The sequence below is a fragment of the Gallinula chloropus genome (genome assembly GCF_964237585.1).
Source record: "Gallinula chloropus genome assembly, chromosome: 5".
In the NCBI taxonomy this organism is placed as follows: domain Eukaryota; kingdom Metazoa; phylum Chordata; class Aves; order Gruiformes; family Rallidae; genus Gallinula; species Gallinula chloropus.
Genome location: NC_140090.1, coordinates 29,823,649 through 29,951,796, shown reverse-complemented (window position 1 = coordinate 29,951,796; position 128,148 = coordinate 29,823,649). Strand labels below are relative to the sequence as shown.

The window sequence follows — 128,148 nt, the reverse complement described above, 5'->3', positions numbered from 1 at the left end:
TTGCTTCAATTAATTGCTTACTTACAGAGGTAAATAAAAATATTTTTAGGGTGTATGAGAACATTTTGATAATTTTTTTCACTTTCTGGATATTTTTTTCTTCTCTCTGAGTTCCTTTGTCATAAAGTAAGTTGTTATAATCATTTCACTCTCAACACTATCATGAGGAAATCTTGATACTGTCTTTAATTCATGAGCATGCAAGTGACTAATATACACACAACAGCATCATTTTTTCTTAAATTAATATTACACTTAAAATCCCCACCACGCCAAAAAACTTCAATGAACTTTATGACAAAAAAAATTCTGAGTATTTTTAGAAGTCTGGAAAATACCAAGTCCATATAAATGGACTTAAATGTCCACTGGGGTTTAGATCTATTCACGTAAGTGCAAAAATACCAGTTGGCTTTAAAACCCTTTAAAATTTTTATAGTTACTACAGAATTTATGTCTTGTCTTAACAATCTCAGAAATCCTGTGCTACTAAATTTGCCAAGAGCAGCAGGGGGAAACAACTAATTATCAAATGAATATATTTTAAACTCATGCAATTTATTATATCAGATACATCTACTTAAAGGAAAATCACTAAATTATATAATCTTAGTGCAAAAATTATCTTGCCACTTGACAATATTACAGGGACATAATTATCATATGTTTACATTTAGGTATAACATTTATTATTATCCACCTCTACAGGGGTTTATATCACAAAAACCATTAAGAATTCACTGTTATTCACTACTAGTATAAAATGTGATATTACACACTATTTAAATTTTGAGACTTGAATACTGTTGGTGCCTCACTTCGGCACTTGGAAATCCCACCACACTGAAAGGAAATGTTTTATATCAACATGGAAGTATCTTAGTCAAATACATTTATGAAAGAAATAATTCAACTATTTATTTGGATGGTTTAATAGCAGCAACTTTACTGGAGATAGCTATATACTCAAAAAAACTAAACAGCCCTAAAGTATGTATACCCACCTGTGTAGACTGGGTTCTTTGTAGGAAATAGTGACTCTTCTTCGTGTAGATGGTGCTGCTGAGTTTTCTTCTAATGTTTTGGGGGATTTAGATAAGGAAGAGCATATACTAGTATTTGTCAGATCTTGAAAAGTCTTTCTGCCTGTGAATACAGCAGTTTATATGCCTTATTTTGAATATTTTCTGAATCCTTAAATAAATTGTCGTTTTTATTTTTAATTTGTAGTTCTTTACTCAGGTACATGGGTTACTGCTCCTACTCTAAAAATGCTCAGAAAAGAAAACAGAATAGATGAACAAAGAAAAAGCCACCACAGCTATTTTCAACCTACCCAAATTTTGAGCTCTTCAAGGTCTGTCATGGCTCTTGGGAAATTTTAAGGAAGTACTGTATTTTGCAGCTAGCTGCTTAGGACTCACAGGATTACAGTTTAAAAAATAAAGTTGCACACAGCTCCTGATTTTGAATGCAGAGGGAAGGAATGTATGTATAATCTGAAGATTCAACCTGTACAAGAGTTCTCTAGAACTGCATTTTTCAACTTTAGGCCTGCTCTTTGAGCATATGTACATAAAGTGAGCACAGCAAGGTGAGCCTTCCTTATCTTCAACACTGCATACTACCAAACTATTTAGAGTGCCTCACTATGAAAAACTGAACATGCCAAGAGGAATACTCCATAAAAATGTAACCAGCCATAGCAGAAGTACTACTTGTGTCAGCTTTCTGTAATCCTTGAAGACCAATTCCGAATGCCAGACTAAACAATCAATACTTTATATGGAGATAAATATTTTGATAACTTGGGAGCAATACTGAAATTATTATTTAGCCCACATTTCAAAACATTCTAAACTGTTTACAGATCGCAGTCTCTCTGAAAAGCACGAAGATTTGATGCAGACACCAATCCAAGATGAAATAAATAGTCTTAATCAGTATTCCTTAGAAGTTCTTCCAAGAGTGTACACCCCTCACTGACAGGGGTCAAGTTTTAGATTTGCTGCATCCGGATGAGAATATGCAATTTTTCAAAATTCTCTTATCTTCACTTCTTGAGTTTAAACACTTTATCTTAAATCCTCGGTGGCAGCAAATGGATGCTATTGATCTCATAGAGGAAATTCATGCACATATGGGATAAATTATGGTTTTGTTCTGCCAATCTTGAGATTAATAAATTAAATTGCTGAATATTTACATACCTGTCTAAAAAGTGACATGTTCTTTATTATAGCATCAGAATGCTGTCTACACTCTAGGATACATACTCTTAACTAATGGTCAAACTGATAGTGCTAAACTAGTATTTTCCTGTAGTAGAATTCTATGCTGAGATTGGGTAAAATATCTCAATGAGTAAAGCTGATCTTTTTATCAATAGTTCTCTGAAATGTGTAAAGCAAAGACAAAGTCAGAGGTTTTTTGTTGGATTTCTGCTAACTTTACTTCTAAGTATGAGAGACATATTCAGGTGACTTTGGGGTGCTTGCACCAAGTCCTTCCTGATTTATGAAGGCAAAAGAAAAAGCATTGTCTTTGGAAGAAACAAATTAAGAGCAATGGTCATTTGGTTTAAATGAGGCGGCTCTCTGATCATGTAAAAGCTCCCAAGTCTGGCTGTTTCACAAATCAATCTTGGTTTGTACTAGTTTTAAAGTGAAAATAAACTGTTCTGAGTTTTCCCTAAAGCTTAAGGTTAAAGCAGGTCAGCTTTTTAGGCAGCAAGTTCTGAGATATATATGAGTGCATTTAGGAAAACTGGACGCCTTTGAGCATCAATATTCATGTTCACATAGATCTAACTGTATAGAGACTGACATTACAGAATTGCAGCTCAAAGTAGTGTCCAAAAGAGCTGACATAATCAGAAAAGATGGCATTTCCTTGCTTTCTTTTAATTCAAGATATGGATTTGGATGTAGGATGAAAAATTAACTGGTTTTCAAGCCACACTTTACACAGATAAAGACCAAATGATCAGCTTGCTTTTTATGTCAGTAGTCTTTGATACTGCTCATCACACAGGTTTACTAATTTATCATTAAAGTTAAAAACTGCAAATTGCCAGAACCAATACCTCACACGATGGCCTAATTCTGCCAGTATTCCCATTCTGTGGCCACGTGAAGGAATGCGTCCTTGCATTCAAATGAAGCCAAGCTAGTATTTGCTTGACAGTCTGGGATTCAAAATATTCATCTCAGCTCAGAGACTGTCTAGGTACTGGGACATTCTCAGAGACAATGAAGTAAACAGAAACTTGTGGAGAATAAATATGTTCGCAAAAGAGATAGGAAACCTCAAAGCTACATTTTACAGCAGACTTAAACTCTAGCATAGTCAGGTTAGTCATCTATTCCTTCAGCTCCTTTACAGTAATTTCTTCATCTGATAGAAGAATCTAAACATATCTTCCAGCCTACATTAAAATTTGACTTTTTTTTCTTAACTTAGTATTTCTTAAAAAAGAGGTTGCCACATCAAAGTATGTTCATAGGTAGAGTGTAGAGAAAACCTGCTCAAAGTATTTATTTTAGATCTCAAAATCCCTGTTGAATTACAGTGTTTCTAAAGAAATACAAATCGAATTAAGTCCAGCTATGACCTCCCCTTATGAAGGGAACAGTGTAGTTCACTCTGATTTCCCTTGTATAAAAGCTCAAACTATTACATCTTTCCTGATCCCAACTTTCATAATTCTATCACATTATTTGAAAAACAAATACAGGCTCCAACTATAACTGTTCCTCAAGAGTGTAGACTACTTACTTTTTAGTGTATTCCAAGATGACATGTAGTTGGGGAGATGTAACACGGATATTAGACACCACAATTAAAAATTACATTGTAACTGACGTATGATATAGAATATGGTTAGTTTTAGTGATTTTCAGTCCTACCTTTCTCCACTCCTGTTTTCTCCGCCCTAAGCAAACAGTAAGAGTAGGATAGTACCAAGAGAAAATAACTTACCACTATTTCAGGCACTACCCAATTCAAAATGCCATTTTTTCCGCACATATACTTACCACGACAACGTGTCAAAGTCTTTTTGTAAGCCTCTTTAGAAACATGGTCCAGTTTCTGTTCTGCTTTTCCAGCAATTGGTGCTTTATTAGGAGAATTTTCCACACACCATTCAGAGTTTTTCCTTATAGGTAAGTTTACAGAAACACTGTGGTCATGAAGAGTGGGGTGCTCCACATAGGAAAGACTTTCCAGGAAAATGCTATCCGTTTTTAATGGCATATTCTTAGAACATTTGACAGATGAGCATTTTAAAAAATCTGATTTTTGAACTGCAGACTTCAAGTTGCTCATAGAGGAATCTATCTCATGAGGGACTTCCTGATCATCCAAAACATTCTGCTCCCCCTGTTCAATATGCCCAAAATAATATTTTTCTGGTCTGGTCTTAGTAACATCAGAACTAAAACTCTGTTTGCACTTTACCTGATTATCAGGAAAATTACTAATGCAAGGGCTTTCATGTGCCGCTGATGAGGATTCTGCTTTCTTTAACCCATCAGTATCATCACCAACTTTTTCTTTAACCTGTGGTCTATTTACACCATTCTGAGTAACTAAAGCTACATGCTTTTGCTGAATTTCAGTTGCTCTGTTTTCATTAACAGCCTCTGCATGCAATGCATCCTTATTTTTTAATTCTTCACTTTTACAAAGTGAGAACTGTGTAAGATTTTCTTTTGGTATTATACATGCTTTCCGCCTAGCCTTTGCCAATGAACGTTTTAATCTGCCTGGTGAAAAATGACTACTCTTTTGGTCTGCATTCTCAGTAGTTTTATGAATGCTGTCATTTTCAGTTTCTCCACTTTGCCTGTAACTACTTTTTTGGATGTATTTTCTCTTTGTAACATTCTTCTGGTCTTGTTTTCTCTTGCAGTCCTGTTGGTGCATCTCTGCCTGAGACTTTTTTGCAATATTTTCTCCGCACTGCCCATTTTCCTTTCTACAGTATTTGGCTGTGTTAATTTTAGAAGAGTTTTGAACAGTTTTCCTGTTTATTTTCTGTTTCTGATTTGTATGCAAGAAGTCCCAATGCAAAGGCAATACATTAGTGTTATCCTGCAATGGTAAATTTTCAGCACAATAAACTTCTGGTGGGATCTTGCTGACAGATAAGTTTGAGTCTGCTTTTTGTATTTTGCTTTCCATATCTTCAGAAGTTTCTGACAACATTTCTTTATTTGTCTCCTGTTTTCTTGGACTCATTATGTTAACCTGATATGTCCCAGAATCTTTATCTGGTTTGGTTTTTAGACAATTTTGTGCTTGATAATATTTTCTGGTATTTTGCAAGCTCTGATGCTCTGCAGAATTTCCTGTAGGTAGCTGTTCTGTCTGACTTTGGAAAAGTTGAGTTTGTGTGTCAGTAGCTTTTGAAACTTCACTATTATCAGCCCTAGTGTTCCTTTCTTCAGTATACAAATTTGAACTCACTTCAGTCTTGCTTTTAATTTTCTCTTTATCCTTCTTAGAATATTTTACTTTTCGGAAATTTGGTATTTTGTCAGCATTGGCATCACTATTTTTATTTGTGCGTAGTTTGTCTTTCGCTGTAACTGTGAGTAGTTCACCTGCATCACTGGCGGTCAACTCCATATCAGCATCATAAAGAGTTTCTTCAGGCTTCAGCTTGTCAGTAAAAAGCAGCTTCTTAAAATCTATCTCACTTTCACTGCAAAATTTCAGGGGTGAAGGAATAATGTGAGACAAGTCACTTGAACTTTCCTGCAAATTCATGTCATCGGTGTTGCTGCTGTCGATACCATGAGGCAGATTATTTGAGCTGCATTTTTTATCAAAATCCTTTATATTAGGTTGAGTTTTTGACTTAGGCAGTACTGCATGTTTCTTTCTTTCAGTCACATTTCCACAGAATGGCAATAAACTATCATATTGTTTTGTAAACTCCTCAGACTGTGTATTTTTGACATGACTCAGGAAAGCACTATTGCAAGTTATTTCTGTGCATAATTGGTTTTCTGCAAAGAGAAAAATTTCAGCAACTTGGAAAAAGAAAGAATATGCTTATCAGAGTAAGGCAGCCTACTGAAAGTTGGACCAGAGCATGGAAAATTACATACCACATATTCTGTGTTTGGTCCTTAAAAATGTAATTAACTAGAACTCATTTTGCATATTACCAAAGTTGGACTTTAGAAATTGTGTAGAAGTAAAAATAATTTCTTCTGTAATTACTTCAGTTATTATTGGGTTATTTTATCAAATGGAACAAATCCATTCTGTTAACATTAATTTTGTTACATTTCTGCTGTGTTATTTCAACATTATTCTATAAGTGTGTCCTGGTTTCGGTCAGGATGGAGTTAACTTCTTTTGTAGCAGCGGATGGAATGCTGTATTTGGGTGTTAAAATGTCAGGGCACCTGTCTGGGCATTCTATTTATTATAAGTTTCTCAAGTAATGGGTTATTAAATACTACTTCTCTGATAGCTCTGAAAAATAAATCAACTATACAAAAACACATCACACCTTTTTAAAATTTCTGTCAGTGGTTGTTTCCACTGGGTTATTTTCAATTAACTTTTGATTATTCATACCAGAATGGAATGATAATGCAAACTTGACTTGATCTGAATGCATTCCTCTAATGAAAGAGTGCTACACTTAGAAGAATTTGGTATTTCACACACAGAAAGGCTATCTCACTGTTTCTCATACCTGTTGCAATTAAAGGAAGCTTCACTGGGAGTTCCTCAGATCTGAAAACAGGAAATGTTACTGTGAAGATTTTTATTAAATTTTATGCCATAGCACTTAATTGTTAAAAACATTCCCTTAATAATGTACAAAAGCAGAAAACAATAACTTAAGTATGAAATCTGGTTTGATATATTTTTCGTGATACAGATTCCTGCTTTGTGCTGCTGAGATCCCATGAAGAAAGCAGCAACTTATTCAAATGTTCTCTATATCCATTCTAAGGTGCAAATAGACAATTTCTGAATTAGATGGGTAGGACAATCTGCAAAGATTAGTTAAAAAAATAAAAATCCACATACACTTATCAGCTTCTGCATTTAATATAACCACCTACCTAGCTGACTGACATGTACTCTTGAACTGGCCATCAGAAGAGCTACTTGGATCAGTGGACAGAGGTAGGAAATTGTGAAGATTCTTTCAAAAGAAGAACAGTGGGGAAGTAGAAACAGTCAAATATTCTCTTATGTTTAAATATCAAACAGCCACAGGAAAAATTATTGAATGGGCAAAACCACAGAAGTATTGGTAAAAGGTGCACGATATTCAAACACACACAATTTTAAAGAAAAATACTTTGTTACAAAATTTATCAAAATCTGTAACCTATCTGCATCCCAAAGCAAGGTGCAGACCTTTTAAACGTTGATATAACTAAAGTGCATTATACACATAGAAACAGAGCAACACCAAGCAACTGTTTAGAACAGACAGGAAAAAAAGATATATTTCTAAAAATTAACCGTAACTTTTCCATGACACAAGGACTAACATGGACTATGTTTTCTGGTAAAGTTTCCACATGCAAGATATTTATCACAGAACTAAGCAAGAAAGTTAAATAGGTCACTCATTGGTGAAGAATACCACATACTGAAGTACGCATTTTGTTTTTAACCACATGACTTCTGGGATGATATTAAACTTTCAGATACTTTATAAAGAAAATTAAATTCAAAATTTTCAGTGAAAGCAACTGCAAAATTTAATTGATTTCACTAGACTAGGGTTTCCTTCTCAAGTTTTAAGGAAATTGGTTAAATATTTCTAAATGCAAATATGAGTTCAACATTGCACTGATTTAGATGCTTTGAAAATACTACCCTGGAAAATGAGTTCAAGATGATAACAGCTCAAAAACCACCTTACCTCAGAAATACTGCTTATTTCTATTGCAGTTAAGAGGTTAGTATTCAGATATGCTTCTATTTCAATCAGAGTTTTATTCTGCATGTAAATAAAAGTAATAAAAATGCACTTTAAGCGGCTTCTGGCATAAGATAAAACGTTGACTCTATGTTTCTATTTATTTTTTTTAACACTCAGTTGAGCACAACACGATTTTTAATACCAACTCAATACCTATAAATACATAGGTGAAGCTGACACCAAACCAGCAATAAATAGACATATACTCTGAGGGACAAAATAAAAAACATTTATAAAAGAAAACTCAAACGTGAATACTATGCTATCAGATGATACAACTTTGCAAATATGAGATGTGTATTTTAAATTGCCAATTTCAGATCATTAAGTATGAAGAAAGATGAAAGCTTGGTTTAGCTGACCTAAGTTTAAATTATATTATTTGCAGCATACCAAACAGCTTAGTTTTCGATGAAGCAAGATATTGTGAAGCTGCAGCTTTTCTACTTCCTTCTTAAGAAAAATCTTCTCATTCTTTAGCTTCCGGGAATTTTCTTTCTCTGCACTCAAAGCCACGGCTAATGCTTTATTATTTTGTTTTAAAGATACTTTAAACATAGAAGAGTTATCTAAAGGAGACAAAATTGTATTATTTTCAACAGCTTCAATTTCAGACCATCTTTGCATTACTTAATCACAGTATAACAATGTTTTTTATCTGCAGGTTTTGGTGGAACAATAGCAAAGCCACTTTTGAATATAAAACAGTTTCTATTGGCTGTCACTCTGATCAGGATCAAGATTCTGTCAGCTTCATTTTCAAGTTTCACACACAGATTCTGCTCTAGTCTGGATTTTTTGCAGTAAGGTTTTTTGTCAAAGAGAACATGTAAGAATAGGTAATTTCACAGGCAAAAAAATGTTTCCAAATTTCTAATAAAACAAATATACACTTTAAAAATTAACAAGTTAAAGATATTTTGAGCATTAATGTGAGTTTTGGCAACAGAAAGAAAAAAGCTTTAAATTAGGAATATAACTTCCACTGTCTTAATGAAAACTTAGTGACACTGCAGTTTAGCAAGATGGTATTTTTGCCTCACACTCACACATAGTTAACTTGAACTCAAGGCAGAGACAAATCTGACCATAAACTTTTATAGCACAAAAAGGAGCAAGGTTAGCTTGAAACCTGCCCCAACTGCATCTCTTCATTGGCTTTGTCGCTTCTGTGACCTATAACCCAAAACTGGCAAGGCTTTATTTCCTTATTTCAGGAAACAGGCAACAACAGTGGAACTGTACTAATCCAAACATTATGCTTTGAAATTACAATTCATTTTAGTGAATTGTTGCTATTACTGCAGCTTAAAGTCTTCTAAAGGACATTAGTATTATTCATCTATACTGTTTATTTTTCACTGAAAAATGGTATTGACATAAAGCCACAGTAAGTTCAAATTCATATATACAAAACCCAAAAATTCTTGCCGCGCCAATCACAGAAATCAACATTTGCTGAACCATGCTGCATGAATTACAGAGCTCTGAAATAATGGTGTTCCACAAAATTTACAGTTTCCACACCTTCAGTGGAAGAGGAGCTGAGAAGTTCCATAGTGTTCTTTCAGTTTGAGCCAGAATCAAAACCCAACCATCTACCATGACAAACCTACATTTGAATTTTAATCCTGACTTACTGGGAGTACCTTCCGGCAAGTGATTAAATAAAAAGATTAATAATTGTATTTTCCTTGATTTAGCAAATGGCTGAATGAAGAATTGTACATAAATGCCATTTTGTAGATGGAAATACTTGATATTTTACTATGGCAATGGTATTTTAAAAGATCATCGATTTTACTCATTTCAGTGCCTCAGTATTTAGATGCCCCAAATGGACGAGAACAGGAATGTTATAAAACCACTTGAGGAGACTCCTTTAAAAAACACTGGCATGCCAAAGAAAAAGCACTTTGAATTCTCAGAGAATTACATAAAAATCTTAAACAGTCACATCTTTTAACTTTGAGACACTCCTAAAACTCAGCATGCATTAATATTTTTAATAGGTGGCTGTTCAGCAAAACAAGTTAAATCGTATTACAATTTCTTTTGAAGTCATACATTCTAAGTACAGTAAATGGTTTCACTTACTTATTAATTTTGTTTTGATTTTAGATGCTAAAGCAGCATTCCATTTTGCAGCTTGTAATGTTCCATCCCTCTTCTTCATCTGTCCTTTAACAACACCCAAAGTGAAAATGGTAGATGATCTTGCAGTTGCTTGTTTATCCATCATCAAAATGAACCTGCTACATTGTCAAGGAGAATGCCCAGATAATACATTATTTTTTTCACACTTTTAAAAATTAAGTTTCATTACTTATCAGGATTTGTTATTCTGAATTTGAGAAAACGGTTTCGGTCTTTACCTTTGTTCAATTAATTCAAACAGGTTAATGGATTGTTTCTTGAGATTTAGTTGGAAAAATATTTAACTAATACACATGAAGACTAAAAGGATCACAGATTTTTTTAATCTTCCCCATTCCCTCAAATTATCTATCAGAGTTTAGACTCAGAAAGGACCCCCGCTCCCTCCCCCCCCAGGTTCTATCATGTCATAGTATGTCCAGGTTTTGCTTTGCCAAGACGAATTATAAATTGAAGCATATAAATAAACGGCATTATAAATGCCGTCAATTTAAACAGAGCGAGAGCTGCCCGCAACCACAGATAAAACGGAGCGGTGTCCCAGCAAACCGCATCCAGGAGCCAGGTCCCGCCGCCTTCCAGCCCTCGACTCCTTCCCGCCCCCTCACAGGTGTGAGGCACCTCGCGCGCCCCGCTCGCCTCAGGGGCCGCCAACGGCCGCCGGGCCGCTCGCGCCTCCCACCGCCAGGCCTGACAGGCGCGCGTCAGCGGCGCCGGGAGCCCGAGGGCCCGCATGTTCATCCTTGCCCACGTCTTATATCGTACGAAAAGTTACTGAGGATTAAATCACTAAACGTCCACTGAATAAAATCGTATGTAAATGCAAGAAATGGCGGCAAGCTTACCAGAGAATCAACGGCACTTTGCGTTTCATCCTTCACAAGTAAAATGCACCACCTGGCCGTTAATGGCTGGATACAAACCCATCCAGTATCTGCAGCTGGATTCATGTCACAGCTGTAGCAGTTTTGTCACTTACATGCAAACTAAACTGTTATAATAGTTCGCATGTACTCTTTCACATGGTCATTTCCTCTCAGAAACGAGATCCGTACAAGCCATTAACCTCTAATCCGCAGCTACGATTCTTTAGTGACATTCCCGGGTGTTTTAAAAGGGAGGGGTGGGATGCGTGTAACTTTCCAACTACACATCTTCACAAAAACATCGGGAATACCAACCATTAATAATACTAAAAATAAATAGGAATTGTATAAACAGCATCGACCCTGGTTTCCTGCAAGGAAGGGTTAGGGAGCTGTGGATTCTCCACCTGGCTGCCAGAGGTTTTTAGGAAGTGTTTGAGATATTTGCCATTCTGTTCAAAGAGTTTCTTTAGGTTTAAAAGGAGAAATCTGTGCAATTCCTTCTCAGTGGAAACTTAAATTTATTTAGATATTAGTACTAGATGAAATAAACAACAGTTTATCAAAACAGTTATGAAAACAAAAATGCTAAGTTTAAACCCCAATAGTTTATAAAAAGAACGCATGCTGCCTACATACTTTCTGACTTGTAAGGGTCGGGGTCTCCTATGTCACAGTTTGAGCAAGGCCACTTTCAGTTTGGTTTAAGTATTATTAGGACTGGGAATTGCAAGGATGTATTTAAGTCTAATAAAATGCTTTCCCCCAAAATCTGTTCCACCCCAAATCCCTTGCTCTTTAACGCTTTCACATACACTGGCCTTGCGTGCCCAGCCCATTACTTCCTAAATCTGATCCAGGAATCAGTAAATTTATAGCAGTTTTGTGAAAGCCTTTAGACAGTTGAAGTTTACATTTATTTGAAGACTTATAGACGTGTGGAAAACTGAATTAAAAATACAGCATTAGGTTCCATAATGCAGGAACGGTCATGAAGATCTTACCTCCCCGCACCCAAAAAAGCACAACATGCTATAAAGTTAATCAAAACAATTTCACAGTAAGTATCAGAGGCATTATTTGACAATGTATCTTTATGAACCAATTATTCTCATGATCTGCTGCAAACAGCATCTGGAGAGTATCTCTTTTCTACATCTTCCTAATTTGTGTGTGATACATGGCTCAGTTTCTCAGTGTGGTCCTGGAGCTGCAAACCCCTATGCTTCCATGCAATCCCCTTAAAATACAGATTTGATCCAGCACACGTTATATACCTTTGGTATATTTCCCCTTAGTAGTGTAACTTGGAAGCGACTGCAGTCACTGTAAAACTCTGGCCAAATAAAAGAGCAAGTAACTATGTAACTTTAAAATAAAGCAAATAAGCACATAAAATAAAACCTCTTTATCCTTTCCAGAAGGCAGCATGTTCATGAGTTTTCATTTCCACCACTTTTATATCAGTCCCAAGTCCTGAGGGGTGATCACCAATTTGCTTCCACTTAATGTTTATGTCACTACTGTGAGCAATAAATATAAAACAAAACGTGAAGTACCGCGTTTCTACCTGTGCTCATACATTCCTTCACACTCTGCTGAGGAACTCCCACACTGTAACATTTCACATGTAAAAATCTAGTTAATTACCAGCTGCTCAAAGAGAGTAAGAGCTTAAAGCACTGCCAAGTTTCACAGCCTATGTATCTTAAATATATATTATGAGCAGAATTCCGGTTTTTAGTCCTTTGGGATCCTCTGACTGGTCTTTAAACTAAATAGAAATAAGAGGCAGTGAGGGAAAGGCAAACAGACCTGTTGTAACAGACCTAATCACGAAGGAGGTGTTGTGTTGAATTTCAGAAGCAAGCAACAAGAAAGTAAATGAAAAGCTATGATGCCTGTATTTATATACATTAGCTAAAACTAAACAGACTGCTGCTGGCACACGAACTAGAGTTGGTCTGTTCAAAGGGACAAGCAGTCACGTCAAAGTAAGCCAGAAAACAGGGGCTAACCTGAGACTAATTTTTAATGCCTTTGCCTCACATTTTAACCAAAGCAGACCTGACCATCAAAGCATGTACCAGCACCACATCTCCCCTGTGAAAGCACCCGTCTCAGTACTGCAACTCAGGGCATCAGCAGCTGCAAGAGAAAGCAGTACTCATTGAGTGGACTTCCACTTTGAGCTGAAGGTGCTGCCCTGGGCTGGGCTCACCAGAAGGGCCCCAGGACCACCATGAAGTAAAACTAAAGCATTGTGGTGTAGAGGAGTAGCTAAAGCTGTGCCATTATTTAGCCTACAGAAAAGCAATTGAATCACACCCACTTCGAGTAAACAATATATTATCAGTAAAGTAAACCAGTAAATCAGGAAGGTTTTCTGCTTTACAGAGTATCCGAGTTCCAGTGGGTACCCTCGCTCCAGACGGTGCCTCAGGCATCCCCTCCGGGCAAAACTGGGGAGGCAGGATTAACAAAACTGAAAGGCGCCCTATCCTCGGCTCATCCCCCGTCCTGCGGTTAGGGCCGCCCGGTGCTGCCGCGGCGAGCAGCCCCTCTCCTCTCCCCCCGCGGCTCCGGCCCGACCCTTCCTGACGCCCGGCAGCCATTTTGCGGAGCCAAAGTGGCCACTCCGGCGGCCCTCCTGCTCCAGGTCCGGCGAGGCGGCCTTACCGCGGGAGGCGGCGGCGCAGGTAGTGCGGCATGGCGGCCGCCCGCGTTCGTACCCACTGCCCGCGGGCGGCCTCGGGCGCGGAGCTGAACAGTGTTCCCCGGCTGGCTCCCAGAGCCGGCTTCCCTCTTTCCGGCGGAGCAGCGCCCCGGCCGCTGAGGGGGCGGCAGCTCAGCTGCTTGCGACCTCATCAGTTGCTTTCGGTCGGACAATAGCAGGTGCCCAGGCGAAAGGCGCATACTGGGAGTTAGTAACTCTCAAAGATTTTTATTCTTCTGCTTGTGCCATTTTTTTCTGCCCAGGCGTGTCCCCTCTCCTGTGAGGAGCTCAAAGCAGGCACGAGTAAAGGCATTTCTTGCCAATGCGGTATTAAAGACATGAAAGCTTCAACAACTAGTTATAGCAGCCCTACTTAAAGATCAGATTTTGTAGAAGCCAAGCTGTTATTTGTGCAAAATTACTGCATTTTAAGTGTCGTGAGCTACACTCAAAGCAAGATTTCCCAGAACATTATTCCACGCACACGCATACTGACCATGTAATTATGCTCAACCCTTTTGTCTCCATAGACTAACCTTTGTGTTTCCTGGCAGAGTAAAATGGCATAGCTTTTAGTAGTAAAGGTGTAGAATATTTGGCTACTTGCATTAACACATCTCCCGAACTGTTTTCAAAACTGATTCACACTATCATGTAACAAACATGTTAAGAGTTGACCTAAGGCTTAGATCTTGCCTGTACGTTCAGTCTTAATTGGCGTTAGATTTACTTTTTTTTATATCTGTTTCAGGGTTGAATAGCTCATAATTCACACCGTCATTTGCAAATGCTATAGAAGAAGGCAAGACCAAAGATGTGCAGGTTGTTCTACGACTTAATGTGTGAGGATGTTTATACAGAGCCAGGCGCGAGTCTTTATGCCGATTTAAAGATTCAGTGCTAGCTTCTATGTTTAGCGGATGCTTTCCTCTAAAAGTGGATGAATCAGGTAAGTATGTTCAAGCTGTAAGTGCGACATTCTGATCAGGAAGCTCTGTGGCAAATACATGCTTTTGTATGCATTTTTAGTGTATCTCTTTCCCAATCTGCAGAGCATCAGTTGGCTTCTTTAATTCCAGGACATAAAACAATTAAGCCTGTGTGATGTTATACTTCTGAGTAACTCACCTCCATTCCACAAGACTACTCATATTTGCAGACATAGATGTTCATACGGGGCTTACTCCTGCCTTAGTCCCAGTATGAATATACTTCTTCAGTATGAATATTAAAATAGATAAAATTGAAGTTGCCAGAGTATTTGGCATTTAACTTGCATCCTGTTTATGACCCTCTATGTTCTCCAGAGGCATCTCACTCTCTCTGTTCATTACATAAAGACATTTGGGTCTAATCATTGCTTCAGAATACACAGCAAAGATTGCATTTTTCACCACAATGCCTTGATAGGAAAGTTGAATAAAACTATTCATGGGTCAGATTTCATAGTTGTTTGTGACTTGGAAATCCTGCCAAAGCATGTCCAATTTAAAGATAGCATGGATGGAGAATAGTAATTCCTTGTTGTACACTTTTGGCTGTTAAAAATATCTGAAGTGTTTAACATTTTTATGGGCAAGGCTTTGCTACCATCTTTCAGCAGCAGTGAACAGCTTGTTGTACTGTGTCTATTTTGGTCAGGTTTGCAGTGGTTCTTTAGCCCAGCAGGCAAAGGAGGGAGTAAGAAACGAAAAATACCGTAAAACTTGACCAATAGTCAGGGAAAGTCAGCCTAGATGCATACTAGGACTGATGCTACCTTTTTAACTCCTTAAATTGCCTAGATCCAAACCTGAAAAATTCTCTGCAAGAATGAGAAAAGATGTATCTGCAGTTAGAATTAGAAATGCACCTTGAATTGGATTTTAGCATTTTAAGTGGATTGCAGTACAGCTGAGATTGTACGTTGGTGTGGACCTCCACAGATTAGTCATTTCATGGAAGTTCCAGGGAAATGTTTACTGCACTAAGAATTTTATCTTCACATAACAAATATTACAGGAAAACAAAATGGTAGTTTTGAAAGAATAGATAAAGTATACTTATTCCTCCTAAGTAACTAAAACTAGTGCAGAAGTTTTATATAAAGGCTATACTTGTTGGTTTGGTAGAATGTGACAAATCTGTCTTTGCTTGCTGGCATCAGTATTTTAAATAATGTTATTTATGCTTTCAGAAGCATGTCTGATTGATCGAGATGGAAGCCTGTTTAAATATCTTTTGGATTGTCTTCATGGAGAAGTTCGGATTCCTGAAGATGAACAAGTTCGAATTGCACTGCAGGAGGAAGCAGATTATTTTGGCATCCCCTATCCATGCAGTCTGACCATTTGGCCAATGAAATGGAGACATATTCTTTAAGATCAAATATAGAGCTCAAAAAGGTCTTGACATATCTTGTATTTGTCAAGATGTGTGCTCTAATCCACAGCCTTCATTAGCATCATATACTAAAACTACTGTATATGCACGTTAGCTCTGTTTAACCACCACATTACATCACCAGTAAATTCAGAGGTTTAGGTTAAGAAATCCTAGAGTTGATAATGCAATCGTAGTTAAGGGTATCTACTTTTCCCATCACTGCAGTACAGTAACAGTTTAAAGTTGACACTGTTTTACATGCAAGTCAGCTGGGAAACTTGCATGGGAGGAATGACATTGTTTAGTTCCTTAGTTGGCTTCAAATTTTTCTTGAGATTTGATTTGATCCCTTCAAGACGTTTGGGTTTTGGGTGGGGATTTTTCAGTTTTACAAATCCATCCTAAAATCTGAAAGATGAAATGCACTTCGCCCTTGTTTTAGAGCAAGAAAAAGGAAAAGAAAATTAATGTACTATTTAAAATCCTAAGGCTGTCTATTTTAGAGTATTGTAACTTAAAGGCTAGTTCTAATTAAGTGATTGGAAATTAACCCTCATTACCAGGTATGGCTGTGATAGCCCTGGCAGTCATCTATTTTCTTAGTAAGCTATTGTTCTGTATATTTCACATTCTCCCATAGCAATTTCCTTTTGAAAAGCACAAAACATTTCTAGGCCTTTCAGCTTCTCTTCATACTAGGGATTTGCCATGCTTTAAAGCAGGTCTGTTGCTTTTCTGTGAATGTCCCCTAGTTTTACAGTGTTCTCTGTTAACACCAAGTAAGAAATACTGCACACATTATTCTAGATACACCACATCCTTGATTTACTTAAAAGAGCAGGTCAGTACATTTAAGTATAAAAGCTTATTCAACTACAAATATTATGTTCTTTCTAACATTCTGTTTTTTTCCAGGCCTTGTTAGATTTCTGTGATTCTTATGATTTAGTTTGTACCAAACCTACAGTTTGGGTTCTGCACTACCTCAACGCTTCTGGAGCAAGCTGTGAAAGTAAAATTATCAGTGTGTATGCCACAAGAGGTGATGGGACTGATGCAATTAATAAGGAGTTAGGAACGAAAATCCACAGTAAAAACATTTGCAAAAGGTAAGATGACTGTCAAACACATGAAAGCACTATGAAGTGAGAATGAACATTCATATACAATACCTAAATATTGTTATGTGTAGCATAGCATTGTTGTACTATAAATCTGTGGAAGGAATGAGATTGTTTCCAGCTTTGAAAACAGCTGTCTTATACAATGGTCACATTAAACAAGTAAGAAAAAAAAAAGATAAAAACCAAGCATGGAGTACAAAAATTTGAGAGTCCACAAAAGGTGGTTAGCACGCAGTTGCTGTGAGTTCTTGGTATGTTTTACTTGCTATTTTTAAAATATCTCACCATTCAAAATTACTTCCTAGCTTAGGCCGATATTCACACTAAATGCAGTGAATTAACCCTCATCCAGAAAAAAGTTCCAGAAATACTCTTTACAAAGTTGCTTGTGATTAATGGAATTGTGTTTTGCAGTCTTCTAAGACAGCTGAAGAAATATTTAATGCTGAAAAGAGCTGTACATGAAAGGAAATTGTTTTAATTCTTTAAAGAGCATGCACATCTCTACTACACTATTAATATAGTTTTATGACAGTTACTATAAGTTATCAGTAGGCCTGTGTGCTTCTGAGTGTCAGGAAGAAATTTGTCTTTCTCTTGGCCCCACAAGACCAGACATCTTAGTGTCAGATGTTTACTTCCCTGTGTACCTTCTGAAACACAACTAAGGTAAAGCTTTTGATGTTTCATCATCTTTATATTTTCCTAAATCTAGGCTGGGAACATTAATATTTAGTCCAGAAGTACTTGTACACATAGTATCACAGGTCTGTCCTCCTACTGTGCTTTCCTTTTGCATAAATGATTGAGATTTAGAAGATTAGATTTTACACCATTAATTCTGCAATTATGCTTTTATGAACATCTGTTCTTTGTTGAACACCTGTTTTTAGCATTAGGTGTTCACAGGCATGAAGAGTAGAGGAGGATGGCTATTGAGAATTTCCTAGACAAATGAAAATGAAGTTTAAGTTACATTTTCCTTTCTACTTTACAAAACATTTACTATATCCTTACGTTAGGATTTGGGAAAAAGAATGATATGTTTCACCAGTGTTACAATTTAGAGGACTTAGGTTCACCACCTAACTCACCTTTAAAACAATATTTCTAGAGAAGCTGGAAATAATGTCCAATACATCTGGAGCTATTACTCAGTAGCTGAGTTGAAAGAGAAGACGGATGCTTTCGATGCCCGGGAAGGGAGAGGTAGTGTATTAATTTTTTTTTTTATTTTATTTCAGTAGTACTACTTTTTTACAGAAAAATATTTGCCAATAATAAACACTGCATACATTTTCACTCATTCAGAAGGTCATGTTGTAAAATACCCCACAGCAGTGGCTGTTTGGGGAAAACACCAAAAGCCATGACATGCAAAGGGTAAGAGTGTGATGGCATCAGGCACTCTGCTGGAAGCCCTGGAAGCACGTTGACTGTGAATGTCAGCATAGTTTCAAACCTGAAATTCTGCATAATAAGATGCACACATTGGTTTAGTCAGCTGTATGTACATGTAACACTGACTCCCTTCTCTCAGCTTGTCAATACAATGTCCTTTGAAATGCAGGTGTCAGCTACTGGAGAGTGCCTCAGGAGCTGATTGAATGTCGGACTCTTGAAGAGCGCTCTTTGAAAGGCAGTTTGCATCATATGCCTCCAGTTCATAAAAGGTGTGCTGATTTGCATAGGTGGCTTAAAATAAGGCAGAAATCCAGCACTTTTTTTGTTGGTTTTTTTTTTTAAATAATTTTGGGTTCTTTGAATAGCTATGAATGTTGAGTTTTCTCTATTTATTTGTTTAGAAATTATGAGAGCTTAATTGCAGAACTAAACTTGCTAGAAACAAATTACCTTTTTCAGGCTGCTGAAACTCTTCTCTATTCTACTTCAGCCTTTAAAATATCACCATGGAACAGGAAGGAGGAATTTCAAAAAGTTGAGAGCAGTATTAGTTAAATGGACTGTTAAAAAAGAAATGTAACTGAAAACTTGAGAAGGTTAACTGATTATTACATATATGAGATGCCTTCTTTCTAGACAGAAGCTCTAGGATTCCTTCCTTGCAGTTCTACAGGAATACTTCTGACTATGGCTCCATTCTCAATACATGACCTAAAAGCAGCCTTTGCAGGTGATTAGTTGATCTGAGCCACCCTACAGCCACTTTGTGGCTAGATAGAAGAGGATCCTGCTGACCTTCCATGTCCCTGACCATAGTATGTATGTAGTTTATTTTTTTAATTTGTTTTACAGACGATTAATTGACTTTAATGAAGAGGAAGACTGTTTACCGTGTAAAGTGGGTCCCAAGCCAATTAGATTCTCAGGTCCCTCAACGAGTACCCATATCAAAGTCAAGAACTCAGCCCCATTGAAGGTAGCTGCCTGCAATGCTTCCCGTGCTGCAGCGACTCTTAAACGACCCAACAGTGAAAGTTTAACACTGCACAAAGTAGCTCCTCTGACTGTACCCACAGCATGCACAGCAGTGTCCTGGCACCCTGTGGGCAGCAGAGTGCTGACCATGGGACACCATGTCCAACGGCCTTTGGGATCGCAGTGTCCAGGAAGCCTCTAAACAACCGTGTAGAGAAGCTGAAGCAAACCCCACTTTTTCTTGTGACACTGTCTCACCCATCCTCTTCCCTGCCCAGTAAAAGCAGCGATCGGGACAGTGCTGCTGCTGAAATTTCAACTACTTCCATGGTAGCAAAGAACAAGAACGAACCATCTGTGCTGGCAGAGAGTATCAAGCTTACGAGTGATAAAGTGGATGGGTAGCGTCTGACTTGGCCTGACAGACTGGAATAGCTTTGTGTCATCTGGTCAAAGAAGATATTGTCAACTCACAGAGTCATTTCTCCAAAGACTGGGTAGAAAATTACGATGACAAAGCTTGTAGAAAGCATAGTGAGAAACTGTTTTAAGTGAGTGATGAGGTGTGTTTTCTGCTTTATTCATAAATATTTTTTAGATATTGAGAAGGGATGAAGAATGTGGATTAAAGAAGCACCTCAGACACAGTACATGCAGTCTAATGTTCCAGTATCTTATGTTTGTATTTCTGTCAAGATGTACAAGTTCAAACCACCTTTTTAAGGGTACTTGCACAGCATGAAAGAAGACCTCTATCAGCTTTAACTACAGTTAGCATTAGCTAAATTTCCTTAATTTGTATCTTTAAAGTGGGGCAAAACAAGTAACAATAAATACCCTGTATTAGATAAAAGTTTGTCACAAGTGTGTGATGTACTGAGTACTGTGAAACTTCTGGAAGTTGTAATGTCCTTACTGGTACTTCTGGTGAGCAGAGTCACCACAGTGATACTAACAGCAACAAAAGGGACTGCCTTTGCTTGCTGGCAGTGAGAAAGCTCAGCACGACACGAAGCCAAGATGCATGCCCAGGGAGCAGCAAGGCAGCTCTTTCCACAGGGCCCAGACACATGGGTACGTACTACCTGCTTCCCTGAAGTGTGTGATCTGCCACTGGGGGGAGGCTGCTGCAGCAGCTCCAGCGTTTTCCATCACACCCACCCTCTGCAGCCACAGGGAGCCTCCCAGGTCTGAGTTACAGCCACCCTGTCCTTCCCCTGTCCTTCTGCAGGGTCTTTCAGATGAGGAGGGGACAACCTCAACTTCTGTCTGCAGCAGAGGCACCCTTTTTTGCAGGCAGATAGAAAAACCTCTCCTGCCCTCAGAGCAAGACAGGGGAGACCTTGTATCAGGGTACACTTTGGGTAACAATAAATGGGAACTGCATGTTTCTGTCAGCAGCAGAAAGCAGAGTTTGGCTCAGTGACTGTAAAAAGCCCTTTTAATTGTCTCAATCAGTGAACGAAGCCTGGCTTTGTTTTGTGCCCTTTCTTGCTTACAGCTGGGTGCAGGGGGTTTTGTTGGGTTTGGTCCTGGTTTTGCTTTTCCAGCTCAGTAAGTAAAGCTGCCCCTAAACCTCAAGAAGGCCCATCACATTGCCAAAATGTAATGTTCTTAAAATTCCAGAGATGATTAGGATTACAAAAGGGTTCGCTAAACAGTTTCTAGATCATTTAGAAGCGATCATATTTTCAGGTTTTTCTCCTAACCAGAGGACTTGAAACGTCATTTGTACAAATACTCCCCCTCCCTCCCCCAATTTCCATATACTAATTTTTAAGGAAATGCTTTGCCCCAAACCTCAGGTACAGTAAATGTGTGCAGTATTGTAATCTTCTGCTATGTGTACACTGAAGACCAGCTTACCTTTAGAATCTTTACGCTAGTGTTTTTTCTTAAACAACAAACCTAAAAGCAACAATCCCCAGACACTGCCTACATAAAATAAGGGATTTTTTTTACCTTTTTTACCAAACACACCTAAATAATGTAAGTTTTCTGAATAGCCTGGCTGTGTTCAATCACTGTTTTTAGCTTTCTAACTACATATTTAGTTCTTTATTTTGCCAAGTTTTGCCGTTACTCTGAGTTTAATCATACACAGAGGATAAACAGATACAACTGCTTTAAAGTACTGCCCTTTAAGGTGTGTTTCCACTTTTGAAAGAGTGTACAAAGTGCAGGAGGAATTCCATGTTTGTGTCTGAGTGATGCCAAACAGCTGTATTTGCTTTGCAAATCAAGGGTGCTTGTTGAAAGAGCTGGCTGGCCTGGAAGCCAAAACGTGTATTGCCCTTACTTCTGTCCCTGACCCTGTACAAACCCCTTACGTTCAAAGGACTAGCACTGTAATCAGAAGATAAAAAGAGAGTTCTGTTGATGATGGGCTCAAAAGTGTCTGGTTACATACAAGCAAGTGCTGGGAACAAAACACTCCCAGAAACTGGCAGATCCAGCTCCAAGCATCCAGAGACATCAGAAATTAAAGGAGACACCCTTCTGACACAGCCAGGCTTTGGAGCACAGGCACCTCACAGCTACAACATGTGCTGCGATACTAAGTGACACTTGGTGTGCCAAGACTGCAGGTTTCCCAGAGCCAGGCCCCGCCCCAGCCCAACCAAATCCCCGCTTGCATCTCTCATCAAAGAAACGGACTCTGCATCGCAGTCTGAAGGGAAATGTTGGCTCTCACTTGTTAGTCCTGGGTCTGTCACACACTGAGCCTCTGGCACATCGAAGGCTAGCTGGTCCTGAGGAGCCCCAGGTGGTCCTGTTGTGCTGTTATGACTTTTACATTACAGATTTTATTTGCAGAAGCCTGTTTGTGACAAAGCTTATTTAGGGAATAGAATAACTTCAAATAATCCTCTCAAGTGAAGAAGCTATCAGGAAGGAGTAAAAGCCACGATAGATATCTTAAGGTTTTTGTGAGGTTTTTTTTAGGAGGGGTTACAAGAAATGTTTCACAAATTACTTAAGCAGAACAGAATATGATTCCTGTGTAATATCTGCATGGAAATCATAATCATGTATCTTACAGTGAGGTTACAGGTCAAACTGTAAGGCAGCAGACAAATTGGGAAAAGCTACCCAGCTGATGGCTGTGTACAACACACAGTTAGGGAAATTTCAGTTCTATTTACTCAAAACATTCACCTTTAAAGCCTAACTAACCAGCATAGAAGCAGTGCTTGCAATGCTAAGAAAGTGTTTACCTATGCATGCTTTTCTTTCCCTGCTCTTCCAGATGAAGAGGTGCTTGCCTTTTAGGCAAGTAACTGGTTTTACCAATGTGCACCAGTGGAAAACTGTATACAGATAGCAAGAGAAACAGGAATAGTCAAACTCACCCATAAGAAATGCACCTCACTCTACGCTTTGAGAGCATTTTTCAAGGGCCACACAGGAGAAGTAGAACTCTCGGTGTTAAGGAAGCGTGCAGTTAGCCAGCAGAAGTTTGGCAGGGGAATTTGCTAAAAGGCATCAGCAAACAATAACCTTAGCAATAAACTTAAAGATACTCACCTGTCCTGCTCTTACTGGTGTCCACAGAAAATAAACCCTTTCACAGCACTGTGATCCTGACCCGCAGCCAGTTAGCTCACTCAATGCCAGATCCTCACTATGTGAAGTATTAACTTACAAAGTATGTCCAGGATGGAGGCGGCTCTCTGGGGAAGGTTCTGTCCCCTGTGCTTGTGGCACTACTCTAGCTAAAAACAAGAGCCTCATCCTATCCAAACTGCGCTGAAGCCTCCCACTGACTCCAGCTGAATTAAGCAAATACAATTTGAGTAAGGTCACAAAGGTGAGGCACTGCAAAGCAGAAAACACCAGAATGTTTTAGAAATAAGATTTTAATTCTTTTGGAAGAAACAGGTTTTCTGAAATACAGAATCAGGACATTGAGACTAAGTAAGGTTTTTATAGAAAACTTGGAAGGATGTAGCATCTGCTCAAATATGTACCTCCACATTCTGCTGCACGTTGCTGTAACAAATTTATTAGTCATAGCTCTTGTTATGGACAGATGGTTCCTGCAGGAAAAATATAGAAAAATAATTTGGATTCAAGTCTAGAACACCTGCAACTCTTCATATGCAAAAAAATAAATCCAACTAGTTATAGAAAAGTGGCTGATGAGGATGGAGAATAGGGCTGTGCACCTGAATAGCCATGACTATGTACATTCCAAACTTAAGAAATGAGCATTTTTTCTCAGCCTCATAAAAATAGTTTGTCAATGAAAAATACCATTATGTAATACATTTAATACATTTTATACTTGAATTTAAAGATCTCAGATTACAGAATAATAAGCTAAAATCAAATGTACTGCTCTTTCAAATGTCTTGCATATAACAATACTCTCTGTGTATAGAGTGTGCATGCATGTACACGTATACACGCACAGGAAGAAAGAGATGTATAGAGATTTGTAGAAAAATTCTATAAGATTATCTGATTTCATTGTAGACCACAGCATACAGACATCCTGGGATCCTTCTAACACAGGCTGCTCTATGAATCAATAATGTTGACTGCTATTACCACATATCTACAACAGGCCCTTTGCTATTATGAATTTCATCATAAATTTCTTTTTCCAATCTAGATTTAATTTTTCTAAGTAGTAAATGCTGCTTTGGTAAGATTCTGGACTGTCATGACAAAATAACGGTGAACATATTGGGCAAAGCCTTGAAAGTATGAATTCATTTTGATAATTAGTAAGGAATAAAGACACCAACAAGTTTTAAACAGCAACAGGTTTAAAATGACTATGATCTGACTTATTTTCTTCACCAACAAGCATCTCGAACAAGAAACTAAAATGAAGAGAGATTATATCTCTCTGCCTGCTGTCACCATGACATTTTAAGCCACCAATGTCACAGCTGGCACAGAAAGAACAGTGGCATCAGTTGAGACCTCCATCCTTCCAGGGCATAAATTGCATTGTGACACCCTGCCAACACTGCCTTGGAAAGGCCTGTGATCTGCTGTGTCTGGTGTATGATGCTTTCGTCGGGTCTTGTCCGAATGTGTTGGATTCTCTGTGGTTCTTGTAGCTGTAGACTGCTCTTGGTTTTTCATAGCTCCTTTATTTTTAGATCTGAAGCTGTTATGCTGCTGTCTTCTATGCTCAGACCTGGAACCACTCTTGGTATTACTTTGATCTGCATCATTACTGGCACCTTGTGGCTTAAGAGACCCGTTGAGACGGTTGTTTTGGTGCTGCGGGTTGAATCTTCGCCTCTGGCTAGAAGGCCCATTCTACCCAGAAAGAAATCGGGTAAACATTAGGTTAGCTGAATCTGTCCAACAGGACAAGAACTACAGAATCAGAACCAACAAAAGGTGTAGAATAAACTGCTCAGTCTCACTAGGAGAGGGAAAACTGTGCGGTTTTCACTGCTGGTGGAGCACTCTATAACAACAATGGAACAATGGGTAACACAATACATCTGAGTAGCCTGGAAATCTAGATGGCAGGCTCACCACTGATGCAAAATTACAATCTGTGGTGATTCAAGAGAACACAGAAAAGGAGATGAAATACTGAGCATTGCAAGAGCAGCCGTCAAAAAGTACTGAAGAATACGATACTGATTTTTTTCCAAAATCACAGAAATACCTTTCCTAGCAGAGGGTTGCATAAATACTACAGTAACAACAGAAATTCACATGTAAATCAAAATTAAGAATGCACACGGTGGGAGAGATGTCCATGGTGGTATCTTGCTCAGAGGAAAGTTTGATGCATATCTGGACGTGGCTGAATGTTATTTGCAAGACTGCCAGAGCAGCTGATTTCACACCTGCACCGACATCATGTAACGCTCCTATGATTTGGTTCAGGCACCTACTTGACCCCAGGATGCCTACCAGGACAAACGTCCCACCAACTTCAGCGGCAGCTTTGCCTAAGCACAACAGCACAGCTCTTACAATGAAATAGCTCAAGATAGCACAATGCTGTATAACACAGCTTCTGAAATAATGTGCTTTTAAACCTGGCAGGATTCCACTTCAAAGTCTACCTACTAATCGTGCTTCAATAGCACATCAGCTGATCATTTGTCAAGGATCAAGTTGAAACGTTTCTCCATCATAGTGTGTAGGACAATTAGCTAGTATGGAGGGGTTTTGTTTCTTCAGTCTGGTAACTGCCACCAGTCACTTACGAACATCAGATAGTGGTCTTTGCTCGTATGGCATTTCTGGTACGCCCCCTTTGTATGTTCACACTGCCTTGAAGATGAAGCTGGAAAATATGTACTTGTGCATTTTCAAAAATTATTAAACATATGGACTGCAAACCAGTATTGGATTTTGTATTCATAACTTTCAGTGCTGTGCATTTTCTTTAAATTTTTGAAATAATTTAGGTTAGTTTATAACTGTTTTCTTACCTGCTTATTTGTTGGGATTCCATGGGAAGAAGATTCTGTAGGATTGGAAGAAGGATGACTATGAACTTTTGTGCTGGCTGGTTTATTATCAGAGTTCCTGGCATTACTAGAGGACTTCCGGGTGTGTGTATTTTGCTTGCCAGTTGTTGCATGTGAGGTCATTGAAGACAGCACTGAACTACATGGTGTTCTTGAGGAATAGTTGTTCTTTGGGTGAGAAACTATAAAACAAAGTATTCTGTGTTACCACTTAAAAGTTCACCATCTAAATATAAGGCTGTATTTTTTCCCCGCTTACAGTTAATTTTGGTAGCATCCTTCTAACCTTACTTTAGATAATGAAGTAAGCCAAGTAACTAGGGTCAGAATTAGGCCACAGCACTTTACTTTGGCGAAAATGCCTCATCGTAAAGCACTGTTGGAGACAAAAAGCCAATGTGGTGGAACTGTGCTAAAACCGGAAGAACCGTGGCAGAAAGGGAGGCTCTGGTCATCCAAGAAAACTTTTCAAAATTCCCAGTTTGCCTGTGAACTTCCAAGCAGTTGAGCTGAGCACAGGTGCTGTCAGGAGTGCCCCACACACTGCTGTCCTATCAGTAATGCTCCGGACAGGACTCTTCAGCAACCGAGGAAGCAGCATGGGAAGCAGGTGAGTGGTATGCTAGTAACTCCCTCGACTGCTTGTGGACAGAGGAATCACAGAATGGTTTTGGTTGGAAAAGACCTTCAAGGTCATCAAGTCCAACTGTCAGTTGTGCCTGCAGACAACCACAGACTGAATTCCATTCCAAATTATTCTTTGGCCTCGGAACACTGAAGATGCGGACGTTTGCTATTACACGTACTACCTACAACACAGGTCACTGCCAAGATAGCCTCTTTATACGTCTGAGCATTTTTTAAGAAGGAAAATAAAAATAGTGCCTGTTGCTCATTCCTCTCTAAGGAGACGGTTAACAAAGGTTCTTCAGTTTTTATTCATGGTACAGAAACTGAATGCCATGCACTAATCCACTTCATGTAGATCGTGGACTACATGATCTGTATGGTTGGACTCACTCTCAAAGATCTTCTCCAACCTAGTGATTCTGTGATGTGGCAGCCAGGACCATCAGGAACCACGATTGCTCATCTCACTACATTCCTGGTCCCTACTTAATATTTTGAGACTGCCTGACATCTTAACCAGTTCTCTGTCTGGATGTGAATGAAGTGCACCAAACATATCCTCAATTCCTGCCTCTTTGCATTTCCACAAGCTCTTCAAGCTGCCTACTTATAAGCAGTCTCAAAGAGGACTCTGAGGCTATTGAAGTAAAATTCTTAATCTTAATTTGCTGTTCTGATTTTTCTGATTCTGTAATTTTCCTGTTTCCTTCTGGTACAGAGGACAAACCAAAGCCTCGCTTCAGTGAAGCACCTGTTGTTTTAACTAAGAGGTACTTCTACATTTCCACTTTTAGCACAGCAAAAGAAGATGCAGAATAATTTTAGCAACTGAGCATCATCTGTTAAGTTTGTTTGAGGCTCTTCACTCACACCAACATCAGCTATTTCTCCCACTAGGTGGCCTCTTCAGAAAAACAATGCAACGATCTGCACAACCAAGAGAATTTTCTGTCCCATGTCCAGCGAGGCCGGTGTCACTGGACTCCACTGCTCTCTCTTGTCTAAACCAGACTGCTGCACACAGAAGCCCATATAAATATACAGGTGCTAATAATTAAAAAATGTATTTTTAACAAAAAAGTACAAGGAAGGGGTGCAACCCACCATCAGGCATTCCAGATATACATCAGTCCAGTTATTTCTGATTCTTCCTGTCCTTCATTATGTGTATGCTGCCTGCCCTTGTATCATGCCTTCCTTCGCACAAGCTCTGTGGTTTCAGTTATTTCCTTTTGTTAAAGCCCTCAGCAGTGGCTGTTGTTAGCTGTAGCCTGGTATAATCTCTGTTTTAAGGGTACCTGCACAACTCCTAGCAGGGTATGGGCCTCACTGTGAGATGCTCCAAACAGAAACATCTTTTGCACTGAAGAGCTTTTATCAAAGACGTGTCAAGAGCATGAGTTGCTCATCTAAGGTCACTGAGGACAGATCAGAGCAAAGTTCTTCAGACAGCCAGTGCACTATCAGTCAATTGTAAAACTGTACTGCTTCCCAGCTAATAGCTGTTCTTTTGACTTCACTGACCTAATTTCATCAGGTCTGCACCAAACTATGCTTAAGTAATGCTTTACTGAAATGAACTATAAATAATTAACTTGCAGAATTAACTGCAGCTGGAAGTTATTTAGGAAAGTAGTTCAAGGAGTTTTAAAAAAATAGTCTATGGCTGTATCAACAACAGCTGTAGTTAAATTAGTCAGGATAATCTTTACATAATTTTCAGTATCTTACGCTTCAGGGTATGAGAGAGGGTCTACGAGGTGACTGAACAATTAGATGCATTACTGAGCAGCTTATGCCTTCCTTGGAAACATGTTGGCTTGGCTTCAGTGAGAGACAGGACATGAGGTTAGATGGATCTTCAAAGTGTTCTGCAAAAGCAATTCTTATAGTCTAATGAATTACACTGGTTACACTTCACAGGAGACAGTTCTTCAGCTGTGCAGTCGAAGATCGTATTGACAGGCTGTGGGACATTTCTTATTCTTTCTATTTCTAGAAACTCCTTGAAAACATTCAATATTTTTCTTCCCAAAATTGTTTTCCTTCTGCAAAATGCACTAGTTCATTACTGTGTTAACAGAGTGACAATACTGATGAGGTATCAGGGTAACATTTGTGGCAAAGGATAGAATTTACCTTTTTTGGGGGAAAATGGATGGCCAAGATGAGAAATAGGCGCTCTCATATTTTGAAACTGGGGCATAATACTTGGAACAGCAAATTCAGCTGAATTTCTAAACAGAAGAGCAGATGATTTGGAAACAGGAACATTTGGGACTACCTTTAGCTCTTGAAAAACCCAGTGAATACTGCTATAAAGCTGGGGAGTTACTTACTAGCAGTTAAGAGTTAGTCTCATAATACTTTACTCACACAGAGAAGCTTCTAATTTACTGGTTACTTACTGAATCTGAGTGCTCCCCAGAGCTGACACTTTTTTCCATTAGATAGAAAACTCCAACTGGTCTGATTAATACCCTGAAATCTGACAAAGAGGGGACTCTGTACACACCAATGGACTGCAGTACATGTGCTCTGTACTATGAAGTCGACTTGTGCACGTTCAGCAAGCCTGCTGCATCCAGGTATCCCGTTCGTACTGGGCTTGCTGCACACACACCAGCAGTACCTGTGCCATTATTGCTGCTGGCCCTTCCTGAACAGGTCTGTGGAGCACCATGTTCTGAGAACATCTGTGTGACAAATCACCAGCACTTACTTTCTCCGCAGAGCTGAATTTGGGTCTTCAGCTGTTCAGTATCACAGGAGAATCGGGCAGACCTGCCCAGCTCTTCATCGTATTTCCGTTCACTCACAAAGTGCTGCAAAACCACAGACAAATTAAGTGATTTGCATTCCGAGCAAAAGACTACATGGATGGTACAGAAACCAATCAACACTCATCTTACGTTCATTTTAAGGCTCAGCAAGCTCTTGATCCTGCCTTGTACACAGGATCTCTGTGCAGTCCAAGTATTTTCCCATCCTTACCAAATTACATGTCTCATAGCCCAGTGATGGGTGGACCACCCCCACACTTAGGAAGTGAGTCATTTCACCACAGCATGTGCTTTTTGGTCACTGAACCTGAAGCTATCAGGTTTACTTGTTAACCAAGTCCAATAATTAATACACAAACTGCGAAACTCTCCACTGGTACACTTATGAGGGGAGAGCTTACACGTCTCCCACAGTGTCAGTACACTGCTCAGAGATACTTTAAGATAATTATCCCCATGGAAAGCCAGTCACGCTTTGGCCCAGGGCAGGAATGAACAGCCTGGGCACATTAACATGACAGCTCTTTCTTGGCAAACAGTTAAAATACCCAAGAAGAAGTGAATGCCTGACCTTAATTTCAGCCCTGAGTTCAGACAGTTGTGCTTCAGCCATCTGACTGGCTAGGTCTGTCAGTCTCTTCAGCTCTTCAGCTTTCTTCTGCCGAGCAGTCAGGATTTCCACTGCCAAATACCAACAGTCAATAATTATATAGTAGGGAGGCAAACTGGTCTGTAATTCATTACTCTATGGGCATTCACACTGTACACATCACATTTGAGACACACATATCTTGGACCCCCACCACGCTGCTTGCACAGATTAAGTCCATCAGCGCATTTAACTGAACTGCCTGATGTTGAAAGAGATTTGGAAATTAAATAGCTGTCAGAATATCAAAGGCAAACCTCAACATTTAGACAAACAGGGACACACTTCTTTTTGGGGAATTTCTACTGTTTAATTTTTAAGCACAAAATCATGGAGGCATGGACAGAAGCAGTACATTGAGCCAACAGCCTGTTTCTAAACACACACTGTATTTTACTTACACTGGGCATTTCAGTTCCTCTGAAAAAAAAATAATCTGTTCAGCTACAGTTTACATGAAAATCACTGGCACTGCCAGTTTGCTTCCAGGTACAAAATACACACGTTGCTGTTTCTACAGTAATGCAGTATTACCAAGACCAACAGTCTCTAAGAAAAGATACTAAACATTCACTACTGCACAACTTGTATATTTTATATAAGGAAGGGGTAAACAGTTATGTTCTTATAGGAAAAGACTGATCAGGAAGCACACAGCAACAGTCTGCTTCCGTGCAGGATAATAGGCCATTACAATTTTGGTGGAAAATTAAATATAGGCAAACTCCATTTCTTACAGGGTGACTCAGTGTGAAAGCAGCTGATGAACTGGCTGGTAGGATCAGCACATATGGTGAGAGGAAAGATAGCATCTAAATATAAACAACAATCAGAATCCTTTGTCTAGAGCTTACACCTACAGTTAGGAAGAGTGGTAATTGTTGTGATCTCTCCTAAGGCCACAGACTCCATTACAGCTGTGGGGATTTTGGCTTCTTTGCCTTCTTTTGCCACAAATTTTCAGAGCAGACATGGCAACCTACTCATACTTTATTATGTCATTTTTTTAGGTGAGAATTAATGATATTTCACAGAGTTTATTTCTCAACCCATTATCACCTATTCAATCAGATAGCACCTTCTTTTGAAAGTATCACAGAAGCACAGAAGCACCAGGCTGGAAAAGACCTTTGAGATCGAGTCCAACCGTAAAAATCACAGAATGGTTTGGGTTGGACGGGACCTTTAAAGGCATCTAGTCCAACGCCCTCGCAATGAGTAGGGACATCAACTAGATCAGGTTGCTCAGAACCCTGTTGATCCTGACCCTGAACGTTTCCAGGAATGGGGCATCTGCCACCTCCCTGGGCACCTGTTCCAGTGTTTCGCCAAGCACAGCGTGGCTGAGTAGGTGCCGGTAGACAGACCCTGTGGCTGTACAGCTGTGTGGGAGCAACCAAACCGTCCCAGAGAGCATGTGTCACACAGAGCAAGGAAGGCTGACAGTAGCTACAGTTCCTTTAGCACCGTTGGTAAATCTGCAGCTAAGTTATTGCTTGTGCTAAAACAGGTATGTATCTGCCTCTCTAGCTGATCTTTTAATTGAATTTTTGTGCAATATAGCCTACAAATCTGAGAAACTTTTACCAGATTAAATGAGCTAGCTTACTAGATGTTTTTCTTTGTCCAATAGCTTATTCTAGGTAAAGCTAATATTGTTTCTCCCCAAGGTCAGCATCCCCTTTGCTGAAGTGACTGCCCAAACCATGTGAACTCATCTCATACAGGCACTTATCTCTGCATGAATGCTATTTTATAAAAAAAATCCCTGAAATTATCATATTCCAGTATTGACTACTCACTATAAAATAGTCCTCCAGTGGAGGAAAGAGACGTGAAAATAAGTAACAGTGTAAATCTTGGTTAGCATGTTACAGTCCTGCAACACCTTGTGTTATCCTACTACACAGATCATCTTGTGCTTTTTTTTCTTCTCCAAAGAACGTATATACACCTTACCTATGCAATACCAGAGGAGATGACATGAATGCCTGGAATCAGATCAGTTCCCGCTGATTAAGAAAACAGATTCCAGTAACCATCTGTTTTTTAATTGCTCTAACTCATAAACTTGATCACACTCCCTTAAAGCTATGCAGGGCTTCACAATAACCTATCCCCCAGTCATTTCCAGTATTGTAACTTGTATATGTAATACAAGCAAGCAAATAGTGGTTTAGAAATGGAAATGAAACAATCTGCAAACCACAAAAGTCGGGGGGTAGGGGTGGGAAGAGTGGCCAAAAAGCTCCGCTAAGCAAGCAGAATAAATAATTTAAATGCAGCCTCATATGCATTTTTGTTTACTTTAATTTTGTATTGAAATTTTGATGTTTACCTTATAGTTAGAAATTATACAGCAACTACCCCAGAACATCAGTGACTCATCTGACTCTATACATACACAATGAAAGATGCTCGAATGCTGCTAACCAAATTTATGTACTTAGTTTCTGCCAAGCAAAACAAATTGTTCCATGACTACTCCAAAAATTCCCTGTGCATTTTTTTACTTACTGGCTTCTTCTTTAACTTTATCAATTTCTGCCATTAATGACACTTCTTTGTCTACGATGCTAAAAAAAAAAAAAGAGAAAAAACATAATTTAATCCATGCTGGAACTCCATCAAAATCAAAAGCTGTAACTACACAAAGACTTCAGACCTTAGTTATAAGCAGCTTTGAAATTAGCTGCTCACAACAAAGACTTAACAAATGGAAGCTGAAGAGACAGACAGGCAAACTGACTCCAAGAAATCAGTATATGCCGATTTACACAAACAGCTTATTGACCTGTCCATACATCTGAACAGATGTGGAAGTCGCCCTGATTTACCTCTTCAGCATTGCCTCGGCTCAACAGCCCTCAAATGACTGAGCAGTCTCTCCCCTAATTAAGCCAGGCATACCATGGCTGCTACCCAGGTTAATACACCTTAGTTCTCAGTGCAATATTAAGAATAAAACAGAATTAATGTTGCGTGGAAAGGGGTTCTTCTCTTCCTTAGAGATATTCTTGAAAAATACCCCAGGGTAAGTAAGAAAATAGCTTGTGATGTAAATAAGTATTGATGTATCTCCATAATAAAGGTCTGCTTCACCGAATCACAGAATGCTTTGCCTGCAAAGGGACCTCAAAGTTCATCCAGTTTCACCCATCCTGCTATGGTCAGGGACACCCTCCACTAGCCCAGGCTGTCCAAAGCCCCATCCAACCTGTCCTTGAACCCTGCCAAGGAGGGCGCAGCCACAGCTTCTCTGGGCAACCTGTGCCAGGGCCTCACCACCCTCACAGGGAATAATTTCTTCCTAATTTCTAACCTAAATCCTTTCTAACCTTCCCTTTCATAAATCTCTGGTGTGCAATCCCTGGAAATGCTTTTAAGCTGTTAAATGCAAACTGATCTGGTGGGTCTGGTGAATTGTTCACATCATCAACCCCACAACATTGTTCAGCAAAATAACATCACTGCAGAATGCTCTCCAGTGGACAATGTTTTGGTGTGCCACTCCATTTTTCCCTTACTATATTATTCTTAGTCACATTCATGTTTAATAAGCACCACGTTCGTGTTTGCGTAAGTGAGCACTGTTGAGGAGAAATCACAAAAAGTAGGATGAAGACCAGGAGTAAATTCAGGGACACACTCAAGGGAAGAGTGGAGTTCTCAAACCTTTCAGTACAGTCATTCTTAAATGTTAACGTCTGTATGCAGTGAAGACACTGAGTGAGATGTGACTAGTGTCCATCAGAAGGAAAACTCCTACAGCAGCAGTCAAAGCGATGGGAGACTTACAGAAGAGAGGAGGACTGACAGGCTGTTAATTAAAATAAGGAAAGATCACAGAGCAGGCAGCATGAAGAACACACAGCAGATACACAGCTGACTCAACCACAAATTTACCAGCTAGAATGTGTTCAAGTGCTAAGCAACCTTTGATACCTTCCCATAAAGTAACCAAGCTCATACAGGAGGTATGCAACAGCTCTGCTTGGGTTTTGACAATCAACAGTGCCACCTTTAGGGGAGGAGAGGCTACTACCTTTACACTGCCTCCCGATAGTCAACAACAGGAGCAGAAGCAGGTTGGCTGATGGCAAGACAGTAAAACTGCGGCGCAACACATTTTTCTGGATCATGCATATAAACAAGACTAAAAGCATTGTTTTGGCTGCCAGGTCAGTTTAATATGACGAACACAGCAGAGGAAATAAAACAGCAGGGGGGTTACGGTACAGCAAATCGGTTAAGAGGCACACACTTCCAATGAAAGGACACGCTTCCAATGAAAGGACACGCTTCCAATATAAGGACACACTTTTTCCAGTTGGCCCTTAATGTTCTCCAGGCATAAGCGTTGAGCTTGGACTTTAAACAGGCAGGTGATGATTTCAACTTGCTAATCTAAATAGCGATAGCTTTTCAGAATTAATCGATTTTCAATTAACTTTTGTAACTACATGCTATAATAAACTCCCTTGGCTTTCACAGCAGGTGCCTGAAGTGAGTATTGCAAGTTTTCACCTAGTTTCTACCCTCTACAAGAAAGAGATTTTAATGATCTTTAGTACTTTGCCCTAAATTTTAAAATTCTACACGTTTTTCCTATTGCTGTCTCTATTACAGAAATGCCTCCACAGTGTACTAGACAGGTTAGATAAACATAAACCCTTGGGTAAGAAAAATATTTAAGCAACAAGCTCACAAGAGCAGAGCTCATCAGAACTGTGTTTTGTCCCAGTTCGTTCCATGACTGTCCTCCTGCCACTCCAGCAGATCCTTGCTAAGGTACTTGGCCCCTAACATGTTACTTTGATGCCAAATAAAAACACAAGGCCATAGCAATGCTGTATTTATTTATCATGTTTTTATAGTCAGATCTCAATTACAACTTTCCTGATGTTTTAGTACGGTCTCTGACAAACACTTCAGGAAAGTGTTTGGATGTTGCAATAGTAGAGGCCAGGACTCTGACGAATTTGATGGAGAACCACCACCTGAGTAGTTCCCCTGTAGCTACAAACTAAACACAGGGAAAACTAAAGACTAAACCAAGAGACACAGGGTTTGGTGCTTCTGTCAATATGAGACTAGATCATGCAGTAACTGAATTTCCTTTAACAGACAGATCTTCCAGGGCTTGCCTTTCTCAGAAGACAGTGCAGCTTTACTAACTTATACCAGCTGAGGACACGGACTCCAAATGGAAAGGACAGACTAATTCCCATCCAGAAGTGTACAGGCACATTTTTGCAGTTTGGAAATCACAAACTACCACATGTCCTGGAATAATGGGGGAAGTTAAACGTTTCTTCAGAAGTGCCACAGGCCAACCAGCACTAGGAAATGCTGTTTCTTCTCAGTTTGCATAAGGGTCAATTATTGAGAAAACAGAGTAGGAATTGATATGTTTTCTTTCTAGTCACACTGAGCATTTCAGTGCAAAACATTTTACTGCTTGGTAAAGTTATAAACAGGAAAATGACAGAGAGAAAGATGGAAAGCTGGATTGGGGGGGAGGAAGACAAGAGAGACAAAAGACAAATACAAAAGGAAAACAAAATGCTAACAGATACAGAAGAAGGAAGAACAAGAACACTACAGAAAAATCAATGGATCAAATCTTGTCTCTTGTTCCTGCTAAGATCCCACTGTTTTCTCACGAAGCTCAGAGAGCCACTTAAGCTGAAAAAACTTCTTAACTCATGAGAAGTTTAGCTGGTTTTAATGTATTTTCTGGAATAATGCCCAACTCAGCTTCAATAGGATGTTCATGACCATGCTGCTCAAAGCTTGGCTCAACAATGCCTCCTGGGAATGCATTTTCTTTCAATGCTTCTTACTGTCCACTTGATACCAAAATGTTATATCAAGCTGATACACTCCAGTGCACAATCTGCAGACGTCAGTGTGCCACAGGGAACTGGATATTGAGTGCTACAGAACCTTCTGCACACTCACATATCATCAGGTTTGGGCTCTAGCAGGGCAAGGAACAGAATGCAGTTCAGATCTAAAGACATCTCTGGGAAAACAAGCTGCTAATTCCTTCCTGTCTAGTTAAGCTGTTTCTCTTGGGTCTTCTATAGATATTAGGAACCAGGGTTAAAATCATAAACACGCTGCTTTAGCCGAGATTCTGGGAAGGTCATGATCTTGTCAGTTCTTTCTGATTACTCCCAGCACTAACATTCTACCAGGCTCCAGCAGTCCCTTCTCCTCCCCTCCAACATCAGCACTTGAGTGTGTTCCATTTGAGACTCCTGTGACAAATGTGCAACCTGGTCCAAATGCTTCTCTCTCCATATGTACCCAAATTGCCAGCCCATAGGAGCCCCTGCCATAGTAGCATTAGTCAGTTCTGATACAAATATTGATGTTTTTACAATACATTTTTAATATTCACTACAGCAAATATGGAAGCTCAAATTCTTTCTCCCCTTGACTATGCTCAAGGACAGATCTGAATGAACATTATTGTCCACGACTGATGCTGTAGCCAAAACAGAGTAACACAACTACCTCTTTGCCTTCTCTCTCTTTGCCACACCTCACTTGTAAAACAATCGATTCTCTTCTCTGAGTCCTCACGGTTTAAGGATCAGAGCCTGGGCACCAGACTCCAGTGATCAGCACTGCAGCACTGCTCACTGCAGGTGAACAGCTGTATTTTGGAGCACAGGATTCAGCACTGTTTGATTTTAAGAGCCAGATGAAATTTAGAGGTGAGGTTCAGGAAGGAGGCAATTCAGTTGAAGGAACACAACAAGGCAGAGGCTTAACATAGAGGATGTGCAAATCAGACCAGGACACAGGCAACGCTTGTGCAGTAGAGAGAAGAGAGAGCAAGCAACTCTCTGGGATTCACTTTGCTGAAGAAATTCTAAAGGCAAGAGCATAAGCATCCTATTCCTGGTCAAATGGGCAGTGCTTACGCCTTGGACTTATGCAGGCTGGCAGAACTGACACCAGTATACAAGGGCAAAAAAGCTGCAAACACTGAACTGCATTTAGTTGCCAGCACAGCAATGACAGGGCTAAATTATGCCGACAGCTGCCTCATTTCACAGTTTCGTACTCAGAACAAATTCAGAATTTGTTCTGACATTAGTGGAAACAAATTAATCTTCCTCTCGTTTACTACATGAAATTTAGTGCTTGCACAGTGAAAAAGAAAATATATTTTCAGTCAGCTGCAATACCTCAAAATCCCACTAAAATGATTAAAGTTATTAGTGCCTCTTCAGAAAAGCTGCTTCAGATTGCCAGGCTAGCTGATGTATAGCTTTACTGATGAAAATCACAAGGGTTCCAGATGACCAGAATCTTCTCTCGCCTTCTGCCTCTTCTATGCATTATGATAAACCTATTGTGCCTGAAGAGATGGGGAAATAAAAAGACCGAGCTGACAGGGAGGCAAACATGCTGACACAACTCACAAAGGTAAGCCACAGCTGCATGGCATAGAGGTTACTGTCAAGAGTGTAATTCAAATGAGTTCTTTCTAAACCCTGTTAAGCCTCCCAAAACACCAATTTTCTCCTTGAGGTGTTTACTAAGCTTCACTCTCCCCTGAACCAGCTTTGTGCATAGTTTGAGAATTAATGTCGATCTGGAGACTGAGGAAGACAGTCAGCTCTGGCATTTTGAACTGCTACAGCAGGGCTCTTCATCTGGAAGGGCAAGGAGCCATTTTTTCATGGGCATCCTCTGGGATTTCGTTCAGCAGGTGAGACAGAATTCTAGTCCTTTTTTCATGAGAGAATCAATTGTTGGACACTGATGGAGTTTGACAGCTTAGGCTTCAAAACAATACAACACACCATTCTCCAGGGATTTTGCTCTGTCAGGGGCTTTGAAACAGACCCCAGTAGCTCCTTAAAGTTGTGCTGACAAACTCCAGCAAGTTGGAGGGACATGAGTACACTTATAGCCTCTGGTATATCTGAGCTGAGATCACATGCAAATTCATGGGATAGTCCCGATGTGCCCAGTGTTGGTCTCTAAGGCTCATGCGTGATTTCATGTACACACATCCCTTCTTCTATGAACATCTCTGACTCACAGATGGGGTGAAAAGACAACTGATAAGACCCTCAAAGCCAATTATGCATTTCACAAAACGATTGCCCACCTCAATTCAAAAATCACAACTGTTCCCATCAAAATTTCAACACAAGGAACTAGAATGATGTGATGACAATGTAAATACGAAGCCCAATGCTCTGTAATTGGTGATTAAAAGCTTTATAGGATTACTGAGTCACCACACTGTTTTGTAATTGGTGAAATGATACTTCAAGTTTTCTTTATATTAATAAGCTGTAGAAAAGCTGTTATGTTGCATATTTTGCAATGTCTCAGTAAAGGATGATCTCCCACTATTAACTCAAAAGTATTTAAATTGTTCATGGTGCTTGAAGGCTGTTATTTGATCAGTGTATTAACACATGCACAGGGTTTATACAGCAAACAAGATTACATGAATTTTCATTCTTACCACAAATGCAGTTTGACAATAAGCAGATAACCAAAAGACAGAATAAATCAGTTTCACTGAAATCCTTCCCTCTGCAGTGTACCATCTGGTGAAAGTAAAATTGCCCAGAGGCTTTTACTTATTCAAGTTTATTTTATGTTGTTTTTTATCTACCTTCACCAATATTATTTTCTTGAGCAGTCAGAATGCACAGTGGAGTCTACTAAAGCCATCATAATTAAATGTGTATTTGCATTTTTAAGTTCTCTTTATAAAAAATTAGATATTTATTGCCTGAACATAAAAAACTTGTTTAAGCTGAAAACTGACACAGAGAACATTTTCCTGAAAGAACACTTTTAAGTTACACTTATTTAGAAATGATGACATCACCTGAGGATCTTGCAGTTTTAACAACTGAGAGTATGAATTGTACCATGGCTGCACATTTTTACATAAATTTGGAACCTGTTTCTTTCCCATCTGAGTCTCGGTTCTGGTCCAACTACCGAGGTGTCCGAGTATCTTACTGCTGTTACATGCCTGAACACACTCTGGCAAAGACAATGACTGTAGTCCCTGGTGCTGGGCACCTGCAAAGGAGACGTAGCTTTCCCAAAAGCATCTTGGAAAGTAGCCACAAAGAAAACAGGAATCTGTCTCTTTTGTCTATCACCTGCTGAATTTTTTTGGAGATTATTCCCTATATGTGTTTAATAAATTAGATTTCTCCTTAGTCTGACAACAGTAAGAACAGAGAGGATATATTCCCCTTCTATCCACAATGACATGCACAAAAGCAACACAGCCCCAAAAAGCACGTGTGCTTGTGTTTTACTGAGGATGACATGCAGCTATGAATGACTGGGAGGGAAGAAGGGAGATGCAAGGTCATGAAATATGAACAACAGGCAAAGAGACAGCATAATCCACTTTTGCATTTCACCACTGTAATTTATCTTCACAAGCTTAGTAAAAAATTATGGGAATGAAACAACTATCTGAATAGATAAAGTGTCCAGAAATGGGATATGATGTATCTCACTGACAACTCACTCCCCCAGTTTCACAAGCTCCTCTGTTCTCTCCACTAATACACAGCAAGGGCAATCCCAAACTGCTGGAGGACGTGAGAAGAGCACAAGCACAAGCCCCGCTCCTGGTACTGCAGCTCTGTGGGCAAGCAGCCAGTCTGAGGCCGGTGCTGTTGGATCAGGTCCTCCTGGCCCCCCCCACAGGCAGCAGGAACAGGGCCCAGGGTCTCCTAAAAAGCACTGGTCTTTGAAGGTACCTGTAACTCCAGCTGGGCCTGAGGAAACCTAAATGCCTGGGAGATGTTTTTTTCTTTCTCTGCACTGACAAGGTTATGAACTGGATTGTGTGACTGATGGGCAAATATCAGAACAAACTGCAAGAGGATTTGAAAATCTGTACTTTAGAGGCATAAGGACTACCAAAGGTCAGCTGGCAGACAGACACAGACAGAAAGCTAATGAGGACTGCCTGGAAATGCAGAGAGAAACAGCACAGGAACTCTGTTTAGTGTAAAGTAAGACCAGTCCTGGCCTTTCCAGCCATCTGCCCGTGCTCTAAACCACCACATTGCTAACACAGTCAGGCAGCTCCTCCACTGGTGCCACTGATTATGGGCTATGGGAAACAGAAAACAATCACCTTCACAGCTTCCCAAGTAGGCGTCCCAGAAAGGGGATGACTATTCACTCTCTGCTCTGCAACTGCGAGCACCAGCAGGGCTGCTCATGCACTGAGTTAGTACAGATGCAACTATGTTCTTTCAAACAACTTCTTCCCCCTTCAACCATTCCCCTGCTTTGACTTAGAAAACAACAGAAAATCTATTTTATCTTCCCTAAATATATAGTACAGGCTTCCTGGTTGTTCCCTCAATGTATTCTAAAATATTTCTAAATTATTAGTATTGTCAAACTCCATTTTCCCAGCATTATGTCAGAGTTAATTTTTTATCCATCTTATGGTGAAGTTTTCAAGTGCTTTTTGCTCACTCAAAAACCCAAAACAAAATCAACTGTGTGGGTTTTCATGCTCTTCATAAAGTACTAAGCATAGCAGCATGTTTCAGATGTGAGGAATAGAGGAGGCTTGCCTTTCTTTGGTCCAGTTTTGCATGCAGCATAATTAAATCTGGCTCTTACTATCTTCTACAGACAATTTTCCATTCGTGGCTGGACACAGACCATATGGCAAAGTAGCAGATGTTTCCTTTTAGCTCTCCATATGACTATGCAGATGCCCAACATGTGAAAATTATTTTCTGGCAAGAGGTGTTATATGTGGCTCCTTTTGTGCTTTAAACATTTCACTCCGATTTCCCGGGGACTTTTTTATCCCCAAGATGATTTTCAGTCTCTTGGTGGAAAAGTGAGACCACAATTACAGCACATGCACTCCCACCTTCACACCAGATGTCTCAAGCGTGCTCTAGCGGGAGGGGAGCTCACCTAGCTTTTCCGACCTTCACCCGCAACTCAAGCACTGTTTGCTACTCCTCTGTTCCTTGCCCTACACTACGGAGAGACATGGCTATGCTCTGACATGTTCTACATTCAGGTAGCATGTGGAGCAGCTAATGTTCTCACTCATACAACTGTACACCCTACACGCCTGGCAGCCATACACCAAAGCTGTATGCAATAAGGACAAATACCAGCTCAGGGAGTACTCTCAGAAAGATCTTCCTTATAACTTTCAGGTGCACATATGAGTCTTGAGAAACAGTGCCCTTGAGCTCGCTCTGCCCAGCACTCTCCTAGCCTTGGGGGAAGCAATGTCATCAAAAGCCCTGCAAAAGCAGAGGCAACAAGAGTGCTAGGTCATGACAGAAGCAGAATCCAAATGAGACTGCAAAGAACTTCACACAGAGCGGAGCAGAGTGCCGTGCCTGGTTCCGGCCATGACCTATAGAATGCTCTGGTGTCCTCTCGCATGAAAAGCGCTGTATAAAAGCAAGTCGCTATCACTTGTACTGAGCATGCAGAAAATTACTCCAGTGGGCAGGAACGCCTGTGAGGCTCTTTAAGAAAGTGAGCCCAATGCAATGTTTTTTTTAAATAATCATCTTTTCTGGGATTGTCTTTTGGCCCCATTTCATTACAAAGTTAAATCCAGAAGCAAGCACTGAATTCCACCCACCCCCAGCCCCAGCATTTATAGGTGTTCACAGCATATCGCTCCACAACACTTGGGTTTTTTAGATCACAGGAAGGTGGTATGAAGTGTTTCTTCAGACAGGTGATTTTTTAAATAGCAGCACAGTACTGACTGATCATGTTCAGGACTAACTTCCCTTCATTGGTTAGGTCAAGCTGTGAAATACTGAGCCAGATAGATACATGGACTTCCACTGGCACCAATCACCTGACAGTTTCTGCTGCTAAAGGGAAAAGTTCTTCTGAATCTTTCTGCTGAAGCTTTCAGGACATCTTAGGCCACGTGTGCTATTCATTTATCTCCATAATAAAGGTTTCATATGCTATCTGGATGTAAGAGGAAGATACATGATGTTGTCTTTGCACTTCATCCTTTCTGTGATTGGTAAAGTCATTATAAGATTAAAAAAGAAATATTAGAAAGTCCAAAAGATTACTGACTCTTGAAAAGCAGTTTTGATTCTGATTTTGATAGTAAAAGCAAAAATGACACAAAAGGGGCCTTTTATCCTACTGCCAAAGGAAGAAAAACAAACCCAAGAGAGAACAGAACATAGTATGTATTTCAGCATTCAGCTGCGAAACAAGATTAAAGCTTCTGACTTCATTTAGCTTCACTAAAACCACTTGGGTAGTGGCAGCTCTGTATAACAGGAACAGTTAAGCTCCCATCCAGGTTACAGTATTAACCCCATTCCAGTACTCCCTGCAGTCCTGACCAGAGACAGCACTTAGTTCTGTCCATCTGTCGTATATCTCAACCAGTCCCCACTCCAGCAGCAACAGGAAGAACAACTTGGAAAAAGCTTTGGAATCACTATCACAAAGAATACCAGGTATCACTGTCATGCCCTTGCTTCTGGTTACTCCATACCATTCTGGGAGCCCACTAGTGCTTTGATCAACTCTGAAGCAAGGAAATCACCCTGTAGGTTACACAGACTAAACCCCTTCAGCCCAGGCGTATGATCTGTATGAGGTCTGACACTATTATCACTGGTTCTGATGATTTCTCCTCAAATCCAGGGAATCTACAGAAGTTGTCAACAAGGTTTTGTAAACAAGGCACAAGATAGCTCTTCCCATCTTTTCCAGAGTTTAAAGCCACAAAGCCATATGTAATATCCCAAAATTGTTTTTCATTTATGGAAGGTGTTAAGTCATGCATTTTACTGTTTAAACCAATTTTCCTTCCGCTCATTTGCGGAGAAACCTGACTATTAGGCTTGTGAGCTGCCAAAAGCAATCTAGCCTGCACTGAGACTTCCATGAACATGTCCTGACATTACACTGTCCTTGTTGTAATGTTATGCTACATGCATGAAATTGCTTTGTGAGGCCTGAATATATTCAGAGCACAGATCTCACATTCTTGAGCTGGCTGTCTCCACTCCAATAATTTAGGCAGTGAGGCTGACAGGAGGTAAAATTAAGTGAAGCATGGTCAAAAATCTTCCAGGCTATTTTTCATCATTTTAAGTCCATTTGGATTTGCATACTTTTTGGGGGTCATTTTGTCTTTTCCCCATCAAACTCACCTAATTAAGTAACACATTTTAACAATAAGCAATACACTTTAGGATTTCTCAAGCTAAAACGCAAATACCTGAAAAATAAAGAATTTCAGTTCTGAATTTACTAATATAGCATCTGCCCAACATTTTTAGATCATGCTAGAGTTCTAAGCCTGTTCTATGACCACAGCAACTATAATTTAAAGACTGAATTGACTGTACATTAGACATGTAAGTGATATTGCATATTTTTGACATTGCTACAAAAAAGAGAGAACTATGAGTTTACTTGGAGAAAAGGTCAGACCCTTCTTTGCAGAAACCATAATCATTTTACACATTTTCTAAAAATGATATTGAAACACCTCTGAAAACTACCAAATAAAGGTGCAGGAGTTGATGAACTCTTCTTAATTTTTGTATACTAACAATATTATTACTGCATTTCAGTTTGGAAGCAGACATCATTACACTGGCCCCAGAGCACTTGTGACAGTAATATGGAGTTCAGTACGGCTGCTGATCACAGCTCATGCTCACTGGAATACAAAGTTCTCCCTGCTAGATTGTAAAGTAGAGCAGTGGCTTACTGCAACAGAATCTTCTACAAAATCAGCTCAGTAGTACTTGGACTTTGTGCCCAGAAAGTCCAGAGTTAAACTTCTGGCAATACTACAGCACTTTCATAATACATTTAGGATGCTCATAAAAATTCTGACAAATATTGTGGATGAATTAAGGGGGAACATTTTTTGTACTTTTCTGTAACCTGTAACCCAATCTTGTACATTTTAATATGATTGCTTCTGTTTACTGCAACACTGTATAATACACAGGCTTCATGTGGCATCCATGCTTAGCAAAAGGCTGAGCAAAGCTCAAACCAGACAATATTTTTCTATGACAAGTACATACAAAATATGAAAATTGCTATTGCAACAATTATTTCTGCTACAAATTTTCAAAGGACTTAGACATACATGCTGAAGATCAGGAATAACCAAAATTATCACGGAAAAAAATAGAAAAAAGGAAGATATGAAAGAATGAATTAGAGATGATAACTAGAAGCAATGTATGTGAAAGTTAGAATAAACTATAGGGGAATAAGAAGCAAAGGTTATGGGAAATGAAGAAACAGTAAAGGACTGTCTGCCAAAGGAGATAAGATCAAAGTAGTATAGAAAGAGAAATTTAAAGGCGGCAAAAAAGAGATTTCAGAACCCCCCCAATTCAGATTTTTGAAAAAAACTTTCATTTGCTCAGATATGCTGCCACTGAACTTGACAGAAAAGAATTAGGACAAGATGGATCACTTGGAAAAAACCCACAGTGAGATTGTTTTTTTCCAAAGAACAGTAGTTGTGCCCCCCTTTATGTACATATGCGAACATACACAAGCATGTATCACTTCCTGGTTAGTGAGGAGTCACTAAATGGCACTACATACTTCTTTTAGGAAACCAAATGCTGCAAGCAAACAGGGTGGTAAGTGACCCCTCCCCACCAATGCCAGCAGCCTGGTTAGCCCCACTTCTCTGGTGGTGCTGCTGATGGTTAACATACCAGCTGTGTAATTCTGCGAAAGCGGCTTTGATCTTCTTCACAGAATTATCCACTTCCTCTTTGATCATCATACGATACCTGGTTAGAGAAACTGTGCAACGCTGCAAGTCTTTTACTGATTTTTCAATGTTTGGCCCTAAAATAGAAAAGAAAAATTGTTAAAAAACCAAAAACAAGCTGGTTTTGGCTTTTCTGAATGGGAGGGCAAGAATTGTTCAACATATTATCTGCCCAGTTTAAGTGGTTATCCCACCAAAGTCCATAAAACCAACATTTCCATAGTTCTTCAGTGGTTCTCTTTAGTTTCTAAAAACATTTTCTCAAATTCATTCCCCAGATAAATGCTAGAAGAGCACTAGCAATTCAAATTGTTAATTTTAAATAGACCATAAATTGTTCTACTTGGTTTTGTTATGCTGAATGTGATTCTGCTCTCACTTTCTAACACATCTCTTCACGTATTTATTTTTCCTCCCCTCCCTTTGAGGCCTCAGCTGTCTGATCACCTCAGCATACAGCAACCAGGGATCCAATTTACCTCTTTTTTTGACTGAATCATCTGTCTTTGTTTCAAGCTGGGTTGTAGCATTGGATGATTTAACTGAGGAAGATTTTGACTTTGGCCTGCCTAGGTTACACTGGAGTTGAACTGAGGACTGAAGAGACTCATGCTGTTCTACAACATTCATAGTCTTTGGATTTAATTCCACAGATACTCTCTGGCGTTCTTGTTCTTTGTCTGCAAGCAAACATTAAGGTAGAAAATAGGGAGTTATAAGATTAAGATAGATATGAAGCCTTGTTGTTGAGTCTGAATGACTTTATACACTGAAAAAAAAGCAAGTTTGGTTTTGGGTTGGTTTTTTTTCCCCACTGACAAGCATTCTACAGAACCTTGGAAAGCAATGACAACACAAACAAAATGCTTTTGGTTATTAAACACCAGCCTGAATAAATCTGTGTTTTGGACTGAAAGAAAACCCCACTTTTTAAAAAAAAAAAAAATCAAACTCTTCTACACTGATATGAAAAAAATAACTCCTAATATAGAATGCATACTACTAATTAGCATTACAGAACAGACCTCGAGAAGAAGCCTGCTATGGGAAAGCATGAGACTTCCATCTTGACACACAAAACATTAATAATTTCTCAGTATCTTAAAAGCACTGATTAAACATTCCTACCTGAAACATTTGCCTTGCCTGACTACAGATTTCTATCAAAGGCAGCTGCTGAGGGGGACCAAGCAGGAAATGAAACTATGTCGAAGATGAGACTCCTGGGTTCAACAGCTTCAGAGGTATAAGCTAACTGCCTGAGCCTGTCTGGCTGCCACAAGGTGACCTAGTTTACTCTTTCCAAGATATCAGCATCAAAACAAAGGGACAAGCAGACATAGTGTCTATGAAAATAGACAGGTATGGCCAGCTATTACTGCCACTCTGAATTTTAGTTGAGGAAACGTGTATAGAAAATGACTTACTGCATTTTCCTAATTTTTGTACTCTGATAAATGAATGACAGTTCTGAAGATGCTCTTTATACATCACTTTATTCATCTGATGTTGTGAGGTGCCTGGAGGAAAGGGGCTTGTCAGATTAGCAGCTGGATTACAGCCTGTGGATTGGAATTGACACTGCTGGGATGAGGGATATCACCTGGACAGCTTCAGGATATAAACAAGTGACTTCTTTGTGCCCTGGCTGGGCACTAGGATGGATGTAAAGTACATCTTGGTATGTTTCCATAGCAATCACTTAACGCCAAATGAACAAGGAGAAAAATTCATGTCCACATTTCTAAAATAGCTTTTGTTTGTGGGCTTTAAAAGGCGAGTCTGCAAACCAAACAAGTATCTTACACAAAACTGTATATAAGAAAATAGCTGAAGTTTGAAGAAATCTGTGTATCTGTGAAAGCAAGAAACACCAGGTTTGTAGCACACTCAACATCTCAATCAAGAAGATTCAATGCAGATGTCAGTCTCGCACATAGCCAGGAACTCTGTTCTGAGATAAATGCCATTAACCTTGTGCAACCCTGGATGCATCTCTCACTAATGCGATAGCTTTGATTTAGAAAAATGTTCCTTCTGTTGTCAGTTGAGGTTGGCCTTGCTAAGTAACATCAACAGGTAGAGACAAGAGCTCTATCATCTAAACTATAGAGAAAGGCTGGGGCTAGTGTGTTCTGTCCCTAAAATCAAATCTTTTAAAATTTGTTGTTAAAGTGCAAAATTGTTATTTACTGCATTTAATTAACAGCTTTGGTATACTTCTGAAGACAAATGACAAACTGACAGATTTTTGCCTGAAGAAAGTTATCTAGAACAATGGTTACACTCTAAAAACCTCTATAATCTTTTGTTTGCCATACACTTTGACTGTTTCTTCCAAAATGACACACAGGCTACTTTGAAACTGGGCAGCAAGATGACCAACACAGCCTAGCAAACAATACTTTACTATGCTGCAACTCAACTTTCAAATCTGATTGAGGACAATCAACAAAAAGAGACTGAGAAAGTCTCCATCACATCTCCATAGGCTTGGGCCAGCTAAGAAACACGAACAAAATCTAGGGATAAAGTGTCTCTCAAACACTTCAAAGGTTTGGGTAACAGTAAACTGTTCAAGGGTTCGGCACCTGGTTGCTTGGAACTGCAGCACTTGTCTAATGTGTGTTAACGAGCAAGGATTACCAGCCCTGCCAGTAATGGCAGCAGCCCAAATAAACGTGCTTTGAAATATGCTCAGCTGATCTTCTAAAGGAGTGGTTTATTTTTTTGTAACAGCTGGCCATTCAAAACCTTTTAAATGAAGTGAGCATCAATGGATTCTTTGGCTGAAAGAAAAAACCTCCTTGATATACAAACAGGAAGTTTGAAGGATTCACTAAAAATTATCCTACATGAAAAACAATTTTTAAAAAATCTAAGAAAGAGAGCCACATCTGATTTGTATCAGGTGCTACCCAAGTCCCTGCAAAAGCAATAGCATGCCAAGGCAGACTAAATATCCTCTCAGTGCATTCACGCCCGTTCTCTAGATGCATATGTAGTTTTAAGTCCTTCAGACCCTGTGTTTTCAAGGACTCTAAGGAGTACAGTTGTAGGGTTTTTTTCTGGTCATAATGTTGAAGTATCTTATTTGCGGTGTTTTCCCCTTCAAGATATTAAGGGGAAGAGCTAATGCACTGACTCAGGCCTTCCATGACTAGGCAATTTGGCTTTCTAGAGGCTTGAAACCTATGCTTCACTTTATGTAGCAGGTCATGATTCCCTGTGGGAAACCCTCACACAAAAAAGCAACAACTAAAGACTTTTCAGAAAAAGGAAAGATGAAATAACAGCAAGAAATAAGTAGACCTGACCTAGAGTTACTAGGCATGTAATTTTCTAGCATAGGACATGTTACGGAGACCAGCTACACTGCATCCTCTCTTCCGGTCCTTGAAGTTCCTTCCAGGCAGCCAGGATTTTACAGCTGTCAAAGACCTAATGTCACAAACTGAGTTGACTTTACCAAAGCTTCAACCTCACGTTCCTTATGGGAAGGAAAGCACAAGAGACTGTCATCAGACACCTATGATCCTTCTAAGCTGTGAGCTGTATGAAGGTAATGGAGAAATGACGACAGTAGCATTAATTTGATAGGGAAGGAACCAAAACAAACAAGTTGGACAAGGACAAAACAAAGGGGATTACAATATGAGGGAGCAATATAAGCACTTTGGTCTCATCTCAGTGTTGCAAACTGCTTTAGAACAGTCTGTATGACTTGCTCAGAAACCACAAGGGTGCAGCTGCTGACCCCTGAAGGATCCTGAATGGCCTTCTTTTCTATTTAGTTCCATTAATTTCAGCAACATTTAACAATATGTACATAGGTGGCTTTTGACCTCAAGGAAATAGCTATTATACTAGCTGCAAAGACAAGGATTCTAGCACAACTTAAAGCGAAGAAGAAACTCCCCTTCTCTGTATTAAATTGCCAGGAACTTCTTTTATTCTGCAAGGGAAAATTCAATATTGAACTTCCAGGTTTTCCTTTCTCTCCACTTTCTTTCCTTTCTTTTATTTTTAACTTCAAAGCTATGGTAATATCTCAATTGTCACTTGTAAAAGCACTAAAATTCTGAGATACTTTTTGCCCTTGGTATATACAACTGTTATCATTTCAGAGGGGAAAAAAAAAAAACCCAAAAACCCAACTCAACCCCAATGCCACAGAAAAAGACCATTAAGAGCATGAGTACTCTTCTTGCATTTGTATCTGTTACCCCTTAGAAAACATTCCCCATGCATAGATATTCAGCTTATATATCTTTATTCATGCATGTATCTATTCCAAAAAAAGCATCTTTAACAAGTTTGCCATGGGAGCCTGACATTATCTGTACCACAGATCTTTACATCTTGCAGAGTAAGTGGCAAGAATGCTTTTAGTACGATGGTAATGCAGAATTTCCTGTCTTATGACAAATTCTATTCAAAGCAACTGTGAGTCTTTAACAAAGACAGGAAGAGTATCTCTGCTCCTTTGCAAGGCACCAAATTCCTAGGTCAAAATTTCTGGGTAAGTAGTTAATCTATTTGGCTGCTATAGGTTGCAGAGTTTTCATTCAGTTGACCAGAGGTTGGCACCACCATTCATCTAGAAGCAGGAGAGAATTCACTTCAGGATAATTATCCGTTTGGCACATTCATTTAAAACAATGTTTGAGAGCTGTATTTGCAACCATGAAAAAAGGGATTTAAAGGTAAATTCTTTTAATGCAGTCTTACATGCTGCTTGAGACACAGGAAAATAATACTAACACAGCAGCAATGATATAGGGCTGTCAGAAGTTTGAAATGTGAAGAACTGAAAAACCATTACCAGTGCAAACAGCAATTAAGTATGAGCTTTATGAAAGGATACTTGGAGGCAAAAGCTTTCACAGAGCTTCTCCCCCAGAGGAGAAGGTGTGTTTTTATTGATGTTGCTAACATCATAACTCTGTATCTACTACAACCCAGTGGGGAAGAGCTTTCTGTGATACTGTTCCCCAGAGTATCAGTATTTTAGATACTAAGAGGCTATCGGGCTGCCTTCCTCTAACACAAAGGCCCTCCTGTTCTCTGCTGGGGAAAGCTGTTGGTATCTGCCACTAGCCTCTTCAGGGAAGATGATGGAAAGAAAAAAATGGACTAGTTTGGACTAGATAATAAAGTCCTTCAATATACCACAAGCTCACACGACTTTGCTCCAAATGAGGAACTACAACATTTCTGTCACTGTTTGACACACAAGCCATTTTTTAACCCCAAATTGTTCTGTATATGTACCTGTAGTATTTGGTATCAGCTTGCCCTCTAATTATAGTTTGATGTTTTGCAAGGAAACATATTGTGAGATGAACTGTGCCCAGATATATGACTACTTGCATGACTAATATGTGCATTACTTTGTGTGCAAACATCTCTCTCCAACTTCTTTCTGTTATATTCTACTTCATGGCAATAAAAATAGCACAATCTTTATGCAAACGCAGGCTTGGCTATTGCCAGTTAAAAGGTATCTTGTGTCAGATGAACTGACCTGTGATTTCTGGACAGACCAGCGCTGACTCTACAAATCCCGAGCCTTTCTTCTCAGGAAAAGCAGCTTCCAGTTTCTGATTGGCAGAACTACTGCGACAGTTGTCCTTAGAACATGCATTCAGATGGCAGCCGTATATTCCCTGGGGCTCTTGAGATGCCTTCTCAGGTCCACCATTCTTGGTTTTAGGATCTTTATTGCCTTGGTGCTGTTTAGATTTGATTCTTTTCCTCCTATTGTTCTAAATGGAGAAATATTGCAAGAAGAGAGACATCCCTCAGTGCAACTCACAAACTCAAAATATAATCAGTAAATTGCCCATGCTCTCAAAATGGCAGAGTAAAGCTGTGCTATACAACACATGGCATCTGTTCAGCTGAACAGAGAAACTATTGCAAATAAAACCCGAAGCCCCCAACTGGTCTTCCCCTTCCTTCCACACAAAACAACTGCATTGCAGAATGCTAACAGAGCCTCTGCTAAGATGCTGCTCAAAGCATTTGCAGTCACTTTGGATAAGCAGTCTCCTAACCATCAGGGAGACATACACTCAGTACATAGACATACTTAAGGCATCACTCTGATCACACAGAAAGCCATGACAGAGGACACAGACTGGCCACTGCTTCTGTAGGCCTCCCAATCATAAAGAAGAGCTTCCATGACAGTGGCTCATAGGGCAGGCTCCTAGTATAGCTCCATATATATATATGCTATAAATAAGACATACATAAGCACAAAGATCATATCCCAAATGAACACCTGAAGAAACTGACTTGATAGCATCATTAATACATGATTCCTGATGCACAGTTCCTATGCCTACGTTATTTTTACACCTGTCAGCAAAATCTCTAACACTATCCAGCATACAAGTGCTTATTAAAAGTCTATCTGCACATGGACTGTTTTGGGATTTGCTCTGTACTTGTCCAGGGTCTGGCTCCCATGCACATACATGTGCTGTCCCAGGAATTCTCTCATGACACTGGGATAGAGGCACAACAACAGATTTTAAAACAATGCACACATTTGCTTTCAAGTATTCTGACTACAGGTGTGAATGAAGTCACCAATGTTAGCAAAGGCAGACAAAATGCTGGCCAAAATAGAAGCGCTACATTCAACTACAGAGAGCTGATAAGTGGTCTGAATGCTTGGATTCTCTTACCTTCTTTTTCCCTGTCATATTCCATTCCTTTAAAACCTGAGCTGCGCTGCCTAGAGAAAGGAAAGATAAAAAGCATTTCAGCAAAAGTTCCGCTATGAGAAAGAACAAGTGCCTTCAAGAACGGTTTCTAGTCTCCTGGCTGAGCAGCATTTCCATTCATCATTGCAAATTCTCTTATGTGGGGAGAACAAAATGAGTACCACCATCTTTCTCCTTTTTACTTACCAATTTCATTTGATTATACTTCAGTACTGTGGATGGGCTACTCAACACTACCGCTTTTTATGGCCTTCATTTCACAAAAAGACTGAGTCCCTAACTTGAAGCACTAGTATGAGCCTCAGAAAAATCTACACTCCAAACGGTTGCCGGAAAAGGGAAGCATCTCAGCACCCCAGTATAAAAACTGGGTAAACTGGATGGTCCACCCTGACTCTAGAGCTTCCAGGTTTAAAGTCTTTCGGCATCTTAATCATATACTTCCTATCTGTTATCTGTCTTATTTAGAAGAAATAAGATCATAAAAACAACTGACTTAATTAGTATCCAGAAGAGCAATTTCATGGATTCCTGCAGAAATTCTGCATCACACAAGAACAGTAAACTTATGCCTGGCAGAAAAAAGTGCTTAAAATTTATACTGAAAAAAATTATTATATATTTGTCTACTTGAAATTCTGTCTGTTAACCCTAGTGAGTTGGTTAGATAAATTTATGGAACAAAGCAATCAGCCTTGGTCAGAGCAGCACCAGCTGCCATGTTCAAGAAAGCTCTTTTGCATCTAGTTAATATCATTATTTTGCTCTCCCAGACCCTAAAGCTGAAAGTAGATGCATGATAAGCATGCAGTCTGAATCATCATCCAAACTACTAGCTGCCACAATCATCCTTTTAGTCACAACCAGGCTAAAGGTCTTCTGCTTGAACTTAAGAATCACTTTACCATCACTGCACAAGTCTAGTAAATATTCATTTATTATCCTTTCCAAACAAGTTTCATGCTCAGCCATTCTTCTCACTCATTTCCGTGAACTCTTGACAATATTAGTATCAATAAGTAATGCTGCTTTCAGACTACCACGAGCTGTCAACTTGTATTCAGCCAAAGATGTGTGAGATTTTCAAATGTACCAAAATTATTTTTCTGTCACAATAATCCAGATTCAACATTAACTGCTGAGTTTTTCATGCACATTAGAAGAAAGTACACGTCTTGCCAGCCTAACTGGTTAAATTGTAAAAAAAAAAAAGTCTATGGAAACCAAAGCCATACTTTGTTTCTTATATAACATGACAATGCAGACAGAATACTAAGCAAGTGTCTCTTATAACTATATATAAACCTATATTTAGTTATACACATACTTATGTACATACAAATACAATTCCATCCCCTAGAGGTATGCTATCTTTTGATAGACACAATGTTTCAGGGTGAAGAAATAAACCCAGACATTTGCTTCCCATTTTAGTCCATGCTGCTGAAAAAACACAATTTCACTTGACAGATTCGTTAGCTGTTTTCACAGTATCATCCAACACTCTTCTTGTGCTGGCTGGTGTTTTCTTAGCTTTGCTTCCCTCAGCTTCCCTGCAAATACTATGCATGGGGCGGGTTATTTTAGGGATTCACCCAACTAGCCTATTTCCCAACACACTCATTTGAACCCTCAGTATATTTTATTGAGAAGATCTACAAAGCAGCTGAATAGGCCTTCCAATTACACTTAATTACATAAACACTAACATAGCAAATACAACATACAAAGCACTATTTTAACTCATAGAGACATCACTTATATGCCACTCCACATATGAAGCAAGGTAAGAGCTAATCTCAGGAAACTAACTCTGAACATTTCTTGATTCAGGATGCAGCACCGCTGAGAGAAGCATTACATGGAGGCACCCAGCCTTTCCCCTCAGCACAGCTGTCCCAGTGTTTTTCATGGCACACAGCAATGAGTTCTCTGGGACTGTGATATTTCAATCTTAGCAATTTTTGTCATTCAGGTAAAAAGATACTCAAAGTGCTAGATTCATCCTATCCATAGGGGCAGCTGAACAGACACACATCTTCTCTCACAGTTTCCAGACAGTAACAAATACTGGCTGTTTTCCAATACTCACCTGCAAATACTTCAGTAAAATGGTCAAACTGGTGAAGTTCAAACAAAGATCATTTGAGCTCAAGTTACAACAGCTTGGTTTTCTTCAAGACTTTGTTGCACTCCCTTACAAAACTTGCTTTTGCCCTTTTTCTTCTTCATAGTAGATGACAACACATGGCTATGAAAGCGCCTCCCCTTTTGAGGAGCCACTGGGAACAACTCACAGACCACAAGCAAGCAATGCTAACTTAAGACAAAACAAATTTAATGAAAGGAACTTACTGGATAATCACAGAGCAACCCTGCACTACTTTCCTCAGGACATATTACAGGAAAACAAAATTATTGTTAATTAGCTGCATCACATTTTCCTTTCTCTGTGCGTGTGTGCACATGCACAGGCCCTCTGATTTCCATACAGCTATCAGAATCTGACTGTCTACAGATGCCTGAACCAAAAGACACCAAATGGAAGAATTCTGACGCATTTATAAATAGTCCAGTTTGCTTGCACCTGCTTTTTTGCATGTTGGTAAATAATTGCTAGTATGCTGTTACAGTTTTCAGCTGACAAATTTTAGTAAATTAATGTAAACCAAACCCAACACTATTCTGAAATAGGCATGAAATAAGGCACCTGGTGAGATGACAAATTATCACTATGAGGCATTTTTAAGACATACAGGGACCACTGAACTTATATAGTATCTTTTAAGCAGGCCCAAGCTACAAACATTTTTGAGAGGATTTGCTCATGTTATGCTGTTGTTCATGTACAGGGTTTCTTACAGACTTCAGTGAAAGTTCAAAATACATGCCATTGTATATTTATCAGAAAAGTGTTATTTAAATACAAATGACCTTTCATTAGAGATGATCTCATGATGCAAAATACAAACTCAGATCCAGACTTAGAATGGCTCAAACTTTCAATGGAGTCTTGGTTCAGCCACTATAAATGTCAGGGCTATTTGCAAAATTCAGATTGAGGTTTGAATGTCAATGTATGCACCATGTTCAGAGGTTTAAGGGCCTGGTTATCTGGTTCAGAACGATCCCAAATTCTTACTAGTCACTGCGTCTGCAATGCTGAATCATATTCTGACATACCTACATTAACTTTCATGCAGAATAAAGGTCTGAAATAAGAATGGCATCAGAAATAGCCAAGTCAGAACAGGTAAACAGCCATGTCAAACTCATACCGTGAGGAAGCAAAGATACAGACAGGAGGATCGATTATAAAAAAAATGAACTGTCACAATCATCTGAATTTCAAAACAACAGAATATATTTTGAGACAACTAATACTTTAGCTGCAATTGAATCCCTCACACCTTAGTGGAAAAGGTACACTGCACTTACCATCCATGAAAGCTTGGACAGCCTTGTCCACATTGTTATCAAACTGCTGCAACACCAGTACTATCTCATTATTGCTTTTGTTCGGAACAACTGTTCGGATTGCATTGATCTGGAAGCAAAAATAAAGGAAGACAACAACATATGGGTTTATAATACTCCTTTAGACAATAAGGTACCTCTGTGCCAATGCATATTGCACCTGATGTACATCACCACCTATACAAACTTAGTATACAACTACATACTGTATAGTATACAACTACTTGAACAAGGCTGTTGCATGGCATTGCTACATCACAGTTACAATCAGTGTTGTTTTAACATTTGGAAAAGTGTCACAGGCATGAAAACAGTCACAGGTTAAATCAAAACAGTATCATTTCTAAAAGCTCTAGTGGTTGCTCAGCATAATTTCAGTTTGCTATTCCACGTATATGTGACAAGGAAGCTTGTGTAACAAAATTCTGAACAAAGGACATGGGAAGCCAAATGCTTCCTTAAGGAAACTGCTGATGGATGAGGCTGTGATACACCCAAAGATGATTCTGGCTTGCTATGCTTCAATTCCACAGCATTTGCTATTGCTGTATTATCTTCAGTGTCTGTTCATACCTATGGGTAATTCAATCCATTATATTCTAAATAAAATATTCCTACTGGAATCACATTGATCATCTACTTCCTTCTGCCCAGGTAATATAGCTGAAAGTACAGTTACATGAAACTTAATTACTATATTGTTTTGATGCTAGACAAGCTTTGGGTAGTACCAAAATAAAAATACTTGCTTAAACATAATTAGCAAAGCCAAAAAAAGCCTACAGTAGTTTTGTGAAAAACAAGGGAAGTGGTGCCAAAACCAGTCTAGTTGTTCTAAATCAGCTTTTTAAGCTTGTGTGTCAAGCTATGCAATACATATTTACTATTAGAAACTTGTTACTGCACTGGAAATGTTTATCTAGCACCCTTCTTTGCCATCTTTCTTGTGGGAACACACCCTTGATTAGGGTGTACTTTATTTACTGCCATCACAATCTCGTCTTACTAATTTCTGCCTCTGAAGCACTAGTGGTCTTCATTGTCTTGCAAAACATAATTGTGAAAAATATAATACACATAGATAAATCTTTTAAGGGAACTAGACTGACTTACATGATGAGAACATTCACATGACCTTGTCTTCACTGTCCATTTTGATGTTGAAGAAGAATCTTTCTAGATTCCCTTTATGGAGCCTCCACCAGTGGAGGCACCAGAAGGTGATTCACATTACTTAAGTGCTCAGATGATCAAAAAAAAAAAATCTTATTTTGCTGTAGTATGTTCTCACCCCACTCCTCAAGCACTGTGTTTCCCGGTCCTGTATAGTAACACAAATTCATGAATCACTCCAGGTTCCGTTAGCGCACAGCGACTGTGGGCTCTGATTCAAAATGCCTGTTGGACTTACCTTCAGCAGCACAGAAGGTTGATACTTGCTTCAGCTAAATGCATACAGGGTCAAACTTTCTGGAGGATTCTTTTGAGATGATCTCATCTCTGCTGTTTAAGGAAGGCCACTTCACTGACCAGTACATCTACTTAATATTATTACTCTGCTTCTGCCCATCATCCTATCACATCTCTTTGCAGCTTCACATTTGACCACAACACATCTCAAGCAACAAGGCCAGCCCTGAAAACTCAGGCTACGAGCACTACTCAGAGGTCAGTAGAGTTAAACCGCTTGTCTACTTCCCACGGACACTTTCCAAAGGCCTATCCAATCATTTGTCTGAAGTTGCCACCCTATTACTGGGTAGGGCTTGGCACAAGCTAAATCCTAACCCAAACCAGCTGCTTTGGAGTCTCCATTAAACACAGGTAACTAGCATCAAGTTTTAAGACAGGCTAGGCTGTCAGCTGGACTGCTTGAACCACTAGTGTTGACAGAAAGTATCCAGAAGAATCTCTGCTCAACCTTATCAGCTGAGGTGTATGCATGGTGACCAAAGTTGTGAATGTAGCTCTCTGAGCACTGCAGGCATTCAAGTGAAAACCACCCCAAATGAACAGGATGGGCAGAAAAAGCCCTGGAAAAAAAAGGTGAATTCATCTTCTGATTGTGGGTACAGGCATACTACTTACTGATAAAGCTGCAAATAGTAAAAACTGAGCTGGCTCCACAACAACAAAAGTTGGCGACGACATTCGGGTGGTGCGGGCCACAAGCTGCAGTGCGTTTTATCTTCAAGCTGGTAGTTGCCAAACATTTCCACCATGTGGATTACATCTTCATGTTCTTACAAAAACCTCCCCTCTTCTTTCATAATCATGTGGATCATCTCTCTGCCTACTCAGAATTGCATAATCTCCTCGTGGCAAATGCTTACAGGAAAAATAGTAAAAAGAACTATCTAGAGTATTCTAACCATCTTTAAACATAAGCATGGGAATTTCATATGGCTTCTAGGTCCTTTGCTATGAAAGGTCTGGAAGCCTCAAGAAGCATCTGGAAACAACAAAGTGAGGCCAAGACCACAGGATGGATCAGGCAGTTTGCCACACACTGCAGTCTGGAAACTTCTTACGGACATTAACAACAACATCTGTGGGGTGGAGAATACTGACACACAAGAACTTGACTTGACTTTTAGACTCCAGAATCTACTGAAGACTTTCTGTTTACACTCTATGGACTTTGTTAATAAGTTTTTGATTAACAGAAAAACCAGAATTAAAATCTGTGCTTCATCCAACTAGTACTGTGATTAAAGACAAAAAGGTATGGAGACATTCTAGTTGTGGAAATAACCCAAAAAAGCGCAAAATGATCTCGGGAAGAATACTCACCAATACAGAGAAAAGAAATTAAGCATATGACCAACACTGTGGAGTATATAAAAATTTGATTTTGGGAACACTAATGTACTGCAGAGCTCAACAGCTCTACTGCCAAAAGCCAACAATATCCTTTGTTGACTGCTGTACAACATACACATTTGTTTATCTTTCCATTTAGAAAACAAAGTCTCATGAAAAAATTCCTCAGCAAAAGAACATGAGACTGCAAAGGACTTGGGAAATTCCTGATCAGCAGTTGCTTCCACTTTCTTAATCCCCTTCCCATATGCATGTATGCTATGATACTCAGGATACCTGCAAGTTCTCAGCATTTCTGCTTTCCAGATTTCTGCAGCAACTTGTGTAGAAAAAAAGTTAGATGAAAACTAAAATTTGCAACTAGTAGGACATGTCAGTACTAAAAAAAAAAAAATACTGCTCTGTTCAGAAACAACAAAAGGAGATACAACCCCAGGATTCCAACAGAAGGGAAATCTCAAAAGGTTTTGTTTGAATTAAAGTATTTTGTCTTAGGAACAAAGGGAAGTAACGTTACCATATTTTTTCTGGAATTTCAGACAGATGTGTGTGTGCCAGACATCAGGTTTCTAACATATGCACTCTTTGATTGATGTTCCAAAATACACTGGAACTATTGCACACAGGCAATAAAAAAGCGATTTCTGGACGCCCAGAAATTATTAACAAATGGCTGCAAGTCTCAAATTGTAACCTAGCAGTGGTCCTAGGAAGAGGACAAGGCATGTTGAGGAAGACCAGGCTGTATGGCAGCCTTAGTCTAGAAGTGCAAATTTTGAGGTCCCCGATTAAGCCTCTTAAGCCTTTCACCACAGTTTCAAAAATATATGTAGCCAAAGGGAAGGGTGATAACCTTCCTCACAATGTAAGCCTAACAGAAATGCACTTCTACAGCTGAAGGTCATACGAGACATATCACAGACCGTGATGAATGGAGGCACAGCAAAGCTCCAGGAACACTTGACAACACAAGGTGACAAGTGGGAGATATATTAAAGGGATGGATGTGACCTGGATATAGATAGCCCAGGTATGCTGGCTCCTCTCCAGTTCACCTGCTAGTTCCAGTGACAAGCCAGCCTTGTTGAGAGTACACCTATACACCTCAACTGTCTACCAGCCTCCAGCTGCTTGAAAGCAGTTAGTCACTTCCCAATCCAGAAAACTACATAGAGCTTATTTTTATTAAAGGTGCAATAAAGTGACCGAAGGGCATGAGGTAATTTTATCTCTCTAGTATTCAAACTTATGAATATCTATGTTTTCAACATGTAAGCAACAGATAATGGAAGTGGAATAATCCAACATTGTATGACTTCTCATCAACAAACTCCCTTTAAAAATATTTAACATCCCAAAGGTTAAAAAAACCATACAAGAGTCAAAGAATCTCTTGAAGTGCAGTGCTACTGCATCAATATCTGACAGTCTGCAAGAACAAACTCACAGCAGTCTGCTTCATTAGATTTATTTCCATGTATGTGGGAGAAAAGCTTTTTCCTACTCACTGAAACCTGATCATAGGATGAACAACATTACCAGACAGACTACAGGGAAGTCAACTATTTTAACAATTTTGTGAATCATCCTGTCTTTATCCACTGTGGATTCTCAGTGAACTTCTGTCATCATCTGGATGCTAGACAAGCTTCTGGGATACCAAGTGAATTCAGTAAGATACCTTCTGAATCACAGATAATTGTGCTGTTAATCCCAGCATCAGTTGAGAAGCTGTCACTGACAGTAGTTAAATTCCAGGGCTTTCCCTCCTGTAGCCTGACCAGCAAGCACATTTCTTTGTTGACTACTTAGATGACTTGCTCGGAATTTCAGCTTACAAAAGCTAATTTAAAGCAATCGCAGATCTAAAATATAAAGCTGGGATCTTGAATACAAGGTGTATGCTCAAGAACACAGAAGGTAGAACCCACATCCACCTCCATTTAAACCCACAATTCAGAGACCTACCTTGTAAGCATGCATTTAATTCCCGTGGACCTAGCTATGCTTCTGGATAAGGCTAAAGTCAATTCAAAGTTCAGAAGACTTTAACCACTTTTCCAAGCTGAAATCTTCAACACACACAGCTTGAAATGCTTGCTCAAGTCCTGTTAAAGTTGCTGTAACTCGAGACAGGTTTCATCTCATCAGGACCAGAATTCCAGAGTTATGATGCTGTTTTTATCTGTCTCTTACACAAATTGCTGAGGACTGCCCAGAAGTGATATCAAAATTGCAAAGGGTTCCAAGTCCCTTCAGATAAGCTGTTTCTACTCCAAAATAAAATGCTCAGTGACTGATCAGATACACTTGACTATTTGTTTGAAGATTACTGTTAAACTACAGGCAATCTCACTTGGTGCAAACTTTTGGCTCACCTAAAAAAAATAAAAATTCAATATCAGGTTGCTTCTGAGAAGCATGGCACACAGGAAAGAACAACACTGAAATCTATCTTACTTGATACCCTCATGAACACCCATCTCATGAGATTTTCTTGATAAGTCAAACCTAGAGAGAAATACAGCCTGCCTGAAAGTTGTGATAGCAGATCACCTACTTTGCATCCAGAACCAAGCTGACATTGCTTGGTGTATTTTTCGGAGTCCTTTAGGTTCTCTGTCAAGTTTTAAATGGTTCCCAGGCAACCATAACAACATGGAATCAATCGCTGCCTGTTTCCTGCTCTACTCCATCTGCTCCCCCTTGGCATCATCTCAAAGAGGATGTTTCTGGTGAATAAGTAACATATCCGGGGTTCAGAGAATTTGTTTATGTATTTCTGACACAGTGACAAATTAAACTTCTTTGCTGAAAGCTCACGGCTGTTCTGAAACCCCTGAACACAGCTGCTCTAATTCCCTTGAAGTTAGTGACTATTATGGTCACTTAGTTAAAAATATTCTTAGTTACACTTGGTCAGGAACAGTATTGCAGATAAACCTTCAGTTTGTGTTAAACATTAAGATCACAGATTTTCTCTAAGTTAGGAGCTAAACACTTATCAATGAGCACACAGACATTTTCCTACTTTATTTTTACTGCATGTCAATAACAAATCTTTATGTACACATACACACTACATATACCCAATGCAACTTAGGAGAGGCAGCAGTGTAGACCACATTCAATAGATTACACCTCCAACTAAGATTGACCCAAATCCTGCAAGAGGAGCGGGGAAGGAGAGAGCTGTCTGCAGAACTGGTTTCTATAATCTAGGAATTCAGCATTATTGGAGGTCCTGGCTACATTAAACAGGAAAATGCATTTAAATTCAGCCATGAAGTGTCTTTAAAAGTTTTGAAAACTCCTACACAAGTATATTTCATAATACAATTTGACTTTGTTGCGTTACAAGCCTATTTCAGAGGCATTAACATCTCCTGTGAGCAAAATAACAGTTTTGACCAGGTCTGCCCCACCTTCCACTACATTACCTGTTTATCCCACCGGTACCTTCAGATCATTTATCCCAAATAAGCACAAAACAAATTCCACTTGCTGCAATAAACTACTTCAGGTAATCATCATGGATTTATTATGCTGCCCTGTCCCCCAAAATTTTAAATTAATCAAATATTCACGTTTCAGGATTCCTGAAAGAACATATTAAAAAGTTTGGTTCAGAGAGAACTGTTCTGCCTGAGTAACAGCAGCACTATTTACAGACCTGAATCTATAATATCCTTAACCCAGTTAAACGGCTCAAGTGACACAACTGCATTGTGATCAACTTTGCTGGACTTTGGACTAAGTTCATCTACTTCAACACATGAGCGAGGAACAGCTGTAAGGTCAACTTTAAGAAGACCAAGTGAAATCATAGATGGGAAACTATCTGCTTTTGTAATGTATGATTTAAAATTTATATACTACTCCCATTCCTTCCACTATGAATTTTCCTTGCAAGCTGACTATCATTTATGAAAACCACAATTATAGTGTAAACAAAACTGTGACAGCCCCCCCTCCCTTATTTCCCCCTCCCCCAACCCCCCCAACAAAAAAATCAAACCAACCAAACCAAACCCACATCTGAATAGAGTTTCTTTCCTGCAGTTTATGGAACAGATCTGCCCATCTGCTCCTACAGCTCTGGCACTTGAAATGGCAAATGAAAAAGAAAGCCTTTTAGGAGAACTTCTGCAAAACTCCACTCCTAAAAGAACCCTAAGAGGAGGGTTTTCATCTGAATATTTTGCCAATTTCAGCTGATGTGTCACTTGTTCGAACATGTTAATAACAACAACAACAATAATGGCACAACAGCAAGACCTGAAATTTGAACAATTCCTGATATTTCTTTGGATCAAAATCAAAATCACATGCCAAAACAGAGTGGCTATCCTGGAGAGTGCTTGATATTCACTGGCCTCTTGTTAAACTAAGAGGGTCTCATTGTTGCAGGAGACAATAAATTGCTTGTATTGCTCAGTTCAATTGCTGCTTCTTTGGAGGCCTTGTCATTCAAAATCTCAGCACTTCTTCTGGTGGTATACTAGGTTAATGCCTGAATACCTCCATTAATTTTTTTGGAGGTATTTTGGATTTAAGCCAATGAGTTTGGCCCATTTTATCCTTTATTCCAGTGAACTTGCGTGCCTATGATCTGAACTAACTCAGCCTCTGAAAATCCTGTTACTAGAAATAGCAGTCCCCAGTTATACTGCATTTTCAGGAATAGAGATGAGTATAATGAAAGGCAAGAGAAAGAATGGCACAGTGAAAGAAGACTACAGCAAGGGCCAAGACAGACAGAATTATCCCGAGAGAGGTCCTGACTGTGAAGTTCTCCTTGTATTAGTTACCTAGGCATGTCATGACCCTTGTGGTTGCTGAAACACAGAACTTGTGTTATTCCAGAAAATCTGTGGGTTATATGCATGAAAACATGGTAATCAGAACAGTGCTGGCTCCCCACAAGTGTATCACAGCTGCAGGAGCCTCTGCCAAGTCTGGAAACCTCCATTAGCCTTCCTGACATCTCAGGCCAACATTTATGTAAACGTCTTGGCGTGGTGGGGGAAGATAATATATAAAATAGAATGCTTAACCTACTGAATTTATGAACTATTTCAGCTGAAATGCCATGAATGAATTATACAAGTACCAGTAGCATCCTCAAATTAAGGGTAGGGTCTACAGACCCCATGTGTGAACATAACGCCCAAAATGCCTGGCTCTGCCTTACATCACCTTTAAAACGGTAGCAGAGATCTGCTTTCCCCAAGTAACTAGAAGCTGATCATGGAGAGAACGTGGGGAAAAGCCACCATTTAAAAACAAAACAAAACACAAACCAACACACAAAGCCAAAAAGAAACCCCATCACCCTCAAACCCAAACCAAACATTACACCAAAACTTCACAGGCTCTGTACTAAATTTTTGGTCACAGAGAAACAATGTTGAATTTGAGAAACTTGTTCTACTTCTGCAGAAACTCACAAGAGTAAGTATTTAAGTATGCAGATGTACAGCTCCTTTGGCTTCATCCAAGTCTTTAATGGACCAAAACCTTAAATATATTATGACCTGCAAGCACTCAAGTAAAAGTGCATTACTCAGAAGGTTCTAAAGCTTCAGCTGCTTTAGAGTTACTCAGTTTGTTGCTGACAGAAAAAGCCACCATATCATAAACCAAACATGAGATGTCAAATGGAAGGTCTGTGCCATGGCAAACTTGCTTTAAAGCAAGACAAGACTTACTGAGGTGAAGTGGTGGCAAACTGAGCATGCTACCTCCTCAGCTGATGCATGCAGAGTTCACGAGGTTTACGCTGTTCAGTCACCAAGCTTTTATTTAGTAGTAGGCTATTAGTCTATATTTTCCAAAATAAAATCCACCATTTTGCAATAAACCATTAATTGCAGTTAACCTAGCTTTTCACTAAGGCAGAGGAATTTAGTGGCACTAAACACTGGTGGAAAAAACACTGGAGTAATTTATAAAAGAGTGTATCGATCTATTTAAGCTTCTGATTTTACATACTCCCAGCAGATATCAGACTTGGAACATCAGATATCCAAGTGGGAAAATGAGTCCTGTTGCAGTTTTTCATGCTAAAACTAGCAACAGACAAACAGTTGCTTTGTAAAACCCTGCCCTTGTAAAACCAACTATAGTAATAATAATAAAAAAACAAGCTACAGAGTAAGTAAATCAATTAAATTTCTGCCTACTAAGTTACATTTTCAGAGTTACTGTAATTTACCTTCCTGCACTCTGGTACCAGGGGACAGGATTTGACGACATTACTTTCTACAGTGAAATCCATCATGCTACTCACTATTTAAATCCTGTGCTGTTTTTTAAAGACTATGGAAGATACTCATCACCAAGATTCATGTTGACACACTAACCCTCAAGCACCATAAGTGATTCCGTAGGTAGCAATATGAGGAAAAATGCTCAAAAAGCAGGCACCTGGGCAGCACATCAGGCAAGGAGTTCCCTCCTGTCAGGGAAAATAAACCAAAAGGTTCTTTCCTTTCAAAAAGATGTAGAAAGTAAGCAGTGAAAGATGGACGCAGCAGTCTGAAGAGGAACTCCTTCCCACCTGAACTACTTAGTATAAATAGTCACTTGCTATGCCATTTCCTCAGCAGTTTTATTCACGTATTGGTGGACAGGTAACAGTTTCTAACTGTTCTTTGAGGAAACATCATTAGCCATCTGAAACTTGAGGAAACCTAGTTTCAGGCTCAGGGGTTGTCATGGTTCATCAAATCTTTATAAACCAAATGTGTTAAGCTATTAATTATTTAGTCATCATCAGTTCTGAGAAATACATTACCTCACTGAAAAGTTCATTATTTGCAAACTCAGAAGCAGAAGAGCAAGTTAACTAATAATCTGACTACAGATCTCTAGGTCATTTGTGCCATTCTGTAGAGTGTTACATTACATCTTAATTATCTATCACTTCTTGGGACATTTCTGGATTGGAAAGCCACATTTACAGTACTTTGCACACACTCCTCGTGACAAATAATTTTTACCTTGCTATTGGTCCACCTAATTACAAAACAGAAGTTCTGAATTGCAAAACTGAAGTTAAGTAAATAATTTTCTGCTGAATATTCTTTCCATCAGCTCAGGAAAAGAGATAATCCAAGGAATCACACACAATTTTTAATTGGCTTAGAGAGAAGAGAGTATTTCACATGCCTACTGCTCTGCAGGATGCATAATGTGCCACAGGCAGGTCTTACGATACAATGGAAGATAACCACATTCCTCACTTTCACGTTGCCCTCACTGTTTTATATCTCCTTGATATTTGATCCTTTCTCCTCGTGTGTCCTTCACAAAGTGAACGGGCCTAAGGAACTTTTCACTGATACCTGTGAAAACTTGTGCTCACTGACAGAATTGGATTTATCACACTGCCTTAAAATCTGTATCAGAGCACCCCACTGGGTTTAATAAAGCTGTAAATTAAGGAACCCATTAGCTTTTTTCTGAACTCCTAAATGGAAAGCTCCATCTCTCTTCCCAAACATGAAACAGAACAAAACTTCATTTTATAGAAGAGGCTGATTGAGGAAAATAGTCAAAATCTTGACTTCATTTCAAATAAAATTCTATCATGTTGTACTCCTACAGGCTTTCCATTTCTTTCTCTCCCTTCTTGCTGTTCTTTGACAAACATCCTGGTTTCCTTTTTATGTTGGTGGGAAGTATCTATGGGTTACATTGCCTCTTCACAACCTGCCTCTTGGGAGTTACAAGAGATCTCCTGACCTACCTCACATTTGTATACTAATTAGCACTTTTTACTGCTCCTAAAAGGGTGATAAGGCTTTTGCACTAGCCAGGGTAGGGAGAGGACATACTCAAGCACATACAACGCAGTTAAAAGTGAGCTACTTACATTGGGAAAAAAAAAACTTCTACTCTTTTCAGGGCCTACAATTTTAGGAATCGCCTTTAAGTATCACAGGTATGACAATTTTGGTAAGAAAAAATATTTTTTCAAGTGAATGTTTCTTTAAAGTTGTATTTTGTACATCAGCAAGCATCACAAAGTGCTATTCTCCACAGCATCAACATGTACAGGAACCACAAAGGAGTAAAACAAGGCTGTCTGACAGTATCTTTTCTTTGTAGAAGAGCAAAAGCATTTCTCACCAACCAAGATTAATACACTAAATCCTATCAATATCTGCCTGTGTACTTAACTGTATGCACAGAGTCAATGCATATTAAAGTTAAGTACGTGAACAGTGTTTGTAGGAGCAGGAATATGACATGCATGCAAATATCAGTTTGGTTTGCACTGTACTGCTGCTTGAACCTACCTTTTCTTTGATATTTACAGGAGAATTGATTTCTGCCATCTCTCTTCAGGGGAAAATATTGTCTGTGAAAAGAGAAAAACAAAACAAAAATAAGGAGCTTCATTTGGAGGTTTTAATCCCAAGCTGTCAAAGCTACACTTACAAACACTAACTGCATGTGCTTACCTATAAGCATGAGAAACATGAGCACGCTTAATATCCTGCACAGTAGTGCTTAATCTTGCTAGAAAGCAAAATTTCAGACTCTCCCCAGATTAGTTCTGCATAGAACATATAGAAAATACCTCATAGTTACGAATCTGGATAGAAGAGGTATCTTGCTTCTCCCAGCCGTGTCTCTTGAACCCTACTCATTGTTATTTGAGGAGAAATACCTTAGAGGAACTCAAAAGCTTCTATTTTCTCATTCACCAACCACCTAAATTTTGGCCAGAAAATTTTTCTGAAGATCCCATCTTAAAAAACAGGTAAAGTGCCAGGAGGTTGGGCTGACAAATGCTGCACAGCTGGGATGCTGCCTTGTGGTGGTTGCTCTTTTTCTTCCAAAACGACTTCAGAGGATTTAGCCACACAGCTCATATTGAAACTAACAGGGTCTGTACAGTTAAATCTCCAAGTCTGCTCTGAAAACTTGGGCACATGAATGGAATTTGTATGTGATTAAGAAACCCTGCAATATGCTCTCTATTTCCAGTTATGTGGCTGGATGAGAGACACTGTACCACGTGAACACAGGAAAGAGTGTCCAGTTGCCTAATCTCACTTCCATCAAAAACTGCCCTAGACTTCAGTAAGAAATAGGCTCAAATGTTCACATTTTAACATTAAGTCACGCACAAAGAATTACAGCAAAGACTAAATCAAAAAGGAACAAAAGCTTGGTTTGGTCACCAATTTTACAGAATCACAAGGTTGGAAGAGACCTTTGAAGATCATCATGTCCAAACATTCCCATCCTATGCTAAACCATATCCCTAAGTACCTCATCAACCCTTTTTTTGAACACATCCCAGGGAAGGTGACTCAACCACCTCCCTGGGCAGCCTGTTCCAGGCCCTGACAACTCTTTCAGTAATTTTTTTTTTTCTAATATCCAATCTAAACCTGCCCTGGCACAGCTTCATGCCATTTCCCTTTGTTCTATGTTCTGTCACCTGGCTGAAGAGACCACCGCCCACCTCTCTACAATCTCCCTTCAGATAGCTGTAGGTGGTGATAAGGTCTCTCCTCAGCCTCCTCCAAGCTTAACAGCCCCAGCTCCCTCAACCATTCCTCATATCATTTGCCTTCCAGCCCCTTCACCAGCCTGGTTGCCCTTCTCTGCACTTGCTCAAGGACCTCAATGCCCTTTTTATGGTGGGGAGCCCAGAACTGGACACAGTACTCGAGGTGTGGCCTCACCAATGCCGCGTACAGGGGCACAATTACCTCCCTAGACCCTCTGGCCACACTGTTCTTGATACAAGCCAAGATGCCATTGGCCTTCTTGGCCACCCGGGCACACTGCTGGCTCATATTCAGCCTGCAGTCAGCCAACACCCCCAGGTCCTTCTCTTCCTGACAGCTCTCCAGCCAGTCTCCCCCAAGCCTGTAGCGCTGCATGGTGTTTTTATGTCCCATGTGCAGCACTCTACACTTGGCCATGTTAAACTTCATCCTGTTGGTCTCAGCCCATCGGGCCAGTCTGGTCAGATCCCTCTGAAGAGCCTCCCTACCCTCAGGCAGATCAACACTTCCTCCTAGTTTAGTGTCATCTGCAAACTTACTGAGGGAGCATTCAATCCCTTCATAGAGGCCACTGATAAAGATGTTGAACAAGACTGGACCCAGGACTGAGCCCTGGGGGACACCACTCGTGACCGGCCTCCAGCTGGATTTGGTTCCATTCACCACCACCCTTTGGGCCCGGCCATCCAGCCAGTTTTTAACCCAGCTGAGGATCCACCTATCAAGGCCAGTGGTAGCCAGTTTCTCAGTCAGAATGCTGTGAGAAACCGTGTCAAAGGCTTTACTGAAGTCCAGGTAGACCACATCCACAGCCTTCCCCTTGTCCATTAAGCGGGTCACCTTGTCATAGAAGGTGATCAGGTTAGTTTGACAGGATCTACCTTTTGTAACCCCATGTTGACTAGGCCTGATCCCCTGGCCATCACGCATGTGCTGCATGATGGCTCCCAAGATGACCCTCTCCATGATCTTCCCAGGGACTGAGGTCAGACTGACAGGCCTGTAATTTAACTCTATTATACACTGATGAGGTGCTGTAGGTGTAAATGAGAAGGAAATCTTAGTTCTTTCAAAAATCTTTAAGTTGAAATGCATCCTCCTTTTGTTCATTTGAGCCCTTTGCTGTGTGGACTGACAGAAGAGGTGCCATAATTATTCTAACTCTTTTAATGCACTTAAACAGTCCTCTCAACTCTCGTTTTGAAGCACAGCAATTCAGTGGAGTTCAAACTCCAGAAACTAAGTGTTTCCATTAGAGTATTCATTGATGGCACGTAAATCTTGTTATTAATTTTCATATGCATCTGTTTTCTAATTAAAGAAATGTGATTCAAGGAAGCACATTTTTAAAAATAATGTGACTTTGTGGGAAATGGGGAAATGAAGACAGGAGGAAGAAAAAGGAATGAATTTTTGAGGCTTTGATGGAAGAGCAGACATGAATTATGGAAACCCTCAAAAATGAGTACCAGGAGAAAAATGGAATGCTTTCAATTGCCCATTATTAAAAAAAAAAAAAAGCTTGAAATGAGTAAGGTTCCTCTTGCCATTCTATTTTACTACACCACAGACAGACACTGTCTATTAAAACTCACATACCTTATATCTGTCTTTGGTCAGCAGCTCAACTACTTTGCCAAGACACTGAGCTGGAGCCTCACTATGTCTGATAAAGACTTCTTCCGGGCAGCTGAGCCCCTCAGTCACTTCAAATGCCTTATACTGTCTGCTGGTATCTCAGACCAGAAGGTTCCCCCCAACACTGCCCTTAAAACCAAGGACGAAAGAGCTCAAATTAGTTGCTTTGTCAAACCCAGCTGATGGCTAAAAGCAGAGTTACAAGATTTCTGGACAGAGCAGGCAGGAAGATCTCACAGAACAGGCACTTGGGGCAACTCTGTTTCCAATATTTAGTGTGTTCCAACAGCAAAAGCAGTGTTAAGAAATGACTGCAGTCTATAGTGCCTATATGGTATTTTTTACGTACTACTCATCTTTTCCTGTGCTCTGGGTTCAGCTAGGATACCATGACATCCTGTCAGCTATTTCACATGCCAAAATGGGCACAGAACATGAGATATAGGTCATCAGATTTCCCATGCAGACTGAAGAACTTGGGTCTAAAATTACTTCATCTCCCTTACTGCTTTTCAGAAAAGTGACATCAAAACCACACAGGACCAATCTTATTTAATACATAAGCATATGTTAAGGAATAGTTACGGAATTTGACTGGTTCTCCCTTCTATCAACTATCTACAAGCTTTTGTAAGGTTACAGATGGAAGCCTGCCCTCTTACATACTCATTTAAATACACATAATCTGACCCAACACTTTTAACAACATTCTTGCTGAACCAACACTCACAGAAACAAGAACAGTGAGGATTAGAGGTAAGAATCCCATCTAGCTTTAAAAAGTCTATTATTTAATAAAACCCAGCAAACAATGGGAAAATATCTGTCACCTGAAAACTCTAGGTTTTGTTTTTCCGCATACATTTTACTAATTTTGTACCAGAACTGTACATTTTAAAGCTGTGTCTTGGAGGAAGCAAATTAATCCCAATAGCTGTAAATGTGAAAACCCCACACCTCTCCATTTATGTTGCTTCAAAGACACTAGGGAAGTAATTATTCACATTTAAATTCAATTTACTGATTAAATTCCACTACAGCACTCAGCCAAATTTAGTCTCCATAGCAATGCTCTGACTCAGTTTAAAACTAGACATAAAAACTTGATACAACACCTTGCCAGACTTGACTTGTCTCTTCTTTGCTGAACGCTCCAGGTCTAACTATGATTACAGCCTTCCACGAATGAATATGGTGCTGATTCAGCTAGCTTGCAACTGCAAGCTGTTTGAACACGACTTGGCAAGGCACACAAAACATACTCTCAGTTTCTCTTTATTTCCCTTCACTCCCCCACCTCCCTTTCTAAGATCAAGAACTGAGGACAGCAGCCTTTACAGATGGACTCATTCTTCTACACTTCAGACTCTTCATTAATATGCATATTACAGCTGTCAAAAAGAAGATGCTAAAACTAAGTTGGAGTTATTTTTCATTCACCTTCTCCAAGGACAGATAATTGAAATAACCTGCATAAAACACTTGCTCATTTACATAACTCAGTCCAGCACTACAAATGAGACATTAAAAAGAAAATCTCTGTGTATCACTAATTTTTGAAAATATCATTTACTGCTATACTTAATAATTAATCAATTTAATTTTCTCATTGCAGTGCAAACTGAGTTAGTGAATTAACTAGTATTTTGATGGTATTTTAATCTCTGTATTGAACAAAATACTGCATTTCTAACCCTGTGAAAAAAGATTACAGCACATGAATAGTTTTATGAACAAAACAGTCCCACTGCAGTTTAGAAGCTTTAGCTCTAGGTTTGGATCTAAATCTGAGCTGCTACATTCTCATCCTGGATTCTTCAGAGAAGCTTCTTTCTGCCTGAGCTGTGAAACATCGGAGTATGTCCCTCAGCTAAACCCTAGAGTGTTCGGCACATCACTGACAGCATGCCCACAAAACACACGTTTGGAGAAAGATCTTTTACAGAAGATTTGCTGCAGTGGCTATGATTAAGTTAGCACAAGCATGAAATTCATAATGCACAAAACATACTGTATATTAGAGGTGGAATATCAGCTTACACGCTTGTTTTCCTTCACATTTCTTACTTGTATTTGTACTCCTGAAACATCACTGCATGTCATATCAACAGGACTTCCACAAAAAAGGAATGAAAGAGAAAAATACTACAGAATCCTTTAAATAAATGGGTCTTTAATTTTTTATACCAATTTCTAGATGTGTTACCTGGAATAGGAGATTACTCTCCATTGCTTGTTACATTCTAACATCAAATACTGATGGAAGGGTGTTATTTCTATACCTATTGCATCCAAATGAGACATTTAATTGCTTTGTAAAACAAATACAACAAAGAGAAAATGCAGTAAAGACACTTCAAGGGAACACTGCAGTGAAGACTGGATTAAGTTTGTCAGAGCCCCACTTCTCTTCCCTACTAAACGAAGCAATTCCTATGGCTCTGCACAGGTTAAAGCTAACATAAAACTGAACTGGGGCAGCCAAGGTGCTGGTGCAAACAGCAATGCCCAGCACAGCAGACAGTTAGGAATGGCCTTTAACCACTGCAGCAAAACATGCCAGGGCTTACCTGTCACAGGCAAGTATGTGACTGCTCACCCAGACTTTACAGAAGTTCCCTTTCTCTCTTCAAGCAGCTCTGAAATCCCACTACTGCCATGTTCAGCCTCCAAAGAACACCTGCCACCTTTCCACTAATGCCACCTTTCGAGGCCCTGGTAAAAAGTTGACAAATGTGCCATTTTCTGCAACACTTCGCATGGGTGGGATTGTCTGCATCCCAAGCATCAGAGAATCATGAGACCGAGTCTGTGTCCTGTTCCTACTGCAAAACCTACCAATTACAACCTGTCTCGTTTAAATTTTAGACTTAGAAACAATGTCAGAAAAAGAAGCAGCATGCTACCCTTGGAAAATGAAAAAGAATCTCCTTTCAAATACATAGAGGGGGAAAGGAGCTTATGAAACCATAAATGGTGTCAGAAAGATAAGATTTGTGAAAATAGCTGGGCACTGAGCTAGTTTAGAGGAGACCGTGTGACATGTATTCCACCATTTCTGACATCTGCCAATACAACTTGGCAATGGGTAACAGAAAATTTCCACAAAACAGCACAGAATAATCCAGTGTTGGAAGGATTTTCCATCTCTAAATTAATGGGAATATCCTCTAAAAGGGCCAATTTCCTTATCTGGTCACTGAAACTATTTCCTTTTATAATGTTCACCCCCATCCCCTGCACTAGCACAATAGGTATCCCAGGTCTAATTTGACCTTCATCAAGGCTTCTCAAATCCCTGTTTCTGCAGTCATTTGCTGCACCTTGTGCTAACCCAGTTCTTCCTTTCACTGTGTTAATGTCTTTGAAACATCCACCAGGAACCTTTCAAAGTTTCACACAGCAGTCTCAAAAATCCCTGTCAGCTTCTTTTGTGCTGCCCTCCTCTTCCCAAGTCAGGCTACACCACCACTACAAACACTTTGCGTGACAGTAAGCAACGTAAGGCAGGAGATAAATAGATAGATGGCCCTACCACTTGTTATCAGCCCTACTAAGCACAAACATACACTAAGTAAGCTTTCCACTGTTAACAGAGAAACTGGTTTAAAATTTGGCCATGTAAATATATTCATACAGTAGACCAATGCTAGAGTGAGGATTTTTAATTTTTATTTTTTAATTAAGGATTATTTATTCATCTGCAAATAGGTCAGTTAAAATCCCCCAGCTCCACAGAACTAACATGCAAGGTATGGGCGGCACAAAACAATCACAACTTTAGAGCCAACTTCAAAAAAATTAGATTCAAACGCTAAGTATCTAATAAGAGCAGCCTGCACTATGCTTTCATCTCCTGCACTTCTACTTCCTCTACAGCATTACACCTCATTTTGAAATGGGATTCCTATTTATCCATTCGTATTATATTACACTGTCTTGCCTGCAGACTTCCACAGACCTTTGGTAAAGCCAAATCCAGCAGACTCAGATACACGTGGCCTCCATTCCACATTTGATTTTGACTTTCATAATAAAGAGATGCAATCAGGGAATTGCAGATGAAGGCTGGGACAAACACACCTTTCCTGACATGGTCATAAATTAATATTTTTGCTTCAGAAAGACCGACAAAACTGCAAGGGTTTGATTCCAACTTTCCCTGTTTCAGAAAAGGAATTCTTGTGGTCTTCACCTAGATTTTATTTAAATAGCAGAAGAAAAAATACTTTGTCAAAGGCCAAACATTAGTGTGCATTCGATTGCTAGTTACAAAAATAAGGGTCCTTAAGTTGAGCACAAAGCCCTGCCACTGTGGTTGCAAAACTACTAGAGATTAGCATGAGATTTAGACGCTTGTCTTCACTATCTGGACATTAGCAATAGGTGTGATTTTCTATATGCTGTAGTCTAGTGTCTAAACATAAATCTAATATTTTTTTTTAAAATGCATTAACAGTGTCAAGAGCATTTAAGGTATATTAAATTGTCCTCCCAGCTTTGGGTATCATCATAAATGAACGTGTTTAGTAAAAACTACATAGTGTTATTAACAGAACTCAGTTACATCACTGAACACTGTAAAACACACACCTGAGACCATGGGGTGGCCACTGGTTAGGAACTGGCCAGGCATCAGTCAGTGTGTGGTGAACGACTGTTTTATTTGCATCGTTTGTTTTTCTTGGGTTTATTTCCTTCTTTGTTATTTTTATTTTCATTACAATTTATTATTATTACAGTTATTAAACGGTTCTTATTTCAACCTATGAGTTTCACTTATACTCTTCTGATTTTCTCCCCTCTTCCACTGGGCTGTGTCACTTGCTTGGGGCTAAACCACACACCACATTAGGTCATTAACACCATCCTGCATCTGAGCAGCAGAGAAACCCAAACAAATCAACATAACAAACCTAAGAAAGTATAGATGTTGGCACCTTCAGAATCGACCTTTACCCAGCAAATACTGTCCAGGTTTAAATACAGTGTAAGTGGCATTACACTGCAGTGAAATAAATCAAAGTGATTCTCATAGCCTCTGGTTCATAAAGGCAGAAAATTCAGGAGAACAGCTGAACCCAGGCAGCTGCAAAATAAATGCCTGCATTTGCAATAATGAAAAAAATACAGCTAGTGGTAACATTTTCCTCTCTTTTCTTGCACTTCTGTGCAATTTTTCAAGTTTCACCTAATGTGCTCGAGAATACCAAACATTAGAAATTACTTTTCTTTTTACTAATGCTTCAGAACAAATTCTAAAGCCATCCCTGCCACATCCTTGTAATTTCCCACTGCAAAATGTGATCCCTGCTCTTACCATATCTGTAATGGAACAACAAAGAACTCTGCTGTATGACACACCTGAAGCTACACATTGATAAAAGGCCAGCCCTACATTAATTACAGCAAATTATTAGAATGAAGAACTGGGCCACAGAAGTGGACACATGCAAGTCAGGAGTTGGACTCGATGTTCCTTCCAACTCAGGATATTCTATGATTCTATGAAGTCCTCTGCAGAGTAAACCATCCACATTGCAACAAACTGGTACCAGTACAAAGTAGACATTCTGAGATTATATAATCTCAGCAGCTACAGTATACAGGGGCAGGCACATACACCTACCCAGAAATGCTACTTCCACTAAATTGCTCTGCAACAACCTGAGAGCCAAGGTCTAAGATGTTTATAATCTACCTACTTTTTACTCTCTGCCAAAGAATCATCACTGCATCATTAAGTTTCACTAGAAAACACACTAACTTCCCCTGCCCAGCAGCCCTCTTACTGGAATAAAGTTGCTTTTCCCCAAATGATACATGTTCCATAGCAACACATGTTCTTACATTAGCAGTCACCCTCACAGTTAGTAAACAATTATTTGCTTTCATGCAATATGAACACTATTATACTTGGCCTCCATCCAAAATGGATTTTTGATTCATTACCTCACATTCTGCACCTGTGGATTAAGAATACACACAATAGAAATATCCAAACAGATTAATTTTGCATGGCCTATTATCATCCATGTACCGAGTCCAAAGGATGGCAGTCAACTCCTCTAGGGTAGCACCGAGCTTATGATAAATGATCCCAAATCTCTCTGCACTGTGGGCATGCAATTAGAAGTCGAGAGACCTGGAAAGTTCTCATTACTGCTCAGTTTCTTGTCTCTTTTGTTTGAAAACCTTGTATTAAGTTGCATTTAAATTCAATCGCAGTAGTTGTAATGACTTAAAAATAAAAGATTGTGTCATGCTGTTGGCAAAAAGAGAGAAAGCTACAAGGCAGATCAATTTCCCATCCTCAATCCTTGTTTAGGAGAGACAGTAAGGATGAAGAAGTTTTCAAACTTTATGAAGCCATGAAATACCCTACTACAGAAAACCTAATCAAGTTTTTGCTAAATACTGGACATCAAAAGTCTAGTTAACTTAGAGCATTCTAAGAACACATTCTAGTCAATTCCACCAGTTTAGAGGGTGGAAACTATGACTATAATAAAGTTAATTACGAAATAGCCATACTTTAAGTTAAATAAATTAGAAAAATAAATATGCACAATTACTTAAAAACCAGCATTCTAAGCACTGAAAAACATCCCCCAAACACATCTGATGGTATGTTTCTTAAACATATGCATTCAGATTTAAAAAAATAATCAAATTTCTGGAAGGGAGTCTTCTTGTACAGTACCAAGCCTTTCCATGAAAGGTACTGACATGATGTAGGAGCTACTTCTGAGCAAACAGCCCCGTGACTTAGGCACAACCTCTGAAACTTTCTCCCGTCCTCTTTACCACACTGATTAGTAGCCAAATGCTTCTTTTCAGGCCAGACTGTCTCTGAAGCCGTTAGAAGCCGAGTGCCAGTAACGTGAAGCCAAGTTTCCTACCTCAATCAGTATACATATCACAATGTGTTTGAACTGCCTATCCATTTGGATTTGTGTCCCTGCAGAGGTACATGATCTGATTTGACCCAAACAACCATCAAGTATATCACTGCAAGGACGTGAGTGACCAGTTGCACATTTACTTCAAAGCTGAGATGACATTGCTTCCCACTGCTTTTCTTTTTAACCCTACAATTTACACCACCCTTTTACCTAAGAAGGAAACACTTACCAATGGCACAAACTCTACTCCACATTAAGATGTTATACTGAACTATAAAAAAAATACTAAAATGCTGAAATAAGCCAGGAAGTCTCCCAACATTTTTTTCCTTTCAGAGCAGGAAATTTTCAATTCATTAAAATCAGAACTTCTGAAAGAATGAGGAGTCCTGTCCTATAAATCCTTCCAATAAATATTTAAACAAACGGAAACAGTTCAAATAGAAGAGTCTATAAGACTCATCCCAGCAGCCCAGCGACAAGGGAATGTCTCCAGCCTACTCTCCTCTAGTGCCTGTTCCAAACCAGCCTCCTTCTACACTAGAAGTATACTTTAACCTCTGGGCTTTTCTTAAAAAGAGAAAGGCAATTTACCTAAATATTTTTCATCCTCCCTTGAAACCACTTATTAGTTTCCTAAGAAGTGAGCTGGCAAAGGCATTTCCCCACTCCAGAGGTCCAAATGCAAGATCTCAGCACTGCTCCATCAATATCACAGCTACCAGTGGCACCTCAGGATGAAGTAGCAACTTGCTTCTCTCCCAGTCCTCTCCACTTTACAAGCTGCACCCAGTTGTTCTATATCATCTCCACTTCACAACAAAATTCCTGCTGAAACCTATGTTCTGCTGCCCAGCACGTTAGAAGAGCATCTGAAGAGCATCACTCTCGTAAACTGAAGGCATCCAAAATTTCCACCTTTACTAAATGTATCTCACTAGTAGAGCTGAGCTCAATTCAGAATACCTGAATTCAGCCACATGGCCAGTAAATTGGCCCTCTCTGATATGCAGGAGGGATGGATGTGGGATCTAGAAAGAAAACTTTCAAAATAAGAAAACTCCCATTCCACAACATTGCTTGCCAAAATAAACAGCATCTTGCTCTTCATCAAGCACCAAACATACTGATAAAGAACAGTGAAACAGTAAAATATGATCTTGTCAAATTCTACAGTTGCATGTACCCCTTGCAAAACTTTAAAAAGTTAACTTTCAGTTGTTGCAAACCAGGTGTTACCTTACAAGTCATTCTTGCCAGGGGCTTGAGTCATTAAAAGTCATTTATGTTGGCTTCTATTTCAGCTCAGAATGGCATGCCAAGAGACAGTGTCAGTAATTACTTCTGCGATTACCCAATTGTGGACTGCTAGGCATGGAAATGCTGACAGAAAAGTAGGTAATGTAGTAGCATACCTTGCCTCAATCACAGTGGTTTCTCTAAACAGTAAGAGCAGAAGGACAAAAGTGAGTATCAGTTAAGCGTTCAAATTCATGCTTTCTTTAGATTGTAAGAAATAAACACAAGGAATCAAATTTCCACCAGCAGATTGGTACAGTGTAGTTACAGTAAATTTTCATAATCATGGAATACATCTCAAGTTCAAAGAAAGTCCTGGAGCTATTCACATTTCAGCCTTCTTTCTATTAAGTATTCTAAGTCCACACCATCTTTCATTCTCCCTACCTTAGACATCTTTGAAGAGCCAGTTTACCATTGCTAGATGTGTAGGGCTAATTCTTAACAAATACTGGTTGAATCAACTCCTTTGAATTCAAAGAGCTACGTGAACTTTAACCAACTTGCTGGCCCCAAAGGAACAGGAGAGCAGAGCACCCCCCACCCCCACCCCCAGCTGCAGACCTAGAGAAGGAGCCTCTGGGCAGTGGCACTCTGAACCCAGCAGAGCTGTCCCGGCTGAGCACACAGGGCATCACGGTACACATGACAACGAATTGGCAAGGTTATGGTGAGCCTGAGGAAGAGAAGAACTTCAGCAGAGCTCTGAAAGAGCTCGAAGTAAACTGCTTTTGATGAAAACTGATAAAGCCAGATAATCAACTGGAGGCAAGGCAGACCTGAAGAAGCCTGATGCAGCTAAGCCTCAGGTGACTAACATATGTTTAAAGTATACTTTATGAGTCAGTAGGTTATGCTTATGCTTGAATGTAAGTACTTGATTTAAATGTGCCAGTTGGAACCTTCCAAAACTGAACACTGAAATTAAATGCAGCCTTTCATTTTCTAAGACCAAGTCATCCCATACAGGTCCTTTGAAGAAGATGCAAGTTTTTCCTTGAACAGTATTTTTTTTTAACATATGTATGTACACACACACACAAAATGTACATACATAAAAGCTCTTAAAATGCTTACAATTTCCACTATTAAAATGACCTGATGTACACCCACTGTAAAAAGACACAGGCCCAGCAGCGTTCCCATAGTGTCCCACATTACACTGGAAGCAATGCCACTGACATTTTGGTATTCCCAGATTTACAACAAACGCTAGCCTTCCTCTCCTCCCCCACCTTCCTACCCACAAGGAAAATGTTGATTTCCTCTGTTAACAAAAGGTATTCCTGGAAACAACAACAGCAGCAGCACATAAATAAGTTAACCTATAATTACTCATTGTTTATACAGTCCTTCAACTTAATTGCTATTACACATTAAAATAAGTGGCTATTACAGTATTTACTGGACTTAGAGCTGCACTTTTTTTTAGACAAAAAAATGCAAGAAACCAATTATTGTTTTCAGCTAAAACCCACACTACCCGGGTACATCAAAGCTGATTGTCAAAAGTACAGTCAATCAATGTAGACTGGGTACTGTTAAAAATACACATAGGCACCTTAGCCAGTCTCCCCTCTCATAATCACCTCAATAGTCAGGAGACAATGCCAGAAAACTTCTGCTTCTGAAGGTCAACATGATATGAAGCGGTGCCTGACGTGCATGAACCGAGGCCCTTGTTTAGTCAGGCGCACAGATGGGCTTTTAAAAAAAGCTACAGATTTCTTCACTTGGCAAGGGCAACGCTGATAAAGAGAGCTGTTTGACCAGCCATGGAAATGAAGACAACATGTGGACAGCAAATGGAGCGATTGTATTAACAGAATAAAAAGAAGGTATTTTGTTCATCTGTTGAGGAACATTTTAAAGAAAATAAACATATGTTTTGTTTTGAGGGTACTTTTCCCAAAGACAGGAAGGACCAATTACACTGCACAGAACAAATGCAGAGTCTAGAGCATTTCTGAGTTCATTCAGTGATCTCTGGCATGCCACAATCCATGAATTGATTAAATCTGCAGCACATTAGACCTTTACTTTGCATCTGAGCAGAACTTCTGCGTAAGAATATTTCACATAGCTTTGTAGGATATCTAGCATTCAAAAGAATCAAATTAAGCTCTAATTTGCAGTTATGAACAATATTCTACCTGTTCAAACTGTCAGTAGACCCAAGGATGCAATACCCCCATTTCTTGGGCAAATTTCAGATACATGCACAAAAAAAGCATGTTTTGTATGGGAACTTCAAAATTGCTGTAACTGCTAAATCTCTTCTGACTGTGTTAGTTACCAACCTGGCAACAGCACTCACAAAAGCTCCTATATATTCCGTGTAGGCACTACCAAAGAAACGGTGCCAGTTAACAGTTCCCATACTGTGCAAGCTAAATTCTCGGCATCTCAGCTTGCTTTAACCATCCTGTAAGCACCAAGAACTGGTAGACCATAAACTGGACCAGCTAGGAATTTTCCAATCAAACAGGGGTTTTGTTGGGGTGGGTGAAGTTACTTCATCATAACTGAAACATTTCTCAGACATCTGCTGAACAAAGCTTCTCCAAGAAAGCAATCAAATTCCCTATGAGCCAGTTATCTTTGCCCAGAGAGCCCAAATCACAGTAAAACTTGGGATAAGCGGAATTCAACTTATCAAGGCAGGAAGTTACTGTGGCTTGTGCAGCCACAGAAGAGCTGATCACAGCATTTGTTGTCACGTTAAGACTCTGTATCAGTCATGCCTTTCCTTTACCCTTTTAGAGCCACCCCAAGCAGAGGCAAAGGTGATTCCCAAACAGCTAGTCTTTTTTTTAAAAATGTCTGTCTGTATTTTCATGAAGCCATGCATAACTTTATCTTCATGTACAAAAAGCAGTTCTGGCAGTCATTCAGATTTCTTACTGTTGACAAAACAACACAGTCATAACCACCACAAATGCACATCTCCAATTTAGCCAAATACCAAAACATGCAGGGCTGGCTCTGCAGGCAGCAGAGATGAGCTGCAACCAGATTCTGTGGTTAACAGAGCTCTATTGCTGGCATTCATAGAACCAAGGATTTTGGATGAAGAGAGCTGGCTCTACAGTTGCTCAATATTTGGACTCCCCTGTCCAACAATGAGAAAAAAAGCTCCCAAACCCCTATGTATGAGAAGTAATTTACACAGGATGAGATCTATGATTTGGCTCCACTGGTTGGCTTCCTTAAATATGCAGAGTTCCCAACAATATTGACACAGGTAAAGTTGTTCCAAGAGCTGAACTTTATCCATCATTATTTTTCCAGGGGGTTCTGCTCATTAACTGAGACCAGACAGTCTGGTCACCTTGCTCACAATCTGAGCAGGGCAAACAGGGAATGCTTTGGCTCTTTTTAAACTGCCTGATCTGCAAAGTTGGAGGGAAAAATACAAGAACTCTTTCACCACTTTATCCCCACGTACACCCTTCTTTTGGCCAGGGCACAAATTACTGTCCTGGTCCTACATTCTAGCAGGATACACTACTGCCCTCAGAGGTGGTGTTTGTTCCTCTGTTGCTGAGGACAAAGATATCCACAATTCTTCCAACTTACTCTGAGTGCATGGTTCAGACAGAAGAAAAATACAAGCTATCACTGGCAAAGGAAAACTACTTGCTCTGATCATGAGTCTTTACAGCATGAACCAGTTCAGACCATATCAGAGGGAGGCAATTCCGTCCTGCCTTCATATAGAGTCCACATATTCATAAAAAAAAGCAGTCTTATTCATCGTAATTGAAATCTTCATTCAAAACAGTGCTTCAGTGCTAAAAAGCCATGAGAAGTTGCATAACACCACTTATGAAGACACTGAAGTTTTGGTTTCAGTGTGCTTACTGCATGACTGACCACATCCGTAATGCCATCGCTCTCCTGGAACTGGATAGCAGCGATTGACAAAACCAGTAAGAGACTTGAAGGGGGTCACCTCAAACTCTTACACCCAGAGCAGTCACAGTGCTATACATTTACCAAAGCCTTTGACATGCTTTTCACCACCAGGAACAAATGCTTATTCCACCTTAGTATTAACAGAAGTGGAATACAGAAGGGCCAGAGGTATCAACAGAGCAGTCCAGACATCCTAAAAATAAAGAATCTTTGTGAAGTCCAGACTATCCTTGAACCTTGATAATTTCCTCAGAAAATTCTGTCAAAGTTGAACCTGCTTTCAGTTTCAGACTTAGATACTGATCGAAGCGATTGGTGAAATCTTATCTTATTCTTCATTGACAGCATCGTACAAGATCAAAATTGAAGTGTTGCAAGGAAAAACAGGGACACTGACAGTAAAGCGATTCACTACTTTTTTCCAGGAGTGAGTTAAAATTTCATTCCTACTTCAGATCTTTCTTTTCCCTTTTCAGTTTCCTAGGCCAATACATAATTCTAATGTTTAATTTTAAAAGCATTTTCTCTGTCCAGTCTCATGATAAAAACAAAAAAATTACACCTCAGAAAGTTTGCAGATTTAAGTCACAAAATTACATATTTAGCAAGACAGTAACAAGATGCCTTCTATAGATAAACCTACCAATTCCTGAGATAATTAACCCAATGTTAACATCAGATCTTTCTTCAGAATTGCTCCTGTAGGACAGCAGGACAGAGTCAGCTTGAATATGCCAGGCCTACTTAGAGAAGCACTTAAGTGCTACTGAATTCCATAAACTCAAATGTTTTGAGATATTTTTCAGAGAAGAATGAACTGCAGCACATACTTGGGGTCTTTTTGAACTGTCAAAAGTGCCCATGATACTAATGAAAACATCACACCTGCACATACAAGAAAGCATTTTTAAACAAGAAAACTCTGTTCTTAAAATCTTACAGCAGTACTTTGTTCTTTTGATAACAGGTTTTTTAGTACTATGTTAAAAAGTAAGAGAGCATACTCCATCCATGAGATGGAGTTTACTTTCCTCACAGCAGCCCACAGGGTACTGTTTTGGATCTGTGGCTACAGCAGTGCTGATAACACACCAGTGTTTTGGCTGCTGCAGAGCTGTGCTTGCACAGTGTCAAGGTCTTCTCCATTTCCCACTACAGCTCACAGACAGCAGGCTGAAGGTGGGCAAGTGGCTGAGAGGGGACACACCAAGGATGGCTGACCCAGATGAGCCAGAAGCAAATTCCATACCATGCACCCTCATGCTCACCAAGGCAAGCTGGGGTAGAAGAAAAGATGGGGCTTTTAATCTCCAAAGCAGCCGTGTAGAGTCTGGCTGGATATCAGTCTGCCTGGGAGGTGGTGCACCACCTCCTTTGTTTTGCTCCTTTTTTTCTTCCCACCCCCACCTTTTCTTCACCTATTAAACTGGTTTTAAGTTGTCTTGATAAGTACAACTGAAAAATTACCAGCTTTTCACCAAAATCACTGAATGCCAGCACTGCTTTTCTGAGAAATCCCTGTCCTATATAACAATGAGATGCGGGTGGAGATGTTTCCAAGGTATCTTGCTCTCTAGGCAGGCCATCTGGTTCTGATAGTTCAAGGTCTGGTCAGGAACTGACCCGATGTTTCACTTAGTTGTAGTAAATAGAGCTTATAGCCAGACAAACAATATTTCATCATGTACTTGGCCACACTTAGGATCAGCAGATGTGTAAGAATCACTTTGGACATACATATATTTTTTTTTTCCTTCTTCCCTTTGAGGAAATCACACAGCTCATCACTACCGAGTTTAGTGTGCTAAACTACTAACAGTTTGATTTCATTCAGCCACTCCCTGTAAACCTTCCACCACCAAAAGCTTTGGCATTTTTCCATGTAGTAACTCTGTGCAAAAACCCAAAAGTTTAAAGCAAAAAGGAAACCCTTAAGAAAGAGCGTAACTGCCCTCCACCACAGGAACAGAGTGCCTGCAGTAACGTGCAAATGAGTCATTCTTCTGCCTATTTATTACAATCTCTGGGTATTTCACAAACCTCAATACATAACCTAGTTATCATCCCGACACCCATACTCTAGCGCAGAAGTACTGTTAATACCTCAATTTTCTATCTGTAAAATAAATGATTCACTGAAGATTTCTCAGGTAACTTTTCATAGGGAACACCATCCAGATACCATAAACTGCATGGAAAGTAGAGAACCTTAAAGCCATTTGAAAAAATGGTCACCGACACTAGAATTACACAGAATAACGAGGTCATTAGCCTACTTGTTATATGCAGGCTTGGAACAGACTGAGCTTATACTTTTGTAACATGATGGACAGAGAAGAGTAAACCTTACTTTAAGATACAACAGGAAAAGGTATTACTCCATATGTTTAAACAAACATTTTCTTCAAAGTGACAAAAAATATTGGGTTCAAATCATCTCTGAAGCAAGGCAATTGCAAATATCCTGTTTCTTAGTTTTGGACACTACAGGTTTGGGATTTTTTTAAACTACTATGAAACTGCTCTTTCCTATCATTCTCTGAATATCATCTTGGGCTGTGCTTAGTATGAGATGATTTCAGAGTACTAGTTCTGCAGAACTTCCAGTTACAAAGCGTGATAAATCTTTACAGTGGTTCAAACAATTTTTTGAAAAGTATGAGAAGAAGCAGTAGGACAATATAGCGTGAGCTGATCAACTTAATGACACAGAGAAAGGAGGAAAGAAATTTATCTGGAGTGGTGAAGACTGCAGAGAGAACAGGAACCAAAGCAGCTTCCAAGATATTCAACAGGCTGCACTGCCCAGGTGAAAAAAGACCCCAGAGTTCCTGGCTTCTTGATCCCACACCAACATACATATAAAGTACCTTCCTATGTGTTATCCATCACACACGTGCTATGTGAAAGCAACCACACTTACCCACTAATCTGTGTCTTTGTGAGAAGTTGCCAAGGAATTCAGAAAGCACCACATTACTAGTTATTACATTTTTCCCCATGATCACTATGGCATGGGGCACTACAGCTCAACAAACCAAATGAACTCAGTTGTAAATTATAGGTTAAAAGTGTGATGTACAAGTTTCTGAACTTGTCATATGCCAGTAACAATGATATCAAAGAGATACAAAAGCTATCTTACCACTGTGAATGACTCCAGTTTCTGCTTTTACTTTTCTATCTTCTCCAACAGATTGTATCTCTTGCAAATCCAGCTGGAAGTTAAAAGGAAAGTAATTAGTTAATTTACATTACTGCTCCCTCCTCATAGGAGAATTCTGTGAAAAAATATCTCTCATCCCCCTATTGCTCTGGCCAACATATGGGAGTGCCGATAAGCGCCTTTACCAGTTTCTATAGGTATTGTCTTCACTGCCATGCAAGCTTAAGCATTTACCTAAGCCTTGTTATAAGCCCAATTCCTGACTGCATACACAATTCTCACAGAAATCCAGTTATAGAACTCATATTTTTAACTAAAACTAGGCAGCATGTCAGGATGTGCAGAAAGCTAAACTTCAAGTGATGTGACCCATTCTGTCTGATAATGGAAGAGGGTTGTAGCTGCGTGTTACAGGAACTCACCAGTTACTAACCAAACCAGAGTCGTTTGGGTTGGAAATGACTACTAAGATCATCCAGTCCAACCAGCACTGCCAAGCCCACCACTAAAGCACCTCCTAAATCCCTCCAGGGACAGTGACACCCCCCTGCCCCAGGCAGCCTGCTCACTGCTTTATTCCTTTATGCTTCAGTGCCACTCCCTTAAGCACTGTGCCCAACAAAAAGCCTTCCCCTTGCAGCAAATTCACAAGCGAGGAGTGTAGATCAGCTTTACAGGCAATCCTTCTGAACAGCACCAGTGCACTTTCAGTGTGGCCATTCTCCAATAAAAAACGCTATTATCTCATGAATACTAACTCAACTAAAACAAAGAGAAGCCCAAAGAGTGAGGCTTTTCCCACAGTACAAGGCCTTTGTTGATTTACATAACAGTTTCAGAGAAATTCTCCCTAAATTTATAAACGTACAACCACATGGACAGCCGAATACCTGACTATATCCAAAGACAGATGAGATGAATGGAAACTTATTCCTGATTTCATTAGCAGAAGGGGGAGAAAAAGTAACAGGTAGGTTTTGTGCTCCTGCAACTGTCATGAATCAGTGTAGGATTTAACCATGCATGCCAGACAGGAATTATTCCTTTCTAGTTGCTAGTAAACTGAGTTGCACACTGGTCCTTGTTTGCTTTGGAACGAGATCAGTTAAACAGTCCCTCAGCTAACCCTAGAAGTGTAAGATGACATTTTTGTACAGCCTAAGTGCTGAAATCAACCTCTACGACTGCATGCTCTCTGTATTTTTCCTTCTGTGTTACAAAATACTCCCTGTTACAGACCAAAGTGTGTGATTGCTGTCCTGTTCCATCCATTTTATCCTTACTGAAACTACACATTTTGCCAAATTGAAGTTTTAGACTGTGAAAGTCCTGTCAGGGTTGCAGGTTTTACTTTAAAGCAAGGCAGAAAGCTCTTAATTGCTTCTGTATCTGAAGCAGCCAGGTGTTCCCTCAAGTACTTCACCAGAAAACCTTCCCACAACAAAGCCTCTTGCTGCTCAGGTCCCAAAGTCCGTTGCACTCTAAACACTATTTCTGCATGGCTTGCTGAGTCACAGTTATGTTCAAAATCAAAGGAATGAATGGAGCAATTTAGAATGTGATGCTTCGATGAAGAAATACAAGTACTCACAGATGTCACAGTGTTAAAGAGCACTTCTGGGTGCTGGAATCTACACAACAGGCACAGATCCACAAGATGAATAGAGAGGCTAGAGAGCTAGTGAGGGAAGCGTACCCATGTCCATGCCTTTAGACAGAACAACCCAACCAAGAGCTCAGGAAGAGACTTGTGGCCCTACCAGTACTTTGCTCTTTAGTGCCAGCTAAGGCAAGATGAGGCTATTTATTCCCTTCGAATTAACACAAGGAAGAGCTGAAAATACATGAGGTGCTGTGCATCCCTTTTGGTCTCAATTCAGTTGCTCACTAGACAAGAGAGCAACGTTCATAATAGTCACTGCATTTCTTAGGCCAACATATAGACATCTAACTCCTTCCAGAAATGTGTGTAGTCTGCAGGTGGTATTTTAAGGATTTAAACAGAATAAATCGTATCACGCACACTATTGTACTGAGGCATCTGACTGATTCCACTTTTTTGCTGTGTAACACACCACCTGCTAAAACCCAGTTTTGATCTTCTTCAACCCAAGTTGTGGGAGAGATTCCTCTCCATCTTTATTAGGACATTAAAATCTGAAAAATCATATAAGAAGTTTTACAACTTATTTTTCTTCCTTGCCCAGTGAGTCCTTTCAACAATTTTGGTCTTCAATATTTCATGACATCCAAGTGACAGGTAATCTCAAAATCCCATTTCTTGATGTGGTTTTGGGTATGAATTATGGTCACTTGGATAAAATTATTGAAGTTAGAATCGTAATTCTTGTGCTTTGAGGGCTGCCACTGTTAAAGATTATTTTAAAATACAAAGGAACAAAAATTGAAGACAAAGGATTTTGGTTTGCATCACTAAAAAAGCAGAAAACCAAGAGAGCTACACACCATATGCAAAAATTTTTTAAAAAGTTTACTGCACCTTGTGAAGGCTTGTTCTTTCCAAATAATACCACATTTATCAAGTTTGACCAAATGAGATGTAATAGTTTAAAAAAAAAATAATCTTATGAGACATCACTCCATAATTTGATTATCTTCCTAACTCACCATTTTGTCCTTACTCAATGTTCCATGGCATATTATGAAAGAAAACATTATGCAGGAAATGATGACCCAAGGGAGGAGAAAGGAAATAAAGATTCGAAGGTACAACACTTAAAAGAAAATTTATTTCACTTCCGTATTATCAAAGAAAATACCATTCCTTAACACCTGCAGAAGTTTAAGGTAATTTCCCATCATAATGGAAGGTCAATTCATAAAGTGATTTTTATTTTCAAACAGAAAAAGACCCTGAATTAGGAAAGCATGCTGTGACTCTGCAAATGAGAATACAGACTTTAAAAACAATGTCCCACATTGCTCTGTGGCAGATGAAGGCCACGTGTGTGGAGATGATGTAAAACACCCTCTCCGAACCTTAAACCCACTGTCCCCCACTGCAGGGTATGAAGAGAAAAGGAGGGACTCAGATATCATCCCCAAACTTCACATCAATACAGCTCTCTGACGAACTAAGCAAAAAAACTCAGAAGGGATCAGTGCTCATCACAGCTCTATAGCCCCAGAGAACATACAAATGAACCGAGCACTGAAATCCCTCCCCATCTTGAACTCTGACCTTAAAAATTCCCTAATCCTAGTATTAATGTGGCACATGCAAGCATCAGAACCAGTCAGTAAGACTAAATCAAGATCACAACAGCTATTCATACAGATGCAGGCCTTAATGAATCTGAAGGGCATACCACAAGCTATATAACACTCTAGACAGGAATTCTCATCCTATATGACTATTCTTTACTCTTTGGAAGAGTAAAACAAGTTCTTTCACCACTTCTCTTTTAATGCCTAGCCCTGATCCCAACCTTAACCTAAGGTTTCACAATACACCTGTCACACAGAAAAGATCAAAAAACTAAACACTGCGCTCTGATAATTCCACTGTAGACCTATGAGCCTTCTAGAGCCTAAGAGTAAACATAACCTTCAGTCCCTTCATTCCTAAGTACATTATCCTAAACACAGTCCAAAATACAGTGTTAAGTGTAGCCCAGTGACAACGATTAACACTGAAATCAAATGAAAGTTATTTGACTGTGTCTAAATCAGATATTATCTTTGTGGGAGCAAATAATAAAGTCCTTCAGCCCTAAATAAAAGCCCAACTTAAAACACCGCTATCATCCAGCGACTCCAAATTTAAGCAGAAGGTATGAGATCCTGCCTGGAGGAGCCTGCATAAGCAGAAAGATATCGCAGGGCTAAACATTAAACCAAAGTTGGCATTACATATTCACAACCTCAAAAAAAGACTACCATAAGGACAAGAGGAAGATTTTAGTTCTGTTGCTTTCAGGGCCCACTGCTCACATTTAATTACAATGTTATCTACCTGTCACTTCTACATTTAATGTTAGAAATAGTTTGTTTTGGTGGCTGGTTTTGCTTTTTCAAAAATTAAAAACTATATTTATTGCTGGAATCAGAGGCATGCTGAACTGGGATGAATGCCAGTAACACAAGGATACAATATCTAGTTTTCATTCCAGGATATTTCTCTGGTGAGGCCACTGATAAAACATCTAGGATGAGGAACAAGTTGGCAAAAGGCAGGGAACCTTCCGTCCAATGTTGACATGACCAAGTGCAGAGGCTATTTGGAGTCTGCTGGTACATATACAAAAAACTGTGTATTTATGAGTGTTGTGGCACTTGGGGTTTTTTTTTTGACCCTTTTTCTGGTTTTTTTTGGAGTAGCTAGTGATTCAATCACACTTCTCTAATTGCCAATGTAGCTATTTAGCTCACAAAAGCAAGCCTCCATGTCTTTGACACTTAGTCAAACCTTAATACGTTTAGTTTCAACTGTCCAATGCAGACAGTAAGCTCTGATGTAGCCAAAGTAAAAAATGGGTGCTCCTGGGCTGTCACTGGTACACTGCCACAGTTGCAAGATTCCCATTTTGCATCTCCATATTCAGTCAATTAATAAAATCATCCTCCAGAGCTGAACTCCGCCTGACTTTACAACTAACCCAATATGTTATTTTGTGCACTGCAGTTTTTAACTCCAGCCAGGGAATGCAGTGTTAAGGATACTCAGCAGGATCCAGCCTTCAGAGGAAAATTCATTCTGACATTTATAATGCACATTTCTTATAACAACAAGAGATGCGTATTATTATAAAGCGGCAGAAGCTCCCTGACTACAACCATCCTCATCTGATATTTGCCAAAGATTTTATAGCTAAAGAATCTGTTGACTTTGGGATTGGGAAACAACCAAATAAAAGTTTCAGGATTGGACCAGCTCTCATCCTATGCCAGACCTGTCCAGTGACACAAGCAGGGTAACAATACCACAGAAGGGCAAAGGAGAGGATCCATGTTCAACACTGGTCCAGAAGGGAATTACAGTAAACAAAGAATAGCGACAATGAGGAAAAACCCCTGTAAATGCTGTGTGGTCTTGTCAAGGAGAAAAATTCTTCTTGAAGGCTCTCACAGACACACCAGCAATGCAATCAGACACAACTGGCACCACTTCAGTTTTACCCAGCATGAAACAGTGTGGTTTAAAAACAAACCAGGTCTGGTGTTTACTATGATCTATACTTCTTACATGACTTGAATATCCAGTCTTTCAAGCCAGTAAAATTCTTCCTGGTTGTGTGGGAACTTCAGTTTGAGCTAGAGTATCAGGATGGGCCACAGATTCTTTACAGATACACTTTTTTAAAAAAGAAGTCCACATGTCGAGTCTCTAAGCACCTTTATTCTCCTAACTGTGGTCTCTCATTATTTCAGTCTGTTATTCCACCTAACTTAATGCCAGTCATCCTTTTCCTCACAAAACATTAAAGGCCAAATACATTTCCTACAGACAGATCTGGAGTTGGAATGGGCCTGTAAAAACCTAGCATCTCCCTTTGTGAGAGATTTCTCTTCTAAGTCCACTGTCAAAAAATCTGGACATCCTAGAAACCCCAAATAGTTAGAGGACTGAGTTGTGGGCTCCACTAAAAACATCAGCTCTCAGACAATGAGCATCAGGCAACACTAAGTTCTACTTCCTACAAGAACTGCTGTCTGCTTCCTATACTTTCCATATTTCTGATAGATAGGGATAGGGTTTTTTTTCCACAGCTGGGAATGCCTTACATGGATATGTTAATACTTCCTCAGTTCTTCCTCAATCTCTATCTTTCAGCTATCTCCATTTATTACAGTCTTCTCGAATCTCAGAAACATAGAAGGCCTCTGTAACCAACTCTAAGTACACTGTTAATGACCCTAGTACATTTATGGAAAGCTCTCAGTTCACCAAGGAACTCATCCATATATGTGTTCACAGTGCAGTCTTATTTTGGGAATTAACTTCATTAAGACACCTTGATTTGCAACATGTCAACAGAATGGCTGAGTTATCACTTTCAGCCCAAAGGTGATAAAATGACACTTTATTTTGCAGGATTGTTCTGTGGAACAGGGATGACAACAGAATAGTTAGCCAGGCACCCATGCTATGTTCAGTTCACACAGCGCCTTGTATACTTTAAGACCACTTAATGGATTTAAGATTAGAATTCTCCCTGAAACACAAGACCACATGCCAAAATTATTCCCCTAAGGAGAGGGCTTCTGAAGCTACATTCAGAAATATAAAATTACATGAGATCCTCAGCCAAATAGTTATAGCAGTTCTTCATTATTATCATTACTAAAGAAAATATTCCCTAATGCATTTCAAGTTAAGCTTTCTCTTTTCCCTGCCCTAAGCTGAGGATGCACGTAAAGTGTATCTGAAAAAGCAGTATCCCAGCTGGAGTTAGCAACACTGCCTGACAACACAGGCCATTATTTGTTATTCCTTGCTTCCAGTCAGGATTCCAGCTTCTGAACTTAATGAGTTCATGCAGAATACTTCAAGTAGTCCAATATACTGAAAAAACATATTTAAAATAGAAAGTCTTTGTGACCAGCCAAGTGGAATACTTGAGGGGGGAAAAAAAAAAGATCATTAAAGAAGCTGTAGAGGACTTACAATTCTGTTTTGTTTGGATCTGTACAGTAGCCTAGCCCATAAATAGAAACCAGGTTTTTTTACATTTGCTTGGCTTTATTTGAGAGTTGTGGGAATGATGGTAACCAAGTAACAACACAAAGCTGAAAAACCCTCATTAAAACAATTGCTGATAACCCTGATGAGCCAGGATAGTTTCAGTGTCTAGAGGAGCTATGGGATCTCCATCTTTGTACACTTCGGGGGGTACAAGATCCTAAGAAGAATGAGAAAAATAGTCCACACAATCAGTGGCCTCTCCATGCCTCTGGGTGAAAATTGTCTCCTCTGAATTAAATTCTGCCGCCACTCAGAGCCCGCTCCGAGTTTTACTCGCCATTTCTGCACACTGAAATGTCAATTTGCCAGGAAAGCTTCCTCTTACTGAGGCTGGGGAACAAAAAAAATGCTGTGTCTCAGGCAGCTTAAGTATTAACAAGTTAAAAGTAACCTCTACAGATTTGAAAGAAGATTCAGTATGGACCCATGTAAATTTGAGTTATGTTAGTTCACAGAGAACACAGCTTTAGAATTAATTCAAAAAGAAATCATAAAAAGTGTAGCCAAGTTCCAAAACATCTCTGGGAAACTATCTCCCCATTGATCCCTGGCAAATCAGAACAATTAACCATGTTACAGCTTCTATGATTAATGACAGCTGAAATACCTCATTTGCAATTAATGAACAATCATCACTACTTTCAAACTGGCACATCCTCATGTATTTTGTCTTTGGTCTCACAACAAAAGACAGAAGCTTCTGAAGGAAGTAGTACTTTGTATTTTGCACACTTAAGCAAAATCACTTGTGCCCTTACTGTGTCAAAGGGCTTTTATTCAGCATTTTATAAAGCAGGTTTTTTAACAAGTCCAAGCACAAAGATACTTTCTTAATAACAAAGCCAATGTATATATTTTTGTATACACATTTCAAGGCAATTGTATTCTGAGAAAAAAAGCATCATTTCCATACTTCTCTAAAAGGTCAAAGTTATTTGCTTATCCAAATAAGCAGCATGCAGCGAAAATATGTCTGAGTGCATATGCTTTTACCTAAATGAGGAATTATTTTAGGAGACAAAGGTTGTCTACTGAACATAATGTGTTAATGCATCAAGGCTGTGGATGCTGAGTTTATGCTGCAATTTAGTAGACAGCATTACAGTGGCTTAATATCACAAGGTAGGGCAGTGAGATTAATATCGAAAGCAGCATAGAGCAACTATAGCAGACATGTGATTAACACTCACAGAATATGCTGATAATGTGAAGTTTACAGGGTGCATTAAAGAGCTCAATCTTGATGAACAGGTCTACAGCTTTTCCTGATACCCAATCAATATCAGATTTTACTGTGTACTACCCAATATTAGAAAGTATAATAAATAAGAATTAAAATCACCCACAAGCCCCAACTAGAGACCACTCCATGTTACAGTGGTACACAGAGACAAGGTGGCATCAAGAAATCAGTCTACTCCCAACCTCTTTGTGCTTGTGAAAAACACATCACACCATGAATGTGAAAAGCAGAACTTTTCATCAACACTAAGTCACGTTTTAAGGATAGCATTGCTTCTGCCTTATGACAACATAAGTGGACACAAAGTCCAAAGGAGACAGAATCTCCTGTGAATCCTTAATGGAAGGTAGGCCAGCAGATGGATGTACACTCTCCATCACCCACTCTGCCCAGGGTCCAGTACTGCAGCAGCAATGGGATCCTCAAGTCTGATTCCACCTCACTCCAACCTAGTTGACCTAGAAGGAGGAGGAGTACTCCAGCCAACTGTCATCTAAGCAGTTTCACACTCTTCTTTCTGGCACTCCTACAAAAGCTGAGCACAACCAAGAAGCAGGTTTTATAGTTTAGAGTTCGGTATGTTCTTCTTATACAGACCTCCAGTCCTTATTTATCTCCATTTCAAATGAGGAAATACCCTCTTTTCTTGATGCATAAAAATTCCAAGAATGAGATCAAAACGAAAAAAAAGAATAATGAAATCCATTTATAAATGTAAACATAACTCTAGCCTCTTTTGAAGTTTTAACAGGAAAGAGGAGCAAAATTACCCAGGGGATCTTGGTCAGACTCAGTCATGGATGTAAATGAAATCTCATTCCCATGTAGCATTTCACATCACAAAGGAAATCTCTCACAGCCCAGATACAGAAGGTTCCACAAAACATTGATTTGTATGTCAAAGCAGCCTTTTCATAGGAATGACATACTAATAACAAAATAACCCCCAGATTTTGAAGCAAGTTTCTGATGCTAGAACTTAACTGTTTCTTTGGTGATTTAAAATATTTTAGACTGGGCTTCAGCTGAAACATCTATGTCAGTCTTTTACTTATGAAGGAATTTGGCTATAATAAAGCAAGATTACTGCTTGGTTTTCTTTTCTGCTAATGAGATTGGATAAAAGTGAATGAGCATTGGTGCAAATCTGGAATGCCTTCATTGAACCCAGATACAACCTATGCTAAAGGGAATCAGAGTTTGCCTGAGTTTATTGGCATAGACCTTCTCTATGGATCATTTATTCAGAATTCCTGTCTGCATTTACTTTCCTAGTAACAAACATGTATTTACTGCTGATACTGAGTCTCAGTAGCTGGTTTACAGCTTCAACCCTGTTTCAAGTGCCTTTGAGATACCAAGAACAAAGTTTGTTCCAGTAATACCCACTCACCCACAAGACAGCGTCTGCATATTTTATGGTAGGCTAAAAAAGGAACATGTTAGATTTAATGACTGAAAGTTGCATGGAAAACATTATGTGCACTCAACACGGCCAAATTACCATCTCTAATCCAACCTTTGCTTTGTGAACCATCAGACTTCTGCTTGTTTTCGCTTTGCAAATGCTTAGTACATGGATGCTGCTTTTCATTTTATTTCCCAAGATTTTTGCTGCTTAAGTAGAAGAGAGGAGGGGCATAATAAAATAAATATGGCTACAAGCCACTTTTCTTGTTTCCAAAGTCTTCTTTCACAGATGAACCTGCACAGTTCATAGGCTCCAATCATCTCACCCCTGAAATCAACTCAACAGCATCCTTTTAAGTCTCTATGTTCAGTATGAACAGCTGAAGCTTTCACATATCAGCAAATACCTGAGCATCCATACCTACAGATTTCAAGCGCACACATGGCCTGACCACCTCATATCATCTTGATCACCAACATGCGATCTCAGCCCCCTTAGTACACAAGTACATCTCTTCCAGTGAATTACTACACTCAGTGAACTTCAGAAGCCATACAAGCAGTTTGTGCTGTATGTTCAGGACTAGAGCAGAGTATAAAAGCTGGCCACTAAAAGCAGAATTACCAAGTTACAAAGTGAGAATGAAATGATTCCCTCTTTTCATATCCTGTATATAATGAAATGCTTCGTTTAACACAAATCATACTAAGAGTGAAGTATCAACATTGAAGCCAGCCCTGAAGCATGACAGAAAATCTACTGCTGTCACTCTTCACTTCTTTCCTGCCAGCAGTGTCTGATTAGGAAGCTGACATACCTAAATAACAAGACTCTCTAGGATCAGAGACGGGTGCATTAGGTGCATGCTACTATGGATGAAAAATGGAGTGGAGGCACGACATGATTTCCAGAAATGACCTTAGAAGGCAGAAAAAGAAAGAAGGAAAGAAAAAAATGCAGATTTGTAAAATTATTTCAATTCTTATTGAGAGTCGAAGGCTTTCAAAACATTATATGTTTTTATTACATTTTCTGAGGAGAAAGTAAATGGAGATGAGAAGAAACATTCTTTGCTAAGAGTTTTAAAGCAATACAAATATTTTTTATATGGGAAAGACATTGTATATGTGGGGTTGATAGATGGGAAACAATTATTTTAATATCTCCTATTTTAAAAAAGGGTAGAAGATAAAAACCACACAACTACTCTTCATTGTATTAGAGGTTCATTTTTTTTACCTAACTACATATGATCACTGTCAGGACTTCCAGCATAAGGGAAGCAATTAAGAAATAACTCAGCACACAACCAATCTGTCCATCTCCACCCACCAAAATAAATATGCTGCAAATGCAAAAAAGAAACACGAGCCGCCATAGAACACAGCACATAAAATTAGCCTGCTAAGGAACAAGCATGAAACCACTGAAGCTGCACATGAAGTGGAATCACAGAACCGTTTCTATAACAATTCTGAGACAGGCTGTCTGTTATGAGCATTTTTCTTCTGATGGCCTGTCACTGTAGTGAGGTGAGGTTCAATACACTTCAGCACTGTTTCTCACAGGAATGCTTACGTCTGTCAGTAATCACATGGATATTATCACATGGCTGTTAACAAATAATAGTAAGGACCTGATTACCAGTCCTCTTCTTGACTTCTCCTCGTAAAGAATTATGAAAACTTGTTTATTTCACACAACTTCAGGTCAAATCTTTTATTCAAATTATCAGCCTGCATTCATTAACCACCTTGAGGCAAAAAATAATATAAACTTAGTTTTCCATGGCCCCATGGCCTCCGCGCGCGCCCACCGGGATGTTTCCTTTAACTACACTGTTTGTAAACTTCTGTGTGTATGGTTTTTTGGTGTTGGGTTTATTTGTGGGGCTGGGGTAGGGATTGGTAGGCTTTGTGTGTTTTGGTTTTGTTGCTTTTTTTGTTGTGGTTTTTCTTTGAAACCTTAATCCATGAAGAGGTACCTTTCTACACTTGTATTAACATGTAGGGTTAAGAATTTATGATCTGCCTCTTAAGGAGTCCATCTGCCATTCAAGAGCCTATATAGTGTATCTCTATATAGTGTATCTCTGTATTTTCCATTTCCATTGGCAGCAGATTCCTTCCTGTGGCCAGTGCTGCAATCTAAAAATGTCACAATATAGCTCACAACAGCCTCTAAGGTCCCTCCCAGAAAAATCCTAAACTAGCAAAAGGCAAAACCTTTTATGGAGACCAGCACCAAAGGCAAAATCCAACAAAACCAGCACACTCAGCAACAGTCATCCCAAACCACGCTGGCTGCCAGCTGGCACCAGTTCCAGTGGTTCCCCTTGCCTGCTGTAAGGCCTGCAGGAGGAATGCAGCTCTGCAAGAGCCTTGCTCCCATACATGGGCAGTGAAGCACCTCCATCACACTCCTACCTTACAGCCCAAGAGCTCAAAAGGAGTTATCGTTGCCCAGGTCTTTTAATGCTTCAGCAATAGTACTATTTGACCATTTATTTCCTTCTATTAAACCACTTCTGCAGAGCTGAGCTCCAACTTCAGGAGCTCAGTCAGTATACAGAGATTGGACCCAGAAAGAGCACTATCCCAAAACAAAATGCCATTTTTTTTCCATAAATAACACTAACCTTTATTTTTTTCTTTAACTTACAAAAAAGGAATCTTTATCAAGCTGAGCTTCTCTCCAAAAGGAAGACAATCTTACTCAACATTGTGAACGATAGTTTAAAGGTGTGCTATTCAGTTTAATTAATGATTGCATTTACACAGCTTCATTCCTTTAATATGATGCAACAATGTTAATGACATTTTTGCAGTTTAACAGACCTTGCAACGGCAAGATGATCCCTCTTCCATTTAACAAGACCCTTGTTATAGCTTAATAAATCTGGTTTTGCTCATTGGCAATTCTCACCAAAATGATTTGGAAGGTACCACCATTCCCCTACAGCCTGATTTTCAGAGGACCTGGCTGCACACAATTACAACTAAAACTTTCTGCGCTCAACATCTTTGAAAACCCACCACTAACAAGACAACTAGAAGTTTCTAACCTTTCCTCATCCATAGTGTAATGTGCAAAATAATCAAGGTCAGATACAGTGCAATTTTAGAGAAGGGAATCACCTATTAAGACACTGATATGGGAACCCTCAACTCATCCTGTTAGCATAGAAAAAGGCGAGCCATCATTCTTTGTCAAGCGATGGCAGTGCAATGCAGGAATTTACATACATGACCATCTGTTGCCACATTAGGCAACAGTGGAGTGACTTTCCAGTCTGCCAAATGCCTGTCCTTGTTCAGAACTTCCTTGGTTTTGTAGGTTTACTCTCTTGACTACAAAATAAAACACAACACTTCACACTACAGCATCCATCCCAAAACACTCTGTGGACTATGAACCCTCTCACACAACTGTCCGACGTTTCAGGACTGAGCACTACACAAACACAGGACTAGAGGAGCGAAAGGCAGCAGCACACTGCCGCAGCCTGCTCTGCAGCTGCCTCATGCCATACTCTGGCTAACACCAAACTCCTGGTCACACCAAAAGTGCTGAAAAATTTCTAATACGTATAGAGCTGTGGCAGAGCCTTCATTTGAAATGCCTCTTCCCCAGAAACTAACCTGCAGAGGATATATACTGCACCTGTCTCAGGCAGGTGACGGGCTTGTGTCTCATGATAGGGAAAAATGGTGAAGTTATGGGCTGTGCCCCGATACACTCCCAATAATACAGCACTAGAATCATCTCATATCAACATGTCCAGTAAACTTAACGTAAAAAATAACTACACAACAAAAAAGGGAGAAAATAAACATTAAAAGGATCATAATGCAAGATACTGACTTTACACCAGTATCACAACCCCACCAATGTTGAGGATTTCCTGTCTTCAGCACATGCCAGAAAAATTATGACATTTTCCATAGTCCCCTTTCACACAAAAATAAACAGCAGAGAGTCAGAGCTGATGTAAAGCCGATTGTCTGCTCACCTCAAGGTCTCCCCAACACACCATTATTTGGGTATTTATTTTACTTCTTTTAGGATAAAATAGTAATTAGCACATTAAAGAAAAGTCAATACAGCTATTGCAATCAACTCCACAGCAACCATACTCCCTTATGGTTGCAAAACCTTCCAATCCACCAGCAATGCACTGTAGAATCAGCATATGTAGGTCAATGAGGCACAAGAGCAGAAATATTAAATCTGTTGTTTTAGCAACATTTAATAAGGGGACAACTGTGTTCACTGAGCAAAAAGGAAGCAATGATAATGGGCCAAACTCTGTACTTGTGGATTTCAGTGTACATAAGTCCCAAGAGAATCTGGCTCTAAATCAGTAACTTATGAACTGCTGCAAGCCAATGCTTTCCATTAGATCATTAACCAAATGGCCAAACCCAAGGAAAACCCCATCAGGGCCCGGAAACCCTGATCTTGCATTACCATCACACAGAAAAAATATTCCTTGTAATTTCCTGCTTTCATCCTCACATCATGAGCTTCCATTCCCACTTGAGTATCTAAACAGACTTGGCCAAAAAGCTGGTGCCCTATGACTGCCAGAGCTTCTTCTGGCCTCTGGAGATCTTCCACAACCTTCCTCCCTCACTGCAGCTCCCTTCAACCACCATCTCTCTTCACTGCTACAAGCCTCTGGGCACTCTTACGTAGCCACAGCAGACTGGTACTGCAGATGTCTTCAGGGCAGCACTGGCAGATACATGGCGCATGGGTAAGACAAGAGGTGTATCTGACAGTGCACCTGATCTTTTGACTCCCTTCTGCTTTCCTTAAGTTTTAGGCCTCGCTGCCTTTCTGTTGGTTAGATGAATCATCCAATCCTTTCTGTCTTCCACTGTGGTTGTACAAAACAATTTGGCTACTGCAGAGGAAGAAAACCTCGAGTTCTTTGGGGATTTTAATGAGAAGCAGGTATCCCTCTTTTATTCTAGTAATGAAGTGGCTGTAATACATGGGGAAACCTCAGGAGCTGTGGGAACAGATGGGGAAACCTCTGTCCACCTGAGTGCTGTGTAAGCATTCTATCTCTACACCATCCTTCTCCCCCTCAACTCCGGCACAATGAGCACAAGCTCTGATCCTAATATCAAAACACAACCTCATGCCAGCCACTTAAACCAGCCAGCTCAAAATTTCTAGCCAACACTAAGTTATTATTGGAAAACACAATTACAAAAAAGGCAACATTTCATTCAGACCGAGTCCTAAATATCACTACATCAAACTCTGCACAGACTAGTATTAGTATTGCACAAGACAGCTATTCCCTCCATCACCACAGAAAGGAGAAGTACCACAGCAATGACATTTTTGGACTTGTAGGTTTTTCCACCGCTTGTATAAACCACAGCCTCTGAATACATTCTCACTCAGAAGTACTACCACACCCAGACTGCACGTGCAAAGCTTTTATTGCATTTAATTTTACACAGAGAATCATACAGAGCACTGCAATTTAAATACTAAAAGTGGATAGTTTAAGTGTAGTGCAGAAGTGGAAGCCACAAACTAGACAAGTGTAGGAAGGACGGTACAAACTGAAAGCTGGTTTTATATATAACTAAGTAATTCGGTCTGAAATGACCATTTGAGTACAGGCTTGAGCTTAGAGTCCTCCAAAGCCCAAATACTCTTTCTTGGCAGCTGTGCCTAGACCAGTAAGAAAGCCTCAAGTCCTTATCTGCCACCCCATTAGCTGTCACCATGCATCAGTCTTCAGCAGCAATAAAAGCCACGTGCCACAGAAAGCACTCAGGCAGACACCCCAGCACCAAGCCTTCAGGGCAAGCTCTGCACAGGTTTCTAACAAAATCGATCAGGATCCTGAAGAACTATCATCATTCAGAAACGTCTCCTAGCACAAACACTATGATTTGGTGCTGTTCCAGGTAAGAGACAGCCAAACACAATAAAGCCTTGTATACATTTTGCATAAGGTTGGGACAAAAACCACCTACCTACCTGCCCTGAATGTGGCATGTTTATTTTGAAACGCTGCCAGGCAGGTTGGCCTTACCAGCATGAAAGGATAACAACTGGGTGAGAGCATGCTGCCAACACCACAGCAGTAGAAGCTTCTTTAATCCTAACTCAAAACATACCCACAACTTTTGAGAATAGTCACCTCACAGCCCGTTTGGCCATGCACAGCACCAACAGGTAGCAATGCTCAACACCACTTGGAACATAAAACAGCATGAGCCATCTTAAAAGCACAGTTCATGGAGGCACCAGGTCCGAGTTACCGCTTTAAGAAAAAAAGGCATAGAACAGAGCTTCAGTCAATGAACATCAGATAAAACAGTGCCAGTTTGCACAGGCCTAACCCTGAGCGGCAGCACATTGGTATTCACAAACAGGTGAGGTTCCTCTGCCATCTGACCTCTTTACCTTTTCAGCACTTGCGAGATTAGATTCATCAGTAATTTAAACACCGGACACAGTGCACAGCCATAGGCTTTTTTTTTTTTTTTCAGTCAGCAAACCACTAGAGAGAGTACTGAAAGGCCTATTATGAAGGCCAATCACTACCTTTTCTTGAATGACCACATGAAAATCGGTGACCATTCCACAATGGATTGAAAGGGCCTTTTGTCTGAATGGAAAGGACAAGGAGTCACTAAGTATTGCAGATTCATTTGTAACTCATGGGTTTTGAGGAAACTATATAGCTCCAGTTACAAGCAAACAAACAAACAAAAAAAAAAAACCCAGAGCAGGCTTTGAAAAATGTTGTGTCACAACCTTTCCTACTATGTATATGGAGAACATATTTTTAGGTTAGTTTCTTTTGTATTACCTAAAAGATAGGCAGGCATTCTATATCACCATTATATTCTGAGAGAAGAACACTCATGCAGGGTTTTGCCTTTATTCCAAAACCTCAATTAGGGTCTGCAGCACTATCTGCCTTGTCTAAACAGAAAATCATCAGGAGCTTTTTTGGTACCAGATGAAGTAAAAATATAATTGCATTGGGATAACAACTGAAGGCATTGCCACTGTTGCTTAATAATCACCTTAGTAAGTAAGCAAACTTGCCATCACCCATAAAGTATATGGTGGGCTATTCAACAATAAAACTCTTATTATATTGACAAACCAGCATTTGATAGTTTTGTTTTTGAAGTCTGAATCTCAAGTCTCTCACAAAAAATGGTCAATTGCATCTGCTGATGACGTCTCAGAATAAATGTTTCACTTCTTCACCCACCTCAATCGTATTTTCAGTTCTCAGGTTTTACATGCAAATGTACAGACACACAAAATGGGATTTGCACACATGATTTCATTACAAAGCTTCTAAACAAGTTTCACATGGACGAACTTCCAGCAGGAAAGACAGTGGGGACTAATAACTAAAACCAGATTTCTTCTAACCCATATCCAGAACTAGGGAATTACTGCACTTCCATTCAGAAACAAAAGTCACAGCTGTCAGCCTTGCCCTCTTCACCCGCCTGTTCCGCCCACATACTGTGAAATTAACAGTCAAAAAATGTCAGTTTTCACTCTCCCATTACTTGCCACATCCCAGAATTTATATTCCTTGTGCTCCCATGACCCCCTTGAAATCAAGCAATGTATTTTGCACACACTGTTGGTCAAGGTGGTCAAAAGAAGATTTAGTCCACCCTATCAAATTACGTCAAGCAAGGAGCTAGTCTTTGGCACGTTACAAAACAGCACCACCAGGACTAGAATCTTTGCTGTGGGAATCACCTACGATGCCACGTTCAGATGAATGCCAGAAGTGAGGATCCTGCCATGCAAGGACACCCCCAAGGTAAGTACACACCCCATCATCTCACTATGTAAGACAGGAGCCCATAGTCCTCAAGACTGTAAAGAGAATCTTGCAGATGCAAAGCAGAGGCAAAACAACTGCATTGGCTTCTTGAAGTTCAAAGTGTTCAGAAACAGAGCAGAGACGTGTGAACTGCACAGTCCCCTACTAATCTCAGTGAAGTTCATGGCCAAATTCTTTGATAAAATAATGCTCTAGTGTTGTTTCCAAGCAACTATTAGCAGGGGAAGGTGGTAGGCTGATGCCAGAAGGCCAGTCTAAAGTAAAGGCATTTCAACATTAAAGTTAATTATTTCACTACTGTTGATTCTTCTACATAAAGGACAAAATTGCAAAAGAAAGCTGGTAAAACATCTGAAGAGGGAAGAAAAGGCAGGAAGAAATTGAAAGAAAGGGAAGGACTGAGAGAGTGCATAAAAACACAGAGGGTGGAGGAGACAGTTTCACCAGCCATAGATATTTCCCTGGAGTAACATGGACAATAAAATCCTTAATGTTAACTAGAAGTTACTCTTCTTCCCTTGACCTTTGTTGAAAGCCCCCCCAGATCTTCAGCTCCAAGTTGTTAGGTAGCTTTACGTTTATTCTCCAGTGCACAGTGGAGTTTGACCTTTTCTTTGGGTGTGTGAAGCCCCACACCACACTGCTTTGAGAAAATGACTGAGGATATTTTGTATTCTGCATGACTAGCAAGCATTACTTAACAGCGTCCAGAGACCTCTAGGGTAGGGTCCCTGGAAACACACTAGGAAATATGGTCCCTAGAATGGCAACGGCAGCAACACCTGTGGGTGAAAGGAACACAGGCATAACAGCCTGGGGAAATCAATACAAAACACAGATTCCCTACAACTACTGACAGGCATGGCTTTGGTACCTCCACCATTGTTAGAAGAAAGCTCAACAAAAAAAAATAAAATGCATTGCAGGCTGCTGGAATTGTGTTGTGCTTTCTCTTAAGAACAGTCCTTAAACAGCTTCTGTTTCAGACACTTATTTCCTTGAAATATGGGAAAAGGCAGGGGAGGTGTCCTGACATTGCGCTGTTTCCATTTTTTTGAGTGAGAAAGCACATGTTCCTTCTCAGGCATCTCTCTGGGCATAAGGACTGTGGAAACAGACCCTTCACTTAAGGATAACCCTGAGAATGTTTTGAAGGGTACTTAATTTACTTCACCTTAATTGTAACACTTCCTTACACAGTAAATTTCCCAGAGTTATGACCCTACCTCCTTACATGTTTACAGAGCACCTGACACAGTACAAGCCTTATCTTGATTGGTGTCTCATTACGTTTAACAGATCCTGCTGTTCTCATAAAAGGGCCAAACACCTTCAACTCCCATAACACAATTAGAGAGAGAACACTCGCCGCCTAGCAGCGGTGTTCAGCTCCAGCAGGTTGTGATGGCGCCTCACAACACTGATCAATCTGTTCAGACCTGAAAATCATTCTTCATTTACACAGTTTGACTGTATTCACAGAAACAATTGCAGCAAGGGCACAGTGTCCTGCTCACAGCAGTTTAAAGACTCTAGTTAGTGGCATTCAACAGGTTACCATCCAGAATGTCTTTCACGGTCAGCACAAATATGTTCCTGGTTAACCTTGACATTCTGCATACAGCAGTCTCTTCCACTTTCTATTTAGAAAGTTTTTATCTTACCTTCTCTGAATCATCACATTTCAAAAACTGTTTTATAACTGCATCAGGAGCTCAAAGAAACAGAAGAAAGATGCTTTACAACAGGCACTGATAATTCAAATTTAAAAGTTAACATCAAATAATTCCCTTAGAAGATCATTTGCTGCCTTCAAGTATATAAAACATTCATACATTTATACATTTTCAAGCTGGAATCACAACCAAATCGATCCACAGGAATGTGACCTGGAATCAAACAGATGGATTTTCTGTGGTGCCCCTTAACTCTCCTAAAGAAAATAAACCTGGTAGTACAAATGATTCACATCTCAGGATGACAAGGCTGAGGGTGGGGAAGAAGCTTGCACTGTTCATTTACAACTCAACAAAGAAAGCATCACATTCTGATAGAGAATAAAGGAATATTGCCAGCTGTCACTACTTATCAACAAGATGCACACCCAGTGATTCAATTTTCCACCCACGGTAAGAGAGATACCAGGCATTAAAAAAAACCAAACCCAAACACTAACTCCATCACCTCTACCTTGGTGCAGATAAACCCTCAAACGGGTGCGTACGTGCTGAAATCGTAGCTAGGGCACGGCAACCTTCGTGCCTACCCCGTGGTGTGTCAGCACCCGTGGCAGCGCTTACGCAGCCCATGCGAAAACCCAAGGCAGCATTTCAGGAACGAACGTACCGCTGGCTCAGCGCGCCCGGCCGCCAAGACAGCCGGGGGTAAGCGGCTGCGCTCGGAAAGACCCGGCTGCCCGATCCCCGGGTGCGCAGTTAATCATTTATGACCCAAGGCTGTTACTGAATAGCCCCGAACCGCGCGGCACTGCCCGATTTCGGCTGCGGCGGCGCCTGGGGGCTGGCGGAGCAGCGGGGAGGGCGAGCCGCGGTGAGCGGCTTCCCGGGCGCTCGCGGAGCCGGTCCCGGAGCGCGCCGGGCGGGGTCCGAGGGGCCGGGGCCGGGCCTGGCTGCAGTCCCCGTGCCGCCAGAAGGGGCCCGACTGCCTCCACCCGCGGCCGGGTGTCGGCGCCAGGACCCGAAGCGTTTAGAGCGCCAGGCGGGGTACCGGGCGGCACCGCGGCGACCGTCCTCCCTCCTCAGCACCCGTCGTCAGTAAACTCCGGGCGGGCCCTCCTCCGCCCCCCCGCGCAGGTGCCGCCAGGCGGAGGGCCGGGCAGAGCGGTGCCTTACCTGGTAGCCGCCGGGCCGCAGCGAGGCCGTGCCGCCGCGGCAGATGGCGAGGGAGCAGCGGCGGACCTGCGAGATTCGGCGGCGACCGGTAGTGGGTCGCGGCTGTTGCACCGCCGCCCGCCCGCCCGCAGGGCCCCGCCTCGCGCCCCTCCCCTGCGCGCGCGCCGCCCCGGGCCCGCCTCAGTAACGGCCGCAACGGCCCCCGCCCACGGCACCGGCGGCGCCGCGCGCCCCCGGCCCGCAGCGAGAGGGCCGCGAGGGAGGCCGGGGCGGCAGCGGGTCGCGGCGAGGGACGGACCGACCCGGGGGACGGGGCGCTCTCCCGGGACGCTCGGCAGCAGGGCGGGAGAGCCGCCCGAAGCCCGGCTCCGGGAGCACGACGCGCGTCGCGTCCGTCCTGGGCGCCGGACGGGAAGAGTTACGTGGGACGGAGAGAAGCGCCCCGGGCACCGGCGCTTTACTGCTGCCGCGGGGCCAGGAGCGATGCGTGTCCCTCCTGCCACGCACAGAGCCAGGCCCGAGACACGCCGCCACTGGTCCCCACGCACAGACCGGCTGAAGCACTTAGCGCTGAGCAAAACGAAGCCGGCAGCACACGTCAGTGCGAGCTGAGGCATCTTCCTCGCTGTGAATACTGGCAGCATACTACCAGGATATAAAAATTTACCACAATTTTTAAGTAATCAACACTTTAAAACACCACCTGAATGCCCCTGGGAAAAGCCATGGGTCTGTTAACACCGAGCTGAAGGAGCAATAAGCAATTCTCTGCTCACACACCTGGGATACAGAGGTACAACTGCAAACTTGGAACTAAAAACCATCAGGCTTTCCATAAACAGCTGTAGTCCAGTGGTATCCTACACAGGCAGTTTCAGTTCCTTAACCCAAACAACTATCCAGTGCTCATTTCTCCTGACAATGTGAGCCACAACTACTGAAAAATCATAGCGTTTCCTCTCAAAAATCATTGCGTACCTCTTTTCCTGCCAACACAAAGGAGCAGCTCTTGGTCACACCATATGTGTACTTGAACTCCCTACTCCCAGGCAGAGTAACTTCTTACACCTTCAGACGCAGTTTGGAGGCAGCACTCAATCCTTATTATTTCCAACCAAAGATTCCCAAACTACAGCATGGAAAATAATTCAAGGTGAGATTTACAAGGACAATGTACCCACCCCACCCTCCAAACCAGGCAGAGCCAGTAGTGTTTCTCCATGGCAGGCAGGTGGGCTGGCAGAGAACCACCTCAAGCAGTAAGTGATGGCACACAGTGCTCTGCGACCACAGTGCCCAAGTGTACCTCACTGGGCAGTTTCTATTCTACTGAGTTGCAGTGGCTTTGTGCAAAGAGTATCTGTTGAATGGACTCATCCACCTGGTGCAGAAAGCTAGGAATGAATTGGATATTCAATGTTACGATCACAAGGCCACAGGTTCAGAATTAACATTTCATTTGGAATCACGTCTTCAAAACTATTCAGATCTTCAGTATCCAGGTTTATCATAAACAGCGTAACTTTAAATGTGCAGGGTTGTATTTGTGTTCTGAGAGCACTCTGTATAGTATTGCTGACATTTATCTGCACCCAGAGCTGTATGAATTTTGCTGGGAGTTTTGGAAATTATTCTGATGCTCAAGAGAATGGTGCATTATATCCATAAAACAAGGGTGCCGCTGACCTTTCAGCACAAGAGAATGGACGTGAATCATGGACCTGAGACTCATCTAAAGGAACAGAGTGGAAACACATAGGATGAAAGGCTCTAAAGGCTTTACAAATTATATTTGGATGGGGGAGAGCAGGGAGAAAGAGAATGTGGGAAAAAGAAGAATGAAAAAGGATCCTGCTGTTTAGCTCATGCATAAACTGTATGTGCTCAGCCAAAGGTCACTCCTTTTATTTTCTCATTAATTTCAATGACAGTAGATGGTATATGAAGAACAATCTAAAAATAAGGACAGCCAGAAATAGCTTAGGCTTTTCTGTGACAGTATAGCAGGAAGAAAAACCTAAGCTGCAACTTCACTCCATGTCTTCAGACATTTTAAAAAGTAGTGATTTAATTAATTTCCTTTAAGATGAACTGCAAAATCATTTAGAAAAGTTAAATAAAAATTAAGTGGTCGACTTTTTATGTATATTCCATTAAAATATTTGTACCCTGTGTACACTGAAAATAATTGCTAGGGGTTTTTTTCATCCACCACTGTTGGTAAGAAACGGTGTATTTCCAGAGTTTTGAGGCTAAGTTTTCTGGATACTAAACACAAGTGAGGAAAACCCTAAGTACTAGTCTGAGTTGTAAACAAATAGAGAAGGAATAACAGCTTTGGGAAGGCTGCAGGTGTGTGCAAAAGCTGGCACAAGGAAACAAAGTAGAGGCCCAGCAACTGAATGTAGAGCCTGGAATGGGCACATAGAAGGGATCACGAATATTCTGCAGGGAGGATCATGAATGGCTGCCTCAAATCTCCAGGAAACAGGAGCCCTTCACACAGAGGCTGGTGCAACATCTGCCAACTTTTTTCTAGGGAGTAAAGGGCCAAACCTAGAAGCTGATCTCCACATGAGGTGCCACAGATTCTACATCAGTGTTGAAGGAAGTTTAGCATTACTTCAACAGCTTTTTAATTTTGCAGCCACTGGTCAAGGCACATTTGCATTGGCAGTAAATTTGGCTGTATGCTGAGCCTACATTTTCAAAAAGAGGTCACCAGATGCCCAGAGTTTAGTTCTCATCTTCTGTTTGTGTCAAATAGCAGTATGAACCTTATGGTCAACACATGTTGCAATGCTCAGTTCCTCTGTAGAGGTTATGCACTGAACAAGGTAAAGTGATAACAACAATTAAACATCCCAGCGAGGCCCTCTGGGCTATGTTAGAAGTGAGATGGCCTGGTCACTTTGGTTTTTGCATTAAATCCTCAGTTCACAATGTTTCCTATACAACTGTAGTCAGATTTCTGCTGTGACCACAGACAACTCAATTTCTCTGTGCCTCAGTTTCCCATCTGCAAAAGAAGAAAGGAATTTCCAAATCTCAGTGTATATGACAAAGACTATAAGATTACTCCAGGTGTAACTGTAGAATATAGTAACTTTGGAAGTAGAGGTGCCTTAATGATTTCTTGCTCTCTTGCAACCTCCCTGTCTCTACCTTGGCACTGTAATCCATTACTCCAGAAGTAATGAAACTTACATGAAACTTCCCTGCAGACACAGAAGTGACCTGGGCTAAAAATACCACCCCTTTTCTCCAAAGATTTCTTTTTAAACTGAGATCCAGTTGATAGCGAAGCTCTGGCAGCCGGTAACCTGTCATGAAAAGGGTCTTGAAAACTGATGTGTCGTAATCTAACATCAGCTATCAAGCTGCAGTAATCTAGAGGGATGTCACAACACAGCATTTAGAAATTCATTGTTTCTGAAGGGGAAGAACATGCCGCCATGCATGACACAGGCAGGTACCTTGTGCCACTAGATTCCTATTGCTTTCCTTAGGACTACAGATGGAACATGCACCAACTGAACGCAAAGGTAATAAAATATATCCTAATGTAATTGTTCTATCTCTCTGCTTCTTCAAACACCTACTGCTCCCACAAGAGCGACAGACTGGAGAGCTTCAGTTACATCAGTACCGTCATGCCCTCTTGGACTGCTTCTCAGCAAGCAGTTTCACTGTACTGCCCGAAGCAGGTCACTGCCACTTTCCCTGGCTTGCAGATAAGAGACAGCAGCCCAGAAAGCAACAGCACAGAGAACTTCCCAGCTGCAGAAATGAGGCGCAGGTCTTCTGAGTCCTGCCCAACGAGCCTTGCCTCCTGCTGCCTCACCAAAGGGACTGGGTGCTATGTGCAGCAACCACAGAGCAGTGAGGAGAGGCATCTGGAGGGGAGCTGAGGTGTCCCTCAAAGTACGTATTTGTTTGTTTCAATACCAGAATCAGTGATTAAAAGTTTGTTAATTGGCAAGAAATTAAATCTGTTTAACTCCCCCCCCCCCCCCCCCCCCCAAACTGTTTCTGGCTTGCAACAGGGGGAAATTGATTCAACACAGAAATTCTGAAATAAACTCACACAGTCACAGTGGTCTGGCAGCAGATCTGAGGGTGAAGATACAGAAAACAGAAAATTACGTAGCTCTTGTTGTACAGCAGTTGCTAATCTGGGGCATAAACATAACATGGCTCTTTTAAGCCAGAAGAAGGACTGATAATAACATTTTATCCTGGCTTTTGTTAACTGCAGTTTAAAACTGCAACATTAATGGAAAAAAGTTCAAAGAGAGGCACCATAAGTGATTAAAAGGGGTATGTCTTCAGGAGATACATGTTTTCATGCTCAGCTTAAGAGAGCTGCCAAGCATAGAAAAGACAGAAGGTCCTTTCAAAGGACCTGTGTGGAGACATAAAGAGCATTATATGGAATATCAACGTGGAAAGTAGAAAAAGAAGATTCATGATAACTACAAAAAATTCTGACAGTCACAATGGACCAAAAGAACCTAGAAAGGCTGAATTTCTACACGTTACCAGTCAAAAGTTATATTCAGCACCAAGTTTTTTTTAGAAACAGAAAAGCCCCTGCATTTGCATGTGTGATCCCAGGAAAAAAAAAAAAATCGAGGATGACAGCTTTTTTGGCTCTCAAAGCTACAGGTCAGATTTAGAAAGGATAATTCACAACCTGCATGTAAGTTAATGGCCATTATGTTTGCTCAGACAACGTCTGAATTTGATTAAATAGTTATGAGCACACAGACTATATAGTACCTAAACAAAAACCTGGTTTGCAATGACATTATTTATATCAAAGACAATTTCAACTGCTGCTCTGTGATCTCACATTTGGTTAAAAATAAAATGCCCTCAAATGCCTGTGACAAAGTATAATATTCCAGGAAAGATTTTTGGTTTTACTTTTCTTTAAGATTGGCAAACAGGCTGGTTAAAGCCTTCAGAGAGACATGCAGTTGAAAAAAGCAACCTGAGCATTTTCTGATTCCAGAAGCAATGCAGCAGTATCTTGTGGTGTCTAATGTTTCAGAGCGAGTGGACTGGAGCGGGGTGGTAAACACTTCAGAATGACTGAAGTTCGAAAACAAACAAAAAGAAGCCTTGAGCTCACTCTTGTAGTAAATGAGAAAGAAGTGAGGGAAAGCTTGGCAAAAATCAGCATAATAGTAGGCTTATTGTTGAATCTGAAAGCTTCATTTTCCAACAGTGTCCCTTCTCTGGGAAGCTGCACAACCACTCTGAAAGCACTTTCTATAGAGATGATAAATCTATGGTGAAGATTTATGCACATTCAGATTAAGTCAGGAAATCAGTCCTGAAAAGGATAATTAAATAGAGAGACAAAAACCTAGAAGAAAAATTACCAAAAGCCCCGAAAACAAACACAGCTAACAATACACCATGATATATCAGGTCCTGGGATTCTGACTCTGATTTTGGCACCTTGTTCAAGAAACATATGGGGTGAGCAACCTCATCCTCTTCCTCACTGCGGTTCCCAGGACTCTGGAAAGGGGCACTGCATAGCAGCACATTCTGGGCTGTAGCAGAGTGTGTGAGCAGATGAGGCTTATCTTTGGTCCTCCCATTTTAGGTGCTCCTTGTTGCACAAGCTCTTAATTCATCAATAGGTAGGAAGGCAGGCATAAGAGGAAAAAATATTCTGTATCTATACCCAGGATTGTTTGAGACCCCAGCCTTGGTGCTCCTGCGTTTGCATCCACACAGGAGGGGAGAGTTAGAGACACAGCTCTCGGTGACACCGGCCAACCCCAGAAAAGCTGTTGCTGGAACAGTTTCTGATAATGGCTGGCAGTTTCAGGTTGTTGAAGCTGTGTAAATGCTCAGTTTTTGATAACTCCCAGCATGCATGTAGGGTGCTGGTACATACCCAGCACTAAAGGAGCAGCTGAAGAGGCACTTCCCTTACTCAGCAGCAGTGATAGACTTTTGCTCTGTGGTTGGACCAGACCCTGGGCTAAAAACATCACTGTTTAGGCATCTAACTCAGGTGCCAAAGCCAGCAGCCTTGGTGCCTAGATTGTCAGACAAACATAGGTGTCCCACTGACTGTACAGGAGCTTTCAGCCCCATTGTCACCAGAATTACGTAGCTGAAGTTATACTGTGAAAAACCCTAGCACGGGGATGTCCCAAACAATTACAGTACTTGGGTTCTTTCCTGCAGCACTTCCCTGCAAGGAGAAGTGCCCTTCGTAACCCAGAGGCTCTCTGCCAGGTCTGACTCCAGCAGCTTACTGCTTTGTGTTCTGAAAGGTCTCGGTCCACCACCAAAACTCCAGCAACAAACGGCATGGGAACATCTCTTAGCTGATAGCACTAGTAGATTGCTGTCTTCTGTCTGGACTCAACACCGCGAGTAGAAAACCTGAAGGTTCATAAGCAAGATAAGAGCTTTTCAACAGTGCAGCCTCCATTTTAAAACCAGCAGCCCAGACTTTCCAGGCACAAATAAGCAAAGTGCTGTGAGAGCTGGCTCTCTTGACATAGAGGTCACTTCCTCTTTTGTCTTTACAAGATGCACAGCCGACTCAGGGTGTTGATGGTAAAGCAAACACACTGATTTAACAAAATTTAGTGCAAAAGCCCTTCTCTGTCACATCACTGCACTCTAAAACATACAAACTCAGTCCTCCAGCTTTGAAGGTATGACATACAAATGCTGCAACTCTGTGAGAAGATTTAATTTGTGCACAGTAACTTTATAATTAATTTATTTACTAAATCATGTCTCTCTTCTCCAAAGTGGACTCAATCCCAGTGCCTGATTTACCTCATGTGAGAGCTAAGGACAGATGCAGAAGAAAAAATGCAGGGATTCCACTCAAGGACATTTGTCCAGTCTCCTTCACATCAAAAACAAAACCAAAAAGAATCATCTGCACATGATGATCTCAGCCAGCAGGAAAAAGAGAAGAGCAAAGATGCTCTGTGCTCGGGCGTGTAATTTCAACCTCTGGAATGCAGCATAAAATTTAACTGGGAAGTAATGTTTGACAGTATCTGAAAGAAGGGCTGGCCAACAGAAACATATAATCAAGTTGGAAAAAATAATAAATGCAAGTATTACAGCTTTAGTGTTGTTACACAGCACATTGGGAATTAAAAGAAGTCAAATAGCAAATAGATAATAATGACAGAAGAATCTAGAAGGTATCAAAAGACCAAGAGGTAGCAAGGTTTGATCAATGCTTTAGAAGTGCAATGATTGTAACAGAAAATAAGTTAGCAGTGTGATTCAGAAATTACCACGGTAACTTGGGAACTAAAGGTTTCATTCAGAATGATGCTCAGCACAGATTTGGTTTGCCTCTGAAAAGGCTCAGGAGACCTCAACATGGCAGAAGCTGAATTCCTCAAAAGCAAAAGGAAAGCGTCTCCATGCCTCTGTGCACCACCATTTGACAGGGAGGGAGTCCCAGCTCAGAAAGCACCTCACCCATGACTGCACAGCAAGTCTGTGTGGGAACTGAGGCTGGACACAGCCCTCCAACGAGACCCTACCTTATAGCAGCTATCAAAAGTTACCCTAAAATTAAATCTGCTTAAAACAGCACCTTGGCTAAAACAAGAACATTATCTGTTGAGGTGCAATTACTTCATTTAATGCACAAACACAGCTTGCTATTTTCAAAGACCAGAAAGGACAACTCATGCGTTAAGAGAAAATAGAGCTGACATTAAAAGCACAGAAGATAAAACTGAAACAGGGGACACATATATATCTGTAACACATAATCACAGTTTGGAAGAGACCTTTAAGTTCAAATCCAACCGCTAATCTAGCACTGCCAAGTCCACCTCTAAACCATGTCCCTGAGCACCACGTCTACATGTCTCTTAAATGTTTCCAAGGATGGTCACTCAACCACTTCCATGGGCAGTCTGTTCCACCAATTAACAGCCCTTTCACTGAAGAAATAAATTTTTCCTAATATCCAATCTAAATCTCCCCTTGGTGCAATTTGAGACCATTTGCTCTTCTCCTATCCTACTTAAAAGAACAGACTGACCCCCACCTGACTACAACATCCCCTCAGCATCATTTTCTTTAAGCTAAACAACCCCAGTTCCTTCAACTGCTCATCAGACTTGCTCTCTAGACCCTTCACCAGCTTCATAGCTCTTCTTGGGACACACTTCAGCACCTCAGTGTATTTCTTGTAGCGAGTGGCACAAAACTGAACACAGTACTTAAGGTGCAGCCTTACTAGTGCTGAGTACAGCTGACGATCACTTCCCTGGTCCTGCTGGCCACCCTACTTTTGATATAAATATATATATATATATAAATTCACTATTAAAAAATCCAAAACTTTGAGGTCATCCTTTGTACAGGTGCTGCGCTGCAGCTAACAATGTAGGCAATAGTCATAGTCCCCAAGCCTTCTAGAACAGAATGAATATCCCATTTGCAACCCATTTTATAATAAAAGAATGTAATTAATTAAAAGCCTTAGGCTGGCTTCAAAACTTTATGAGAAAGGTATTGTTGTTATGTGCCAGAGCACTTTTTCCTGAAGGATATGGAAGGAGTTAATGCACACTGATGTGTATTGTTACTTATCAGCACCTCACCCCCATTACCATGACAGCAAGGCAAAGACCATTTTGTTCTGTCCCTCAGCAGAACTGCCAGTTGACTTCCAAATTCAGAATCTTAACAGAAACTCATGTTTGAGGTTGTATTTTGCATTGTGTCCTAAAAGCTCGATCTGATATGAAATTTAATGAAAAGGAAAGGTGGAACAAAAGGCAGTCCTTTTATAAGGCTAACTGAACATTAAGAGGCTGATACGCTGTTTGCAGTACAACACACATAAAAAGAATCAAATGAAACTCAGAACAAGCATTTGCTGGGTAAAACGTGCCAAAAATTTATCTGCATCTTCTTTTGTGGCTCAAAGACAAACACAGGGGTTGCTGCCTACCGGATGTGTATGTTTGACAAGAAAGCATGATACAGTGCAATGAAAGCAGGTTTGTGAATCAGCAGTGTAAAACAATGACCAGAGGGTACCAAAGGAGTCGTCAAGAACATGTAATATGCCAGCCATCATGATTCTTCTGATCTGCATATCCAATATGTTATAAACATTAACATGACAACTGGTCTTTATGATCCTTACGGGTCCCAACTCAGAATATTTTGTGGTTCTGTGGTGCAGGAGGCTGCTGCTAAGGATCAGAATTGCATTTGCTGATTAATTCTGACACTGCACACTGTCCACATCTAAAGAATAAAGAGCAGAGGGATGGAATGCTACAGACAAATAACATAAGGGGCTTGATCACTTTCTACCTGGTTCAGGTTCTTACCTGGCTCCCCACAAGTCAAATACTTAGGGAGCTCCTCTCACATTAAATACTTCTTCCACCAACCCCATTCACCAGAGTTGCATGAGTAAAGCTACTGATACAAGTGGTATCAAGGAAGAGGTTGGGAAGTCTGAGAGAAAGGTTCAGGGAAATGGGACTCTGGCGCGAACAGGCAGGAAAACAGCTGGAATGGAAGGATGAGAAGACACAGAGGATGCACCAAGTCTTACTCTCCAAGAACAGGTTCAGTGTGTATGAACATCATGAAAGATCCCAATGGTCTTCTCCACCCAGCAGTGTAGTTTTCTCAGGTAGGAGGACAGTTACCTGAACAACTTGTTACCTCTTGTAAACCTGGTCATGTCATCTGAGTTTGCCCTGCTGAGTTGACAACTAAATAACAAAGTACTTAGCTGTTTCCCCATTATGTCACAAGTACTATATAAACCATGTTTTGTCTACAGCAAACAAAGAGTTAATATCCCCACAGGCACAGAGACAGACAAAGAGGCTGAAAGATAATCAAGGAGAGAGGGAAGCTGCAGGCTGCAACAGTTAGCCATTTGATTCTCAGCTCTAAATAAACCCTTTGAAGTGGAACAGGTTTTTTATGTTAAAATAAGCTGCTTTTCAGTATGCATCATTGTTTATGGTTGCAAAAATGGCTCCACTTGAACTCAAAACTGGATATTCAGAGTTGGAAAAAAAAAGCAGAAAATTTATGTGCAGACCCCCCATCATTCCCACAGCTCCCATACTGCATCCAACACTTAGTACAACAGAACTGATTCAGTAACAGCTGACATTGCCTTGCAGGCACAGTTCAGAAACTTTACCTTGATCCCTACAAACCAGAAGCTGAATGGTATAACTCCACAACTGAAAAGTCTAAATTAACTATAGTAAAAAATAATGTTCCATCCTTCTGAACTTCACTTGTCAAAAATTCAAGAGCCACAGAAGAGGATATACCGCTCAAATAACGCTGTGGTGGCTAAGCAGGGTTTCAAAGCACTCTCCTCTATCCTGGCTCCTACACCTTGTGAAATTAGACTGTAAATAACAAGCAGAAGTGCAAATAACTTTCTAAATGAAGAGAAAGTTTGGCAACTTTGCCAATCAAATTCATATAGTCAATTCTTTTGTTAAAAACAAAGTTGGAGGAATCATGTCTAACAGCTCTCAAAATGATAGGTTCTCACAGAGAACTGAGAGAGAACTTGTTATTTTCTACTGTATAGATCTTGCTTCAATATTTAAAAGGTTCATCCTTGCCACCTATAAGATCCCCAGGTCTTCATAGGTTTTACGGTACTTAAATCTGTGTCAGAATTCCAAAAGTTTTATCTTCCCCATGAGAAATAAAGGATTTGTGTCTACTGTATACATCAGTGGATGCTGAAGAGGACCTCATCAAATGCCTGCTGTGGATTTGTGTTTCTCTACGTAACAGCTGTAAATTAAGGATTGCCAACTTGACTCTATGTAATATCAAAGCAGGAATCCAAGAAGTATTGAGCTGTAATGAAACAGGCTAGGAAACAGTTGTTAATTTTAACTAAATTATGTAAAGGAACAGATGCATTTCCAAGAGCAAAGCCTCAAACAAAGGGCAATGAAGAAAAGACAGGGCTATCCACTTCATCTAAAATGGTTCCATGAAGGGAGAAAACACCAAATTTAGAACAAAATCTAAGGTAGGACTTAAAGGTGCGGTAAAATGCAGGGCTGGTACGTATCCCAGGGATACCAACAATTGGGTACAAACCCTTTATGTGGGGTTTAACCCCAGTTGGCAGTTAAGCACCACACAGAAACTTTTGGGTTGAGATAAAGACAGTTTATTAGGAGAGCAAAGGAAGAGAAAATAATAGCTATATAAAACAAGTTATGCACAATGCAATTGCTCACCACTTGCTGAACAATGACCAGCCTGTCCCCAGCGCAGGGATTGCCACCCATGGCCAACTCCCCCTGGTTTATATATACAGAGAATGACATCATATGGTATGGAATATCCCTTTGGCTTGTTTGGGTCAACTGTCCTGGCTGTGCCCCCAGTCTTCCTACGTACTTCCTGCGGAAGGCTCAAGCCTTCTGGCTGGCAGGGCCTGGGAAGATGAAAAGTCCTTGACTTAATTGTAAACACTGCTTAGCAGCAAGTAAAAATATCAATGCATTATCAACATTATCTTCATACTCAATCCAAAATACAGCACTGCACCAGCTGTTGGGAAGAAAATTAACTCTATCCCAGCTGAAACTGGGACACCTTATCAAAGTGTGGTGATTAACAAGATAGAAAGCTGGAGTGGTCAAGTAAGATGAAATGGTGGCAGTTAGCCAAGTGTGGGTTCAGGAAGATATCATCTGTCATGCTCAGTATTCACTGCTATTCAAAGCTGCTCCGAGATCAAAATCCTGATTATAATCCATCAAACCAATAACCACAGTGAGCCAAATGGCTGAGCGATTGTGATGACACAGCTGGCTGCAGGGATGGTGCTAGGAATTACTATGCGAAGCTGCCATCAGCACGGAGAAAGCTCTGGATGAAGGGAAAAGCAGCATGATAATTGCTAATAACCACAACACAGAAATGAAATCAAAAGGGTTATTAAAAACAAACCGAATCATGTCATGCTGATTTTTGAAGGAGAAATATTTAGGCCTGCTGCTCACAGTTTAAACAGAAGGTGTGTCAACCCATCTCTTCGCCCAGTGTGGGCAGAAAAACTCAGTTCTCTTCCCAGTCAACATCAGCTCAGGCCCATCCTGACCGATGCAAGCGATTTCCCCGTTGCTGCCCTACCCTAATGCTATCACAGGAACCAGCCTCCAGCAGCTACAGTCACAGGCTGTGTTCAGGGGGGAGTGTTGGGAGAAAGCATCAGCATGCCAATTCAAACTAACAGCTTTCACCAGTGGGCTGTAAGACTACTACTGCCACGCAAAATTCATCTTGCTTGGGGGCCACTGCTAGCACTTTGCTTCTATTTTACCTACTAGATGGGGTGAGAGAGAGCTACATGGACTATCTGTGCAAAAACACACAGACCCTTTTGCCTCCATGAAAGCAGGATCAGTCTGACATTCAGCAGGACTCTACCAAGCCTGGCTTAGTTTTTGGTCCGGTAAGTCACTTCAGAGAAACCTCAATGTGACTGAAACCCAGCAACAGCATTCCCCCTTCAGTTTCTGCTTCCTGTTGCCTTTGTTGCTTTGACCTTTCATCTCCCCTCCGTGGGATTCTTGGCTTTAGTGTACATTTTTAAAATTTAAATATAGCAGCTCTTCAGCCTTTGTGTCTCTACTACAACCTTGTCTGCCTTTAATGAATCCTGCATGAAATTAGGCCTAGTTTGCATTCTAATCAACTTTGGTGACTTATGCTTTTATTTAGCCCTTAATATTCCTCCAGCCTGCGTGGTTGGTGCATTATAAATGAACCCTTTCTATGTGTCATTGTGGTTTCATCTTAAGGGGGAAAAAGTATTTCACAAATGCTATGGATACAAAAAATATATGCAATTTATCATAAACCATTATGATTTTATTCTCTCCAGCTGGAGCAGCAGACGTGTTAATATGTTTTTCCAATTGAAAAAGTACCATGTGATTTATTATTCCAAGAGGAGCAGGGGTCCTACAAGGCCCGTACTTGGATACAACCTCTATGGGATTCTCAACATATTGTAAATTTCTGGATCTGAGTAACCCCTTTCCAAAACCACAGTGGGCCTCCGACTGCCTCGCACGCAAAGATTTAACAGGTTAATTGACCAAATCATGCTCACTTCAATAGCTCCTTTGTGTTCGAGATGTGACCCACAGAAGAGCTCCGAAAGTTTAGAGCACGACATAAGTGGTAAGTATTACTGGGTCACATTTTGAGGTTCAGAATCAGTTGTTACTGAATGTTTATTCAGGCAAACTGCCATTAAAGTCGAGCACTGAATCAAAAACCCAGTAAGGGCCTCCAGATTTCACCCATTGTTAATCATCTGAGGTATCAATTAAATATAACGTCTCTGACATATTTTACTCTTGCCTGATTAACTATCAATCCAAATAAAAGATATTCAGCTGTCACTTAAAGTGATTTATTGCTAGCCAACCTGCTCATCTGATAGTTGAGTGATCTGAGAAGTTTCTATGAGGGTTCTTGAAACAACCTTTCATTGCAGTTGTATTTACTGCCAGCTTCTGACAGTTTGTATTTAACAATAAGTAGAATGAGCACTCCAGAAAAGATGTCTGGAAAAATACATATACTAAGAGTATTAACTGCACATAAACCAACAACTTTCTTAAAGACATCAAGATCTCTTCCCATGATATCAGCCATATGATACTGACATTAAATAGACTTGCAAGTGGTTCAGAGCAGCGGGAGTTTTCTTCATACTGATAGCAGCAGCTTTCTTAGTGTTTCACATCTCCTACAACACACGTTTTATTAAAAAGTATTTGTTTCCTGCTTCTAATTTGGAACAGAAGAGTTAAGAGATAAGCAGGGCAGTAAAATTTTGAACCTATCATCTAAAACACATGGTCCCATGAAAATGATATGGAAAAACTAATGGTCTCACTGCTGTTAGTGCCACCGGGACTTCACCTTCTGTGCCCTGGCAACTCAGCAGTTTGCAACACCAGGACTAAAGGCATACTTGCAATCTCACGGCTTTCAGATATTATTTGCTTGGTAAAGAAAAGCATGTTCATTTATAGAATTTAAAGATGAAGAGACACACCTCCTGTCAGCTGAGGAAGTGACATTTCAGCCAGAAAAGAGCATTTGAACTTAACAGCAGTGGTACAGGGTCAGATCATGGGTCTGACCTCAGTGCCTCATCTCTCAGTCACAGTCAGTAACCAATCCTTAAGAAAAAGCATGAGAAGAGAGAAAGCTTCTTCACTAAGCTTTCCCCGTTTCCAGAAACGTGCACTTTGGGCCTCCTTCTTCTGGCATGGTAGAAATTATCAGGATCAACATCTTAATCTTTCACGGTTTGAACAGCACTTGAGTGTGTCACTTCATACAGGTGGCAACGCCCAAAGTCCAAATAGTTGCCTGGATCAAGGCCAGGCTCCCAAGTCCCTTGCAGAACTGAAACATTAAAGTTTGAAAGAGGCTGGAGGGAGAAGGACATTTTCTTAGTCTCAGCTGACTTTGTTCAGAGGCTGCCAAAGCCGGAAAGAAGGCAAGCCTACACTGCATTATGTTCTTTGGGTTTACAAAAGCCATCTTTACTCACAGGTGTATTCTGGAAAAAACCTGGGCCAGACTCTGGAGATCTTATTCTCTACTTCTGCAAATTTCAAAAGAGCTTTAACAAGGTTTCATGCAAGCATTATAATATTTCAGCCTAAGATCAACTAAGCTCACAAGGAAAACTTAGGTTCAATCCTAGAAAAGGAAATAACCCAACTCCACAGCTGACTTAAGTGAGGGAGAACTTTATCTCCAGTTCCTGAACACACTAAATATATATTATGATAAATAATTATGACCTGCATTATCTCTTGGAAAGCAGGTTTGTTTGAAAGGCCAAGTGAGTCTGGGATTCAGAACTTCCTGTGAATAAGATAGATGTTTTTAAAGCTATTGGTAAAATGAATCCAAAAATACCTGAGTGGGAGGTAAATGGAGAGAAATACTTTTCTATATTAACCTAAAACATATACACACAGAATTAAAGGAAAAAAGAAATTTTGACTATTACATGCCCAAAATCCAGAGAAAGATCTGCATCTATATGAGGTTTGGATCTTCCTCAGAAATATTTCATAATAATTTGCAAGACATACAAAAAATATGTTATTTTCCTGGTTTTCTCCCCCATAAAGTGTAACCTCAATATAGCAGAAGTAGCTCTAACCCAATGTTGTTATTTATCCATAGAGAAAGCTCCTTAGACAGGCAGCACTCTGCAAACAAACAGTATAATGTAGAAAGCCAAACAGAGCTGCGCCCAGCAAGCTGGTACCCAAGAGATTTCGGTGAAAGCAACTTATATCACTATAAAGCTCTCCCCATTTACAAAATCCTTGTCCTAACAACCTTGTCTTTTGCTTTAACTAGAAACTTTTCCTGTTTGCTCCACAGGAACTAAAGCAAGAAATCATGTCAGTGCCAGCCAGCTCTCCCATCTGAAACATGGGGGGAATACATTAAAATAACTTTGCGCAGTCTAGGCAGGCTCAGCACTGCCCACCTCAAAAACTGTGATCCAAGTATACCCAAAACCATGAGATTGTCTTTCAGTCATAGTATCTTTCAAAAAGAACTTGTTCATCTTCAGTGGTTTTTTGAGTCTTTGCTCTGATTCAAATACTCCCATAGTGAATAACTTTTTTTACTGGCTTAGAAAAATCAGAAGCAACATGTCACCTGATCGTATGCTGCCAAGGAGCTGGAACTTGAAGAAAAATAAAATAAAATAAAATATATTGAAAAAAATCACAATAAAATTCTGAGAGTGAAGGGTAACACCCTTCAGGAAAAACTCAACTGAACAGGGAAAAAAAATCCCAAGCATTCCTAAACTAAGCGTAAAAAAAAAATCCAGAAAAATCCCAGAAAATTAGAAAGCTAAAATTTTTGTGCTGTTGTTATTACTCAGACATTAACTATATTCAGATAAATTAGCTTTCTGCAAGAGCAAAACCATGAACAATCTTGCCTGTACTGTAGCACTAAAAGTCATACCAGCACAAGAAGCGATGGGAGGCAGAACAGACTCCCAGAGCAGACCTCATCTATCCTGGCAAGTGCCTGCAACGCTGCTGAGGGAACTTCTACAGCCCTGTTGAATACTCCAGCATTCCAAAGCCTGCATAGTCAGAAAACCTCTCCTCATAGCAAGCTTTTCTGTCCTTGTTAATTTCCCTGTGTCCATTGGAAGGACACCTTATCATTGTTCTTAGGACAGTTTTTATATTTTCACTGTCACTTTGCTTTTCCTTTTTTAGACTAAGAAGTCTCTTTCTTAGCTTTTCTTTTTTTTTTATCATTCCAGCTTCCCCAGGCTCAGGTTCTTTGTACGGTTCTCACAGAAACTAGTGACCTACTTTATATATGAATACCTTAAAAAGTACATGTATAAACAGCACCATAACATTAAATTAATCAAGAAAAAGAATACATTACAGTTTAATATAAATATATTAACTTGTCAGTCACCAGTTTTATCAATGCCATGAGATTCATCACTCCTCTACAATGACCTTTGACTTGTTCTAAGCTATTTTGTCCAATTACATCAGGTATAATAGGCATCTATTGATGACTATTCTGTAACACACATTCCACATTTAACAGAGTATTGAAAACCTATGAATAATACCACTAACAGTTTTGGATTTTAAACATTTAGAAGTTCCTGGAGTGTTTAATTTTCTCATAAAGGTGATGAAATTTGCAACAACTGTAAATGTTTTCTCCTCAGAGAGAAATCTAGGGGATGCTTCAAGAGTCCTGAGCCACAGAGACCAAGGAAAGGAAAAGAGATCAGAAGATTTCCATACAGCTGATCTAAAAAGTACTTGCAGTACCTTTCAGCTAATAGAGGTGAAGGTGGCAAACTGTATGACTAGTTTCACTCCATGTGAAAGCAAAACATAATGTTTTTAACCTAAAAATATGAAAAGAAAGGCAGAAAAGCTGTAGGGGAGATTGTAAGTGATCTGAGAAGAAGGAACCAGCCATCTATTCCAGGGCCACTAGGAACATCTGAAGCTGGTCAAGAAGAATTTAGAAGAGTAATAAGTATGAGCAGGTCAGTGCAAGGTTGGGGTTGTTCACACAGACAAATATGGGTTACAAAAGCTCCTTAGCACTGTGAATTTGGGAGTGAAATTGGCATCCAGCTGCTCAAACCAGTAGCCCAAAAACTGCTGCACAAAGATGACAATGGATGTGGGCTGTCAATTTTAATGAAGACGTTGGGAAACTGAAGGAATTAAGTGGGTTGGAGTAGTGGGGAAATACAACAGTAAAGGCAAAAGTAAGTTTCTCAGAGACGCCCCAAAGAAAAATACAAAGGATATGCAAACATACAGTGACACAAAGTCTGCAGCTACACAGTACACACAGAAATTTGGTTAGAAAAACAGACACACCTTGTCTGGTAGTAACTGCAATGGGGATGCAGCATTGGCAGAGAATTGTGTAACAATGACTTTTACAACTAGCGTAGAGCGAGTCTGCAAGTCCATGATCTGCTAAGACAGGGGCAGATGTCTGTCTTAACAGAGATCACTTGGAGATATTGGCTAGACAAGCCATCATAAGAGAGGCTTACAAGACATTGGGGGACTGAATAAAACAAGAAGGGTTAGTAGCTTTATCTACCAGCTCTAAATGAATAATTTTTAAAATCTGTGAAGACCTACCACACGTACCAAGAAGAAATCCAGGCAAAGCAAAACAGATTCTGCTGGTAGCAGAAGAAATTACAGACCTCAGTGTGTTAGCGGGAAATAGTACAGAAATCAAACCCTGACAAATGATTAGGCCAAGGAGTTGCATCAGCAATGAAATGTGGCAATCATCTGAGAAAAAACTGAGTATTTGATATCTCTACAGCAAGAAAGTAAACCCAAAGAAAAAGGGAATTGGTAAACTAGGATATGTGATGATAAAGTAAAAAAAAAAAAAAAAGAAGAAAGGAAGGTGAAAAAATGTAGTATGATTTGGGATTGTGCTGGGTCGATTGGGACAGAGTTTACTTTCCTCACAGCAGCCCACAGGGTACTGTTTTGGATCTGTTTCTACAGCAGTGCTGATAACACACCAGTGTTTTGGCTGCTGCAGAGCTGTGCTTGCACAGTGTCAAGGTCTTCTCCATTTCCCGCTACAGCTCACAGACAGCAGGCTGAAGGTGGTTAAGCGGCTGGGAGGGGACACACCAGGGATGGCTGACCCAGGTGAGCCAAAGGCAAATTCCATACCATGCACCCTCATGCTCACCAAGGCAAGCTGGGGTAGAAGAAAAGATGGGGGTTTTAATTTCCAAAGCAGCTGTGTGGAGTCCAGCTGGGTATCTGTGTGCCTGTGGGAGGTGGTGCACCACCTCCTTTGCTTTGCTTCTTTTTCCACTCTCTTTTCAACACCTATGAACTGTTTATTCAAAGCTCAAGAGTCTTCTTGATTTTGCTCTTCCTATTTTCTCCCCACTGTAAGGAGTTGGTGAGGGGAGTGAATGAGCAGTTGTGTGGGTGTTTGGCTGCTGGCTGGGGTTAGATGCAGGTCAGAAGATGAGGCACTTTATTTAATATTGTGCTTTAACAGAGCTTAGCTGGCATAAAAAAAAAAAAAAAAAAAAGAAAAAAACACAACTGCAGTGCTTACATTTACTCCAACTACTCAGAGTTCCAAGGACTAATACAGGCAGAACAGAACCTGCCTGGATTTTCTTCACACAATTCAAGAATCTGTCAGCACCCAATACCGCACAGTTTTATGTGCACTTTACTTACATATATGCCTATTATAAAACCCTTAGACATAAATAAACAAATTATTCTCCAGTTATTATTTCAATCTCCAGAAAAGCAATGAGCCTATCATCCATGTAGAAGAAAATACAAATACAGAAAGGCTAATAAAATATCTCTTTAACAAAGCTCATATCCTTGAAATGCAAGCAATAAAGTTCTTTACCATAACCCAATTGGAGGAATAACATTTATAGCACGACATAATCCAGAGCCATCAGTGATGCTTTATTTAGCACTGAGAAGGAAGAGGTGCAGTGTTTATTCTTTAAACAGATAAATATTTGGCAACAAAAGGGAGACGAAAGTAAGCCAGAGTGGAAGATTCAAAGGAGGAAGTGAAATGGTATCACAAACTACTAAGCCCTTTCAATTGAATTAGGGACTGCCTTCTCAGTAGCCTAATGTGTGCAAGTTAGAAATAATTCATACCTGTGCTAAGTAAAATGGAGCTTCTGGCTCCATATTGATATACTTTCCAGGGAAACAACATTTATTTGGTTTGTGATTTCTGACAAAGTAGGCACTGTACTGTCCATTTTTGACAGAACAATGGAACTTTTACTACTTCCCTTTACATTGAAAGGTTTCCCTCTCCCCTGGCTTGTCTGGCAAGGTTACAGAGGTTTCTTCTCTTTCGGTCTTGTTGAATTATCAGCTGAACTACAGAACCATTTTTCTAAAACAAAGCCCTACTATACAAGTTAACTTCTCTAGCAAAACTATTTTGTGCTTATATCCTCTTTGAGGATCCCTTTGTAGATATTAGATAATTATTGTCCATCTGTTTACTGTGATTCAGGAATGCAGGGAAGAACTGACTTGGGAATCCTTGTTCAGTCGTAATTACACATGTCTAGATAAAGAGTATGTCCTTTCACTCAAATGCATATATAATATACAGAAAACCAGGACATATGTATTTAATAACGAGAGTGGCAGAGACAAAACCTTTTTGCCAAAACCCAGGACAACACAGAAGTGATAACAGATTTGATTAGGAGAGGATGATGGAGATAACAGGTTCTAGGGTGCCGTCTGGATCAATATACCCCAGGAGTACATGTGCTTATTTTTCTACCATGATCCATGAAACAATTACAGGGAAGAGATTTAACCATATCATCCCAATGTCCTCCCTGAGTCATGATTATCAATTCATGAGTTCACAATAAGCCTCTTTTTGATCAATCTTATTTTTCCTCCTCCTTGTTTGGAAGTTGAATTAAAGCATAATTACTTGCATTATGCCACTTTGAGAGAATGAACTGATTAGCTTGTAAAGCACTGATTAGTTTGGGACTACCTTTGTAGAAAACTATGAATTATAATGGAATATGGAGATAAGCCTGGAGAGGTACTTACAGTATGAGCCAAATGAATTTTATATGTAAATATACCTAATTAAAAATGATAATATTTCATAATTGCAATCTATTATAGATGGAAAAGATGACGTTATATGAATGATTGTGCTAATATCATACTCAAACAACTCACATCATTCCATAACCAGTATACCTATTTTCTGGCACAGCCAATTTGTGTCACAAAGGGTCCCTTGATCCCTCCTCCCACACACTCCATGTCTTAGCGATGGATTCACTACATCCCTGGCTGATGGAAGAGTGCCATAATGTTTGTTAACATCTTGGCAGAACTGCTTACCAGTGGGTGACTTTACAGCAGGCACATCCTGCATGTCAACACAGATCAAACTCAAACCAGAAAACTTTGCATTTCATAGCTGACTGCTCTGCTCACTGAACCACTGGTACTTTCAGGCCAGGGCACAATGGGTGGGCTAACCCTAGCTCGGTGGGATATTTTCTACATGTCCTATTGGGTAATGAGATTTTGGAACAGAACAGAGCCATAAAAAATGTTTTAGTGCCTTTTCAACAAGGTTTTTACTGTACTGCAGTACTTCAGTTTGCATTTGTGGGACATTGGTTTTGCCTTCATTGCAACACAGCACAACGTGCAGGTGGAAAAAGAGCACCAACTTAGGTTACCCAACACCAAAGACACTCTTGATGACTTTTAACTGATCAAGCAAAAAGTTGTAGTCCAAAATAGTCCTTAGACAAGGGAAATAAAACCCCACCGAAATTTCTCTACGAACAATTACAAGGAAGGGGTCAGCCTTGCAAGAAGTCATAGGACTCTTCACTGATGGAAGGGCGGCTGCTTACACACACAAAGTGCCTTCTTTTGATGACAGAATCAGGGGCACTTTTCTTTGACTATCAAACAGACTATCCGTTGCTCACAGATAGTTTCTCAGACTCCCACCATGTCCTTGCTCCAGATATTCAACTCAGGATCAGAGGCTACAATTTACAGTAGTATAAGATACCTGGTATTTCTTGTAGAATTACATGTTATTTTATGCCAATGGGAAATGACTTTACACTGTGAGTAATGCTGGTGGAAGAGAATAGATAATACCTGAATGACCTGCTGCTCCATGATTCCCACAGCACAGATGGAAGCTATTCCCAGTGTAATGCTTGGGCATTAAAATTACTGAGAGTGAAGCAACGATGGAAGAACACACACACAGGTAAAGAGCAGGATCTCCTCAATTAGCAAACTGCATTTTCTTATTCTTGAAATGAGTAAAAGTTACTGTCACACCAGACTCCGATCTGTAGGTCTGATGCTACTGGGCAGATCTTACACCACACCCATGGACTTGATTAGTATGGAAAAGCCTGTAGGAAAGTACACAACCTCTCTAAACACACGAGTAGTTCAAGTTCCCTATCTGGTCAGGGGAGATGCCAGCAAATACACCACAGACCTCCATTTTACAAAAGGAGGCCAGTGCAGGGACAGACTGCTGATAAACACCATCACTTCCAGCATCATGCACATTCTGGACAATCCACCTCTGTTTTCACGGATTGAATCCTACACATATTCTTTATTCCTGTAGGCTTTTTTCTACAAGGCTGAATCCTGAGCAAGTAGAAACGTTAAGTAGTTGCCTATGATGTGAGGAGAGTGAACTGAACCTTAAGGAGTTACATTGAGTAAAAGGGCCCAGCTCTTGTTTTCTTGAAAGTTAAGCACTCATTTTTCTGTATGACCTGGCAGATTTGTGTGCTGAGCAAGTAAAAATCCCACTAATACAAGCAGAATTCAATTCTCAACACCTTCCATTGCAGCTGCCCAAATATGACTATCACAGTCTATTGCTAAGTATCCATTTTAGAAAATGATATATTTCTTCCAGTTAGGCTGATGGTAATTTCACAGGATGTGATTCAACAGTTTCTTCATGAGTCTACACCACTTAATAAACTGATTTACATGCTTCTGCATGTATTAGGATAAGAGAATACGATCTCCTCTTAGAGAGAGCATCAGTTTGTGCAGAAGAATGCAGATGCACTGATGGTTTTGGAATGTGGTAGATTTACAGCAGCCGAATAATTGACTCTCCTCCAGCAAAACTGTTGCAAAGGTCACAGATACGCATATCCAAACCAGTATCAAACAATGCTCACACTTCTATTTTAAGCTAGATTCTCTGTAGTTGCTAAACTTGCAGTAATCCACGTTGTATTATGTAGCACAGATTACTGTGGATCTAGCGACTATACATACACACATACGGTGTAACCTTGGTTACATTACTACTAAATCAGTCCTCTAACGTGGCCCAAGATTAGATTACAAACTGCAGTTGAAAAAAATCTGTCATGAGATGGCTGGTTTACATTTACAGAAGTCAGATTTGTTTTAACAGCCTTTTCCAACTATAGCTCATGATGTGGAATGGGAATGTTACGCTTCTGAAGTGTTCTTCATCCACTATTTGTTTTCACTAACATCATTTGTGGTTTTTTTTCCTTTAGATTTGACAGCTGATAAATTATCTTTAACATTGCCTTCCTTTCTAAGCAAGTGAATAGCACTTTTTCCTATGGAAAACGTTTAGTAATTTCAAGTGACTATGTAGCATTATGCACACAGAAATCAAACATGTAACCTGAAGTTCTTCCTTCTCCCTCATGAGCAAAACAATTAAGTTAGTTTTCAGCTTTACTGGGAAAAAAATCTACTGCTCCATTAGAAAGTCAGTAAGAAAATTAACATGTCGATCATCTATAAATTTGGTACTTTGGGCCTAATACAAACCATGCTATTGAATTCCATGGACTTTGGATAACACTTTGTTTAGTTTTCTACTGACTTAATGTTATTCCCTAGTTCACACAGTCATGGCATTTAAAAATGCAGAAGTGCATTGCATACAGAAACTGAAGGATTGATTTTGCAGCATCATATTGCATACAGTTGTGAAGGAAATTTTCTAGAGTAATGCAATCACATGGCAAAAGTCAGCTCGCCTCTGTCAGCACTATTACTGCTGTTTCAAAGCAGAAATTCCTTCTATATTCTTATAAGCCCAAATGGATTCCTGCTAAGTGCCCTCCTTTTTTACTTCCCTAAATGGACACATATTTTCTTGCTACACTCACTGTCATAATATTCACAGCAGAGTGAGGAAAGTGTTTTCCATGTGTGTTTTTATTTTTTTTAATAAGAAAAGTATTCAGTTTGAAATCCTCCCTGAATCCCTTAGAAAACGGCAAAAGAACATTTCTCCCAAGCACAGCATCCAGAGGAAAAGAGAAGTCTTGGATTCAGTGAAGGAGTGGTTCAAGCACAATGGGCCTAATTTCTCAGCAAATTCCCTTATTGCCAGAGAGATAGCCAAGAGCTCTGAAGGAGCCTCAACCTATTTCACTCGGTCACAAGGAATTCTCTGTGATGGACAACTTAATATAAACACACTGG

General features: G+C 40.2%; 2 protein-coding genes across 2 annotated transcripts; one reads left to right on the top strand and one right to left on the bottom strand.

Moving 5' to 3' along the window:
• Positions 1 to 13,701: 13,701 nt before the first annotated feature.
• On the top strand, positions 13,702 to 20,409 carry KCTD18 (potassium channel tetramerization domain containing 18; the record flags this gene model as incomplete). Its single annotated transcript, XM_084264558.1, is given in 11 exon segments — positions 13,702 to 13,872; positions 13,972 to 14,035; positions 14,505 to 14,551; positions 14,555 to 14,657; positions 15,885 to 16,022; positions 16,025 to 16,092; positions 16,988 to 17,181; positions 18,311 to 18,405; positions 18,767 to 18,869; positions 19,453 to 19,679; positions 19,682 to 20,409. Coding segments are annotated over 11 exon segments (1,509 nt in total). The 3' UTR covers positions 19,981 to 20,409.
• Positions 20,410 to 23,417: 3,008 nt separating this feature from the next.
• Positions 23,418 to 104,485, bottom strand: SPATS2L (spermatogenesis associated serine rich 2 like). The gene is made up of 13 exons (XM_084264946.1): positions 104,471 to 104,485; positions 84,380 to 84,452; positions 66,248 to 66,309; positions 55,076 to 55,188; positions 51,603 to 51,648; positions 50,432 to 50,672; positions 45,384 to 45,584; positions 44,846 to 44,981; positions 32,613 to 32,671; positions 30,018 to 30,127; positions 29,386 to 29,488; positions 25,995 to 26,215; positions 23,418 to 24,855 (listed from the first exon to the last, which is right to left on the bottom strand). The coding sequence occupies exons 3-13, from the start codon at positions 66,284 to 66,286 to the stop codon at positions 24,457 to 24,459; spliced, it is 1,668 nt and encodes a 555-aa protein (XP_084121072.1). The 5' UTR covers positions 66,287 to 66,309; positions 84,380 to 84,452; positions 104,471 to 104,485; the 3' UTR covers positions 23,418 to 24,456.
• Between the last annotated feature and the right edge of the window lie 23,663 nt (positions 104,486 to 128,148).

What these genes read in the sequence shown, in the direction of transcription:
- SPATS2L (XM_084264946.1), bottom strand. Translation starts at nt 66,286, where the DNA reads ATGGCAGAAATCAATTCTCCTGTAAATATCAAAGAAAAG. An exon ending in AATTCAGCTCTGCGGAGAAA is followed by an intron (nt 26,216 to 29,385) that starts GTAAGTGCTGGT and finishes TTTGTTTTATAG; the next exon opens with TTTCTCACCCAAAGAACAAC. An exon ending in GAATCCCAACAAATAAGCAG is followed by an intron (nt 24,856 to 25,994) that starts GTAAGAAAACAG and finishes CTTTCTGGGTAG; the next exon opens with AATGGGCCTTCTAGCCAGAG.